General features: G+C 50.2%; 1 protein-coding gene across 3 annotated transcripts; it reads left to right on the top strand.

Moving 5' to 3' along the window:
- The first annotated feature begins 42,786 nt into the window (after positions 1 to 42,786).
- ADCYAP1R1 (ADCYAP receptor type I) lies at positions 42,787 to 97,761 on the top strand. Of its 3 annotated transcripts, none has more exons than XM_012735848.3 (17): positions 42,787 to 43,172; positions 52,631 to 52,752; positions 54,282 to 54,387; positions 66,786 to 66,893; positions 69,291 to 69,311; positions 70,373 to 70,414; positions 72,690 to 72,799; positions 73,285 to 73,382; positions 73,853 to 73,985; positions 74,248 to 74,401; positions 74,789 to 74,849; positions 75,447 to 75,516; positions 79,361 to 79,452; positions 86,481 to 86,561; positions 89,663 to 89,792; positions 91,195 to 91,236; positions 92,745 to 97,761. In XM_012735848.3, exons 2-17 carry the CDS (start codon positions 52,702 to 52,704, stop codon positions 92,931 to 92,933), a joined length of 1,488 nt encoding a protein of 495 aa, XP_012591302.2. In that variant the 5' UTR covers positions 42,787 to 43,172; positions 52,631 to 52,701; the 3' UTR covers positions 92,934 to 97,761. The 3 variants fall into 3 exon arrangements, with proteins under 3 accessions (XP_012591302.2, XP_012591301.2, XP_012591303.2); XM_012735847.3 differs by having other exon boundaries at positions 86,478 to 86,561; XM_012735849.3 differs by lacking the exon at positions 86,481 to 86,561.
- Positions 97,762 to 142,359: the final 44,598 nt, after the last annotated feature.

Raw genomic sequence — 142,359 nt, 5'->3', positions numbered from 1 at the left:
TCAAGGCACCCTGAGAGGTGCCTTCTTCACACACAGAGCCAGCAGGTTTACCCAGAGGAGGAATTCATAAACATAGAGCATGGGCCTGAGGCAGCACAACTTACGAAACCCTAGGATGTAGGGGACGCCAGAACTTCCTAATCTGAAGGGGAAGGGTTGTGTGTCCATGGGATAATTATAAAAATAGTGAGTCCTTTTCTGTTCCAGACATTGGTGACATACTGTGTGTTCTGAGCATGTTGCGCCTGTCATCTTCATTAATCCTCACGAACACCCCAGCCACTATTAGCACCTGCATTTACACATGAGAAAGTTGAGGCCCAAAGAGGTTAGGTGACGTGGCAAAAGTCGCACAGCCGGTAAGAAGGAAGAGTGATGACCTCAGATGGAGGAGAGGCTTGAAGAGGAGACCCCAGGGAAAGGCTCGAGGCAGAGGAGCAGCTGCATGGCCATCCTCCAAAGTCTTGTCCCCCAGTTTGGAGTGACTTTGGGAAGACTTATTAGAACCCTTCAGTAAACAATGACTTAACTCTTCTTTGGGGTCCAGGGAGAATTTAGTCTGGAGAAGATAAGCCCTGAAAGACTAGTGGACACTGAGATAACCAAAAAAAGTCAGTCCAAGCGGACAGCCATAAGCAATGACACACAGACACCTTAAATATTTTGAGACAACTTAAAACATGTGCATAGTCATTTAGCACTCTTTCTTTCTTTCTTTCTTTCTTTCTTTCTTTCTTTCTTTCTTTCTTTCTTTCTTTCTTTCTTTCTTTCTTTCTTTCTTTCTTTCTTTCTTTCTTTCTTTCTTTCTTTCTTTCTTTCTTTCTTTCTTTCTTTCTTTCTTTCTTTCTTTCTTTCTTTCTTTCTTTCTTTCTTTCTTTTCAGTAACCAGACACTGAATGATCATTCAGCACTCTTGATGTGTGGCCAAGGCTGCTGCTTTGAACAGGACTCCACTGATTAGAGCTCCATTTCATTTCTTTCTTTTTCCTTTCCCCCCCCCCCAAAACCACACACACAATGTCTCATCTTTGATTTGATGTTCTGGTTTCTTTATCGAGTAGGGAGAATATAAACACCCTTGCTGGGTGTCTTAAGAGCTGGGTCCCTATTCTCCGGCTCTCTCTCTCTTTTTCTGTGCACTGTGTAGGGCAGCCCTTCCGTGCCACCTGAAGTTATTTATGGCACAGGACTGTAATAGATGTGACGAGTGTCACTTCTAGGCAGAAGCCTTAAGAATCGATATATGCTCCTCTGCATTTTCTTTTCCTTCAGCCTCTGATACTAGCAACAGTACAGATATTGGCTGAACCATCCATCTGGGGCTTGCAGCAGAGCCCCACGAACCCATGATGGGCATGTAGCATGAGAGAGAAAACACTGTGTGAGATTTAAAGCACTGAGATCTGGGGGCTATTTGTTACTGCAGCCAACCTATCGCATCCTAACTGCTACACTTACGAAGTACCATGAGTGCTAGGAGTACAATCGTATTATTGACTTTTAGATACATTTCTCCAGTGTTTCAGCAGCGTGCAGGCCTACTAAATTAGACTCATTCTGCACCAATTCTTTTTAGACACTTGCTTTTACTGTGGGATACCCAGGAACCCAGTCCTACTCATGATGTTGGAAACGTGGCTCTCCAAGGCGACACCCACTGTGCATGTACAAGGCAGCTCCTATGAGCACAGTGCCTGGAGCACCCTGAGGGCAGGAACAGTGCCCTTCCCCTTTCCTATATCTTTCCCATGTTGAGAGAGAAAATTCACCATGGACAATGAGCATCCCTGAACATTCTGGGTATGCCAAGAATGCAAGGCCCTGGCCACTCTTCTCCTGGGCTGTTTCGCAGGGTTGTGTTTGCCATGAGCAGCCTTGAGAGATACAGTAACATGTAGGGCAGGCTTCTTTCCACATGCTATAAAAGTGGCAAGTCTCCCAAGTTCGGTGTTACTCTCCTGTAATGCAACGCACTGAGGGTTCTACCCATGATGGGCCTTTGCATTGCCTTTGTTGGGCGTGGGTGGCATGGGAGAACCAAAGCGATTTTATGACGCTCTGACAGCTGCTTTAGCTGTGAGTAGCAACATCCTTTGCCTCTGACCCAGGAGTCTTGTGTCTTTGGCTGGCATCCATGAAACAGCAACAGGCCAGCTTGTTAGCCTGTAGCTAGGGTAAAATCTCAGAGCCCACACTCTTCCTGCACCCCAACCCCAGGTCAGCACGGGACTGGCATGTAGGGGACTGACTGTAAGTGAGGCTTGTGCTTTTCACTCATTGATCTTGGGACCAGGCTGTCCCAGTGCAGTCTCACTCTGTACTTAGTTCTGTGGTAGCCATTTGACTCCCTGAGCCCCAGTTTTAGCCTTTGCAATGGGGATAACAATCGAGGTTCCCCAACTCACACTCCTGGCTGTTAGATTTGGAAGTTGGGGGAAGAAGACTGGTGTTCTTTGGCAATCACCAGCTGATTTCTGGCTTCTCTTGAGATAATATTAACACCAGCAAACTTGGACTCCGCCCAGACAGACTTAGGTAAGAGGAAGGAAGAACTTGCTGTCAGTGAGAAGGAGGAATGTGACCCGAGGAGACCCAGGTGGCTGTGGAGTCTTCCCTTCTGGAGGTCTACACAAGCAGGACAGGAGCTTGCATGTTTTCAGGAGGCAGGGCTGGACTAGGTGCCTCCCGGGGCTCCATTTGGAATGGGAGACACGAGACACCCACCTCCAGGAAGCCGACGGGGGTGACTTGCCCTAGTTTCTAGCCACAGATTTGGGTTTGCTATGTCAGGACAGCAGGGTGGCCCAGCAAAGGTAGATGGCAGCCAGGAACAACGTGACAGGCATGTGCCATCTCTCCCTAGGCAAGGCTGGGATTTGTCCCCAAGCAAATACCTAGCAAAGCAAGGGTGCATTCATGCATGTCACACTTAATACATCTAAAAAAATGTAACGCCATGCAAAATTGGAAAAAATTATCAGGAAGGGACAGACGATAATTTGCCTGTGCCTTCCACGACTGTGGCATCTTCGCTGCTCCCTCAGTAACTGTTGCCTGGGAACCCGCGTGCCCCTGCGCCCCTCTGCTTCCCTTCAGGGAAGACTGATTTGTGCACGTTTGCAGGCTGGATTGGAAGGTGAGAGAGAGGAGAGGTGGTGGGGAGGCTGCAGCAGCCCTGGCAAGGGGTGAGGGGGGCCTGCACCAGGGCAGGGGGGCAATGAGGGACCCTGACGAGGATGACTGCTCAGAGGGGCGCAGTAGCCGCCGGCTGTGGAGCGCCAGGGCATCCTCTCCCGCAGAGGATTCTGGGAAGGGTTGCCCCTCCCAGCCGTCGGTCCTCAGGGATGGGAGTCGGACCTGCTTCAGGAACCCAGCCTGGCTCTCACCATCCCAGACCCTCCCCACCCCCGGCCAAGGAAGGGCCTGTCACCAGGAGAAGTATGACCCTGCGTGTCTGAGTCCTCATTTCACTTGCAGCTCGGCACTAATCCAATTGCCGGCTCTAACCTAATTCCCCATTGTTGCTAGAGTCCTTTGCCGGCCGATATTAAAACTCTTTTCATTTAATTGTGCAGAAGATAGATCCTCCTCAGCCGTCAGGTGGTAAATATAGAATAGCTGATGTGTAGCTCTAATTTCTTCCCTGGCAGGCCTCCTGCAGCTCTGAGTAATTGGGGACCAAGAGGCTCTGGAAGGAAGGAGACAGGAAGGAGGGACAAGGGAGGCAGGACAGGGGGCGGGGACCTTGCCCTTGTCATGAGGTTACAAAGGGACCTGGTCAGTAAGTCCATTTCTACAGGGCCAGTCATTTCCCGAATCTCTGGTGTCACCTGGTGACAGGGGTCCTGAGATGCTGCATGACAATCAAGTGCTTCTGCACCACTGTATAGTGGGTGAGGGGCGTGGGGTTCCCCAAGTCACCAAAGAGCCCCACAGAACCACAGATTTCTGATACACAAAGACCCTTTGTGATGATCGACGGCAATCCCCTTGTTTGGTGACCACATGGTTTCCCAGCAAGGCAATGCAAGAGTGGATGACAGAGGACAGGAAACTTGATTTCCAGCCAACGGAGGTAGAAGTTGGTGGCCACCGTGTGTTCCCACAGCAAGGGAGGGACAGTGGCATTGCAGTGAGGCCCAGGAGCCATTGGCAGGCTCAGTGTCCTCTTCCATGGATCCAGCAAAGTGCAGGGTCCCAGTCTGAGCTACTGACCTCACACCTGCCCACCACGGAATAAGGAAGCATCCTAGGAAGAGCCATTGGTCACTAGATACTGATCTCTCTGGTGGCTCAGCCTCAGCTGGGGCTTCCCGGGAGCCCACAGCTTGCAGGACACCCTCATGCTCAGGGGAACATGGCAACCCCCTCAGTCTCCTGGAGGGAGGCTGCAGTCTCCTCTTGGCCACACACTCAGCAGCCGGGACCTCCGAGCTCCTCAGGCCCAATGACTGTCGGACCTGAGCTCCTGAGACTGGCCCTGCCTCCCCTGTAGGAGTCTTGCTGCCCGTCTGCTCCCTGGCCCCCTTCCTACCCGCCCCCCAGGCTAGAGGTACCGTTTCTCCTCTCAGGCTGGGGACCTCAGGCAGCCTTTCCCCCTCTTTTCCATCCTGCTTCAGAGTGATACCCAGATCCAGTGTTTCCTGGGGGCACCTGTCTCTCTCTGGAGCACTTGGGGGATTCCTGGGGCTCCATCCCCTCCTGACCCCTCCATCCAGGCCCTCTGGGTCAGCTTGTGCTCTCTGACCCCCCGCTGGGCTCTCCAAGACCTACTGCTGCCCTTCCCACTAAAACTGGGTCTGCCCCTGCCCTTTCTCTACCTGCTGAGCAGAGAGCCTTGGGGAAAGGGGAGGGGCCCTCTGACCAGGAGGTCCTAAAGCAGGTGACCATGGTGGTTTCTAAGACCCTAGCCTGGAATATCATCACCATCCTTTCCGTTAGACTTTGGGGCCAAGCTTGCTGACCTGTAGGTTACTCTCCTCTGTGGCTTCTGCATTTTCAGGACAAATAACAGCAGGGCATGTGACTGCTAGAAACGCCAGCCTAGGTGGTCCGAGTCACAAGATCCTTGCCATGTCAGGGCCAGAGTGGCCAGCATGGCTGCCCAACACTCTCTGTTCAAGGAGACAGTGAGGCGGGGGGAGGGCATGTCTGCACAGGCTCACGCCGTGACTACATCCGGGACCCTGCCTTCCTGACTCCAGGTGACTATCTGGGACCCTGGCTTCCTGACTCCAGTCTGTTCCTGTAGACTAGGCGTCCTCAAACTAAGGCCCGAGGGCCACATGTGGCCACCTAGCACATTTATCTGGCCCTCTGGGTGTTTTTGCTGCCGCTGCCTGTCCTGCTTAGCAGCCGACTCGTCCAGGGCCCACAGTGCGCACTCTCCAACAGTCTGAGGGACAGTGAACTGGCCCCCTGTTTAAAAAGTTTGAGGACCCCTGCTGTAGACAGAATGATTACCGAGAGCTTACAGTGATGGGGGTTGGGATGACAGGATGCCAGCTCCAGCTCTGCCCTCTGCCAGGTGTGTGACCTCTAGCGAGTCACCCAGCCTCTCTGGGCAGTTTCCTCATCTGCTAAAGGAGGACCTCAGTGGTGCCTGCCTCCTGAGGCAGCGTGAGAACCCACGGAGGGAACCTCTCAAAGCCCCAGCACGGCATCTTGCACGTGGTGAGTGATAACAAGCCATCACGCGCAGCTTGGCTCCACGGGGTCACAAGCTTCTCCTCGCACCACGTGAACCATAATGAGCATCAGCTATTCAAGCAACAAGCAGGCACTTAATTTACTCCCTCAGAAAATTGAAGGGTTCTGTGTCAGGGGACTATTTGGGTGACTTATCCAGAAAAAGAAGGTGGTGCAGATGTCTTTTCCCTTTCCATGGTGGTTTCCCAGCACAGCTCGGGGGCAGAAGAGTCTTTGTACTCATCTCGAGGCTGTCCCCAGGAAGCAGAAGGACCCACAAAGTCAGGTTGCTGCTGGCTCTTCTCTGGAAGGTCTGCAGAAGTCCAGGCTGCCCTGGCCCACAGCTAGCCCTAGCTCTCGGCTGCGTGGTGCATGGAGGCTGTGGGAACCCCCACTCTGCATCCCGGGGGGCTTCGGAGTGGGGACTGCACCCCATGGCTCAGGTCCTGCCAGGACTTCAAGCACGAGTGCAGATGCTTACTGGGGTGGGTGCTAGAGACTGTCTTACTCACCCAGGGTGCAAAATTTAAGGGGTGCCCCAAACTCAGTAAACAAGATAATTTTCAAAATAAAAGCTAATTTTAAAAATTCAGGATGAACAAAATATTAAACTTTTAAATAAAGGTAGCCTCTGACCCTGCGCCGGCAGGGGCCTGAGAGTGAGTGTCTCCCTGGCCTCACCCCACCCCAGCCCTGGGGCTCATTGCTCTTCCCAGACCGGCCGAGTCAGCCTCTCTGGGGATGGGATCAAGACAGGAATATTTGGCAAAAGCTCTCAGGTCACTCTGCTGTGCAGAGGGCTGTGCACTCCTGCTTGGGAAGAAGTAACGAATGAAGGTCTGAGGGTTGCGGAGAAGGATGGGAGATGCCTCGTGGTCCCCTGACAAGGGGACTGTGATGTTGCAGAGTTATGCACAGACAGACAGGAGGGACCTCATGTGCCCAGGTGACTGGCATTCTGCTTTCCCTCCCCCATTGCTTTGAGGCTTTCTCTGTGGACTTTCTTTTAGAATTCAGAAACTCTAGAACGATTGATTGACCAATACAGCAAATTAACTTGCTCTGTCTTTGAGCAACCTCTTTTCTGCTATTTCTGAGTCTGGGAAACTGGGGTTCTTCTTTCTGCTCACCCACACCCTGTGCGGACTTCTAGCCTCGCTCATGTCTGCCTCTCCCCCGAGAAGCCCTCCCTAGCACCCCCAGGCCCTTGGATCTCTCCCTCCATTCCTTCCATTAGTGCATGTTTGAGACCCTACTGTGTGTCAGGCCACAAGATGGGCATACAGGGGTGGAATAAAAATAAACTGTGTTTGGGAAGTTCGGAAGAATACCAGCATGTCATTAAGGTTAACTTTTACTAAGAGGTTTAGAATGCAAAGCCGCAATCTCTGGTCTACCTTTCTCCAATTCCAGTCTCTCCTCTGGGCCCTAATCACCCTTTAATTCTTCTGGGTGGTTCCTCTAGTACTTTGCTCCATTTTTCTCAATATATTCTTCCATGGTGTTGTTTTCATATAGCTTCTCACTTCCTGCCACAGTAAATAAGAGTGTCTCCCTCCTGCTTCTTCTCTGTCCAGTCTCTCAACATCCTTATTTTCCAATTGTTCATTGAGCTGAAGCATTGCTCAGCCCCGATGTACATTATTACTATGCCTTCTTTTTCTGGAATTAGTAGCCCCCTTTGTCATCTGCCTGATGCGTTGTGTCTATTTCTTCTAAGTGTTCCACGTCTCTGACCCTTGCCTGCCAATAATCATTCCATTCAGTCGAACACCCCATTCTCTTTCTCCCTCTGTTCTCTGTTTTTCTCCTGGACTCGTTGCTTGCTGGGCTGAGAGCTGTCCTCAGAGGACATCTGCCTTCCTCCTGAGATGCACCTGCACTGTCCTTCTATGTTAAGTTCCTCATACCTGGAATCCCTGCTCTTTCTCTTCCTTGGTTTGTTCCCTAAGAAGGGGGTCTGGGAAGCAAAATTGTCAGTCCTTTTACATCTGGAAACATCTCTACTCTCTCCTCACACTGGATTGGTGGCTTCATAGATATCCAGGGTGAAAATGCTTTTGCCACCGGCCCATTGTCTTCTGACGCCCAGAGCTGCTGGACGTGACCTGGAGCCCCTCTGATTCCGGGTCCCTTGTCACCTGGGGAGCTCCTCAGATCTCTTCATTTCCTTCTATTCCTGTGCATGCATCTTTCTTCATCCATTGTGCTGGGCACTGGGCGAGCTCTTTGATTCTAGAAACCATGTCCTTCCACCCTGGAAAATGTTTATGTGTAAATTCTTTGACAATTTCCTCTCCATTTTCTCTGTCCTCATTTTCTAGAATTCTCTTGAGTAGGATGTTGAACCCCCTAGAGTGAGCTCTGATTTTTGTTGCTCTGGTTTTTCCCCATGTCCCATATCTTTAAAAATTCTTTTTCCTCATAAATTCCTTATATTTTATATTTCACTCTTTTACTCTTTATTATTTTTTTAATAGCCAAGAGCTTGTTTTTCTTCTCTGTTCCTTCTTCCAAGCTTCCTTGTGTCTGGATGTAACTTCATTAAGAATGTTAATCCTAGTTTTTGTTGTTGCTGCTGTTTCCTTCTGTTCCCTGCATTGTATCTAACTTCTCTGTTACTTTTTGCAGTTTCTCTGTTGGGATGCTGGTCTCTAATGTTGGAGGATTTTCTCAAGTGTCTGATGATGCTTGACTGCCCGTTCACATTTAAGAAAGAAACTCAGATGCTGACTGAAGGCTCCGTGTGCCTAGGCAGGGCTGGGCCACCGACGGGCTTCAGACGGCAGTCGTGCCCCCATGTTGGGGGACACCCAGACGTCAGATTTTGTTTGTCTTTCTTTATGAGCTTGTTTAGGTCTCCTGAGAAGAATCCGACATCCTGCCTGAGTCGGGGCTGCTGGTCTTCGGGAAGGCAGGAGGAGTGGAGAGGAAGCTCCTAAGAGATGTTTCAGAAGTGAAATCCACAGAATTTATTTATTTATTTATTTTGAGACAGAGTCTCACTTTGTTGCGCAGGCTAGAGTGAGTGCTGTGGCGTCAGCCTAGCTCACAGCAACCTCAAACTCCTGGGCTCAAGCAATCCTCCTGCCTCAGCCTCCCAAGTAGCTGGGACTACAGGCATACACCACCATGCCCAGCTAATTTTTTCTATATATATTAGTTGGCCTATTAATTTCTTTCTATTTTTAGTACAGACGGGGTCTTGCTCTTGCTCAGGCTAGTTTCGAACTCCTGACCTCGAGCAATCCGCCCGCCTCGGCCTCCCAGAGAGCTAGGATTACAGGCGTGAGCCACCACGCCCGGCCCTTATTTTTTTTTGAAGTTAGTAATTTTTGTTTATGTCAACGGAAAAGAAGACAAACTCTATAAGAATAATTTAAGGAGGTTTATTCAGAGCCAAATTTGAGGACTCAAACCAGAGCCGTGCTCAAGAAGCCTTGAGCAAATGGACTCGCTGTGGTTGGGTTACAGTTTGGGGAGACAGGAGTTACAGGTAAAGTCATAAATTGATATATTGGAAGGAGTATATTGGTTTGACCCCAAAAGGTGGGACATCTCAAATCGAGGGCTTACACGTCAAAGGTGGATTTAGGGATTCTTTAGTTGACAATTGGCTGAAAGAGTCAGGCTTTGTCCAAAAGACTAGGAATCAGTGGAAAGGAATGCTTGAGTTAAGATAAGAGTCTTCTATTTTTTATGTGATGCTATATTAGAATCAGGTCTGGAAGTAAACCACATCATAGAAACCTGTTTACTAAAATTTTATCATTTGTAGGTGTGACTCGGCAGGCCCCCTTAGAAAGGAATGTTTTGGGCATAGAAAAAGGTAAGAGTATAGTCCTCATTTGTTTGTTTGTTGCTTACTTAGTTGTACCTACCATGACTCCTCTACAAACTCTCCAACAAGACCTAAGAGTGCTCTCAATTCTGCCAACCTCCTTAGGTAAACTATCAATGTTTTTTCCTTTTTTTTTTTTTATTTTTTTTATGAAGAAACGCGCCATAGAGTCTCCTGTTCCCACCTGGGTGGGCTGCTTGCTCTCTATGTCTTCCCAGCTGTCATTCTAGAACTATCCTTTCCCATCTTGCTGAGGATTTTCTTCACCTCTCTTCTTAGTTGACTCCACTGTGTTCTGGATCCAATGGCTTCCTATTATTTCTTGGCTAACTTCCCTGTTTGAATATAGCACATTCTCCAGTAACTTCCTCAGAAATATACACAGGAGGTAAATTTTGTGAATCTTTGCAACTCTGAATATGTGTTTATTTTATCTTTTATTTACTCCTTGTTTTACCTACTTGATGGATAGTTTGGTTAAGTATGAAATTCCAGGATGCGAATACATTTCTCTTAAAGATTTTAAAGGCATTGCCCAGTTGTCTTCGACTTCTCAGTGTTGCCATTAAAAAGTCTGATGCTATTCTCAGGACTTGTCCTTTATATGCAATCTTCTCTCTCCCTTGTTTTTAGATTTTTTCTGTCTGATGATCTGAATTTCATGATACTGTCCCTTGGTATGAACCTTATATGATTTTTTTTTTCCTGTGGTTTATGGGTGCTTTCAAAGCAGAGACTCATCCTTGGGTTCTAGAAAATCTTGTATCATCTCTTTGAAAAATCTCTTCTCTCCATTCTCTGCTCTCACTTTCTGGGACTTCCATAAGAGTTTAGATCTTATGATTTGAACCTCCCACTTCATATCTTTTCTCTTTTATTTCCTTCCTTCCTTCCTTCCTTCCTTCCTTCCTTCCTTCCTTCCTTCCTTCCTTCCTTCCTTCCTTCCTTCCTTCCTTCCTCCCTCCCTCCCTCCCTCCCTCCCTCCCTCCCTTTCCTTCCTTCCTTCCTTCCTTCCTTCCTTCCTTCCTTCCTTCCTTCCTTCCTTCCTTCCTTCCTTCCTTCCTTCCTTCCTTCCTTCCTTCCTTCCAAGAGATAAGTTCTCTCTATGTCGCCCAGGCAGGAGTACAGTGACATGATCACAGCTCACTATAACCTTGGACTCCTGGGCTCAAATGATCCTCCTGGCTCACCCTCTCGAGCTGCTGGTATTACAGGCATGGTGAGTACAGCATACCTGGCTAATTTAAAAAAATTTTTTTGTAGTCACAGAGTCTTGTTATGACCAGTCACAGGCTGGTCTCGAACTTCTGGTCTCAAGCCATTCTTCTGCTTCAGCCTCCCAAAATGCTGGGATTACAGGGGTGAGCCCCAGTGCCCAACTTCTTTTATTTTCTCACTTGTCATTTGTTTTATTTTCCAAAAGATGTTTTCAACTTAATCTTGCAGCCTTTCAACTGAATTTTTAATTTAAACTATGATATTTTTCTCTTTACTTTCCAAGAACTTTTGTTTTATTCTCTGAATGTTCCTCATAAAAGTAGTATTCTGTTCTTTTCCCTCCCCCTACGTATCCAATATATTTTATTAATTTTCTAAGGAGATTAGCTATATTTTTAGCTTTCCCCCCTACTTGCCTTTGTTTCACCCTAAGTCTCTGTATCTGTCTAATCCTTCCCTCACTCCCCCTCCCCTTCTTGTGTATTCCATGTGCGAGGCATTTCTCAAATGTCTGGGGCCCTTGGCAAAAGTCTGCATTTCAGACAGACACCAACAATCTGACAGGACAGTCCATGCACATAGGCAGGGATTGTCCTCAATGGGCTTCCCTGGAGGTGAGCAGGTGTCGAGCCCAAATGTCACTCTCTCGAGGCCTTTCCTCTTGGGCTGGTTAGTTTCTCCGGAGAGGAGTTCTCTAATTTCCCTCTGCGGTATTTAGCCTTCTACATGTGGAGCTGCAGCCGGGACTGGAGTCCCACCAATCTGTGTGTCACCCCTGTTTTCAGCATGGTGCCACCCCACCCCCCTTCACAGTCTCAGCGTCAGTAAGACCTGAGATCTCTGGGTACACTGCTGAGAGTGACCTTGCACCCTGGGCTAGGTGAGGAAGGGTTTTGGGGTGGAGTGGGGGTGTCTAACTCCTTTTGTAGAGACTGTCACCACTGCGTCCATCCTTGTTCAGCCTCACTCCTGCCTTCAGAGGGGCCCATCCTGCTTCTCGCGGCCCCTCTGCACTCTTGGCGGGTGCTTCCTGCCTGCTCAGCCCTGCCAAGGCAGTTCCTGCTCCTCCATTCACTTTCCTTTTCCACAATGTCGTGGTTTCCCATTGCTTCCTCTCTGGGTGTCGTTTCCTGGCATTGTAGCGGGGGCTGTGCACGGGTGGGGAAAGGGATATAAATGCATGTGCTCAACCCAGAAGTCTTCTGATGGCTTCGTGACAGGGCTGCACAGGCCCCCTGTCCCCTCTCCAGCCAGGATCTCTCCCCGGAGCCCACACCCATGTGTGCAGCTGTGCCTGGACATGTTCCCTCGTGGGGACCACAGGCCCCTCCAATTGACCACCCCTCAAGCTCAGCTCTCCACCGCCCCCTCCGAAGCTGCTCTTCCTCCCGGGTCCTGCCATTCACCAAGACAGGCAGCCGTCATGCCTGGGAATCCTCTCCCCGAGTCTGGCCGCCCCTCTCCACCACCACCTGACCCGTCTGGTCCCTGCGTCAGTTCTCACCTGGACCGCGGCAGCCCCTAAGTGGCCTCCTTGCCCGAGTCTGGCTCAGAGAAACCCCTCTCAGTCTGATCACTCTGCTCAGCCCCAAATTCACACTCAGCCTCCCCAGTGGTCTCCCGCTGACCCCGGCCTGGGAGCCTCACTATCGGGTCCTTTCAGCCCCATCTGCTTCTCACCCTGAGCGCCCTATTCTCCAAATTTTGCGCCTCACACTTACTCCCTTGAGGCCTTGGAGTTATGCCCGTCTCTTCTTCCTGTTCCTTCTCTGTCTCTTCTGTCTTTCGCCTTCTCCTGTCCCTTCTCCTCTGTTTGATCTCCCTTCTTCATCAGGTGTTAGCTGAAATGGCCCTCCTCCAGGAAGCCTTCCAGGACTGCACTTCACCCCACCTCACCAAGATTAAGCGGATGCCCCGACTGTGTGCTCTTCTTGCTGCAATGTCCTCCCCTGTCCTTGTCCTGTCCTCTCCTAGGGCTGTGAGCTCCAGGAGAGCAGGCCTCTGGATGACCTGCCCAGGGGGTGCGTCCCTGCCCACCTTGTCTCCAGAGCCCAGCACTGTGCCTGGCAGAAAGTAGGTGTGAACTTGTTAAATTCATAAATTGATGTTATAGTTTATTTATAATTACATAGAGATTCTATACAATAAATTTATATCAATATATTTTATGTATAATTACATAGGTTATGAATTAATGCTATGATTCATTTAATGTTAAATTAATGAATGGATATCTGAATGAGTGGACCGTCACGATCTGTCAGGGTCTTTTGTCTGAGGAGGGAGAGCTGCGCAGGAATTGTCAGGAGCCTGTGAGGAGTGCGAAGTCCCCGTTAATCACTTTGGTCTGGTCTCAGACCCTGGAGGGACCTCAGCCGGGGCTGAGCCATGCCAGCGCCCCAGCCCCTTCCTTGTGGCCGCTGCTGTTGTCGCTCCCCCCCCGCACAGTTCCTTAATTAAACATCAGCTTTCAATATCTCCCCAGCCGCCCCCTTCTCCCCCTTCTCCCCCACCCTGCCTGCTGAGGCGAGGCTTTAGCCTGTTCGGCTTGGTGTCTCACTGTTTGTCCTCGGCACCTGCGCGTGGCCTGTACGGGGAGGGGAGCAGGAGGCAGGAGCGCAGGGTGGCCCAGAGCACAGACTCTGGAGCAGCTGCCTGGTGTGGAAAGCAGAGCCCCGACACCACTCCAGCCTTCTCAGCTGTAAGACATGTATGAAAATAATGCCAGCGTGCTGGATTGCTGTACGGATTAAGCCAGTTAGCACAAGCAAGGCGCTGAGAGCTGTGCCCGGCGCACACGCGTTGCCCGTTGTCACACGGCAGACACTCGGGAAAGATTCGCCGAGTGGAACTGTGTCAGGGGTGCTGCAGGTGGGCTGTCCTCTCCGCTCTGGACAGCCGCAGCCCCCCTGCCGCTCTCCCCGACTGCGCTGACCCCCACCCAATCTGCCCTCTGCGTCGTGGGACCACCAAGGTTCCGGGGAGCCTGAGCCTTGCAGGCTGCGGCCCCTTCTCTGCCTCCTCCAGCCACACACACGTGCACACACACAAACACGTGCACACACACATGGGCATGCGCACACGTACGTGCAGACACTCTTGTGCATCTATACACGGAAAACACACACACGCACACACGTGCACATGCATATCCTTCCCGCGGGCCCCTGCGCTTCGTGCTAGCCCCATCTGCAGGGCTTTGCTGGGCTTTGCTGGGCTGTCTGCACCTGCAAGCTGCTGCCCCTGCTTTTTGCCCCATGAGGTCCTCATGCTGGCCGTGGTTCTGTTGTCACCTTCTCTGGGAGGCCTCTTCTGTTCAGCTACCTCACACCCCGGGGGAGGGGACTCACACTCACATCTGCCTCGCTACCGTCAGCTGAGGAGTGAGGGGAGACCCTCCGCCTAGCACATGGTGATGCAGCCGTAATTGTTTACCCGTGAACCTTCTGTAGAGACAGGTGTAAACCCCACGGGGCACAGCACCTTACCTCTGTCTGCTCAGCTTCCGGCCCCTGCACTGGCAACAGGGGCCACCGCGTCCCCAGGCAGAGACAGCCCTTTTGTCTGTCCCCCACCTTTTGCTGGTTGGCTGGGCCTTGGCCACCTGCTGGGGCTCAGTGCCTCTGCCTGCCTCTGCTAGCACCTCCGCACCCACCAGCCTCTCCTTCCTTCCCCCACTTCCTTCCTTCCTTCCATACCCTTGAATTGAGGGCCCAGAGGTCAGAGGGGGAGGTGAGGTCCCATCAAGCCCCAGTCTGGGGGGACATCACATGTGCCAAGCTCTGCACGATCATCCTATCCAGTTCCCTGATGTTCAGAAGGAGGCTGAGTCCCAGGGAGCTGAGGGCAGAGCTGGGACCATACCCTGGTTCTCTCTGCTCTGCTCACGGGGGAAAAACATCAAGTGTCTAAGGCTCACCCTGCCCTCTCCCATTGCCAGCAGTCCCAGCCGTCCTCCCACCCTCGCCCAGTGCCCACCCCACCCAGACGTTCAGGGCCCCTCTGCTGCCCCACCACTGCTTATGTGAGCCTGCTCCGTGCCAGAGAGATGGGTCGGAGGGCAAGACGCTGGTGGTGACTGTCCTTAAGCTCCGTGTGGAGCCTTTAGGCAGCTGAGCGTGCTGTGGGTGAGTGCCACCGGGCTTTCCCCGAAGGGACCGGCAAGGGCAATGCGGGCAATGTCCAGGGTGGGCAGGGAGTCAGCGCCCACCCCTTCCCCATCTTGCGGCATCTCAGAGTAGTAGAAAATGCTCCCCGATGCCCAGCCTGGTTCTTTGAGACCTGAAATGTCACCATTACAGGCCCTTTCCTGAAGCCTTATCGGCCACTCATGCTTCAGTGTGAATGAGACCCCAAGCCCGCCATGAGTGTGGCCTTTAATGATGGGGAAGGGGGTGCAGGGAGTGGAGTGGGAGGATTCAGGGCACCAGAGAGGGAACCGTCTTGTCTGCTGTCCCACGGCCTGGGCCAGGCAGAGCTTGGTGGCTTGGGCTCTTTCTCAACTCACATCCTGGGGTCCTCTGGGCCCCTGCACTACCCTCTACCCACCAGGTCCTCTGCCAGCCACCCCTGAACGAGACAGATGAGACGGACACTACAGAGAAACCCCGGGACAGCTGTACGCCGGGAGTGAGTAGCGGGAAAACGGATCGCAGCCCCGGAATGAACATGAAAACGTCCCTTGGGAACATTCCTCCCACCCACTCTTTGCCTGTGGCTGGTGCCGATCCCCCCATTCCCAGCACTGTACTTCTTTGGGGGGAAGTGGGGGAAGGGCCACTGCCCCCCCTTCCCTCCTAGCTGAGGGAGGAGTTTTCGTGGTTGTTTTTGTAGTGATTTTGGCATACAGGGTGAACTCTGGTTGCCATGGCAACTCCAGGAAAGGGAAGGAGGGAGAAGGCCGGAGGGGGTTGAATTTATCCCACTGTCGGCTGCTTCTCCAAGTGGGGAACTGCGGAGGATGAGAGTGAGGGTCCCAAGAAAGACCCTCACCTAGGAAGGCCCCTTAGTGCCCCATGTCCCCCCTGCCCAGTCTGGCTCCCGGCTGGCTTCTGCACCATGCAAGCAGTTGTCCTTTTGGGGTGAGGCACAGGCCTCCCTTGCTGCCACTTGAAGCTCTGGGTTTAGAGAGGGGTGACTTGCTGTGGGTAAAGAAGGCGGAGGAGGGAGCCCCACATGCAGACCCCTGTGCCCTGTTGAGGCAGCAGGGAGCTGCCAGTGGGCAGGGCCAGGGGGTCCTCTGATGACTTGAGGACAAACTCAACCCCGGAAGCCTCCTGCTGGGAAGTCAGATAAGAGCACAGGGCCAGGCTTTGAAGGGTTAACCGTGCTGTAGCAAGTTACCTTCCCAGGAAATTGTCTCCTTTTGTTATTATTATTATTATTATTTTTCTAAAGCACACGTGTCCTCTCATCCTCCAGCTCAATTTTCCACTTTTGGTGATGATACAGTGATGGAAAAATATTATGGTTTTCTACAAAACAACAGCTCGTGCCCAGTGATAAATGGCAGCTGGCACTAGGATTTGGAGCAGTGGGGAGTGGTGGGAGGGTGGGTAGGGGGTTTGCTATAGACAGAGACGCTGCTCCTATTCACTCCATCTGACTGTCGTCACAGGCTGGGCCAGTGCTGCTAGATTATCCAACTGCTCGGAAGAAGCCAGAAATCCAGATTATGTGAAATTTCCTGATTTTCACCCTTTTCCTCATTATAGTCCTTGGTCAGCGTCCTGTACCTGCTAAGACCCAGGACTTCTTAAGATCACAGATGAGGGGACCCCTGCTCTCACTTCGAACAGTTAAGATGGGCCAAACTGTTAGAAATGGTCTCATTTGCCTCTTCCTGCTGCAGATGGGAAAACTGGGGCCCAGATGGAGCGGGGGCCTGCCTGGCCGGAGGCTCTGCATGAGTTAGCGGCACGGCTGCAGCTGGAGGTACCCGGGGCAGAGAAACAGAAGGATGATCCAAGAGTGCATATGCTCCTGGGAGCAGGTAACAAGCTACTTGTCCCCTCAAGGTAGGATGGAACTGAGAAAGGCCTGAGAATGATGATAACGTTAGCCCACATTTATTGAGACAGGCACTAGAACAAGCTGAGCTTGGGTCTATTGAAAACACAATTTTATTATATTTTTGTATCCCTTGGCCACTTTAAAATGTATTACGGGGCTGGGCGCGGTGGCTCACACCTGTCGTGCTAGCACTCTGGGAGGCCAAGGTAGGAAGATTGCTTGAGGCCAGAAGTTTGAGACCAGCCTGGGCAATAGCATGACCCTATCTCTACAAAAAATATAAAAATTAGCCAGGCTTGGTGGCACATGCCTGTAGCCCCAGCTACTTGGGAGGCTGAGGCAGGAGGATTGCTTGAGCCCAAAAGTTAGAGGTTACGGTGAGCTGTGATGATGTCACTGGACTCTAGCCAGGGTGTCAGAGTGAGACCCTGTCTCAAAAAAAAAATGTCTTATGGGAGAAATCATCACTTGCTTTATGAGATGAAAACTTGCCAGGTCCCATGTCTTTCCTGCTCCTTCCAAGGCCACAGACAAGACGGTCACTAAAACTCTGACGCTGATGTAACGGCATATCACATCTTCCCCCTTGCCCAACTCAGGGCTGGAACCTGGTGGAACAGAGGGACATGGATGGCTTTTTTGTCCTCTGTGGCCTTCTCTCCTCCTTCAGCTGCCCTCCAGCTTGCTAGCCAGTTTCTGGCCCCTTCTGCTGTGGGTGGGGCAGGAGGCAGGTGGGAGAGTGGGCTGGTGAGGGGAGGGCCCACTGTGCACAGCCAGCAGATTACCTGGGCTCAGATGCCTGCCTGCTGCTCACGGACTGACTCTGCAGGCAAGCAGCTTAAATGCACTCTGCCTCAGTTTGTCCATCTGTAAACTGGGGATAATAAAAGAGCCATGACAGGGCAGCGCTGTGAGGTTCGAATGAGATCATCCAGGCAGCGCACCAACCCCGGGACATCACGAGGTCTGCACGAGTGTGTGCTGCTGTTCCTTGGGGCTCTCGAAATGGATGCTGAGACAACAGGGCATTGAACTCCTGCACGCCCGTCTCCATGTCCACGGGAAGGGTGAGAGCAAGCCTGGCTCAGACAGCATGCCGGGATGGTCAGAGGTCCATGCTGATAATGGACGGTAGCATCGAGTTTCCAATTACTGGCCTCCTTCCTGGCTTTTTAAAATATTTCTCACCTTTTGAAGGAGGTATTGATGCCCATTGTTCAGATGAGGAAACCGAGGCTGAGGGAAGATAAGCGGTTTTCCCAGGGCCTCGTGGAGGATCTCGCCAGCCGGGGAAGCTGGGCTCCCAGTGCCAGGGGAGGCTGCTTCCTCTCTGGGCCACGGGGAGGAGAGCAGGGGGTTTCAACGGTGGGGCTGAGGGTCAGGGACGGGCTCTGTCTCTGCCCAAAAACTCTCATCATCTGTCCCGCTTATTGCTCCTTGCTGATACTGAACATCAGGCACCAGGTCTTAATGCCACAATCACCTGTCTATTTGCAGAGAAAATTGGACTAAAATGGCCTGGAGCTTTCAGCCGACAGCTCAGGAGAAGGGAGGAGGGTGGTGAGCAGCACGTCAGGCAGGAGGAAGAGAAGAGCTTCTGAATCCGGGTGTGAGCTCTGCCAGGCCTCAGAGAGCAGCTGTGGGGGGAGAGGGGTGTTGCCAGGTCAGAGAGATGAGACACGGGCTCCTAAACCCCTCCCCCAACAGGACATGTACAAAACTCACCCAGGACAAATGGGGGCTGAGAGTTTTTCCCTTGAGAAAAAAAAGCCATCGTACAGGCCAGGTGAGGGCCGATGGCATGGAGTGAGCCCTGCCCCGCACTCCCTCCCCTGGGTCTTGCTCTTCACTTGCTTGGTCTGCTGGGAAGCAGCAGAGACGTAGAGACGTACAGCAGGGGTAGGAGACATAGACCCTGCCCTAAGAGGACTCCCAGACTGGAGGGACAAGGGGACCTGGGTAAGCCGGGGAAGAGCCCAGGCTAAGATGAGGGCTGGGCAGGAGGGGCAGGCTCAGCCCTTGGGAACAGGGTCGCTCAGGAAGAACGGTTGGTGAGCCGGGGCCAGGGCAGTTGGGGAGACTCCCGTAGGAAGGAGGATAGAGCTGGTCTGCAGGACCTGGACGTTGGGACTGAGGAAGAGGAGCCCACGGAGGCGTCGTCTTGCCCTAGCTGGGGCAGAGTTGGAAATGAGCCGAGACAGGACAGGACGGGGCTGGTGAAGGGGGAAACCCGCACCTGCTTGCGTCAGGGAAGGCTGGAGTGGAGGGTTAAGTCAGAAACGAGAAAACACAGTCTTAGAAGCTGATTGCAGAGAGAGTTAGGCTGAAGGTATTAGTTTTGAAACCATGCAAAATAGGGAGCCACCAAGGGTTTTAGAGTAAGGGGGTGGCTTGGTCAGATTAGAAGGTGGCAAAGCTCTCTCTCTACTCTTGGGTGGAGAGTAGGTGACAAGAGAGTCCTGGTTGCCACTTGAGAGGACGTTGCCTGGCTTGAGCAGTTCCTGCAGTGGGAAAGGAAACGCTAAAGACGTTTGTAACGTAGACAAGGGACAGGCTGGAGCAGGTTAGATTGGGAGGCAGTGAGCTATGCGGAAGAGGCCGATTCCAAAGGAGGCTTGTGGTTCTGGCAGTTGGGGGAATGGCGGTGCCATTTACAAAGGCAGGGAACACGATGGTGAGTTGATTTGGGCCCGGCTGACTGCGGGGTATCTGTGAGGCATCGCTGGGGAGAAGCCCAGTAGGTAGATGGAGAGACAGGTGTGGGGCTCAGGTGAAGTATTGGGGCCACTGACAAATGGATGGTGCCTAAGACCATGGGATAAACCACAGAGAGCAGCGCTCACTTGGGTGGGCGTGGGAGCGGGGGACTCTCGGAGCCCCTTGGGGGACACACCTGGGACACACCTGTGACTGCACTGTACCCCTCCCACAGAGACTGTGCTATGAGGTCTGTCCGGAAAGTATCCAGCCATTGCTAATGCAAGGAAAACGGTTTGTGTGACATCAGTGTAATCCGGACTGGGATGCGCATGCGTGAACAGTGACGGCGTCACCGTACCAGTCAGTGGGGCGCCAGACGCCGTTGAGCGAGCGTGTGTACAGTGTGACCCTCGCACTGAAAGCGACTGAGCAAGTAGAGCGACCGATCTGCTTCAAGTTTTGCGTTAAGCTTGAACATTCTTCCTCGGTAACTGCTCAGATGATCGAGAAGGCTTTCGGGGTGATGCAACGAGTGCAGCGCAAATAAGTGTGGCACAGATGCTTCAAAGATGGCTGAGGATCTGTTGAAAGTGACCCACGTTCTGGAAGGCCTGCAACAAGCAGAACACCTGAGAATGTTGAACGTGTACGGGTTAGACTAAGAGACGCTGGGAGGACTGTGTGAGGTCCCAAGGTGCCTACTTTGAAGGGGACTGACGGGTCATTGTCCCATGTAAGATGTTTCCTCTATCTTCTTCAATACACATCTCTATTTTTCATATTACATGGCTGGATACTTTCCGGACAGACCTTGTATGTCCCCAGCCCAAGCGCTGGTGAGAGTTACTGGTAAGAGTGAGAAGAGGGTCAGGACAACTCCCTGGGGACCATCCTCATTGCAAGGAAGGAGGGAGGAGTCCCTGGGAGGGAGGCAGAGGTGGAGTGGCCAGGGTGGGGTCAAGAAGGCTGAGGATCATGGTCAGAGGCGTCCGGTGCTGCAGAGAGGGAGAAGTGTGAGGCCAGCAGGCCCAATGACTAGTAGCCCATGGGGACATCAAGTCACAGCAGGGGACCAGCTGATGGTCAGCTCAGGACCCAGATGCTAAGTCAGGCCTGCCATTGCCGGCACCCCCTGGGTAGGCTGGGGTCTCCAAGCTGCCCTGGAAGGAATTTGGGTACACTGCTCCAGGCCCCTAATCCCCCAGGGAGGCCTATAGTGGGCCCATGCTCATGGGCGGGAAGCTGCCTACCCAGCAGCTCGACCCTCTCCCAGCCCATTGCCCTGGGTCTTGGCCCTCCACCCTCCTGTCCTCTTTCCTCTCTTCTTCCCCCTTCAGAACCACAGGCCTGAGTGTGCCATTGTTCCAGAACTTTCTCTTTTCAGGGGTGCAGAGTAGACTCAGACTCAGCCTGAATTTTATGTGGCCATTCGGACCTCCTATTGCATGGATAGCCTACGACTGGGCTTGGGAGCTAGACTTTTAGGGGGAGACTCACCCTGGGCCCAGACTTTGAAGTGACAAAGCCCACTAGTGCCATCGGGGCCCTGGGTCGGGGAGTGTGGATGGCTCTGTGCCACCCTCCCTACCAGAGTGGTCAAAGAGCAGTGCCCGCAGCCACGGCAGAGTCTGAGGGAGGAAGCCACCCCCCTCGGTAGTGGGGAGCTGATAGCACAGTCCCCTGAGACCCTAGTAGGGGCCATCTGGTGGTCTGGACAGTGACTGAGTCATCCTTGCGGCTTCTGGGCCTGGAACGTTCAGTCCCCGCTGCTGGACAGGTGCTTATCTGGGCCAGCGCCTGCCCACCTGTGTCTGATGTGGTCTCCGGGAGGTCACACTTATCTGCAGCACCACAGCCATGCAGACACGGGCCGAGGAGGGATGAGGGGGCCTTTGAAATCCACGGCTCCCTGAACCAACCCCCAAGTCTTGGGGCTTGAGGCAGAGAGTGAGCTCCTGTCTGGAGAGGAAAGGGACCCCGGCTTCCACTTTGGCAACCTCCCTCCGCCAGATGCGAGCCCCTGAACAACACCCCCTGCCCAAGGGGCACCTGGATCTCACCCCTGAGCTCAAACATCCTCTCCAAGACCAGGAAAGCCATGCTGTGCCCAGAGCTGAGGCTTGCTGTGGGCAGGAGGACAGGCAACGTCAGGAGGGGCCGAGGGCTTTAAGCATGGAAAGGGTTTTAGAGAACATCTTGTCCAGAGTAGTCTCTTAAACATTTTTTAGCAGCAGGACTAAAATCTTAGAAGCTCGCTCACTGAGACAGAGGAAAGTAGAGTCTGTCTGATTGCAGTGGGGGTGGTAGGCCTGGGGCCCCCCATTCTCCCTGCCCACCCACCTCAGCCGCTGGAGTGCCCTTGACTAACTCCTAGTGCTCTGGGTAGCACCCTTTGAAAACCTGTCCCTCGACTTCCATCTCTCTGCATTCCATATTTGACCTGCCTGTTTTGCAGATAGGTACACTGAGGCCTAAGAAAGGAGGAGTAACTTATACAAGGTCGTTTGTAGCACCGCCAGGGACATAGGCCAGGTTCCTCCATGCTAGTGTGGTTCCCCACCCCCACACCCGGCTGCCTGATAGGACTCCACCTTCCTGCCGACTGATTGGAGCCCAACAGCTCTGTTCTAAAGGATGATTTTATTGTCCTAATTATGCAACTCAGTATTCCAAACCGCCTTACATCTGCTCTGGAAGCAGGCAGAGTAAACATCGTAAATGCATATATAAAATCATTATGCTCCCTTTTTGTTCAACTCTGGTCTCTATTCCCCGGTGGGAGGAAATGAAAGAGGCCGAATCTGGCGCCTGCCCTTGACAAGTTGGGTGTGGGCCGTGGAGAAAGGATGGTAGACACCAGGCTCACGCTCAGGAGCTAGGGAAGATGGCTGGCACGCCCTAGTGTGCCTCGGGAGTGGGACATTCTGGTTAGCTGCAGGGTAGAGGCAGATGATCCATACTTCCTGTGTCAGCAGCCTGGACATTATTGAGAAGATGGACTCTGTCATGGAAGAGCTGGGACCTTCAGCAAGTTTGCTAGCCTCCCTGTGCCTGAGGTTTGCTAGCCTCCTCTGCCCCGGGTACCTCCATCTGCAATGTGCAGATTGTAAAGCTCTAACCTCAAAGAGTTGTGAAATTATCATGTGTCAGTTTATGCAAAAACACTTAGCACTGCTCCTGGCATATGGTAAACCCTCAGAGCAGTTAGCCAGTGATAATGGCTGCGCTGCAACATGCTGGCTCAGGTGGAGGGGAGCCGTGGTGTGAGGGCTTCCCCAGGGCAGCCCTCCTTGTCTGTGGCTTGGTCACTGGCACCTGGTTCAAGGAGCTGACCTGTTGCAGAGGAAAAAGACTTGGTCCAGGAAATAAAAGACTTTGATCTGATGCTCACTCTGTCACTTAGGATGTTGGCAGGTTTGTATCTTCTCTGAGCCTCAGTTTTAGCATCTGTAAGTTGGGTAACATGACATCAGACAAACCACATTGCTGTGAGTGCTAGATTAGATAAATGTGTAAAATGCTTATCACTTTATCCAGCACCTTGGAGGCACGTTGGAGGCAGGGAAGGTTAGTTTCCCTCCCCTAAGAGGATAGGCAGGAGGTCTTGAGTAAAGTATCCTAACACATATCCTCCCTAGAGCTTGGGGAGGAGACGGGAGGCAGCAGTACGGCAGTCAACAGAGGTGGAAGCGGTTAGAGAGGCCAGGCTGGGAGAGAGGAAACGTTCATTTTCATTTGCTTGGCATGTTTCCTGGACATCAGCTGTGCCTGGTCCCTGGGCTGGGTCCTGGGGCAGACAGACATGGCCACAGCAGCCCCGGGCTGCCATCCCCTCCAATGAGCACCATGCCCCATGGAGGTACACAGGCCCACCTGTGGGGGAGGGTCCCATAAGCTGGGGAGGCTTGGCTTGGGTTGGGTTTTTTGGCTGGGGTTTGAAGGACAACTAAGATAGAAGAAATGCAGGCATGCCAGCTAGCTTGCAGGGCATCCTCTGCCATTCCCAGGTGCAGGGGACCCCTGGGAAGCACAGGGGGGGAAAATCAGGAGTGGTGTGCAGGCCTGCTGGAATTTTATCCCCCCAAACTGAGGCAAGCAGGATCTGTAATTCCCTGCACCCCGACAGCCGCCCCAGGCCGCCCCGTACAACCAAAAGCAGCATTTTCTTCCCAGAGGTGTCTGCGAGTCTCCTATCCCTACAAAGCAATGCACGGCATGACCACTAGTCCAACTTGGAGACACAGACAGAGCCTGAGGGCTGCACAGGGGAATATTGACTGGAATCTCCCAGCCAGCCCTGGGAGGTGCAGGGAACCCTTAGCGAGCCTGAGCAGGGCGAGCCCAGTCCCAGAAGGCTTCTCAGAGAGGGTGATGCTGGCGGAGGCCTGCCCCTGTGTCAGGGGAGAACCACACCAAGAAAACCCGGTCGCTCGTTCACTTCCTCCTGCGGATCAGAGCCGGGAGCTTTCCTCAGATTGCTTCGCACTGAGGAGATAGGCCTCTTCTCAGGCGCTGCCGACATGTTTTGTTTTCCCCAGATGGAGATAATCAGGCTGTTTGGGAGCAGGGCTGACAGCTCAGGCAGCAGGCATGGGCTGGGGGCGGGAGGCCCTGGGGCTGCAGGCAGCTCCCAGCCCTTGGGGAGCAGCAGACGCTGCCTGCGTGACAACCTCGAGCAGGTGGGGACTTCCGATTGCCCCACGGAGGAGCAGGAGTGGGCTGCTGAGGAACTCAGCCTGGCCTGTGAGCCCTGGGAGGCTGCCTGGCTCCTCTCCCTGCTAATTTGTGCCTGCACGTCACAGCTGAAGAGCGTTGTCCCCTGCTACACCAGAAGAGACCCATCAGAGTGTGTGTCTGGCATGGTGCTGGGGACTTCCAGACCTTCCACAGAAGGGGGCAGGGCTGTCCCCCCCCCCCATTTCTCTGGGGAGACTTTCAAAGCTTCCCAGCCCTTCCTGCTGGGCTCATCCCAATCTGCATCTCAGCCCTGAGGGTCCCAGACTGTACCCACCCTCGCACAGGCCCTGGTATGGGTGCTTCACCCACTCAGTACAAGGCAAGGGGCAGAGTCACCTGCCAGCGCTGGGGCTCTGGGGAGGCAGCTCACAGGTGCTCTGAGGGCCAGAGCCCAGGGCCTTGGCCTGCTCAGCGTTCCTAAGCACTTGGCTGGAATATCTGCAGCCCTAACATAGCAGGGCTGAGGAATGGCTGTTTTAGAGTCACCTTCAGCAAAGCAGCCAGATCCTCCCCGAGGGTAAGGGGGCCCTCCTGTGGGTGGGTGTCTGGGGGTCTCAGGAGGGCCCACACCTGCAGGCAGGCTGCAGTGGGCTCTTTTCTGTTCTCTGCTCTCCTCCCCCAGCTTCAAGGAAGGGAGACCAAGCCAGAGTCAGCCTTTCTGAGGGGCTTGCCCCCTGCCCTCACCAGCCACACTATAATTCCTCCCGTGTAGAATGAAGGCGGTGACATCCCCTCTCCAAGGCCCAGCCAGCTCCTGGTTCTCTGGTCATGGGCCCTGCCCCCACCTCAGCACCCTTTTTTTGGCTCCCCACTGGGGCTTAGCGTAGAGCCCAGCTTCCGTCTCCCGGTGTTTGCTCACTTACTTCCTGTGCTCGCAGAGCTGGCGTCTTCCTCACACTCTGGGGCCTGCACAACTCAGCTGTTCCTAAGGGCAAGGTTTAATAGGGGCCTTTAATAGTGTCTGCGGTGTTTCCAGAGGGAAATTCAGTTCCCCGGAGGGGCTGGGGCCACAGAGACTCATGCAACCCTCTGACAGTGTGCTCCTGGCTGCAGCCCTGTAAGACCAGGAGGCAGGACCTTCATTCTGTCCTCAGCTCCTGGCCACCCACCCTTAGTGCAGCAGTGAATCAGCCTTCTGCCCTCCACGCCTCAGTTTCCCTATCTGCCTAGTGGTGTCTCTGGGACCCCAGCAGTACATAGGCGAGGCTAAGGCCCCCGGGGGAGGCACCTCTGGGCCGACCGGCCATCTGGCCCTTGGTAGCCGAGTGGAGCAGGCTTCCTCCTCTGTGGTCTCCCGGGCAACGCAGAGCTGCCCGCCAAGCCTGCTGCCGGGCCTGGCTCCCGCGCGGATCTTTAGTGCCGCACGGAGATGGCTGATGGCAGGAGCCAGGGTGAGGCCTGGCTTCCCCAGCTGTCGCAGGCGGCAAATCGGACAAAGGCTGAGCTGGGAGGGATGGAGCACCAAGGCCAGGGGGCCTGGGAAAGTAGCTCAGAGGCCCTGGCTGGGCCCCTCCCACCTCATCCTCCCAATGCTGCCCTCTCAGCGACCCCCGGCTCTCCAGCACTCCCTTTGGAGTTTCACAGCCATGGGCCTCAGTTTCCCCACCTATCACATAGGAGAGGGCAGGTCTCCAGCTGTCCAGACTAATGGCCTGAGACAAGAGCCCAGCCTGATGTCAAAGACCTGTGGAATGGATGGCTAATGGCCTTCGGACAGCTGCCAAACTGCCTCTACAGGACTCTGGAGGGTGCATGTCTCAAGGGCATTTCTTAGCCAACAATCACCAGGACCTTTGCTCTAAGATTCAGAACCACCGCTGCTCCTCACTCCGAGCCACTGGTAAGGATGATCCTGCCAGGCTGGCTTTGCTTTTGTACCTTTCCCTCTGCTGCTCCCAGGATTTGCAGGGTGTGGCAAGCTGTAAAGTTCCATCTTAGATCACAGCCACTACTGCATGAAGGCCACCATTCCATCCCTGTCCTGACCCTGGGACGTGGGGCTGAAAGGGTGTGCAGAGAGAAGAGTCCTGGGGATGCTGCTTCTGCATGCGAACAGCTTGGCCTGGAGGGGATCCCAGCACCCATAGGACAAGGACAAGGGAAGAAGATGCTGCCCCACCTCCAGCAGATTCCCAGGTCTAGAGCAAAGGTCCAGGCACTCCCCATCCAGGCTGGGACCCGCAGGTGATCAGCCAGGCCTGTGGCACAGTCAGGCACCACTGCTACAGTGGGGAGCTCCCTTGGCATGGGGCAGCTGTCACCATCAGGCCGCCAGATTGGCAAGGATGCTGTCAGCCCTCATACCCGTTTGTGTGAATTAGAAAAAAGACGCCCTCTCTTGGCAGATATGGCCCTGCGGTGCCCAGATTTCAGACACTTACACCTCCCCAGGGTGTCGTTGCGTGAAGCGGAACCTGATTTGCCGTGTGTAGCAGCCTGCCAAGCAGAAATTGGAGAGGCAGAGACTCTTTGACCAAATACTGGAAAATCAAGGGAGATTTCTGGCCCGGTTGCATGGGGAGGCTTTGTTGACCTTGAGCTTGAGATCAGGAGGCCAGAACAGAAAGGGCATTTGTTCCTTCAACAAATTCTAATTGAGTACACCTACCTTGAGCCTGGCACTCTCTCTGATGCTGGGAAGAGAGTTATATCAAGATAGACAGGGTCCCTGCAGTCCTGGAGCTTATGTCTTCGAGGGAAGAGGCAGACGGCAATAACCTAGATGGTGTGCAGAGACTGAACTACAGGATGAACAGTGAGTGAAGGGCGATGTTAGATTTAGGGGTAGAGAGGAGGTGTCTGGCAAGACCCACTGAGCTCAAGCTGAGACCGGAGTGAGAAGAGGAACCAGCAGAGTAAGAACATCAAGGCAAAAAGTAGCGCAGGTCAAGGGTCAGGGAATGAACTTGGGCTGTCCAGGAACTGGGCATGGAGGCAGGGAGGACTGCGGCTGGTGGGAGGAGGGAGGAGAAGACATGCTTGGCAGGCAGGGGGCAGGTCCCAGGCTCTGTCACCCCTGGTGAGGAGTCTGGACTTTATCCTCAGTGCAGTGAGAAGCCATTAGAGGAAGTGACCCTGAAGTGACTCTAGAACAATGATCCTCAGCTAGGTATGATCCCCCCATGCCCATGGGGGAGGGGGGTTTGGCAATGTCAGCAGAGTGGGGGTGGCGGTGCTACTGGCAGCTAGTGGGTAGCAGCCAGGGATGCTGCCAAACATCTGACCATGCACAGGACAAACCAACCCACTCCCCAACAAAGAATTATCCAGCCCCAAATGTCAAGAGTGCCGAGGTTGAGAAACCCTGCTCTAAATGTTGGTGCCCCCAGGCCCCACCTCTTTTTTTTTTTTTTAATAACCCAGGATCACTATTCCTGTATCTGGCTCTTTCTATATATACCCTGAGTTCAAATTCTGTCTACATAGCTTACCCAAAATGTCAATGGTGCAGAAGTTGAGCAGCACTGCACCAGAGGAAGAATGGAAGCATTGTGACCACTTAAACCTGGGCTGGCCAAAGCAGTGGCCACAGGCCACACATGGCTTTTGAACACTTGAAATGTGGCTCCTCCAAATGGAGATGCGCTGTGAGTGTAAAATACACACTGGATTTCAGACTAGGCACAATAAAAAAATGTAAAATCTCTCATACATATTTTTATATTGATTACATTTTACAAAGGAAAGGATTTGGATATGTTGTGTTAAATAAAATAGGTCGTTAAAATTAATTTCACTCATTTCTGTTTTTTTAAATGTGGCCACTAGAACATTTAAAACTACATGTATGGCTCCCGATTGTGGATCGCAAATTATGCTTGTATTGGATGGTACTGAGTTAAATCATAGCTCCATGCATCTAAGAAGCATGTCGCCTTCCCATCCACAGTTCATACTGGTTCCTATGCTCATGCACTATTCTGTTTTATATACATCACTTAGTTTTCATAACAACCTCATAAGGTAAATACCTCATAAGGTAGATATTATCATTCACTTTCTATGTGAGGAGGCTGTGGCCCAGAGAGGTTCAGGAACTTGTCCAAGGCCACACAGGGAGTAAGCGTAGAGCTGAGTAAGATCAGGATCTGCAAGGGCTCCATGGGACTCGGTGATGGAGTGGGCACAAGGAAGTGTAAGGGAAAGGGAGGGATCTAGAATGCTCAGTGAGGCTTTGGTATGAACATCGAGGTATGAACAGTGAGGCTTTGGCATGAACAGCTTGCCCATCTCTGGGATGAGTAAGCCGGGGGCGGGGTAGGCTTGGAAGAGGAGCTCCAGAGCCCTGTGTTGGACCTGCTAAGTTCGAGATGACTACAGACATGCGACTGCAGATGGCAAGGAAGCAGCTGGACTTGCAGAGAGACCCCAGGGGCACTGAGCCATTCGAGGTCAGCAGCGGTGCACTGAGAGAATTTAAAGCCAGCCATGGGGGCGGTGGCGGGCGGGGAGATGGGATTACCCGGAGAGAGCGTGGATGTTGGCGAGAAGGTGGTCAAGATGGAGCCCAGGGGCACGCCAGCAGTTAGTGTGTGTGCCACAGGGAAGGAGCCGGGCTGGGAGGGAGAGAGAGAAGTCAGTACGGCAAGAGGAAGACTGGGCAGGAGAAGCATCTCTAAGAGGAGGGTATGGTCAGTTTTCAGGCTCACTGAAATGCCTGCCAGCCTCTGGCAGCTTGGACAAAAGATCGCAGGGGAGCTCATTGGCCGGGGTAGGGCACCTGGGCTATTTCAGGGCCTGACCCCTGCAGGCTGGTCAGCTTCATGTTGAGTCCCCGGAGCCAGGCATCCTAAAAAGAGGGGGAGGGGCTGTCTTAGGTGGCCCCAGCAGAGGGAGGAGGAAGGCCCTCCGGGCGTAGGCAGGGAGGCCCACGAAGCTCATTTTATTTGACAGCCAGGAAGTCCTTCCTTATGTCTGACTGTAACCCTACCTGTTTCACAGTTCTCCCTGTAGCTAAGCTAAGCTTAGCTCATACGCACCCTTCTAATGGCTGAAGACAGAACATGCTTTCCCCCTGCTACTCTCTCTTAAACCTATGAACCCTGTCTCCTCCAGGTCACTCCTTCTCCTTTAGCCCGGGGTGGGGGGGGAGAAATTTCTCCTCCTTGCAACAGCCCAAGTTCAGCTCCGGGCTCTGACAGAGTTTGGGGTTCCGGGCCTGAGGGGAGAAGATAGAAACTTCTTGTGTCCTGCCTCTGGCTCTTGAAGCTTCCAGTTGGCCCCATCCTTCGCTCCTGCTGTCTCTCAGCTGATTCACAGGTCTCCGTCTCCAGGAATCTGTTCTCACGAGGAGCGTGTGTTTCTGGTTTGGCACCTACTCACTGCCACCCGGCTCCTGGTGCAGCTCGACCTGGCTTCTGTCCTCAGTCTGCCCACTCCTGGCTGCGCGGGACACCCCCACCTCTAGCCTGGGCCTGGCTTTGGCTCCCCCACCCCCTGCTCAGATCTGTCACCCCAGCTTAGCAGCCTCCGTCCGTCCCCAGTCCCCAGTCACTAATCTCTCTGTCAGCAGCTTGTCTTCAGCCGCACGGCCCCGCAGAACCAAGTGCTTTGTCGATGAAAAAGCCCTTTGGGGGCAAACACAGGAAATTAAAGACTCCGCAGGCAGTGAGAAAATCCATTCTTTTTCATGGATTCCTGAGATCCGATTGCTTCGGCTTCTGCTGAGTGGCTGTGATCTTCCGGCCACCACTCACACCCACGGGGGCTGGCTGGTGGGGGTGATGTTAACGAGGTGGGCCTCCGTCTGAGATTCCACCACCGTCTGTCCATAGCTCATGCCTTTGGGGCTGAGAGGCTGGCCTCCAGGTCACCAGGGTGGCCTTGGCAGGAGAGAGCCTCCAGGTCACTGTCAGAGGCTAACACCTAGAGAGGATCTGTTGATGGCCTGCCCAGAAAGAACGTGTCCTGCAGGCAGAGAAGCAAGAAGGTCCAGCCTCGCTTTGTGATTCTGAGTGTAACCAGGGGTGGGAGGGAACCGCCTATCATATGTTTTAGTAAGTACCAGCAGGTTAGTATTGTTCTCTGTGACTTTATCGCTCTGTCTACAAAATGAAGGGTGGTTGGATCTGATGACTTGTAAGGTCCCTTCCAGGTATAATTTATTCAGCAAACATTAGTGGAGCTCCATGCATGGGCCAGAACTTTCAGGAGCCTCAACTAATAGCACACACAGCCCTAAATCAAACAGGCAGAGGCTGCCTCGCTCTTGCCATCAAGGCCAACCACTGCTCAGAGGCCAGGAGCAGGTGCAGCCCAGCGAAAAACCTCACTGGCCCAGATGTTTGGAAGCCCCTGCACCATCAAGGGCCTCAGGGACACTTGGCTCAGGCTGCCATCTGCTCTGTTTGGGAACTCCAAGACCCCAGCAGGAGCCCTTCAACATCAAGGCTGGGCTCTACACACAGAGGAAGAGACCTGGCCACCAGGAAGGCAGGCCAAGTGTTGGGGGAGGAAGGCAGGTGACTCCCACGAGGGAGGTGGCCTCAGTCTGAGACCGCACTGGGAGAGGAAAAAGCAGTGCTGGCTGCAGGGTATATGGAGGCTCCTTCAAGTTTCTTGGGCTCTGCCAGGGTGTCCCAGCTGAGGTTGCAGCCAGCCCTGGGAGACCCTCCAGCTCAGGGCTCTGGGTGGTGGCCATAGTCTAAGCATTGGGAGAACAACTCCCACAAGGCAGGACAGGCCATCCTGGCCCCAGGGGCGCAGCAGCAGTGCAGGATGGGGAGGGGGCTGGAGAAGCAGTAGGCATCAGGGCAGGGACCCAAGTCTGCCAGGCCTTCTCACCCCAGCCAGGGCACAGGGGATCCGAGATTCCATCCCTCATCCAGATCTACCCTCCTGTCTCAGTCATTTATGCTGCTACAACAAAATACCCGAGACTGGGTAATTATACATAATGGAGATTTATTTCTCACAATTCTGGAGCCTGGAAGCCTAAGATCAAGGCCCTGGAAGCCTGGTGAAGGTTGGCCTTCTGCTTCTAAGACCACGCCTTGTTGCTGCGTCCTCACATGGCAGAAGGCAGAAGGGCAAAAGGGACGAGGGCAGTCCTTCCAGCTCTTTCATAAGGTCACTCATCTCGTTCAGGAGAGCTCCAGCCTCACAGCTAAATCACCTCCTGCAGGTCCTGCCTCTCAATGCGATCGCACTGGCGATTCAGTCTCAACATATGGATCTTGGGGGACATACTCAGATCATAGCTCCATGTATACAAGAAACATTTTTCAGGAGGCCTTCCTTTGCCTCCCCAAGCACTGTCCCCAACCCGGTGGCACCTCCCACAACACATGTTGTGGACGTTAGACCTTCCCTGTGTCAGTGTCCTCCCAACTCCAATGACCTCTCTCCCAAGAGCCCCACCTGCTCCCTTGCCATCTCTTCCTGTGCTCCCCTTGGGGTACCTCAGACTCAACTTGCCCAAGTCAAGTTCATGATCTGTACAATAGCCCCACCCCTCCTTAAAGACTGTTTCCCCCCAGGCTCCCTGTCACAGTGAACATAGTGAACATGGCCACCGTGCATCCAGCCAGCCTCCCCTCCCTTTCCATAATCTTCCGGTCTCATCCATCACTCTGGGAAGAGTTAATTCTGCAGCTGCAGCAGAAAGACCTGAAACAGCAGTATCCAAACAAAATAGAAGCTGACTTCGTTCTCACATAAAAGTTTGAGTAGGCAATTCAGGGCTCTGCATCCTCCATGAATAAATTCAACCTCTTGGCGTGGCATCCACAGCCGTCATCCAGTCCTGCTCACCTGCCAACTCCATTCCAGTACTTTACCTCCCAAAATGTGTATCATTCTTCCTACACCTCACACTGGGGCATGTCTCTGTGCAACCAGCTGCCAGTCTCTGAGTCACCTGATTGACCCAGGGGGAACTTGCTAAGTCTCTGCAAGCTCACTTCACTTGACTGAGATGAGAGGTGAGGTCCCACCTTCCTCCCTTGGGTTCCCCCCACAAATGTATTCTCAGAGGTTTTCATCTTCTAAAGTCCTCACCTTCTCTCTTGTCACCTAGAGGTGGTGGTGGGACAATGTTGGAAAAAGGTTTGAGGCCATTGCCTTTGCAATTACTGCAGAGACAATCTCTCAAAATCATTCTCAAGGGAGTAGAGGATGGACAACGTTGGAAATGCATTGGGCTGTTTTTAATGTCACAATCTGGACTAGACTAAGGATGCTTAGTTTGCATAGTTTGCTTGGCAAAGGGCAGCCTGGCAATTCAGAAGTGTCCTGAGCAACACGCCTATAGTGCCGCCCTTGAGAAATGAACATGGGGTTAGGTGGCAGAAGTATCGGGTAGAGTCAGTGTTGTGACCTAGATTAGAATGAAGGTCTCTCTACACTCAGTCAAGAGCTCCGTCATTGCATAGTTCCACTTCTCACCAAAAGAAGATGAATCACGTAAGAGATCTTGGTGAGGCATGAATGGGGAAGATTGCATAGGGGGTGGCTGGTCCTTCTCTGTGCCCCTCACATTCTCTGGTTGTATGGGCCAGGTGAGGCTGGCCATACTGTCCTTTTGTAGAATCACCTTCACAGCACCTGGAACGTGGGCTACGGTTTCTTACTTCTCCAGCAAGGGTTTGGGAGCTCGGAGAGGTCTTTGGCCATGTCCATCCTTTCCAGACAGGACTCCCTGGAGCTTCTTGGAGTGAGCACGTGTGTCCAACAGAGTGCCCAAGGGGAAGCCCCCAGCTCTGCTGTGTGGCCATATTCATGGGAAGAAGCAGCTGTCCCTCCACCTTGGAGATGCCAAAAGGAGAAGCAGGGAACACACGGACTCAGGTTTATTTGTTATTTGGGTTGTTATGGAATTCTTAGAGTTCCAGACTCCTGAAGGAAAAACAATGAGGGAAGAGAAGACAATTTGGGAGACCAGCGTGGGGCATGGGGCTACGGTGGGATTTAGGGGCCTTCATCTGTAGCTCCGTCTCCACTGGTGAAGATCATCAAGGTCAGCATCTCGACTCCTGGTACCACCAGGGCCACCTCTATGGTCACTCACCCAGCACCCTCACCATGGTCAGCACCTCCACCTCCAACGTTGGTGACTCTGTCTGCATCACCTGCGTCTTGGCTCTGGGTCAGGTCCATCACCTTGTCCATCAGCCTCCTTCCAGATTCTCTTTTTCACACCAGAAAGAGCTCTCGGTGCAGCTTTGGAGTGAGCTGCTCCTGGAGCAGAAGACCCTTCCTCACCAAGGAGGGGACTAGCAAGCCTGCTGTAGGCTTTGACAGGGAGTTCAGCCCAGATCTTTGTAGCTGTGGGTTTCCAGGAGTCTGGGGGCTCCTGTCTAGGGGGCTCTATTTAAAGGAAGCCTACTGGTCTTTTGGATTCTTTAAGGTGAATCCTGTTTGCAGAGATCTGTGGGTTCATCTAAGCGTTGTTTGGGGGAACCTGTAGCTGGTATCAGGGCTCTGTCTTGAATTAGGGTTAGAGGTCAGTCTGTGGCCAGAGCAGGAACTTGTTCTGAGACTCCCAGGATCAGAGGCCAATCTGAGATGGGGTCAGGGTTGAGGGTCTGGCCTGGGTCAAAGCTCTGGCTGGGGTTGAGTTAAATCTTGGGGTAGAGCTAGTGTCCGGCTCTGTTAATGGTACCTTTGTCTTATATTCAAAATGTCTTACAAAGTTCCACCATTTTGCCCTGGGTCAATCCATTTCCTTGTGGGATTCCTCCACTCTCCAGCCCCCCTTGGCACCACTGTCCTTCATCCCTTAGTTCCCAGGGTTTGAGGCACAGCCACGCTCCTGCTCTGGGGCCAGGACTTCAGAACAAGATGGAGAACCTTCTGAATCCAGAGCCCTCTGTGGCCCGAGCCCGCATTTGGAGAAGGAAAGGGCACAGCCAGGGCCTGGTGCCTGCCAGCCCTGGCAGCTGGATGAGCAGCTGTAATAGGATTAGGGCTGGCCGTGCCGCCTCCCTGCCTGCTGCCCCAGAGCCTCCCTCCCTCCCCCGCGTCCTGATCAGGATGCAGCCCTGGGCTCTACCTACCCGGGCCAGGCCGGCTGCATTGTCCTCTGCTTCCCTGGCGCCGGTGCCTAGCAACCCTCACAGGGGAGCCCTTTCCCACCGCCATCCTGGCCCCTCACCCTGCCGCTCCGCTCAGAGCACCCCCCAGCACCACTTGTCTTTTTATCGCTGCAAAAAAAGCCAGTGAAAGGGAGCCAGCTGGTCTTACCAGACTCTCCCAGTGATCTGATTCCCAGAGAGTCTTCCGAAATGCTGGGCTTCCTTTCCAAGATTCATACGTCCCATCAGCAATACTCAGATTACATTTGAAGATTCTAGAGTTTCATTCTGGAATTTCCAAGTCCTGGAGGCCATTCTAGGAATCCACGAATCCCAGAATTCCAGGATTTTAGGACGTGAATCTTAGAGCATTTAATTGTATTCTAGAATCTGGCTGGCGTATTTCAGAGGAGGCCGTGATTGCAGAAGTGGAGTCTGTGGCCCCAAATCAGGGAGAGACGGCTTAGGAGAGGATGGGAACGTGGAAGCTGTGTGTTTATTCTCTGCATTTTACTGTAGCCTCCGAAGAGTGGAGAGGGGGATCAACCTGCCATCTGGGGAGAGGGAGGGGGATTCACTCACCGACTCAGAAATCACTGTCCCGCTGCCCTGAGCACTGAGCAGGCAGCGCTGAGCACAGGCGGGCCCTGTCCCTGAGCAGCTCGCATTCACATTCGCTTCGGGGAGACAGATCTGAAACAGACAAACAACAGTATGTGGCATGTCAGAAAGGTCCTATGAAGAGAAAGAGCAAACAACGAGTTATTGATACTTTGTTGTACTTACTCTGAGCTAGGCGCTACTCTAAGTGCTTTGCCTGGATTAACTTAGTTAAATTTTATGATACCTTTAAAAGGTAGATGGTATCGTCAGCTCCACTTTACAGATGTAGAAACTGAGGCACAGAAGGTTAAATAACTTGTCTGAATGGCAGGGCCGGGATTTGAGCCCAGTTGTCGGGCTCCAACCTCTACGAGCAGCCACCGTCTTCCAACGCAGGGCTAAGGGGCAGAGCGCAGTTGTGGGGCCAGCTCACATGGGGTGGGCAGGGACATGTGGGCACAGACTTGAAGGTGAGGGGAGGTGCATGTGAGTATCCAGGAAAGGGGCCTCGGGGGCAGGTGTGTCCCTCAGGGAGTGAGGCAGGTTCCTTCTTCCAATAAGGAGGACCAGCGTTCTCCGTGCTCTGGGGCCAGAGGAAGGCTTTCCCCCGGGACCTAGAGGGAGCGGGAGGCTCAGAGAGATGCATGTCCCTGCGGTCGTGCAAAGACCCCATTGCCAGCTCCAGTCAGGTTCCTCTCTGTCGTCTGCTCCCTGGCCACTGCGGATGGGTCCCCTCCTTTCCAGAGAAGTGTCCTCAGAACACAAAAGAAAGCTAAATGAGACAATCCCCTTGTGACAGGACTAATCGGGCTGGCTAATTATGAGTAATCAGAAGCACCGCTTCCTTTTGTGGGAGCCCCATCCCAGAGAGAGACAGAGTGAGAACTTAATTCCCCTGGAAAGCAAGGGGGCCTGTGGGCAGTGGCCCCCCGAGCCTGCTGTCTGTCCTGCCTGTGGACACAGGCAACGGGAGAGAAGACAGAGCTTCAGGGACATCGGGGTGGAGCGCAGGGAGCCAGCAGCACCTTCGAGCAAGTCACTGCCTTTCTCTGAGACTGAGCTTCTTCTCTGTGAACCTGGGATAATGGAATCCCCGGTCACACAGCTTTAGGACGGGACAAGGAGACAAGCCAGTGAGATAACTGAGCACGGGGCCGCAGTGAACGGGAGTGCTCATCACCGTTCCAGCCTTGTCACCTATTTTTCGGGTGACTTAGAACAACAGTTCTTCTCCTTTCTTGGATGAATCTCTGTTTCCCCATGAAGTACAATGGAGGTAAGGGTTGGTGACTCACTTAGTCAATTGATAAATATTTCCTGAGCACCGAATTTATGTCAAGCTCTGGAGATGGAACAAGACCCACACAGGCTCTGACCTCAGGGAGCTCTGTCACTGGGTGTTCCCAGTCCCTGCCCAGACTGCATGTTGCACGCTCTAGAGGAAGTGGATTGAGGTAGGCTGGTTTCTGGGTTTCCAAGGTTCCTGCCGCTGGCATAGGAGACCTTATGAGCAACTGCCCCTGCCCTTGAATGCCAGTAAGACCTACACCTAAGAAGGGATTTTGCTGTCCTCATTAGGCAGTTGTGTGGCAAAGGAGAAGGGATTCAGCGGATGTTATTCAAATCTCTAATAAATTCTTTTTGGATCTATCCAAAGGGAGATTATCCTGAGAGGGCCTAAGCTAATCATACGAACCCTTTAAAAGAGGGTCTATAAATCAAGGACAGAGGGGTAGCAGCAGAGTCCCTCTCCTGCAGCCTTGAGGAAGCAAACTGCTATGTGTGGCCCTATGACAGCGAATGGTGGCTGCCCTCTAGAAGCTCAGGGCATCATTCCTACAGCCACAAGAGACCAAATTCTGCCAATGACCTCGCAAGAGAGGAGCCTGAGTCTCAGATGAACCCCCAGGATTTTTTTCTCCAGTAGAGATGGTTCTGTTGCAAGAGCTCTCAGGCTTGGCTGACACTTTGCAGCCTTGTAAGACCCTGAGCAAGGGACCTGGCCCAGACTCCTGACCCATGGGAACTGTGACATAAACAATGTGTGCTATTTCAAGCCACTAAGTTTGCAGTAACTTGTTACATGGCAAGAGAAAAACTAATATACAGACCCTGCCCTTGAACGTATGCAAGGCCTTGGGTCAGCCTCGTCCTGTCTGCCTGCTCAATCTAGCTTCCCAGCCCCTGCCCAGGACCTACAGCCCCGGTGCCACCATGAATTCTCTACAGACAATTCTCCCACCAGCCATGACAAAGGATTGTTTCATCAGCTGCCAAACCTGTTCTCAAAGTTGGTCATCAAAGAACATACTATTTGCCCTACTTTTAATATAATTATCAGCATCATTTGCACGACACCAAGTCAGGGCTTAGCCTGTCACAGGCCCCACATTATCCTGAGCTGCTTTTCTGGGAACAGCTGTATCCATGCCTCATGCAGGCTGCTGCCTCCCACACGGATCATCTGTAATTTCCACACCTCTGTGCTTGCCCTGGCCCTGTGTTAAAGCTGGGACTTGTGCAGGGCTGGGGTGCCCTGTTATTTTCAAAGCAGTCAAGCCAGGCTCCAGGAAGCTGCAGGAACAGCAAGCAGGACCTGGCTTTGACTGTGGCACGTGCAGGGGGTGGGGGCAAGAAGAAGGGGGTGCAGGTGTCCACTCCAACAGGAGCTAGAGCCAGACCGAGGGCAGTGAATGTGCACAGGGCAGGGCGTGTGCAATATGGCTCTGGAATGCACACAGTATGGCTTGTTTGTGGGACACCCAGGAGGGTCCTTTCTGCAGCAGCAGAACATGATGCACAAAAGCCAGGGTGTGCAAAAGATGGAGGAGGGGATGGGGGTAGAGATAAGAAAGTCCTGCGGACATAGATGAGATGCCGGTGAGAATGGAAATACTTCATTTGCCTTCACCCAGGGGCCCCTGCAGCGTACTCAGCTCCCCTGGGTAAACAGCTGAATCCTCGGGGAGAGGACCGTGGGAGGTGAATGGGAAATGTCACTCACGGTCTGAGAACTGCCTGACAGTGATGAAGCTGTACCTCTGCAGACAGGCCCACTGCCTGCCTGGGATTCTGCAGAAGAGAAAACAACTCTATCTTAGTGGATAAGATGTGCTTTCATACTGCAGATCTGTGTGTGCTTGGACCCTGTGTGAATGCCCCTCTGGGCATATGTGCTGGATGGGAATGCACGTGAGTATGCATGCAGAATACACTCAGGTGTAGCAACAGTGTGTGTAGTTGGACATATGCTCATCTGGGCATGAGGCTGCGTTGGAATATGTATGTACCTGGGGAAGGAGACTGAGGGCATTTAACTCTTCCCATGTGTCTCTTGCTTTTACTCCAGGCTTTAAGAAATTACTTCTTCCACACGCCCAACCCACAACACACCCACACTGTCCAGCTCCCTAGAATCACGTCTTCCCTTCTAAGAGTTACGATTCCAGGGAGAGTGCACGGGACTAAAAGCCCAGAGACCTGGTATGTGGCCCCCACTTGTTAGCTTTGCAACTGAACAAATCATTTCTGCTCCCTGAGCCTCATTTTCTTCATCTGTGAAATGGGGTGTTAAACGGTCATGTCAGCACCTAGAATTTAGGGCCCAAGTCCCTCATCCCCTGGCCTCACCTGCCCGAACTCCCCACCACCCTTCTCTCCTTGGGCATCCTCATCCATCACCTCGCCAGTTGGGGTGGGGGCAGAGAGGACTCAGGCCCAGCCTCTGAGGAGCACACAGGCATCTTGGAAGATGGCTCTCCTTTCCTCTTCTACTCCAGGCCCTCTGCGAGGCAGCTCCAGGGAATTTCTAGAGCTCCTGGAACACAGTTTGAAAATCACACATTTAGGCAGCCTGATGATCTTCATTCTCTTGGTTTCTCAGAGGATCCTAAGAAGGACCAGTGCCTATGGTGCAACAGAAAAGGTTCTAGATGGCATTGGTTCATCCCATGAGGATACTGCCTCTCGGTTCCTGGATGAGAGGGCAGGGGATAAGGGCTGGTTTCTGGAGTGGGCGGTCTCCTGGCCCTGCAGCCTGTGTGTCTGGGGGTTCAAGGGCCTGTATGGGGCAATGAGGATGGCTCACACACCTTCATGGGGCTGAGCTTCCCAAAGCTCGCTGCTGCTTGCCCTGTCGTTTTTCAGCTGCTTCCAGGCCCTCCAGCGAGCACTCCTTGAGGCACCTGGGGCAGCCCAGAGCCTCCCTGGCTGTTTGAGCCCAGCACAGATGCAGGAGGTGACCAAAGTGCCTTCCAAAGCAAGCTTCTCCATAGAAAGACACAAATATGCCCCAGTCCGGAATTCAAGGCCCACGCCATTCCCCAAATAGGAGCTGAATGGGCCAATGCACAAAAGACAGTTACTTTCCACCCTTCCCGTGCCCTTCAGGCATGTAGAAAATGAAAACATTTATATGTCTCCTGGGGAAAATGGAAAAGGCTGTTTATGGCTACTTGGTGGTGGAGGGGGGGGGGTGCTGAGGATCCAGAATTTCATGCCCCTGTCACCTGTCCTGGAACATGAGCATGCCACCTTGGGACGCTCACACCCAAAGCACGTGGCACACAGGGCATCCGACGGTGGTTCTCAGCCCCAGCTGCTCATCTGACTGCCCTGGGGAGCTTCAACAAACTCTTTTGCTCAGGGCTTACCACAGACCAACTGACTAATTATCTAGGGTGGTGAGGCCCGGGCGTGGGTATTTAAAAGCTCCCCAGAGGAGTGTGCAGTGCCGGGAGGGTGGAGAAGCAGTGGCTCGAGACATGGTGAGGGGTCCGTACATGTCGGCTACCTGTGATGGAGCACCGGGGGCCTGCGGGGGCTGTTCTTGCCTGAGCAGTGAAAGGGTGGGCTGGGGTGGGGGCCAGGAGTCAGGGACAGAACTGCTGTCAGGAAGGGTAATTGCTGGGCAGGGTGGCCTGGCATCCATCTCCCTCAGCCATGTCTATGAAAAATTGAATTAAAACCCGTATCTTTCAGCTGCGGCCCACCTGGCTGGCTGGCTGGCTTGTGGAAGGGAGCAAGGCAGTGAACACCTCATGGCAGGGAGAAGCTGGTGGGGCAACAGCCAGTCTCCCTCCCTAGGGGACAGGAGGCAGCTTAAGGGGTCCTTTGGGAGAGGACCATTCCTAGGGGTGGTCCTTTAGCCTCCCGTCTTCCCAAAGCCAGGCAGGAAGGGCGGGATTCGTGGGCTGGCTAGCTTGGAAGGTCAAGGTTAGAGCTTCAGATGAAGTTGATTTTTTGGACAAGTGGGTGAGGGAGCAGAGAAGAGGGTGGCCCTGGCCCTGTCCTTGGGGAGGCTGAGTCTGGGGGAACAGAACTGGAGCAGCTCCTGCTCATGGAGAGTTAGAGTTGTTTAGGGAGACCAGAGTGGCATGCCAGCAACAGGCAGAGAACACTGCAAACACAAAAGCCTGACCGGGGCTTCCAGAACCATGGGGGCAGCTCACCTGGTAGGTCATGAAGTTGGGCACCAGGATGTGGGGTTTAGTGCCCAATCTGATAAGAAAGTTGCCTGTGTGTCCTTGGGCTAGTCCTGTTGCCCTCTGGGCTCAGGCACCCATTCATAAAGGAGGGGCTAGACAACCCTCCCGGACCCCTGCTCTGATGTTCGTTCCATGCCTCACCCAGGTGGAGGCTACTAGGAGGGGCTGCTGGGATTAGAATCCAAGTCTACAAGGGCTGGAGCCTATAAAGAAAGCACCTTGGAGAGAATTAGAGCGGTGTCCCCTCTGGGTGGATCAACTAGGAAAAAGTGCTCCTTTTGGGTGGACTCGGGGCATGACTGGCTTAGTGGGCAGTGGGCGGTGGGCAGAGCAGGAGCTGAATTCCCACCCCCACTGGCCCCTTCCAGGTCCCTTTGTGCAGGGTACAAATATCACTGGAGCCCTGACTGACCTCTAGAATACAGCTCACCCTCTGGCTATAGGCTCTGGAGCAAAGCGAGAATGGGTGAAGGGAATGGGTGTGAGCAAAGGGCGGCTGGGTTCCTCCCCTGCTCCATGACTGCTCAGGCAGAGAAGGGGTGCACCTTACCAACCTGCCCACAGCCCTCACCGAGACGTACATCTGGGAATGCAGAGCAGAGAACAGGGGAACCCAGGATAGAACACAGAGAACCACGAATATGGAAGAGCGAATAAACCCAGAGCCGAATGCAGAACTTCAGAGCTGAGGGGCCCTCATCTGGGCATCGTGGCCTCCGACATTTCCAGGGTTAGCTGCTCTGCCTTAGGTAACCCCAATCTCCACCCTGCCCCACACTCATGGGCCCCCAGTGTCCTGCACTCTATACTTCTCTCTTGACTCTGAGACTCCTAGCAGCCTTCCTTCCCTTGCATGCATATTTCACAGTTTACAGAGCACTTTCACACATGGCATCTCAGTTGATCTTCACAACACCGGAGAAGTCGGAGGCAGATGAAGGAAGTAGACTCCCAGGGGTCAGGACAACAAGCTAAGAAGCAGTGTAGCCAGGTTTAGAGGGAGGTCCTGTCTGTCTGACTCCAGCACAACACCTGGCCCTCCTCTCTCCAGAGGGATCTCATTCTTTCTCGATACAGAGAAGACTGATGCCCTCCTTCTCCAGGAAGCTTTCCTGGACTGAAAGGACGATGAGCCATGCAGACTAGCAGTTGGGGTGCCAGTGGGGATCAGTGTTCACTGGGCAGGAAAGAGAAATCATCTATTCGCTTCATGGACCTTGGGAACTCCATGCATCTTTCTGGGAGCTCAGATTGCTTCCTTCAAGTTTCCACGTGGATCCCTCTCCATCTGGTGGACCTCATCCTCAGTTTCACTGCAGCCCCCAAGGGCGGCTCAAGTCTTTCTCCTCCTGCCCCCTCCGTGAGGCTTCCTCTCAACAAGGTGGCCATCCCCAGACCTTGGCCCAAAGGGAGGCTGGGCAAGAACACCCTTGAATGGGCAAGGACAGTTCTGAGGTTGCTGGACCGAGGAACTCTCTGATGCTGACAACTGGGTAGGACCCAAAAACTGAGAGCAGAGGCAGGTGGGAGCAACTTGTGGATCGGGGTGGGGTGGGCAGAGGGGAAGTACTTGCCTGGGGGTGGGTAACTAACTACTTTCAGTCAGGCTTTGTATTAACCACCATCTACATGACCTTGACCTGATTCGTTCTCATTAAGCCTCAATTTACCTGTGTGTACTAGGCGGTGGGTGAGCAGGACCACAATGACAATAGCAATAGTAATTTATTCAGCAGCAGTGAATAAATTAAATCAGCGACAAGCTACTAGGGGGTGCGTGTACCATTCTTATTCAATGCCGCTGCCAAGACCCTGCTGGGAAGAGGGGGTACTATGACTCCCTTATGCAAGTGAAGAAGTTGAGGCTCAGAGAGGTCGTCACCCAAGCTCACAGGGCTAGCTGAGGTACAGGGGGGGACTGGAGCCCAGGCAGCCTGATTCATGTTAAGTCGCCTCTGCCCTGTAAGCACCCTCACCCCTTTTCTGGCCATGGAGGCGTTCTCCAGGTGATCACGTTTTAGGATACTCTGCTAGGCGCCCCGAAACTAGCTGACCCTCTTAGGCCCGGGCTGTGGGGGCACAGAAAAGCCCAAGAAGGGTCTGGGATTTGCCCAGTAAGGAAGGCTTCCCAGGGGAGGGGGAAAACAGGGACTGACAGGGAATCTTGAAGACCTGGGAAGGAGAAGGAAGAGGGCTTTTTCTGGGTTTCATGGGGAGGGTGGAAAGGAAGGCTGTGAGCCCCAGAGAAGGCCTGACTCTGAGCCCTGGAAGCCCCGAGACACGGGGGGGCTGTCGCCTCCGCATCCGCGTCCCCCACCCCATCTCCCCGCCGCAGCTCCGGCTCTTGTCTGCGCGGCGGGAGAGGACCGGCTGCAGCCCTGAGATCGGGATTGCGATCGCGCTGCCCTCGGCCTAACCCCACCCCCAGGCGCTCATTGGCCTGCATCTCCCCCAGCCTGCGAAGTCCGCGGGGGGAGGCGGGGGTCGGTCGCCTCCCTCCTGCCCCGGGCCTGGCTTCGCAGCGGAGGCGGCGCCTCTCCTGCAGGACGGAGCCCAGCTGGGCCGCCGCGCAGCGCGGGGCGGGCGAAGGCAGGCGGGGGGCGCTGCGCTCGGGCCCCGGGCGGTGACTGACAGCGGCGGCGGCTCCGGGCGAGCTCGGTCCCCGCGTGCGCACACGCACACGCCGCCGCGCAGGGACACACGGACCCCTGCGGCCGCACGGACGCGGAGACCAGGCTCGGCGCGCGCGCTCCTCGGCGCACACGCTCCCCATCCCCGGGCGGCGCGGGGCGCGGACTCGCCGGCTGCGCGCCCTCCCCGTGGAGTCTGCCCCGGGCCGACCCGCAGCCCCCGGCCAGGCCCCGCAGTGAGCAGGTAAGGGCCGCCCCACCGCTCCTGCCCCTCCACGCCCAGGCTGCCCTCTCCCATCTCCAGAACCTTCGCCCAACAGGACCTCGGACCCCCTCCTCTGGCTCGGCGCTCTCCGCAAGCCCCGTCCTCCACCGACGGAGAGCCGGCGAGGGCCAGCGCCGCGCAGACCTCCTGCATCCAAACGAAGCCCCCTCCCGCCGCTGCCCTCCCTGCGCAGACCCCCGCCCCCAAGTGTGTGGGACCGTGCTCGAGGCGACGGATCCCTGCAGCCCGCCAGGGTGAGGGTCGGCCTTGCTATCTTGCGCTCCTCCCGGTGCCCAGAAGGGAGAACCAGGGGCAAGGAACGCACTGCGGCCGGAGGGACCCAGAGGGACCTGTTTCCCTAGACCCGAAGCGGACAGACGTGCCTACGCCGATCTGGAAAGCGACGCCGGGGGTCTCCGGGGGGCTGTTGGGGGGGCTAGGTATCGCAGCCCGCACGGGTCTCGAGGGATGGGCGAGCTGTGTGCTGGGTAGGGAGTGGGGTAGGGGCAAGCATAGAATGACCCCCTATAGTGATGAATTCGGATTGTTCCAGAGAGAGTCGACTCACGAGGCGCTGCGCCGAGGGGCTGGGGTGGGGGATGCCTGGGCTTCGGTGGTCCCTAGAGGAAACGCCCTACGGGGCCTGTGGGAGAAACGCACCGGCCCCCAGGCTGAAGTGAGTCCGCCTGAGACCCCTGCCGGCCGTCTTAAAGGCACAGGCTCCTGCGGCAGCTGCAGGGGGCGGAGGCCACATCCTCAGCAGGACCTTGGCGGGCCAGAGGGGACCAGGGAGCCCATGGATGGAACTAGACCCTCAGGAGGGAGCCCGGCCGGAAGCTGGTTGCATTTCGCCTGGAGCTGGAAGGCGCTCAGGTCCCTTCAGCAGATCCTGGGGGTGGGGCGGCAGACACCTGCTAATTCTTCAGACTATTTTTATACTTTTAGTGCAGGTGCCTCGGATTCCATTTCTTTACCTCCCTCAGCCTTGCAGTGTCCCACAAAGCCCCCCAGCCCCCAAGAGAAATCCAAAAGACACAGCATTTGGCTTTTCTTGTGGGCAGCCTCTGGGGGGGCTGTTGGGGGATGGGAGGGGCTACACAGCAGGTGGAGGGCAGCTTGCTCTGGGACTGCAGTTGGCCAGAGGCGGACAGGCATCCTGAAGGTCAGGCTGGAGGCTTTTGCATGTGAATTTCAGAAAAGGGCAAAGAACTACGTTTGAGCCTTTGGGAGTCGGGTCAGCAGGGTGCACCTCGATTTTCTCAGGAGGCCCCAATTAAATGAGTTTGGTACTGGCTGCAGGTGGGCTGGTGGAGCCCCCAGTTTTAAGCCGAGTCTGGGACTCCTGCTCTTCACTGACCTTGGGGAGGGCAGGCAGAGGTGCCTGTCTGGACACAAGCCGAAATATGAACATACAGATTAGAGACAGAATACGCTGGCGCGGGTCCTGGGCCACATCTTCCAACCAATCCATCAACAAGTGTGTGTGGGGTGACCCAGCAGGTGACTGAGGTCTCTTCCCTCTTCTGCCACCAATGGTTTTTTGGTGGTTGGGTGTCTGGAACAAGATCCCCGTGAGTCTGTTTGCTCCTGTATGTGGTGAGGGGAGGTGTCTATGGGGAGCTTTTTGGAGGACCCTTTCTAGGGACTAATCCAGGCTGAAGGATGCATTAAGGTCCTGTTCTGTGTAAAGTTCAGGCTGGCAGGAGGTTGACTGGAGAAACACTTTGGGACCCATTCTTTTTGACATGGCGACCTGTCTCTGTCATGCTCCTACTTCGGGACACTCCCTCAATTTGTGTTGAATCAATAAATACACACAATGAGAGTTTACAGATCAGTGTATGTGGCTGAGAGGCTAGGACAGACACAAGCCAAGGCCACAAGGTGCCTTTCCTCCTGGGGCTGGGGCTTAGGCTTGAGTGTCCCAGGTTGCCATCCTCCCAGGGACAAACATTTCCTTAACCTAGGGCTGGCACTGATGAAGTGGGGGACACCTTGTGCTGTCTGCCGGGGAGAAGAGCCAAAGTGTGCCAAGCACAGAGCGTGGGCTCAGCTCAGTGCCAAGAAGGTCTTGCTTACCTGAGACTCACCCACTGTGGAGCTGACCCCACTGTCACCTGGGGTGACAATGAGTTTCCTGTGCTGGGCAGGTCTGTGAGCAGAGGTCTGATGCTTTCCACCCTGGAAGGGCTAGAGGCCTCAGGAAGCTCGGCCACTTCTGAGCAGGGGAATATAAGATTCCAGGGTCTGAACGGGGTGGTCCAGCTGCCTGGCAACATGGAGACTGGAAACTCCTCAGCTGTGATGTGTTTGTACTCGGCTCTGGATGCCGTCAGAGGCACACAGTGACAGCCACCCCCACAGTGACACATAGAGAGGGAGTGACACACAGCCTGGGAGGCACATAGTTTTCCCATGACACCTGCCAGGGACTAGGGACAAAATAGAGACAAGGAGCGCCAGAAATACAAATGGACATCAAGACATACCCTCTTACAGGTATGGGGACATCTGGAGACTCAGATATTTGTCCGAAGAAGATCACAAAGTCTTCCTTAATGAAAGTCCGTATGCATGTTGAATTCGATGGAGAAAGTCCATGTGTGTGTGTGTGTGTGTGTGTGTGTATGTGTGTGTGTGTGTTGCATGAGCCTACGGCAAGGGTTGGCAACCTTTTTCTATAGAGTGTATTTTGTAGAAAATATACTTTATGTACCATAGAGATAGTATTTTAGGCTTTGTGGCCATATACTCTGTCACAACTACTTAATTCTGCTGTCGTAGGCTAAAAGCAACCACAGATGATACAGAAACAAATGAGTGTGGTTATGTTCTGATGAACTTAATTTATGGATGCTGAAATTTGAATTCATATGATTTGCATGTTTCATGAAATATGGCTCTTTTAATTTTTTTCTGTCCGTTTAGAAATGCAAAAAACATCCCCGGCTTGCTGGCTATACAAAAGTAGGTGACAGGCTGGATCTGACTGGCTGGAAGTGTTTGCCAGCTGCTGGGATATAAGGTTAGAAAAGAGAAATGGTCCAAGAGACTGAAGAAGGGGGGGCTTACACTGAGCCTGCAATGCCGGGGTACCGGGGCCCCAGTGCATTCTACCTGCAGCTCAGCGTGCCCATCTGTTTAACTCCCCGCCTGGTCTCAGCACCCTACTCCAGCACCCTACTCCATCGTGTCCGTGTGATAAATCCCCCAGCGTAAAGACAACATTCATGACAGGAAAATGAAATGCTGTCACTTGAGCTCGTCAAATAGTCCCCGAGCCCCCTTCTGTTCACCCACTGTGTTCAGGTCTGTAGCCACCCCCACTGGGAGGGAGACCACCTGGAAACCTGGGCGTGCTCCTGGTTTCTAGGCAAGACTTGACAGTCATACTGAATGTGACAAGACCTGAAACAGCCCAGAGGAAGGGCTTCTCATCTCAGGGCCAGGGGTTCTCAGAGGGGGGTGAGCTCAGAAGGGGCAGGTGCAGCCAGGGTGGGCTTTCTGGAGGTGGTGTTAGGAGGTTGGGTTGGCCATGGAGGATGGCTGGATGCTGTCACCCCAGTTCTCCGCAGCCTCTGTGTGTTGCCTTAGCTGTCCCCATCCTTCTCCCCGACAGATGGGCACGTAGTAGAGGGTTGGCTGAGAAAAAAATAAAATCATAGCTCCTTTGTAGGCACCTCTGAATTTTGCAGCTTCTGAAGGAACCAGGTCCTGCCTTCCGTTTCTTCCTCTCATGCTGCCCTCTCCTGACATTTCCTTCCTGCCACCTCCTGCGGGCAGGCCAAGGAGACTCTCCTCTGGCATTTTCCCAAGTCTCTGGATTCTGTCCCCACTCTTTCCATCCCAGCTGCCCATCCCCCACCAGGCCCCTATCACCTCTACCCTGGAGCCAGAAAAGGGCCTCGGGGTGGGTTTCTGCCTGCCCTTTCCCCCTTCTTCTCTGCTCCCCAGACTTTGGAGGGATATGTCCTAAATGGAAAGCTGTCACTCCACTCCCCTGCTTGGAACTCTACAGTGTCCCACTCTCATCCAATGGAACAAACCCTCTAATTGCCCCAGCTTTCGAAGACTGGCACCAGCCTTCCACCTTATGTGCCACCCCACTTCCTCATATCTTGCTGTGCTTCCTAACACCCTGAATCACCTTCCTGAAGCCATCTAGGAGGTACCCTTTGGAGTTTTCTGGGCACCCACCACATGCACGTCAGAGCTGGACTCACACCCACTCAGGACAGCCTGCAGCTTGACAAGGGTCAGAGGTGCTCTCAGTGCAGGGCACAACTCCCCTGAGCCACACCTGTCCCCGGCCAGTGCCTCCTCTGGGCCAGGCCTCCTGTCCTCTTGCCCTTCTCCTGCTCCCTCCCACCCTTCCACTCCTTCCCCCCTTACCTTCCTCTTCCCTCTGCCTTTTAACTTCTGCTTCCTCCTTGCCCTTTGCCTCTTGCCTGGCCCGGGGGCACACTCCCCAACTCCTCCAGGACAGGAGTTGTCCCTGTACTACCCAGGACTGAAGGGGATTCCTCATAGGAACACTTTTGGGGAGAATGACTTTGCAGGGAGGCCTTGGGGAAGTTTCCTGGTCTCCTGGGGCCTCAAACCCTCACCAGGGAAATGAGATGATGCTGCCAACGTGCACGTGCGCCCCAGCCTGGCCCTTCCCTGCCCTGAACCCGGTTCCCCCTGAAGCCCGTGTGGAATGCAGGCCAGGGGCCCATTGGGTGACCTGCCTCCTGTCACGCACTGTGGACAGGCCCTGGTGGCTCTGAAAGGGGCAGGTCTGAACACCAAAGAGAAGTGACAGCATTGATGATTAATCTTGAGAGTGCCAGGAGGGCCCTGGCCCAGGCCTTCGGCTCTGCCCTTTATCGGTTCTAGTCTCATGGAGGAGGAGAGAGGTTCTAGAAGCTCCCCCTCTTTCCCTGCAGCAGCCTCAGTCCCTCCCTTTGAGGGCTGAGTGGGTGCGGACAGTGTTTCATCTTTCAGCTGTCCCTGCCTGGTTCCCTGCCCTGGGAGGGAGAGGAGGAAGTGGGGGGCGGTCCTGCTCCGGTTTCATTAATAAAGGGCCCTGCAGAGAGCAGGGGGTTCCCTGGCCTCTTCTGTCTGCTGTCCAGGCTCAGCACTGCCCTGCGAGAGGGAGGGAGGCTGCATGGCCAGAGGGTTCCAGTAGGAAGTGGCTCAGATGGCCACAGCCCCCTGAGAGGCAGTGAGGCACCCAGGGCTGTGTGGCCCAGAGAAGAGGGAAGGGACTGTGCTGTCCTCACCCCCCTGGGGGCTTCTACCTTCCTGCCCAGGGGTTGCTAGGAAGGGCATGGGCACATCTGAGCTTCCCACCGAGGGCCTGGACCACTGCTGGAGGGGGGCTTGGGGTAGTAGGGAGATGGCTGGAGGGTCCCTGAGTCCCCTCCCCCTCCGAGATGTGGAAAGTCTCGGAGCCCAGTGAGTCACCGCTGGATCCCGTGTGCTGAGTGATGACGCCGGCTTCTCGTGTAGGGGGCACTGCTGCCTGGCGCAGCGACTCACAGGAGGACGTGGCTGCTGTACTGGGTTTCGCTGCAGGCTGGGCTGCTGGGCCCGTGAGGCCTGAGGAGGGCAGGCCTTCCCGCGCTGGAAGGTGGAATGGTGTGCCTCAGCGTCCCCCGGAACTCCACTCCAGGCCAGGTGTCGGTCACACATCCCATTCCTGCCAGGCAAGCCTCCAGGGCTCTATGCCGTGTGACCTTGGGAAGTGTCTCCCCCTCTCTGGCCTCAGTTTCTCCATCTGCATCACGAGAGGTGCCCTTTAAAGTCTGAAATGCTGTGTCTGTGACTAACTCTTCCTAAGGAGGGAACTAGGCAGAGATATGTGGACGGGGTTGGCCGAGGGCCTAACCAGTCCCCGCGGGCGTTAGCAGGGTCACTAAGGGGCCGCAGTGGGCTCTGCGCCCATCTTCCTTGCAGCAGTGATGGACAGCCACAGAAGCACGGGGAGGGGGTGCCCCCGCTTTGGAGCCAGACTGCTTGGGTTCACTTCCCAGCTCTCCCAGGTACTTGCTGCGTGACTTTGGGGAAGTTGCTTAGCCTCTCTGTGTCTAAGTCACCTCCGTTGTAGAATGAGGATAATGCCAGTGGCTACTTCATAGGATTCAGAGAGGTTTAATGAGTTGACACATATTTACTGCTTGGAAGAGTGACTACTAGCACAGACTCCTCGTTCCAGAGGAGGCGCCCTGTTGAGCGTACGTTCTACCCTGTGTCACTGGGCCAGGGGCCCACCTCTCTCCTGATGCATATGGCTGCCTGAGCAGCCTGGTGACAGAACAGAGGGCTGGGGGGTGGGCGGGGGCCTCGCCTCTGCTCAAGCTCGTTTTCAGTCCACTGCAGCGGTGGCGCTGAGCAGGGTGAGCCTCCTGCGTTGCACGAGCCATACATGCGTGTGCATGTTTGCGTTGTGCCCGTGCCTGCACCCACGTCTGAATCCCAATATATCTGATTGCATCTATATTTCTGAATGCCGTGCAGAACGTGTGTGTAAGCACGGGTGTGTTATTACAGACAGCGACAGTCTGATAAACACATCGGAGCCGCTGTGCACCCGCATCCGCACGGATCTGTGTGCTGTGAGTGTGTGTGTGTGTGTGTGTGTGTGTGTGTGTGTGTGTGTGTGCATGCGTGTCTCTGCACAGGAATGCGTGTGTGCAGTTGTCTGCTGGTCCCCGAAGCAATCTCCACCTTGTGTGTCCCGTCACGGGAGTTTGTGTTGACATTCTGAAGTGGGAGCCTTGCGGGTACATGTCTCTCTTTGTCTCTGTGGAACTGGCATGCCTTTATGCTCATCTGTGTGGACCTGCTTCTGTGTATTTGTGTGTGAGAGAGACAGAGAGACAATCGGCCAGCCCTCCAAACACAAACCCCATCTCTGCTGGCCCCCTGCCACCCGAGGCCCCTCCCCCAGAGCCCCCGTCCGTCCCACCACTGGCTCTTCTATTCCAGCCCCCGTTCTGATCAAGGTTAAAACAGAAGCTTAGAACCCAAACTCCACGTGAGCGTCACCTGGAGAGCTTTAGACAGTACCAATGCCGGACCACAGCGGAGAGATTCCGACTCAGTTGAGCTGGGGTATTTGGGGAAGGTTGTACACTGGGCCAGGGTTTGGGGAGGAGGCGAAGAGTGCTCTGTAGGCGGGGGCAGCCCGGTTCTGGAGGGGGTGGTGCTGCTGTCACGTCAGACGCCACTGAGAACAAGGAGCTCTGCTTTTATCTCTTTGGCCTGAGGTTGTTGAAGGTGTACAGGGGTCCTCAAACTTTTTAAACAGGAGGCTAGTTCACTGTCCCTCAGACCATTGGAGAGTGGGCACTGTGGGCCCAGGACGAGTCAGCTGCTAAGCAGGACAGGTAGCTGCAGCAAAAAACACCTGGCGGGCCGGATAAATGACCTACGCAGGTGTCATGTGGCCCACGGGCCGTAGTTTGAGGACGCCTGGTGTAGGAGAATCAGCCCCTGATCTCGGAGGCCTTCTGCCTTGCGGTGGCTCCTCTCACCCCTCTGCTGGCCACGAGAGGTGGGACCAGGCACTCCTTCATCCTAGCCAGGCAGGTCAGCGGGACCCTCTCTTTGCAGGCAGGTGGAGGTGACTGAGCCCTGGGGACCACCCCTGCCTGGTCATGCTAGAGGCAGCCTGTGGCCATCAGGGGTGTGGCAGGTCCTGAGAGCAGGTACAGAGACTTCTGAAGCCTGAGTGCTTAGCATCGGCTGTGACTTGGGGTGCCCAGGAGTGCCGGGGCCAGTGCTTCTCAGCCTGCCCCGTCCTCCCTGACCTGCAGGAAAAGGCTGGGCCACCATCGCCGTGGCCTCCCGGGCATCGCAGAGCATCTCCTGGGGACACCTGAGACCTCCCTCAGCATCTCTGAGTGAGCCCTGAGCAGGTGGATAAGATGGGGGCTCCCTTTTGTTGAGCCTGCCTGCAGCTGGTTTCATTTTTTTTGGGTGCTTGCTTAACACCAGCTTGAGCTTGGGAGGCCGTGGGGAGAGGGGGAGAGAGGTGTGGTTAGGCAGGGAGCCAGGGGCACAAAGGACCCGAGAGTGTGGCAGCTCTGCCAGCTGGTGGGGGTGTGCAGAGACTAATGGCTGTGACATGCACGTGAGTGAAGGGTGGCCTCCTAAACCAGGCACCTGTGGATTCCCAGTGCCCCTGATATGGGCCTGCTCAATCTTCTTGATAACAATTTAATAATAATAATTATTTAAAAATAACTGTAACCGTAATATGGTCATGCCAGGGCCTATTTAGCAGTGCCTGCATGATGAATGCTTTGCTGCCCCATTTTTTGTTGTTGATGCCATTTTAATGAGGCTGCGGCGACTATCCTTGCATATGCTTCTCTTTGTCCCAGGGCAAATACTTCCCAGATGTGGAGTTGCTGGGTTGAAGGATGTATAGATTAATGATCAATTTCAGGAGCAGAGCTGACTCCTCCCCTGGGAGTGTGCTGTGCTCTCGCAGCCTCCTCCCTGGCTTGACTCCCTGAAACCCATCTGGTCCCCACCAGCAGCCCTGGTCCTCCTGGACCTGCTGCCTTAGAGCTCCTGCAGCTCTGAGGCCTGAGCACACTCTTCAGCTGTCATTGTGATTTCTGTGTCACAGCTCAAAGCTTTGTCTGGAAGGTGAAGCGGGATGAGGTATGGAGAAAGGAGGGTGTGTTTGTTAGGTAGCAGGCCAGGCAGCTGGAGCAAAGAGGCCCTTTAAGGGTGAGTAAATTAACCAGAGATTCTTTTCTCTCTGAGGAACAGTCTGGAGGTAGGCGGGCCATCTAGGCAGGAGGGGTGGCCAGGCTCCATAAGGTCACTCGGCGGGCGATCCTGGCTCCTTTGGAGCATTGTTGCTCCCCAGACCCTCAGATACTGTCCTTGTCCGCCCTGTCAAAGCTGGGTCCAGCATGCGGGAAGGGCAAACGAGCAGGAGGGGACAGCATGCTCTGCCCTTGTGGACAGGAGGTACAGACACGGCCTGGTGCCACTGCCACCCACATTCCTTAGACATGAACATCGTCAGGTGCCTGCATCTCTGAGCAAGAGAGAGGCCAGGAAATGTCATCTCAGGGGGGGCATGCATGTGCCAGCTAATGCTTTGTCACTGTGGAGGAAGGGGAGGATGTGAAGATCTGGGGAGACCACTCTGCTGCCGAGAAAGCCACTCCAGACCATCCCAGTGGACTGACGGGGCTGCGCCAGTGTGTGGCCACAGTATCCCCAGTGCAGACTGGGTGCTCGGCAAATGTTTGCAGGATTGAAGAATGAAGAACAGCATGGGTGCGGGCATGGGGGTGGGCTGCCCTTGGGCACTGAGAGCCGTGCTACAGGGAGCGAGGGGGGTAGGGTGGGAATAAGGAAGGGCAGGTGGTCTCTGCCCCTTCTGCCGTGCCGGGCTCACAGGATTCGTTCCTTTCCTTCCCCTCTAGCCTGCAGACACCTTGGGACTGAGCGGCGGCTGCTGTCGGTGGGAGGCCAGCAGTGCTGGCTGAGCGGTGTCATGGCCAGTGTCGTGCAGGTCTCCCTGGCTGCCCTCCTCCTGCTGCCTATGGTAAGGGCCCAGGACCCTCCCCTCCATGACAGCTGGAGCCCCTGGCTCAGCTGAGCCCCCACTCCAGAGAACCTGTGTCTTTTGTGTGCCCTCAGCTAAGCTAGTCACCTGGCTGTTATCCTTGGCAGCACTACGACTGGACCGTCCAACACCTTTGCATGAAGTAGAAAAGGTGTCCCTTCCTCAGAATCCTGTGCTGATTTGAATGGAAATTGTTACAAAATATACAGATCTATCATGATAGTGACATGTATGGCCAACTTTGGAGTTGTGCAGTACACAACCTGCTCAACTGTGTGCAGGGGCGTCCCTGGTCGGGGCTGCAGCACCCTCTTTTGATCTTCTAGTCCACCGCCCATGAGGGTGCTGCTAGGTTAGGACTCAGAAGCCTGTGCTCTGCTCCTGTCTCCCCCCTGAGCAGGGGTGGGGGTGGGGAGCAGGCAGGGGAGGATTCCCAGGCATTGCTCCACCACCGACCAACCAGCAGTGGGTGAGGTTGTCCTCAGAGTGCCGGGTTTCAGTCCTGCCTCTGCCCTGACTCACTGTGAGACAAGCGTGACACTCCCCCTAGGAGCCACCTGCACATCCCTGAATAGTCAAGATGGGGCCGTTCCCCAAACATGGCCCTTGGCAGCTCAGATGCCTTGTGACTGCTCCACACTCACTGACATCCCCTAGGGAGCATCCCTGCCCCAGGGTTTTGAGTCAAAGTGACAGCATTGGAGGCAGCTGTCCCAGTGGCAGTGCATGGGCTGTGAAGTTACTTGGTCCTGAGCTTGAATCCTGTATCTGCCACTAACCAGCTGTGTGACCTTGGGCTGCGGTTCCTTAACTGCTCTGAGCCCTGGTTTCCTCTCCTGTAAATGACAGCAGTGAGTAGCCCCACTGAATGCTGTCACCACCCCTTTGCTCCCAGCTGCCGGAGTGCACCTCCTTCCTGGGCCACCAGGGAGGGGGGCAATGAGCCTTCTCAGCCTGTCCTCTCCCCACCACTTGCTTGCTCCCCTAAAGTACAGTAGTAGCCTCATGGCCTTGGGAGCCGCAGTGCCTGGGTTCGAATCCTGACTCTATAGTGTACAAAGCCATGTGACTTTGAGCAAGTTACTTAACATCTCTGTGCTTAAGTTTTCATGACTGTAAAATGGAAAAATAATAAAAATAGTGCCTACTTTATAGTACTTGAAACACATACACACACATACACACTCATGTGACACTTGGGATAATGCTTGCACCTAGTAAAGTCCTACATGAGTTTGCTAATATTATTGTAAAATGTGGAAACTAAGACCTAGGAAGGGAATGGGATCTGTCCAAGGCCAGCAGTGAGTAGGTGACTGAGACGAGCCCGCATGGTGTCTGTGACAAAGTGGATGGCAAGGCCCCTGCTGGCCCTGACATTTCTCTGTCACTTTCCTCTTCCTGCTTCTGTTCCCACTTCCCCTAAGACATTGCCCTGGGGCTTTGGTAGGAGGGCTTATGCATGGGCCACCCAGCCCCCCACCGCCCATCCTGTGTGTCTCCTGCAGGCTACCACCATGCACTCCGACTGCATCTTCAAGAAGGAGCAAGCCATGTGCCTGGAGAAGATCCAGAGGGCCAATGACCTGATGGGCTTGAACGATTCCTTCCCAGGTGAGCAGGGTGGTTAGGAGGATACGTGTCCCCAGCACATCCAGGCCAGCCTTGAGAACTGGTCTCCCAGCCTTCTGCCGCCTTGCAAGCAAGCAGTAGTCAAGGGGGCGGGTCTCTGGGACCTTCAGAAAAGCCCTTTGGGGCAGTAGCTTCCTGGATCTGCTCTGGGCAGTGACGCTTGGGGCCGGACTGCTCTGGATGCCTTAGGGCCATTCTGGGTGGCTGGATGTGGCTGCCTTCTCTCCCCCGGGGGCTGGGATAGAGCTGGGCTGGGCAGCGGCTGTCAGAGAGCTTGTTAGCAGGCAGCCTGGGCCTGGTGGCAGCAGGGACACAGCTGTTGCAGCGGCTGAGCTGTAGAGCACTTGGTCAACTCAGGGCAGGCGGTATGGGGTCGTTTCCCACCTCCTCTGCTCATTCCTCAGAAACCTCAGAAAGCAGAGAAGAAAGCCCAGTGGGAACCCCAGTCCTGAAGACTGCCTGGGGCCCTGCTTCTCTGGGGGCCGCTGTGAGCATTTGGGGAGAGCACTGCTTCCTGGTGCTGGTTGGGCCACACGTTGCAGGACATTCAGCATTCTTAGCCTCTACCCTTAAATGCCCATAACACCCGCTGATCCCAGTGACAACCAAAAATGCCTCTCGACATTTCAGATGTCCCAAGGGAATGGCACCGCCCCTGGTGAGAGCCAGTGGCCCTGTGGACCCTTCTCTTCCCAACTCCCCCGCCCCGTAGGTGGGAGGCTCCAGCTTGCAGAGGCAAAGGCGCCTGCAGCTTTTGGCCTGAGGGGAAGTTGGGGATTTGGGGGTGGGGGCGTCTGGTGGCCTCCCCAGCCATCCTTTTGCGCAGTTGCTGGAGGGCTGGCTTCCTGTCCGCCTGAGGGCGGGGCTCTGCTCGGGCCAGAGGGATCCACTTTTCCCGCCGGATCCGCCCAGCTCCTCTGAGCACCATCCGTTTAAACACTTGATTAATCCGCAGCCCAGTTAAATGTAATGGTCCCACTGGACCGAGCGCCCGGCCAGTTGCTTCTCAGTGAACATTAACTGGAGCTACTCCGGCCACAGTGGCCTCTCCCTCTGGCCAAACTCTTGCTCAGCCCTAGCCGAGGCCAACAGTGGATTCTAGGCCTCACCAACTAGGGAAACTGAGGCAGGGAGCCCAGATGGGCACAGAGTTGGAGAAGACCAGAAGAATGGCGGAAGAATAACTTGTTCACGTGTCTTGCTTGGGGCATGGGCAAATGGGCACTGAGGACAGTTACTGTCTAGACCACACAGGGCGTCAGGCCGAGGTGGGTCTGGAACCCCTGCGTCCTGGCCCATCCCAGGCCACTGTTTCTGCGTGGAATGTCTCAGATGCTTTTAGGGTGGAGCAATAAAAGCAGCCAGGAAGGAAGAAAAGAATAGAGGTGGGGGGTGGGGAGGCAGGGGCCACAGGTGAGCCGGCTGCAGTTGGCTGGCAGGCTTGCCCACAGGGATGTCCTGGCAGAAGCAAAGGAGAACACATGTAAGGACAGACGCCATCACAGGGGTGGGGGCAGGCCAGTGTGGGGAGGAGGCCTCAGCCCCAGCTGAGCTCAGGAAGGGATGAGTTTGCTGTGGGAAGGATTCATGGAGAAGGTGGCATTGAAACTAGATCCTCAGTTCTCAAGCCTGGTTGCACATCAGAATCCCCAGGGGAACTTTTAGAAAAATGTACTCAAGCCACCGTCCAAACCAATTCAATCAGAACCTCAGGTCCGGCGTAGTCACCATAATTTTTAAAAGCTCCCTGGGTGATTGTAATGAGAGGCTGATACTGACACCCCTTGCGCTGGGCCCAAGGGATGGGTAGGCGTTTGGAAAGCAGGTGAGCACTGAGGGATGGCTGAATGGGAGAACATTCTAGGCTGAGGGAACCACAGAAGCCTGATAGACAGGAGCCTGACATTTGGGGGGCAGTGAGTGACCCCTGTATCTGGAGCCCTGAATTAGAGTGGGTGGGGGCTAGCTGAGGGCCAGGGAGCAGGTATCTGTACATTTCATGCCTGTCTCCACTGGAGTTGAAGGTGGGGGTACAGCAGTGGCTGGCTCCCACCGTGCCAGCATCCTCGCAACTGCCCCCAGGACTCTGCCTGGCCCTCCCCAGGGAGCCCACGAATGAGGGATGGTCATGGGAAGGCAGCGTGTGAAGGATTCTCCAAGAGCTGAGGGAATAGCTCTCCCCTAACCCTCAGCACCCAGACAAGAGAGGAGGCCGTACCTTCCCACAGTCTGCCTGAGGAGAGGGTCCCTCTTCTCTCCCCTTCCCTTGAGTCATAGGGTGGGGCTCAGTAGGACAGAGCTGGGAGCTAATTAAGCGGAAGCAAAGGGAAGCCATTAGGTGGGAAAAGGAAGAGACTGAAGGCCCAGCTGGACCACCAACTCCAAGGCTTTTTCCTGCTCTGGGCCTCACGATCTTATCTTTTAATTTGAGGGGAGTAGGATGGATCATATTAATAACCAGTACTTTGATAGACTTCCTGTTTGCCAGGCACTGTGCTAGTGCTTTATTCTGTCATCACAGCAGCCAGGGGGCTGGGTCTATTATTACCCCTAGTTTATAGAAGAGGAAGCTGAGGCACAGGGAGGTTATATACCTTGCTTGAGGCCACAGCCCATTAAGAGGCAGAGGTGGAACTTGAACTCAGGCAGCCTGTGCCCTCAGCCCCTGGGATACGCTGCCTCAGAAGGACGCACACTCTGGGTCCCAGCCCCCACTGCCAGCCATGGGACCTCTGATGGGCACTTAGCACCTTAATTTTCTTGTCTGAAAAATGGAGGAGGAAGCAATAACTATGACATAGGATTATTCTATTAAACGATAAAGTCTGTGAGAAGTGCTAAGGACAGCACGTGGCATTTGCTAAGCATTCAGCAAAGACACTGTAGTTATTAAAAGTTCTCATCTCAGAGAGTCAGGGGTCTCCAGGGCCTCCCACTCTCCTGCTAGATCTGAGTTATTCTGGGAAGTGGAGACATGTCTCTAGGAAGCAGGTCAGTGCTGCTTTGAAAGATCTGGGAATGCTTTCTGGAAGAGCAGAGGAGGGGCTGGGGACCAGGGCTGGGCCTCAGAGATGGGGAGGCACGGGAAGGTGGGGGTGACCTGAGGAGAGGCGGGGAGGGAGCTGTGAGTACGGCAGGGGGGAACTGGAACAGCCGGAGCTTAAAGGCTGGGCATCGCGTTCTCAGTTCTCTCCCTCTGTCGCTGTCTCTGTCTCTGTGTCTCTCTCACGCGCGCGCACACACACACACACACACACACACACACCCCAGAGCTCATTTAACCCTCACCAACCTGGGCTGGGTAGAGCTTTAGGCCATTTTATGGCCTAAACTCAGAGAGGTTCGGTTACTTGCCCGCTACCCAGTGAGTCCCACAGCTGGGAAGGACAAGTAACTGAGGCTTCGGATGGTTCCAGAGTCAGTGCCCTTCACCACTAGGCTGCACTGCAGCTCAGAAGAGGAGTGAGGAGACACCCTGCCCTCAGCCTTCCCAGTGCCGGGGTGAGGGGTCACGCAGCAGAGGCAGTTGAAACGCAGCTGGGAGAGGAGTGGGGAGAGGAAGGCCTTACGTGTGCCCAAGGCCTGCACTTTTTATTTAAGCTATGGAAAGGCCGCAGGGTGTTTGTTTTGCTCTGGCCTGGGGCAGCATAAATTCTCAGCCCCTAGTGACCCCCTGGGGAAGGAGAGGGGGCAGGCCAGGGCGGGGGAGGCCCCTGGGGAAGGCTGGCCTGAGAAGGAGCGTCCATGCAGGCTCACTGTGCCTGTGGGGGGGGGGGGGCTTTGCCCTGCAGGCTGAGGTTGGAGAACCCTCGTCAAGAGGACCTCAGAGCAGGCGGCCTCTGGGCCCGATGCCAGGCCTCAAGTTCTGGGAGAGCGTGGACTCCACTGTCGGCTGCCAGGGCAGGGCCTTAATTTCCCCCCGGGGCCCCTTAAGAGCCTCTGGCCTGCTCTTCGGGGCATCCTCGCCGGAGCTCGGCTTCTTGGCTCCTAATTAAACACAATTTTGAAAGATGGGCAGTGACCCCTCTCATCAGGCTGGGCGGCACCTTAGAACCAGAGCCAGGAGCATTTACAGCCAGTAATGTCCAGACTCCTCCCCAGACAGACATCATCAGCATTTGGGTGGGGGTGCTCCACGAGGGTGTGTGTTATAAGCCTCTAGGTGACTCCCAAGTGTATCCAGGTTTGCTGGCCAGAGCGCAGCATCCACCAGGCTGCTTGTGCCGTCTTGGGCCCGAGAGCGCACCCCAGGGCACAGGCCGGCCAGGCTGGGGTGGGGGGGTCACTCCTGGCCAAGAGTCAGGCCTGAGAGTGACAAAGAGTGAGCAGGTGTGCATCATGTCATTAATCTGTGCCAGCCCTTCCCTGCCCACACTGTGCCCAGGCACAGACACCAGGCTTGGAACTCCAGCCAAAGGTCAGCCGATGTCCTTGAAATGCACTTGAAAAGGAGAAATGAAACCCGATAGTTTGTACCAATATATATGAGTATGAACTCACTGCAATGCTTTTCTCTCTATATATATTATGTATTTTTCATATATTTATGTGTATTTTGTGTGTCTCTCATAATCTTCCAAATCTAGTAAAGTGAGTGAGTAGGAGTGAGAACAGTAATCTGTTAGAAGGGAGGTGTGAGAAAACCTCATACCCAAAGAGAACCTGGGATGGCAATGCATGGAGTGGCCTTCCGAGTGGAGGCCAGGAGACAGGGACACACCGAGGGGAGGCACCGGAGCTCGGCAGGCAGAGGCGTGGAAAGCAGAGGCCAGAGAGGTGGCGTGGGGCGTGAACTCAAGCTTGCTGACGGGCTTACTTTGTCTGCAGCATCCTTGGTCTATTTTAAAGGTGTTTATTGAGAAGAGGAGACGGTCTGGAAATGTTATCGACTGGTTTTTGTCTCCCATTCCAAAGTCCTGAATTCCAAGTGGGACTTGAGCCAACGCCAGGCCGGCTCTGTCATGTGACAGGTACACAGGAGGCTGGGGCCAGAGGCAGTGGTCGCTGGCCAGCCACGCTGGGGGTCAGAGGCAGCTCTGGGACGGGGCCAGGTCTTCCATCCCAGCCAGGGAGTGCCCTTTCTGCTGCAGCGCTCCTGTGGCCAGAAGAGAAGGACAAAGGACTCCTGTGCCTGGGAACTGGCTTCTCCACTGCCCAGCGCCCCCAGGCCTGTGCAGCGCCAGGCTTTGTCCCCTCTTTGGCCTGCCTGCCCAGAAGGAGGCCAGCAAGCACCTCCTCTTTGCAGGCTGGGGGCTTCCCTCAGCCCAGAAGCCTTCCCTGCGTCTAAGCAGGGTTGGTCGGGTGTGGTCCTCCATGGGGGTCCCCACACTCTGGAGGAGACGGAGCCGGATACTAATGGTGGTCACGGCAGGGCCAGGAGAGAGAAGGCCTGGGGGGAGGAGGGGACAGCCTGCTCACTGCTGTTTTGACCTGGTCTCTGAGGCCTGTCCAGGGTGCCAGGTGCTTTGAACCAGCCCCCTCCATGCTCCCCAGAGGGGGAGGCCTGGACAAGGACACCTTCAGGGCTGAGCCTAGGTTCCCCATCCTCAGAGCAGGGTGAGCTTCTTGGCCAGGCCTCCCGGCTGCTCTGAGACTGAGCAGGCACCATGCGTAGGGAAAGGGTGGTGTCTGCAGGGACCCTCGCTCGGAGGAACTTAGTCCCCGTAGAGCTCAAAGCCACATGGGACAGAGGGTTCTGTTTCTATCCAACCCTGCATTTTCCTTGAGTCTGGTTGTTCTCAAACTTGGGCGTGTGTGCATTGGACTCTCCTGGAGGGCTTGTTATGTATACCTTGGAGTTCTACTCAGCCACAAAAAGTAACGGTGACCTAGCACCTCTTGTATTGTCCTGGACAGAGCTGGAGCCCATTCTACTAAGTGAAGTAGCACAAGAATGGACAAACAAGCACCACATGTACTCACCATTGAATTGGTATTAACTGACTTAACTGACCGACACTTAAGTGAACATACAGTAACATTCATTGGGTGTTGGGCAGGTGGGAGGGGGGAGGAGGGAATGGGTGCATACACATCTAATGGGTGTGGTACACATCGTCTGGGGGATGGACACTCTTGAAACTCTGACTTGGGTGGGGCAAAGGCAATATATGTAACCTAAACATTTGTACCCCCATAATATGCTGAAAAAAATTATATATATAAAAAAAAATACAGATTGCTGGAGCCACCCCCAGGGTTTCTGATGTAGTAAATGGGCGGGGCCTAAGCACTTGCATTTCTAGCGCATTCCCAGGTGTATTGGTGGTCCAGGGTCCACACTTGGAGAGCCACTGACTTCCAAAGGGCAAGAAGCATCTTTAGTCCTACCCCCAACCGCCGGCACTCAGTTCCCAGGGGGGCTCGATTTTATGGATCAGAAACATTGGCTGTTAAGTAAATGGAATAATTTACCCTTGGATTGTGTGCTAAAATGGGGACTTTGTTCTGACAGTGCCCCAGCATCCTCAGGAGGCTTCTCAAGGGACGGACGGTGGCTTTGTCTGAGTCTCCTTGGTGCCCCAGTCTCAGGGGTTGTGAACACTGTGTGGAACTGGACAAAACCATCACCATGACAACCTGAGATCAGCTCCTTATTTTGTTCCAGTCGAAGGCGAATGGCTCCTGTGCTCTGTCTCAGTTCAACCTGCCTAGGTGGACTCTTCCTCTCCTGCTGTCGCAGCTCACTGCCCCTCCTTGGCCACTTCCCGAGTAATGTCTCAGGAGAGAGCAGCTCCAGAGAGCGTGCACAGCACCGAATGGGAACCTCCCCGCCGCCCCCCCCCCCCCCCCCCCCCCGCCAGGCCTGGATTCCTCTGACCAAGTTCCACAGTGGCGGCCTCTACACGGGCTAAGCCAGGAGGGCACAGGGAGGGTTAGTGTAGAATCGAGTGCAAGGGGAGAGGTGAATACAGAGGTTTGAGGGGAACTGGCAAGAGTGGAGAGGTCTCGGGAAGCAGAACCTGTTTCAATTCTTGACCTCCTCTGGGGCAGGAGGAAGAGGAGGGGACCACGCTGGACCATCTCCTCCCTGAAACGTGCCTTCCTGGCTGCCGTGTCACTAGCCTGTCCTGCTTGTCCTCAGTCTTCTTTGCCAACTCCTTTTCTAAGTGCTGGTGTTCCTTCTTCTTTGGGGGCTAGGCCTCTTTGCTCCTCTTTCCTTCTCTGATCTGCACTCTCTTGCTAGACAAACCTTCCCTGTCTGTGGCTTGAGTAGCATCCCTGTGCCGCCCACTCCCAGCCCTCTCCTCCAGTTCTGACTTCTCTGGACTCCAGACTTTTATCCGACTGCTTATTTGACAGCTATCTCCACATGGCTGTGAGCACCATCTCAAACTGAACATACCCCAGACTATACTCTTGATGTCCAACTTGCCTAATTCCCCAACCATCATCTCACACAGCCCTCCCTGCTGCGGTAAATGACATATCTATTCATCCATCCATCCATCCACCCATCCACCCATCCATCCATCCCTCCCTCCATCCAGACGCTCAAGCCAGAAACCTGTGTGACATCCATAGGAGCCCTCTCCCCTTCACTGTGTGTTTTAGTCAGGGTGGCTTAGACTGTGCTGCAGTAACAAATCAACCTTAAAATCTCAGGGACTTTGCACTATAACATTTCTTGCTTGCATCTGTCATGGGCTAGCATGATCAGCAGAGGTGGGAGTTGGAGCTTGACTTTGCACAGTCATTCAGGGATCCAGGGTCCTTCTATCTAGAGATGCTGTCACCCTCAACATGTGGCCCCCAAGGGAGGGAGGACAGCTGTAGATGCCTATGGGGGATGTCTTAGAAGGCCGGTTTTTCATTTCTGCCCACTTACCACTGGGGAGCACTGAGGCACCTGACATGGGCCAGCACTGACAGTCTCTGGCACAGCCATCAGCCACATCCTGCCAGTCTGTCACCAGGCCCTGTCAGTCCTGCCTCCAGACCCTGTCCTAAAGAGGACTCCTCTCCATTTCTGCTGCCATCACTCCAGATCATTCTCTTTCCTTCCCTCCTGGATGGCTGCTGTGTCCTAGCAGACCTTCTTGAGCCAGCTTTTCTGCTTTTAAAATATATAATCTTCCCCACACAACCCAATCAGATCATGTGACTCTGTCTTAAAGCCCCTCTGTGGTAGGCAGAATAATATTCCTACCACCCCCAGATGCCTATGTCCTAATCCCCCAAACCTGGGAATATGTTGTTTTACACACCAAAAGGAACTGTTCATTCATAATTAAGTTAAGGATCTCGAAGTGGGAAGATTATCTTGGTTATTTGGGTGGACTCAGTGTAATCACCAGGTCCTTATAAGTGAAAGAAGGAGGTGGTGGGATCAGAGGAGAGAGATTTGAGGATGCTGAGCTGCTGGCTTTGAGGACAGAGGAAGGGGCCCTGAGCCAAAGAATGTGGGCAGCCTCTTGAATCTGAAAAGGCAGGAATTCTTCTAGGGCTTCCAGAAGAATTGCAATCCAGGTGACACCTTAATTTTAGCCCAGTGAGACCCATTTTGGACTTGGGACCCCAGAAATATAGGATAGTAAATTGTGCCATTTTAATACACTAAGTTTGCTTATAAACATACAGTGGCGATAGGGAACTAATGGCTTCTCTAAGCATTTAGCATAAAACCTAAATCATTAACGTGACCCACCAGACTATAGGCTCTGTACAGGCAGAGACTGGGGCCTTTCTATTCACTCTTGTATTTCTATGCAGTGTCTGACTCATAATAGGAACTTAATATTTCCTGAATAAATGAATAAATGAGGGGGAGGGGAGTAGGAAAGTGAGAAGAAAACATGAGTAAAAGGAGGAAGGGGAGGAGAAGGAGAAAAGGCATCTTGAAATCTTCCAGTCCCAACAAATTGAGGTTTGTTGAGACTGGAGTGTGGAACATATGGACATATAGAAGCTGGACGTATTCTCTGTGTGTGGAAGGAAAATAAGATGCTGTTTTTAGTTAGAAAAACCCAAGGCTGTCTCAGGAGCCCATCCTCCCAAGCTCCGGGGGAAGGGCCCCTGCGAGGGCTCAGCTCCAGAGCCTCTGGGCAGGCAGCTCCCATCAAGAGGGCAGAGGAGATGAGAGCCCACTGCGCCCGCAGTCTGGGCCAGGCTGGGAGTGGTAACTGCAAGAGAAATGGGCACAAGGGCATTCTGCAACCCCAGTGACGTGGGCCAGAGAGGTGGGCAGAGGGCTGTGAGCTCCCAGTGTGGTCAGGGACATTGTCTCCCAATCTCAGACACTAGGATTTGGGTCCTGGGGTGATGGGGTCTAGTTCTAGGCTCCCCATCTGCCGGGTGCTGCAGGAATTGTTCTTAGGACTCTGGAGGGGACCCAGTCTGGGAACACAAGGAAGTATCAAGAGGGCTTTGAGAGTTGTGACAGATGGATCCTGAGAGCCTCCAGGCCCTGGGGTGGGGTGGGGCACCTTGGCAGATGCCCCTTGGAAGACAACCCCAGCCACTCCGGCCATCCTCTGGGCACCTGCAGGTCCTGGGTGAATCTCTCAAGTTGGGAGTACCCAGAGACCCCCAGCCTTCACAGTGCTCATAGGAAGCGTGAGTCCTGGTGGAGGGGGTGGCGACTGGCCTGAGACAAGGCTGAGCCCGTGCAGAAGGAGATCAGAACACCAGTCTCAGGGCTCCCAGTGCAGGTGCTGAGAGGAGACCTGCCTTTCCCCCAGCTCTGCCCTCAAACATAAACTTCACAGCTGGCTCTGTTTTCAGCTCATGGTATCTAGATGGTCCCTGGCACAAGGCAGGAGCTCAGTAAATAGTCGTTGAGAGACTGCATCCCCCACTCTGCCTCTAACATGGGAGCCCCTTCCCTTCATCCCTTCCCCGCCTGGCCCTGCAGCCCTCCCGCCCCTCAGCCCTCATGACCTGCTCACTCCATCTGAAGCAGCTCTGTGACCCCAGCAACGTCAGCTGGCAGTAGCAGCTGGCTGCGCTAGGGCCTAATGTTCCACATTAAGGGAACATCTGTTGGCTGGGGCTCCTGGGGCATGGGCCAGACACAGCCACGCTCCATGGCCTGTCCACGGTCAACACGGGCCACAGCAGCCAAAGATGTGCTGTTGGGTCTCTTTCAAGGACATGATGTCACAGCCAACTGCATGCTGGCCAGAGTCCTGCAGTGACGGTCAGACAGGAATCAGCGGTAACTGGCCTATTGCTGTGGGACCTGGGGCCCTCCCCCTCATCTGGCCTTCGGTGTCCTTGCTGCTTGGTCGCTTGTTTCCAGAGCTTTCTGTGGGCTTCTGGCTCCCGAACTCTATCATTCCATGAACAGGATGCTGTAGGATAATGAGACTGGGTATGAATTCCAAAACAGTGGGATCTGAATTCCGAGAGACAAGGTTTTCCGCACCCAGAAGCTGGATGCCTTCTGGTCCAAATGGCACCCCAAAGTCACGGACCCCAACAGAGAGGCTGTGAGCTCCTGAGGCCTATCCCAGGCCCCTCCCCTGCCTGGCACCTGCCCAGGCGTCTCCTGAGACCCGTTAGCGGGCGGCGGGTCTCGCCAGGCCTTTATCTCTGCTTCATCTCCCCACCTGGGTGAGCCTCTCTCTGAGGGATGATTCTCAGGGACACCTAACGGGAATAATGCAGTTGATGATCGCAGTAGGGAACGGGCATCGAGTGAGCCTGGCGCTGTTCTCAGAGCTTGGCATGTGTGAGCTTGTTAATCCTCACAGCAGTCTGTGAGGTGGGGTGCTGTTGGTCACCCACTGTCCCTTACATGGCACAGAAGCCCTCTCGGTGGCCTGTCTTTGTAGATCCTCAGCAGATGCGGGTCGTCTCCCTGCAGCTCTCCCACACCACACCTTTTGCATTGCTACGTGCACGTCCTCTGCCCACCCCGTAGATACGGGTTCCCCAGGCTTCCCTCCTCCACGCTCTTCTCAATTCACGTCCTTTGCCTGGGCGAGCGCTCTTATCCTGAGGCCTCAACCCCTTACCCATAGGCCGGAGTGGGGCTGAGCAGTGGGCCGTGGCAGGGTGGAGGAGCTGTAGGAGCCGTCTCCAGTCATCGAGGGTGCCAAGAGCACTGGAAGCAGGGGGCTGGTTGTCTGGGGTGTATGACATGGCCAGACATTCCTTTTCGAAAGCTTGTGGTCACATCCGCGTGGGGTCTGGTGAGGAGGCCACCGAGGAGACTGCCCTGCTCCCTGCACACCTGCCCGGGGTGGGGCGTGGGGTGGAGAACGGGGCAAGGCAGCCGTCCTTGGGCTCAGCCCTCCGGGAGTGCACGGACCGAGGACCGGCGGTTGTCTGTGTGCAATTCCGCATGTGAAGTCCGTGGGCAGGGAGAGGGGACAGGCGGCCAAGGGCAGGGCACCGGCAGGCACCTGCATGCAGTCAGGGAGGACAGGGCACGACCCAGTAAGGGCTGAAATTGTTCCTTGGATTTAGCAATGAAGAGGTCACTGGTGACCGTGGTGAGAGGCGTTCCAGTGTGGAGGAGGGACAGAGCAGGCAGTGCAGGGAACTCCACAGAGAGTGGAGGGCCAGAGGGAGAGGTGGGCTCATGGGGAGAAGGGCTGGAGGGGCCACTGAGTCCCCCAGATCTGAAAATCTGGTCGTCAATCTCGACATCTTTCTCTTGCTTGAAGCTCATGTCCAGTGAGTCACCAAGTCTTGATGACTCCTGAATACCTCTCACTTGGTCCTTCCCTTCCTCTTCATCAGCCTGAGCCCCGTGACACTGCGGTGGGCTCCATGGTGGTCTCTGCCTCCTACCTCTCCTCCTACCTCTCTCCTCTCAGGCCTGCACAGTTGCACGTGCTGGTTTCTGCCAGGATGACTTTCCCTCCTCCCGAGGTGACACATGTGCGCCCTCCTCCCAGGCCAGCTCCCCTACTCCTTGGGCAGGGAAGGGGTGGTGGTGCAGCAGCCCCAGTCTGGCAGGGGGCCCTGCTGAGGAGGTGGATCTGAAGTAGGAGCACTGAGTGGTGGTGGAGGCTTCTGGAAGAGGAGGAAGGGCTGGAGGTGCGAGGGGCTGCCACAGAGACCCCTTTGCATCTCACCCTGTCTCTTTAGTGATCCAGCCCTGACCTGGTGTGTCCCCTCCCCACACTCCTGCCAGAACTGCAGGGCTGTGGTGCTAGGTGAAACCAGGTGAGGTCACCCTCCCTATCCCTGGAGCTCCTGAAATGGCTTGTGTCCCAGCTCCTCTCTGAGGGATCTTCTGGGTACAGGGCTGGCCCAGCTTCCACCAGTAAGCCCTGCCTTCCCTCCCTGCAGACTGCTCCCCACCCCTGCAGGGGCCTGGCTTGTGGGCAGTGGAGCACACCTCTATGTGTGTGTGTGTGCATACATGTGTATGTGGGATGTGCATATGTGTATGGCTGGGCCCACGCTCACCATGGTTCTCCTTGCAGGCTGCCCTGGGATGTGGGACAACATCACGTGTTGGAAGCCCGCCCACGTGGGGGAGATGGTCCTGGTCAGCTGCCCCGAGCTCTTCCGGATCTTCAACCCGGACCAAGGTGGGTTCAGCCAGAGTCTCTTCCGGCCGAGCTTGGTCTAGCCTGCTCCCCAAACTTGGCCCCAGGCCCTCCTGGGGGAACAAACATCGGGGACAGGGGTCCACTCTGGGGACAGATATGCCCTGCTCCAAAGCCCACGTGCCAGTGGGGAGGATGGCACCACAGACAGGCAGACACACTTGGGGACGCGTCCCTGTGGGTGGGCCAAGGCTGCGCTCTCATGCAGGCTAGACCCTGGCTCTGTCACTTCCCTCCTTGAGCAAGGCGGTCTGCCCCTCCACCCCAGGTCCCTGTCTGTCGGAGGGATGTGGCCTCTGTGAGGATGTGGTGCAGTGATGCACACGGATGTCCCCTAGCTAGCGCAGGACTTGGCGCGTTTCGAACGTTCAGTAGTAAATGTTAGCTGCTGTTGTGGTCACGATCACTCCTACAGCCAGCGAGACTCTCAGAGCCCGGAGGATGTGTGGAGAGGGACACGCACGCAGACACTGTCAGGCAGAGGGAGCTGCGTGAGGATGGCAGCTGGACACAGGACACCCACGCCCACTCTCACACACCCACTCAGACGCGGGCACAGAGCCTGGCCCTCGAGGCGGGCTGGCGCACACTCGTGTTTGCTAAGTGAAGCGTTTTTGAGTCCCTGCTGCCCTGAGGCAGCTCTGTGGGCTCCGGAGGAGCTGGGGGCCTGGGAACGGTGTCGTCTGTGACGTGTGCATGCTGGTGCCGTCTCTGCAAGGGAAGTCTGGTCACGGTGCAATGTCACGAAGTCTGGGCCATGTCTGATTGAGGTCCCTGGGGGCCACTAAAGCACCGTGGAGGCATGCAGGGGCCCCAGACTGATTTGGGAGTCACGCAGTGGGCAGAGTAGCTGAGCCTGCGAGCCGGCATGTGGGGTGAGGCAGGGGCGAGATGGCAATGCTCTGCCCAAAGGCTGGAAGCCCTGGCGGCCCATTCTCCTTTAGGAGTGTGTGTGAGGGGAAGGGGTGGCTTTGGATGGCTCCTTTGGGGGTGAGTCTGGTGGGTTCTTCCAGGGCGCTTCCTGCCTTTCGGCCGAGGCCCGTGAGCTCCCACCCTCTGTGGGCAGCAAGGGAGGTGGGCAGCAAGCTGAGGGCACCGGGCTGGGCCTGGGCAGGGAGAGCTGGTGGGGCTGGCTCCAGGCGGGAGATTTACGGAGAACCACCTGGCAGGGGCTCCTGAGGGGATCAGAGGGGTCTGAGTCCTGTGTGGCTGTGCACAGATCTCTTGCGACCTGGTCTCACCTTCCTCCTTTACTGGCTTAAGACTGAGGCTGATGTCCTCCTAGAAGGGGCCAGTTTCCGAGCTGCACTTCAGCACGGGGTCCTGCCTCCTGCAGTCCCCTGCCCTCTCTGCCCAACCTCTGCAGTCCCCTGCCCAACCTCGAACTCCAACAACCTTTAATCTGCCCTGGAGGGGAGAGGGGCTTGCAGGAGGTGGCAGGGGGAAAGAGTGGCGTGTGTTAGGGTCTCAGGCCCCATCTCTGGCTCCCCTTCAAGGCCAGAAAAAGGGGTTCTGTCTAAGGTGCATCCCATATCTTCTCATCCCCCCCTCCCCTCTGGGGTCCACCAGCCACACCTCCACCTCCAGGCCTCCTGCTGTCACAGGAAGAAGGTGGGGTGAACTCTGCCATCACCAGGGCTTGGGGACTGGGTGTGCCCCTGAGCGGGCCAGGCCCAAGGAGACAGGTGGGGAAGTGCAGGTGAGAGGCGCAGCGTGTGGTGATTCAGCCCCAATTTCTAATTCACTCCTGTAGAAACCAACTTAATCATTTCCTCCACGCGTGCATTCTTTTCATGCAGTCATTTATTTCAAGTTTATTGAACATCTACTCTGGGTCAGATTCCATGCCAGACTGCTTCTTTTCAATAACAACAACAAAAGGCAAAATGAATCAACAGTGAAACAAGATTTCCTGAAGATACGCTTTCCTCACACTCCGTCCCTCCCTCCCTCCCTCTGGCAACGGCAAAAGGGAGGTGTTATTTACACTTCTGATTTTTAATGGTTCATTAAGGCAGGGCCTTTTAGCATCTCTGATTGGTGAGACTTGCCTTAATACTTGGAAGGGAGAAAATGGAATTCCTACTTTATTTCCTGGCTCCCGGGTGGTTGGAGCTGTATAGATATTGGGGCTCTGGAGATACAGGTGTACGAACCTCCTCCTCCTCTCAAATGCTGCACTCCTGCTCTGGAGGTGTAAATGGACATCCCCAGTGTCCCCAGCTTGTGGTCCTTGTGTTTTCTGGGCCCTCGGCAGAGCCCCTCTCCAGAGTTTGGGGCTGTGGGGAGGGGGTGATGAGCAGGGTGCACTGGGAGCAGCCCCCGACTTTGGCCCCTGCTCATCTCTGTGTCCTCTCCCTCTCTCTTTCTCTCTTTCAGTCTGGGAAACCGAAACCATCGGTAAGAGGAACCTTGGTGAGGACAGACTGCTGTCCATCTGTCTATCTGTCCATCCAGCAGGAGCCTACCCTCGGGAGAGCCCAGGCTCTGGCATGGGGATTGGGTAGGGGTGGAGTGAGAGTCTCGCCAGGGGTCGGGTTCCCCCTCCTCCCTGCCCCCACCCCCACCGTGGCCATCGTGGAGGTGGGGGCACAGAAAGATGCAGGGCACAGCTCTCGGCCTCACAGGCTTGTTTGGGAGGATGAGACTCACCAGTGGAGGGGTTAGAAAGCAAGGCCACACGTGCGCGTGCACGCATGGAGGTGCCTACATACAGGCCTGCACATGCGTGTGAGGCTGTGCAGATGCTGGCATGCCTGATGGCTGGCTGGGAAGCTGGCATGCGCACTGAGGCAGAGAACAGAAGAGGCCCAGGGATGCAGTGCGCAGGCAGAATAGCGAAGAGGTCAGGGGAGCCTTCCTGGAGGAGGTGGCGTGTCAGCTGGGCCTTGGAAACAGGATTTTGAGCAGTAGAGGGGAAATGGGGGTTCATTGCTAGCATGGGATTCGGCAGAAGGAAAGGGTAGAAATAAGAATAAAGAGTAGAGAGAGAAGGAGAAAAATGTCTGAGGGTGAAGTCCTTGGGGCTCTGGGTTCCCTTGGATGAAGAGTAGTTTTGGAGGCCAAAAAAGTAACCACAAACCCTGGGCCCACGTTCTTTGCTCTCTTCTCGAGAAGGTCCACACATTGCATCCTTTTGCGTTGTTCCGTTTTCTCCCATTCCTCCCCACCCTGGAGGCCCCGCTTCCTCTGGACAGTGCTCTGGTGGTGGGAGGCTGAGTCGGGGGCCATCCTGAGCAGCACAGACATGCACACCAAATGACACTGGTGTCAGCAGGTGCAGTGTGTCAGAAAGGCACACAGCCTCTGTGTGTGCTGCTGCGTCCTGGCCAGGACCCCACCCCTCACTTCCTGCAGACCAGGGGCAGCCGTGGCCTTCCAGGGGGGAAAGCAAACCGTGGCTAACCCTGGCAAGTTGACAAAGCCGGCATTTTGACACATGCCCATGTCTGTATTTGCAGGGGAGTTTGATTTTGCTGACAGTAACTCCTTGGATCTCTCAGGTAAGGGGACAGGCTGGGGTGGCAGCCCACAGGCAACCCCACCGTGGGCTGCCTGGAGGGAGGGCTCTGCCGATGTGTGAGCTCTGAGACCCCCATCCAGAGCCCCTCTGTGGTTTTGGGATCTTTGGCAGGTCATTTTTCTTCTCTGATAAAGCTACTGATTGTCTCCATGGAAAAGCGCGCAGATAGAACATAGTGCGTAGAATTTCGGGGGAGCCAAAAAGGGGCTTAAAGTCCCTTTGTGTGGACTTCACATGGAAGATTCCTGGATCAGATGGTCCCTGGTAGTTTTTGAACTCCGTGTAGAACAGTGGTTCTCAAACTTTCAACGGTGCATCACAGTCACCTCGTGGGCTTGTTAAAACACAAGTTTCTTGACTCGCCCCGTTTCCGGAGTCTCTGCTTGCACGGGCCCAGGGTGGGGCCTGAGAATGTGCGTGCTAGGCACTGCTGAGGGGCTCATCAGGGGAGGGCACCCACTTTGGGAGCTACTGCCCTGAGGTTTTGTGCACCTATGCAGCGGCTGGGGCCAAGCGGCCTCGTGAAGCAGGCACAGTCACTTCAGGGTTTTGACTATCTCAAGAACACTCCATCTTCCGGAGATTTCTATCGGAACAATGCAGTGGCACATTCACAGAACAGTTCTGAACAAAGAGGTTTATACTTCTCCGAGCCCACACTATGTTATAAAAAGAAAGAAAGGAAAAAAAAAAAACAACAAAAGAAGGAAAATAAAAGAAAGGAAGTGGCTTTTCCATGTAGGACACTTTTTTTAAAAAAATTGTTTTTCAGAAAAGCTTCCCTTTCCTCTTCCCACCACCCTGATGTGGGCAAAGCAGAGAGGAAATGAGACCCAGGGAGGGGAGGGGACTTGGCCACGGCAGTGATTCCCCGGCGACATTCAGCCTCTCTGAAAGAAGTGTTCAGAGGAATTTGAAAGGAGGCTGCCCGAGGCAGATTTGCTGGGCGAAGGGGCAGTTTGGCATCCGCGGCAGGACTGGGGCAAGCCTCGTTGCCGTCCCGGGGCCTGCCAGCCTTCCTCCCATCCTGTGCCACGGAAGTCGGCCCTGGGCCGGGGTGGAGACCAGGCTGGCCACTGTGGGCAGAGCTCTCCTGTTTTGCAGGGTCGCCTCCTCTGCCGCGGTCTCAGGAAGTGGGTTTCTGACTTGGTCAGAACTGGTCTTAGCTCTTCCACCTGCACGAGGGGAGGACACAGGTTGGCAGTGTGGAGGGATCTCCTCCCACGGCCTCTGGCTTCTGCTGCACCTCTCCCCCGGCCCGCTGCCCTCCCTCCTCCTTCCTGGGCTCCCCAGGGGTGGCCTTGGCTGCAGAGGGGAGGATCCTGTCCCACAGCGTGGGCGCTGGGGCCTCTTTCCTGCAGGTGTCTCTTGTTTGACACCATTTCCTGAATGCCTTGAAGGGAAGAACCATTCCATGTGTCCTAACCCATCAGGTAACCTCCCAGGAAGCCAGTCTGGGAGAGGCATTGGTCTGGGGCCATGCCCAGGGGCTGGGCCAGAGGAAAGGGGGGCTGCTTTCTTCCTCCCTCTCCTGGACATGAGTGGCCCATGCTTACACACCACCTGGGGAGAGGAGAATGAGAAAGCTATCATAAAAAGCTGAGAAAAAGTAGCCCTGAGCAAGGTGAAAACGAGCCAAGACTGTCCTCTGCAGCCAGCAAATAACTGGCTGACCTCATGTCCTCAGGTCATGCCATGGAATGGCCTTAAAGTCAATAGGAGATCCAGCCCTAGGTTAGGGGAGGTCTGGTCCTTGTGAATTAAGCAGGCTCTATGTCCCGTTAATGTGGGGTGTTGTGGCTGCTGGGAGGCCCAGAGCTCCAAGAGGAAGCGTCACCTAGAGCTGTGCTCTCGAGGTGTGCAAGGACCCACACGGTGTCCCTGGGGTGGGCCTGGCAGTCTCCTAGGTGGTGGTTCTGCACATTGACATTAGGGAAGTGCTGATCTAGGGCCCAAGGAGGGCTCAGGCCTTTGCCTGGTGAGCATGTGGGAATGTTTCAGAGGGGAAGGATGCTGGATGCTGGTGCAGCCAGCTCAGTCTCTTCTCTCGTCTTTGGTTAAGAGATCAGCTTGTCCCTGTTTCCCCACCTCATCTCTCACCAGCAATCACTGATTTCTTGAACTTTCTGCCCCATGCTTCCCAGTTGAGTATATGGGTTTCTGGGAATTCCCACTTAAGAAGTAATTTTTGCATTAGCATTGTGGGGCCCTCTTCAGTCATTTCTGCACGTCATCGAGTTTTCTTTCCCCTGCAGACATGGGGGTGGTGAGCCGGAACTGCACGGAGGAGGGCTGGTCGGAGCCCTTCCCGCATTACATTGATGCCTGTGGGTTGGACGACTATGAATCTGAGACGGGGGACCAGGTGAGTGGCTGCACCGTGGCCCCCAGAGGTGGTGGGGGTGGCGCTGAGGGAACTCAGGTTTCTTGGCAGCATTCTGAGCACCTGCTGTGCACACAAGCTGGATGCACAGAGAGCAAGACATGCACTCACTCTGCAGGGCTGAGGAGCAGCTCGTGTGCTCCCAAGCCTCCCTCCTTCCCTCCAACTTTCCCAAGACTCCGGGCCCCGCAGGGGGCTTCCCAGACCTTTCTCCAGGCTAAGGCTGCTGTCTGTCCTCATAGGTCAGCGCTCGTGCCTTCAGCAAGCATTTGTCGAGCATCTGTAGAATGCTCATGCTGTGCAGAGGGGCGTACACAGCTCAGCCTGGCTAGGGGGCGGTGGAGGTCATATGAACAGGAGCAGAAGGGAGGGAGGAGGAGATGGGCTGGGGGTGGGCAGGTCCCCTGGCCTGGGAGACTGGGGGCAGGCCCCCCGTGGAGCCCTGCATGTCCTGTGCCCTGCTGCAGGATTACTACTACCTGTCCGTGAAGGCCCTCTACACGGTTGGCTACAGCACGTCTCTCGTCACCCTCACCACCGCCATGGTCATCCTGTGTCGCTTCCGGTGAGATCCCCTGCAGCATCCGAGCTAGAGCAGCAGGCCCGGGTCTCGGAGGCCTTGCTCTGTCCCCCTCCACTCCCTGCCCCAGATGGCAGCCCCTGGAAGGCGGTCCCCCCACTCCTAGGATAACAGAGGGAAACTTGGCCCCAGAGAGGGCAACTGACATGTCCCGGGCCACACAGCCCGCAGAGCCTGGGCAGGAGACCTGCATTCCTCGCTTTTACCTTCCTGCTCTGGATGGAGAGAGGCCACAGGAGGGGCAGGCCTGGCTATGTGGAGTAGAGGGCCAGACTACAGGCCCTGAAAGTCAGTGAGGATTTAGAGAGGCGGCAAGAAGGGGGTGGCCGCGGTGGGGCCCGTTAGATAAAGCCGTGGACTTGGCCTAGAGCACAGGCCACCAGCACGGAGGTGTGAAATGCGTCGGGTCATTGCTGTGGGGTCCAAGGCTTCTTCCTCGCTGGCCCGCTGTGTAGGAAGCTGCACTGCACACGCAACTTCATCCACATGAACCTGTTCGTGTCATTCATGCTGAGGGCCATCTCCGTCTTCATCAAAGACTGGATCCTGTATGCGGAGCAGGACAGCAACCACTGCTTCATCTCCACCGTAAGTGAGCCGGGCGGGCCCAGCAGACCCCTTCCAGCGGGGCCCTGTGCCCTCCTCCCAGCGCCCCAGCAAGCGCTCTCCCTGCCTGACCCACAAAGGTCAGGTGTGTTCCGGCAGGTGCAGGCATCTCCCCGGTTTGCGTGGAAATTCAAGAATCTCCACGGAGTTACTAGTAGCCTGGCGGGCTGGATTTTCAGGGTTCGTGTGGGGAGACAGGGGAGAGGAGCTCATGCCTTCCTCACGCTGGCGGTTCTCCGCGCAGGTGGAGTGCAAGGCCGTCATGGTTTTCTTCCACTACTGCGTCGTGTCCAACTACCTGTGGCTGTTCATCGAGGGGCTGTACCTCTTCACCCTGCTGGTGGAGACCTTCTTCCCCGAGAGGAGATACTTCTACTGGTACACCATTATTGGCTGGGGTAGGTCACTGGCCGTGGCCTGGACACACTCAGGCCTCATGGCCAGGTGTGTCCTTGGTTCCATCTTCAGGGAGTGTCAGGTGAGGAGTGGGCACTGCCCTGCCCTAGGTTAGTGGCCTAGGGGACCCTTTTCTTGCTCTTTCTGCCTGGAGGATGCCTCTCCCACCATCTGAGGGAGACATTATGCCCAGGAGTCCTTCTGGGAGGCAAGCTAGTCCTGGGGAGAGGCAGAGACCCCCAGCAGGCTGGGTGTGAGGAACACTTAGGATACCCCACAACTCTGAGTCTCGGAGTGGGGTGATGGCCCCTGGGAGCCCCAAGTCTGAGGAGGACACTGGGAGTGTTGGTTTTCCTGTCATCACAAGCCTCCTTTCCTTGTCTTCTCAGGGACCCCAACTGTGTGTGTGACCGTGTGGGCTACACTGAGGTTCTACTTCGATGACACAGGGTGAGTACATATCTGAGAGTCAGGGCCAGGGCACAGAGCAGGTTCTTGCAGTTGGGCTATCAGTGGCTGCCCTGATTTCACATAGCCTGCCCCCAACAAACCATCCAGTGCCAGGTTTGGGCACCACCTGAACCCTGACCTCAAGTGAGTGACCCACCCAGCCACGTCTCAGCTGGCAACCCCAGGAGAGAATGCACGAATTTTTTTAGCCCCTCCCTTCTGGGCCCAGATCTGACTGTCTGTTTTTCTTTTACGGAGGGGAGGAAGAAGGTTAAGGGTGACATTGTACCCTAAGAGCTGTAGGTCTGGAGGAGAAACATGGCCCTTTCCCAGGAGCCCATTGTTGACGCAACTCTTGGGCTCTACTCCCTGCCTTGACAGGGAAGCAGAGAGAAAGACCAAGGCTCAAATGAAGGGAATTTCAGAACCGGGACCAGGCTGGGGTCTGCAGCCCACTGGGGACCCCTCCCTGTGGCTAGCCCCTCCTCAGGGACTTGCAGGGCAAGAAACATGTTGGACTCCCAACTAGGCATCCTGCAGGCATCTGGGCCAACCCCCAAACATGATCTCTCTTCTCTCTGTCTGTCTGTCTTTCAGCTGCTGGGATATGAATGACAGCACGGCTTTGTGGTGGGTGATCAAAGGCCCTGTAGTCGGCTCTATAATGGTGAGTGTCCTTGGAACCTCCTTCTTTTGTCATGGCTGCATTATATTCTGTAATGTGACACATACATTATTTAGCTGTTCCCCTAGTGTTGGACATTTATATTCCATTTTTCCTCAGTGCAAAAAATAGAAATAGTTTCGTGCGTAATTTTGAGCGTGTGAAAATATTTCTTTAGAGTAAATCCCCAGAAGTGGAATTGCGGGGTCAAAGAGGGTGTACGTTTAACATCTGAGATCCCAGATTGTTTCGCAAAAACCCTTTAACAGTTTTTACCTCTCCAGGAAGGGTGGCTCATTTCCCAATATTATTTTCTACACTTATGACGTCAATCATTTAAATCTTTGGACAGTCTTATGGAGGATAATGGTAGCTCATTGTTTTAATGTGCATTTCTCCATCTTGCTAACGTGACCGAGCATTTTTTTTTTCTAGTCATCTATCGACAATTTGTTTTTATTCTGGATATTTCCATTTATTTCTTTTGCTCATTTTTCTATCACATTTTATTTCTGTTTGAAGGATAGTAGCACTTCCTTCATTACATATGTTGTAAGTGTATTGCCATTTCTGCATAACTTTTATACCGTCAGATCATTGGCTTTCTGTTTATGAATTCCAAGCCTTATTTCTTGTTTACAATGGCCTTTCCGAACGTAAAATATACGAATATTTTTATTAATTGTTCTGTAACACTTTTGTGGATTGTATGTCTTTAATCCAGCTGAAAATTTATTTTTTTGTCTGGTCTGAAATGGTACTTAATTTTATCTAATTTTATTTTTTTGTAATGGATGAACATTCCACTCTCTCAATCCTTTTGTTGAATCTTTTCTCCATTATGTTGAAATGTTGTTTTATTATAAGTACTCAGTAAACTCATCTTTGGCTCTGGAATTTCTATGCCATGTCACTGATCTATTATTTGTCTATTCTCATGGTAGATATCCCTTTGTGCTAGTTACTATGACCTTGTCATAGGTTCTGGTATGCAAATTTCCCCTTCATTATTCTTTTCTTCAAAATTTTCTTGCATATTTAGTCTTTCAGGTGGACGTTTGAATACCCTTGTCAAGTTGCAAAAAAGTCTGGTTGAGATTTGTATAGGAGTTGAGTTGAATTTATCATAGACTAATTTGGAGGAGAATTGATTTTCATAAAAAATTGAGTCTTCCTCTCAAAACATGTGGTGTGATTTTCCATTTATTCAGTCTTTCTCAGAGAGTCATTTTGGTAAAATTTTTTAGTTTTCTTCCTTGTTCTTCTTATGTTTACCTCTAAGGGGTTTTCTAGTTTGGCCTTTTATTGGGTCTAGGAATCATTCTTGAATTATATTTTCAAATGGGCTGCTGTTGGTATATAGGGAAGCTTTTGGCTTTTGTGTATTTTTCTTTTCTTAGTTATGTTTCTGAACTCTCTTACTAGTTTTTATCCCTTTTCAGTTGGTTCTCATGGATTTTCTAGGTAGAAAATTATACAATCTTCAAATGAAAATAGTTTTTGATTTTCCTTTCCAATATTTTTATCGTTTGTTTCTTGTTTTTGTAGGAATGATGTTTGTTTTAGTTTTTAACAGTTACCCCTTATTGAATTTTTCTTCCTGGCTTGTTTCAGTATGTATTCTTTTTTTTAAATCAGGAATGAATGTTGAATTTTATCAAATGTGTTTTGGAGACATTCATTCATGTGATCATTCCCTTAATGATGGACATTTATAGTATTCCAATTTTTTTTCATTAGGAACAATGCTATAATGAATATATCTGTGAATGCATTGAACATGTTTGAATATGTCTTTAGAATAAATCTCTAAAAGTGGAATTTCTGAGCAAAAGGTATATTAATATATACATTTAACATTTTCATGGGTATCAAATTGCCCTCTGTGAGCAAGGTACAAGAGTGTTTATTTCCCATGTCTTTGTTGATGTTTCTATTACTGAACTATTTGCCCATCTTATGGAGTATAATGGAAGTCTATTGTTCTAATCTGTTATTGTAATTAATATTAGTAGATTTCTTTTTGCATTTCTGAGATAAAACTTTTATGACCATGGTCTGTTTATTTTTTTAATACACTGTTCAATTTTATTTGTTAGTATTTTGTTTAAAATTTTTGCATTGTTCTTCATAAATTCTATGGTCTCAGATATGTATGTATGTGTGTGTGTGTCTGTGTGTGTTGTCTGTCCTTGTTTGATTTTTGTAGCAGGATTTTGTTAGCCTCATAGGTAATCTGGAAGGTTTTCTTTTTATTTTGTTTGAAACAATTAAGTAGCATGTAAGTTACGTCTTTCTTAATGTTATTCTAAAACTGGTCCATAAAATTATTGGGCCTGGTGCCTTTTTCTGCATACCTCTTTGAATACTTTTTTTTTTTTTTTTTTTGAGACAGAGTCTCACTTTGTTGCCTAGGCTAGAGTGAGTGCCATGGCGTCAGCCTGGCTCACAGCAACCTCAATCTCTGGGGCTCAGCGATCCTGCTGCCTCAGCCTCCCAAGTAGCTGGGACTACAGGCATGCGCCACCATGCCCGGCTAATTTTTTGTATATATATTTTTTAGTTGGTCAATTAATTTATTTCTATTTTTGGTAGAGATGGGGTCTTGCTCAGGCTGGTTTCGAACTCCTGACCTTGAGCAATCCGCTCGCCTCGGCCTCCCAAAGTGCTAGGATTACAGGCGTGAGCCACCACGCCCAGCCTGAATACTTTTTAATTTTTTTTTTTTTAGGTTATTGCACTACTTATATTATCTATATTTTCTTAAGTTGATTTTGTTATTTTTCTATTTTGTTCAGTTTTCTCTTATGATTTAAAATATCATCTACATCTGTTATCTTGCCCCTTTTCTCATTCCCAAATTTGTTTAATTATATTTTCTCCTTTTTCATTGACTGACACATGCAGTTAGCAGTATTTACTGAGCTAAATGCCAAACACTGATTAGACACTGGGCATGTAGTGGAAAGTAAAAGTGGCTGAATCCTGCCCTCATGGAGCACATTTTATCATTCTAGTCTGTAAAAATACCAAATAAAATAAAAATAAAGCTATCTGTGTTAATCAGGTTGCCAAGTTTTTCCTATTTCCTTCTTATGAATGTTTACTTTTATTAATTACCTTCTTACATTAGTTAAATTTGATTTGAATGCTTATTTTTCAGCATTTATTATTTTTTAATCAGTGAGTTTTAGGCCCTCCATTTTGTTCTCCGAGGGCTGTTTTTGTTCCATCCCAGGAATGTTGATGTGTTGTCCTCTCATGGTGCCTTGTTTCTATTTATTTGCTCCCCCTCCTCCTTTCTCACTGTTCACACAGCTTCCCACTTTGTTTAGAAAGCTTTTGTCCCTGATGCTTTTCTGAAGGCAAATACTGCTATTGCTACTCCCAGGCAGTCCTTTAATTAGCAACGCTTACGGCTGTCCATTCTGGTTCCCTGTATTCATTGACTCTGGACCTGGAATGGCTCCAGGGAACAGCTCTCACCTCTGCAGTGCCTCTTCTCTTTCCCTTTCTGGTTGTAGTTTTTCCATCACCCTGATCCTATCTTTCTCTCTCTTCCAGAAATTGCTCACTTTTCTGGCTAACTCATGATACTCTTTCCTGTATCCCAAGTACTCCTATAGGATTCTTTTTCTTTTATCTTTTCCTTCATTTGAATGATACTGTGGGAGGCTGGGGAGATAAACCAGCATGTTCATGCCGCCATCTTGGATTAGAACTGGAGAGGGGGATCTTGATTGGATGGAGGGAGGGTGCGGTTGGGGGAATTATAGCCTATGCAGAGGCAGGGGTATAGAAATCTTTGCCCAGAATCATATCCGCCTGCTTTTTCTTTGCTCCTCAGGTTAACTTTGTGCTTTTCATCGGCATCATCGTCATCCTTGTGCAGAAACTTCAGTCTCCAGACATGGGAGGCAATGAGTCCAGCATCTACTTGTAAGTACCATTATGTGGATATCACAGTCATTTCCAACAGCCGTGTGGGCCCTGCACTCAGGTCACAGGCAGGAGACATGGGCTTTGCTGAAAGGGTGACCTAGCCTGGGCATTTGCAAGATTTCTTTCTGATTACAGTGCCTTTAAAATACAGTTGCCCTCTTAGCCTTCAGCCAACCCGGGAGCTTCTCATCTGCATGGCCATCAAATAGCTGGGGAAAGACAGAGAGACTGACAGAGCCTGTGTGACACCAGGAAAACCAGGATGGAAAATGTCAGATTCCCTAGGGTGGTTAGGGTGTTGGTTGGTTGGAAGTTGGGCTTCCTTTGGGGATCCCGGTTCTGTGGGAAGCTCATGAACACCCCCGGATACTCTGTTGCCTACTGTGCCCCTCCTTGGGCTCACCTGTGGGAGTCACTCAGTCTCCACCAGTGAGTCAGGTGGGCATTCTCATAGGTCCAGGTGTTGAAAAGGGGCGTTTTTCTCTCCTCCACCGTCCTTCAGGGCCGCTCGCCCTCGACACATGGTCCTACTGCCCTAATCAGCTCCTTCCTGAGTAGAGGAACATCTGATTTGTTCGACACCGTTGAGTTCAAGGGCAGCCTCTTACCACTGAGCATGGGGCTTTGTCCACTTCTGTGGCCATTTGATTTCCGAGAAGCGTTTTTCTCATTCATGTCCCAAATAGCTTATCCCTGCATGCCCTGTCCCACCCCTGTCCCAGGCCCGTCCCATTCTGAAATCAGGCAGAGCACCTTCCACCTCGCCCTCCTGGTTTCATGAATAGGAGCATGACCAGCTGGGTGTGGGGGGTGTGGGGACATTTCTGATGCTGGGGAGGAAGGTCCCCTGTGGTTGGCTGGAGGGGCTGATGGGCACTGCCCGACACTGAGGGCAGTCCCTGGGTTCTATTGGCAAGGCAGCAGCGATAGGTGTTGCTTCCTCAGTTCCTTGAGAAGAAAGCAGGTTAGAAGGAGCTGAGGTACCTTCCCTGCATCATTGGGTACCTAGTCCTCCCTTCACCAGACACTCCAGTCTGGGGCTCACAGTCCTGATGGCTGCTCAGTGGACAAGAAGAGGGGCAGTTACAGTTCTTTCTCTACACCCCCAGCCATTCTTCTAGAAAGAAATAGGGTTGTTTGGAGACCAAACCCCAGATCCTTTCCTAAGGCTTCTTGGGGCTTCCCCAGAAGGTGGAGCTTGTTCTCCTTGCCCTCCCCGGTCTGTCTGTCTGCTCAGCCTGGGTCCCTCCCCCGTGGAAGCCCTTCCACTGAGGGTAGGGGTTTCGTGCAGAGCCCGTGCTGTCTGGACATTTTCTCTGCCTGTGTAATGATTACATTACATTGGAAAAGACACATTTTTTTTGCTATCCATTTATTGTCTTTTATTTTTTCATGTTTTTGCACGTTTTTACCAATCCCTGCTTATATGTGCGTATTATGTATTAGAAAATCATTCATCAATGTAAGTCATAACGACTCAGAGGCCCTGCACAGGGGGGGCAGTGTGGCCAGCCCTCTGCTCCTACCTAACCTGCCCTAGAGAGTCATTCCAGCCTTCATAGCAAAGGTTCACAAAGGGGGTCCTGCTGCTGCCTGCACCTCCCTGGCTGCTGTCGGGAACTGTGTCCTTGGGTCTGCCTCAGTCTCTCCCGCTTGACCGAGGATGGCTCCCATACTAGCAGTCGTCTCCCGAGTTTGAAGCTGGCGGGTGGCTGAGTCTGCCTCCTCTGTCCTTTGAGTAGACTCTGTTTCCTTTCTTTCCTGGTGGGATCTGTTTCTTCTTCTGAGATGCCCCAGGACGTCTTCTCTGGGGGGTCATCTCAGCTTCCGGTCACTCTGCCTGGGTAGGGACACATGCAGGGGCTCAGCCTGAGCCTAAATAAGGATACTGACCCCTGCTGCACACTGAACACACTTGGGCAGCCCAGACGTTCTGCCCCACGCAGCAAGAACCCCCAGGGTGTCGGGGGAAGGAACCGCAGGCCAGGGTGTCGTGTTCTCCATGGGCCAGGAGCCCTGAGCCCTGCCATGCCTTCCTAGTGCATGGATAAGAACCATCAGTAATTAGCACATGCTCTATCCTTTAGGTACCACATTAATCCAGGACATTTAAAGAACCAGCTAGTTGGTTTACTTCTATAGTGTAAAAAAATCCCCTTGTAATCTCAGCAAATCCTTGTTTTAGAGAAAGCTAAACGTCTGCTGGTCTTGAGCCCCTGAGATTAAGAACTCAGGTGGCTGAGGTCTGCAAGCCAAGGGGGCATGCTGGCACAGGACAAGGGGTCAGCTCCATCGTGTTCAATTCAGCAACGCTTTTGAGTGCTTCCAGGGTCAAGGAGACCCTGCTGGTGAATGTGAGTGAAAACCCAGCTGCTGCTGCTGGGAACTGCAGAACATGTAAGACACTCACAGCTCGGCCCGCGCACATTTAATGCTCACAGACACCCAGTGCATCTGGTGGGATAGGTGAGCAGTTGTCAGCTGGAATCCCCATTTTCCAGCGGAGGGAGCTGGTGACCAGGGCTGTGGATCCAGCAGGAGGGAGTAAAGCCGTGGCTGTCACGCAGGCAGGCCCTTCACTGGCACTGGGCTACAGCAGCATTCCTGTCCTTGAAGGATCTACAGATGGGAAGAGAGTGTTAATAAGCAAGGGGACAAAATAAGGCTTCGTGGAAGTGGAAGAAGAGGCCCCTGTGGGTTCCAGCCTTGTGTAAACGCGCCCCCATGCCAGAGTGCTTGGAACAGGAGCTGGCTTGGAGCTGGGAGGTGGCTGCACCGGGAGGCGGGGAGAATGCTGGGCAGGGGGTGGTGGAGAGGGCTGGGCTGGTGGGAGCGGGAGCTGCCAGGGCTGGGCCTGAGTTCCCCTGGGCGCCAGAGTTCTGTGGGGGGCTGAGAAGCCCCTTCAGGTCAGCCCACAACAGCTGTCTGATTTTTTTCCTCTGTTTCCAGAACAATTTTAAGCCCGGGAGCCCCCAAGAAAGCCCAAGAGGACTCCCTGCCTGTGCCCTCAGACCAGCATTCACTCCCTTTCCTGTAGGTTGGTTCCAGTTACTCAGATGACAAGGGTTTGTCCTGTGTAGACCAAGACGGCGCTCCTGACCCAGCCTCTGAAGGGCCTGTTGGGGTCTGCGTTCCCTGCAGGGGACGGTTACCCTGAGCTGCCCGCACTCTCTGACCTGGTGCTCCTGGCAGAGTGAGTGGCTGGGTCAGGACTCTGGGCAGTGGCCAGGGAGGGAGGCAGGGACTGTGGCCAGGCTCAGCATGCACTTAGGGTCAACTTGGTCTGGGGCAGGGGTTAGGGTCCTGGTCTGAGGTCAGCATTCAGCCTGGGGCAGGGGTAGCCTGCCATTGCCTGGGGACCAGAGTTTACTTCTGTGAGCAGCCACCTGGTTCTGAAAGAGGAGGGGGCCAGGTTTCCCGGGGAAACCCTGACTGTGTGGGGAGAGCCTCAGCCCCCACCCTGGAGTGAACTGGTCTCGTTCCCAGTGGGCTCGCTCCACCAGTAGGAGATGGGCATTGGAAGCTGCGTCCTGGGTCTGGGGCGGAGGAAGGACAACCCATCTGCACCCCCATCAGGTTCTCCTTGCCCCACAGGGGAGGGTGGCACACCCCTCTGAAGACAGGCTCTGCCGTGAATGGGCAGAAGTGCAGCCAGGAAGCTTTCAGCCCAGGGACGTCCCCCCATAGCCAGAGGCTTCCGGTTCACCTGGGCTCCATCTTCCACTTGCAAAGCGCCTCCTGCCCTGCCTGGGAGCACGCAATCCTGGTGCTCTTGGTAGGGGTCAGCAGCAGGGAATTGAATTGTTACCTCATTTTGCAGATGTAGAAACTGAGGCCCGGAGAAGGAAAGTGGCATCACCTAAGATCACCCAGCAAGTCAGTGGCCAGACACAGCCTTGAGCTCAGGTGCCCCGACTTCCCCGCTGGGCCTTTCCAGGCTGGCAGGGAGCACCGAGGGTTGGCTCATCCTCGCAGCAAAGGAGGAGGTGTAGTGGGCAGGGAAGCTCCCAGATCTGCTGAGCTGAGCTAGCTGGGGTGCCAGCGTGGTGGGGAGCACTTCCTGGGGACTGGGTGGGGTTCTGGGCATGCACAGCATCAGGAGGGACCTTGTGGAGTGTGTTTGGCTCAGTCCCCCTCTTTCTGTGGACCACCAGAATCCGGCGCTATGCCGATCCCCAGGATCATAGAGGTGAAGAAGACAGGGGTGCTGCCTGCTAACCGCCCCCCCCCAAGGTATCTGTCTAGTGTCCCGCTGGGCGTTTCCTGGGGCTGCAGCCCCGGCAGCCCCTGTACACAAAGACCACCATAGAAACCGTGTGCTGGATCCCGGTGGTAGATGTGAGTGCTGAGACCTGGAAATGGCTGGGACCTTCCTGTGGACACAGTGGCGCGTGGCAGAGCCAGGCCTGCAGGCCAGGCCTCCCCAGCTGGCATCCCTGGGCCTGGGCCCTGCACCCGAGATGGGGTCTCCCGCCTCTGATTCAGTCTGCTGCTGCTCTCCAGACAGGCCCACCTAGAACCTTCATCTGAGTTTCTTAATCTCCCTTGGATCCAACTCAGGATTTATGTCACTAGACAGCCTAGCTTCATCTCTTCCTCTTGATTCAGTTCCTTTTCCCTTTGCACTAAGTGTCCTACTTTTCAGAGATCTCTTTCTTTCTCCCACCCTTGTCTCTGGCTTTCCTGCCACTATCCTGTTCTCTTTGTTTTCAGAGAGTCCTTTTGCATGGAGTCATTGAAGCTTTGGAGAAGGCCTTTCCCCTAGACCCGTGTCCCCTGAGAGCCCCGCAGGGTCAGCCCTCCCTGCACTGCGCTTTGATCTGCCCTCCACTCCCTCCCTGTCAGAACCACACACCTGCACCAGGCATAGAATTTGCAGCTAACATGTCACTAAGTGGTCTTTAGGATACTCTCAAAAAAAATCTCTTAAAAATTCAGAGGAGTCTGTGTTTACTTTAGAAACATCTAGGGGCCAAGAAGGGCAAGGACAGTTGTGGAACTAAAGAAAGAGGGTTTGCAGAGGAGAACAGCTGAAGCTTTAGAATTCGGGGTGAGGGCTTAAGCTTGGTGTGTAGGAGGCAACTGCTGAAGTTGGGGGTCTCCTGGACCCTGGTTTCTGCAGTTCCGCCAGGCCAATGTGTGAGGGGTCGCTGGCCGTCGGAGAGACTAACCAACTGTTCAGTATGGGCAAGGTAGATGTTAACTTTGAAGAATAGAATAGCTGCCATTCCTGTATACTCAGTTAAGCTCTTTTAAGTATTGAGAAAAACATGCTTATTTGAGTCAGTCTGTCTCTTTGTATGTGTATAAAACAGACCTTTGACATTCACTGAGGACTCATGAACCTTCTCCAATACACGAAACCCCCATAACAAACTTTGACGTGCACCCGGAGCCCCTAGGGATCTTGTTAAAATGCCAGTTCCAAGCCAGGGCCTGGGGTGGCACCTGAGAATCTGCATTCCCCAGAAGCTCTCAGGTGGTGCTAGCGCTGATGGTCTGAGGACCACAGCTCGAGTAGCCAAGCATCAAACCCACCCTCAGCCTTCACGTTCTGGAAAATGGGGCTCCCCGTATCAAACCCACCCTCAGCCTTCACGTTCTGGAAAATGGGGCTCCCCGTGCCCACCCGGAAGTGTGGTAGGAATTGGAAGAAGCTGTTTATTAAATGAGAACCCCAAGCCCCACAAGGCACAGACGCCGGGCAGGCCTGGACTTGCCCCATCTCGGAAGTGTGTAATATTAATACAACTTCCCGCCTCAGCAAAATGACGTGTGACCACCTGGCAGGTACCTCAGACTCACTGTCAAAGAGCCGGGAGCACCAGAGTCCAATCCGTGAATGCCAAGGCCTGGTCTGTCGTGTGTGTGTTTCTGTCCTTATTTGCCTCATGCAATTTATTCCACTGGCCAGTCCCCGGAGCCTCAGCGCCACGTAGCACCCGAGGAGGTGAAGTAACATCTCTTTTGCAATGTGACAGGATGACACAGCGTTGAATCCATCTGTCAGAGAAGGACGTGTCCATGGCTTGTGGCAGTCCAAGCAGGAGCAGGGCCAGGAAGGGCTGGAGAGGGGAGACGCAGCCCGAGACCTCTCAGAGGTGGAAGCCCTGGGCCCGCCCAGGGAGAGTAGCGCTAGACTTCCTTGAGGTGACTTCTCTCTGCAGGCCATGGGCAGGACCCAACGTGCTCCCCTCAGCCCCAGCCCTGTCTCTTGAACTTTTTATCAAGAAGTCCAGCCCAGCGCTGTCCAACAGAATGCTCCACACTGATGGAAATGCCCGATGTGGTAGCCACTGCCTACATGTGGGTGTCCAGCCCTTAAAATGTGGCCAGGACAACTGAGGAAGTGGATTCTTAATTCCGGTTAATTTTAATTCAACTAACCACATATGGGGGTGGCTATCACATTGGATGGTGCACGTCTAGACGGATTAACAATCCACTTAATTCAACCTATCTCTGCTCCCCTGTGCGTGCCGATGCTGACATATGTATGGGGGCGCTGCGTGGCGAGTGGAAGCCGTGAGCAGAGGGGCGAGGGAGGGAAGGGGGACCAGGGGATGCCCAAGTCGACCTTCACAGCCAAGCCCAGCGCCGGCCTGATTCCAGGCAGTGCGTGAAGTCCACGGTCTCCCTGAGTGACCTTGACGAGGCCGTGCTCTGAACTTGGAGCTGACTCTGGAGGAGCCACTGGCTTCCTGTGCGAGACCCAGCCCAGGCCTCACCCACCTTCCGAACACACACCTTCCCCCTAAGCAGTCCCAGCGTGAGCGCTCGGCGTGTGCGTGCGTGTGTGGCCATGCACACGCATGCCCACGCATAGGCGCACATTTCTCTGTCCAGAGCTGCCCGTGTCTCAGCCCTCGGCTTCCTCATTCTCCTCCACCGTCCTGGCCCCTGTGTCCCCCCACCCCTCTGTCCTCCGCCCTCCCTGTGATCTGGGTTGCCCTGCGCCCCACCTCAGTCTCTTCACTGCCCGAAGCCCCAGCTGACAGAAGTGCTAATCTTGTCACACCCAGCAGCTGCGTGCAGAAATGCTACTGCAAGCCACAGCGCGCTCAGCAGCACTCTTGCAAGATGTCAGAACTGTCCACCATTACTCTGTAAGTGTGCCTGGCCGTGGCTGTGGCCCGGAGTCCTGGAGGGGAGGGGGACGCATGCTGCCACCGCGGCTGCTGCTGGAGGAGAGTGGAGAGCCAGCCTGTGCCTCCCAGCCCCGCCCCGTTCCCCATTCCCGGCTGTTGCATGTTGACGTCTGTGTGTCTTGTGAGTTCTCTGCAGCCTTGTGGGGGAGGGCAGGGCATGGGGACGGGGCTGCGGCCATGGCGGGAGCGCCCGGGGCTTGGCCCTCGCTGACCAGGAAGCAGCTCTGCGGTTCTGCTGCCCCCGCCTCATGTGTGGCCTTCCCCAGTCCCCCACCTCGCTGGGCTTCGGCCTTTGCAAATGCGAATTGCTTCTAAGAGTCGTAGAGCATAGACTGTCACTCTGCGCAGGGCAGGGGACCTCGCTTCAGTGTCCATAGCACTTTATGTGTGAGTCAGCATTGACCCACTTAATCCCCACGACAACCCTAGGAGGTGGGTCATGGTGTTAGTATCATCCCCACTTTATAGATGAGAAAACTGAAGCAGAGAGAGAGCGAAGGTTTGAACCCAGGGCACCCTGAGCACTGTGCCAAGGTGTCTCTGACTAGACTATCGGTCTCAACTGGGACATCTCTTCCAGTGAGGGTGCCACTGTCCCCCCCCCCCCCCCCCGGGGCAGCCCACTGTGATTGGGGCAGCTCTGCCGCTGGGAGTTCTTGGTATTTTAGGACTCTCTTTCCCCCATTGGTGGCTCCTGGGGGCAGGAGGATGGAGGCCTAGGCCCTGTGTCGCTGTCTCTCTGGGTTAATCCGATCATAGTGTGCGACCTGCTTCATATGCTCCCGTCCCAGGTCAGCTTGGAAAGACAGAAGTCCCAGAGCCCTGGGCTCTAGAGACCTCCTTGTTTGTCCTCACTGCCCCGTCTGCAGAGGGGCCACCCGGTGCCCTGGGTCCCTGGCAGGGGTCCCCGGCTGTGCTGGGCTGTGCAGGGCTGCGGGGGAGGAAGGGGTTGTCCTTGGGCTGCACTGGGGGCTGCCTCACTGTCGTCACGCGCCCGCTCTGCGTCTGGGGAGGGCTGAGCCTGTGCCCTGAAAGGCCGCTTGTTCCTCACACTCTGAGCCCATCCCGTCTCCTGCCATCACGAAAGCAAGAGAGGTTTGCCTTCTTGGTTTCCAGGGTTCTTTTCAGACTGAGGGGACGAATACCTGGAAACAGACCTTTTTGTAGGAAGGGGGCCAGGAGGAGGAGGGCAGGGGCCGCAGGCATGTCCCAGGGCTGGCTTCCTTTCCCGGGTGCCTTTGGTAAACGTCTCTTTTAAAGCACAGGTCTTACAGGTAGGGCCACTGAGGAGTCCCCAAGATGTCATGTATGTGCGTTTCTGGCCACTTTCCCCTGCTTTTCTGACTTTCATTCCTTCTGCAAACACCGCTGCCTTCCGGTGCCAGGCACTGGACACCCTGGGCCAAGCAAGCCCCGAGCCCCGGGAGGTATATTTAGCTTTGAGCACGCCGAGGGGCCTGCGCAGCCCACGGACTCGGTCACGGGGCAGGCAGTTTCTGAACACCAGCCCCGGCAGGGCGAGTGCCCGCCACGGAAGGCAGCAGAGATAGAGGAGGCTGAGCGGCCGGGCCACTCAGCTGCACAGCTGGGCCGAGAGCAGGGACCTGCTCACATCCCACTGGCCCCGGCTCTGGCCTGGGGACCCCCGGGCCTGCAGCACGTGCTGCTGTGAGCAAGGAAGAAGCAGGCAAGACCCCCACACACCAGGCCTCTCCTTTCCTGCTGAGCTTCCCCCGCCTGAAGGTCTCCTCAGGCTCCTCCTCCTCCCCCCATGTCTCCTTCCCTCCTTTTTCATCTCCAGGCTCCATCCTTCCTTCTCCTTTCTCAGGAGGAGCTGGGCAGCCAGGGCCTCACCCAGACACCCTGGGTTCATCTTCCCTAGAGACCCAGCGCTCCCACGTCCAGCAGAACGTTGTCTCCCAGAAATGCTGGATGGGGCAGAGGGAGGGTACACGGTGTAGTTGCCTTGAATCAAATGGCTGCCCTCACGCCTGCCGTCCACCCCTATGGACAAAGCTCTGCTGGGAGAGGGCAGGGTTGATCCCCAGGATGGGCTGGGCTGGGTGCACTGAGGGGCAGACTGCATTTGCGGGGCAGGGCTGGGTGGAGGTGGGGTCCCACTCTGGGAGAACCCCAGGAGCACCCTGCCCCATAGAGCAGAACCCCCAAGTGCACACACCCTTGGGGTCCTGACACGGGCACCTGTGCCCTACACCCCTGCACCCCTGGAACACAGCGTCACCCCACTGTTGGCCTAGGAGCCAGTGGAAGGAAGCCTGGGGGAGCTGCCTCGAGGGGGAGCACAGGCCCTTTGGCTCTTTCTCCCCTGCCTGTCCCACCTCCGAGCAGGCATGCTCCTCTGCCTTTGACTCAGTGTCCTGGACACAAGGTCTCTCCTGCCCAGCTGGAGATTGCCTAAGTCAGTAAGTCCTTCCGAGAGTCCCTCCCAAGTCTCTCCTGAGTTCCACCCACTGTGCCCTCCTCCCTCCCTGTGATCAGCAGCTCCCATCACTTTGGTGACTGTCTTTAGATAGTCCCAGACTCAGGAAAACCAACGTCTCTGCGCCCCGTGGGGGCTGCTCTTTGCGGGCACAGGAGCTTCCTTCCAGAGCAAGAGGATGTTTGCTTTGCTCGAGCACCGCTCAGTTCCCTCCGGGCTTCTGAGTCCTGTCCTGTGTTTTGCCTGGACTGCGCTTTCCCTGAGGGTTTTGTGCATCACACAAGGGGTCCCTGTAAATCAACATGCACGTTTTTAGTGGTTCTGCAGGACACAGACTGGGTGCTCTGCCGACTCCCCATAATATCCTGGGGAGTCCTGGAGGCCCAAGCTGCAGACTGGGCATGTCCCCCACAGTATCTTAGGGAGTCCTGGAGGCCCAGTGTCTTGTCGGCCAGCATCTCTCCCAGGCTGCTTGTGCTGGGAGAGAATGCTGAGGGGTCTGTGACAGAGCCCCAGCTCTGGGGGGCAGCTAGGGGCTGAGGCCGAGCTCCCCACCCTCCGTGGCCCTGGCCTCAAGCCCTGGCAGTGCCCGGGCTGATATCTTGCTTTTTCCCGACAGACGGCTGGCCCGGTCCACCCTGCTGCTCATCCCACTGTTCGGAATCCACTACACTGTATTCGCCTTCTCCCCAGAGAACTTCAGCAAGAGGGAAAGACTCGTGTTTGAGCTGGGGCTGGGCTCCTTCCAGGTAGGCAAGGCACGTGTGGAGGGCAGAGTTCACCGGGAGCCAGGGCCCTGGCCTCCCCCCTGCCAGTTGTTCTGGATCTCTTTAACCTAGATTCAGGGCCTCGCTGTTTCTGTGTCTGAAGTAAGAGCACTAGAGTGGAAGCAAGTGGTGGGAGCCCCGTCAGCTGTCTCCCACTGGGCTCCTGTAAGACACACTAGTGTCTAGCCATTGCTGTGTCCTAAGCCAGGCCACCCAGGTGATCTGAAGTGGCAGCTCCCATCAACCTGGGGCGCAGGTGGAGTGGCCTCAAGAGCTTGGTTTGTGCACATCCTGACTTTATCCTGCTAGTCCATGCCCCTGAGAGGGCTGGCGTTGTCTTACCCAACTCAGGGTCCCCAGCGCAGGACTGGGCCGCCGGGAGCTGAGTGAGCTAGACAGGTGCATCAGTGAGCGAGCGATGGGATGAGAGGGTGAAGGGCATCAGACCTCCGCACCTGAAGGAAGGGGTGCATGGGCTGTCAGGGAGTGAGTGCAGGGCGGGGTGCACCACAGCGGGGACAGGAGTAGTAGTGGGCCCGTGAGGGCAGGCTGGTCCCCTTGACAGAGGGCCTCCCCTTAAGCCAGCTGCTTAAATTAGGATTTGCTTCTGATGGTCAGAAAGTTACTCTGCACATGTGATTTGACTTTCCCTCTGGACCCGTTATAATTCAAGGCTGTTTCACCTGAATTGGGCTCTTAGCCTGGGAGGCTGGGAGTTGTTCAGACAAAGCCCTGCTTGGGAGTCAGAGCCCAGGGCTCCTGTCTGTGCTCACTGGCGAATTCTGGGGGCCTTAAGCCTTCATTCTTCTGATGCCTTCAAGTGACAGCGCAGGGCACAGGGAATGCAAAGAACTGATGTGCAACATTTAGGAAAATGCTGCTGCTTTGTTTGGCGAAGCTGTGCAGAACATATGTAGAATAGCTGAGCACGTCCTCTGCCGTGTATTTACTCCGTGTTGTGCTCTGCGCTGCTGTGTACCACAGTCCCTGGCCAGGCAAGATCAGCGTGGGCAGATAAAGGTCTGTTCTGTCCTGAAGGGGTCCTGCCCTCAGGGGCCTCCCAGCACATTGGGAGCCCAGAGAACATTCTAGAACATTCAGGGGAGGCTTCTTGTAGGACGTGGGATATAGCTGGCCTTTGGGGCATGGGAAGGGTTTGACTAAGGGCATGTGAGAGCCTAAGCCCGAGTGTGTCAGTGGGAGAGCACTCGCCCTCCAGGCACTTGGCTTCACGGGTGTGCCTGTCTTGGAGCAGAGCTTGTCCTGTCTCACCCCAGGTCCCTGGGCAGGTGCCCCATCCAGGTCATGGTAATTTTCTGCTTCCTGGTGTCATCGCCCCATGTCCCATGCAGCATTCTCAGGTTGATTCTTCCTTTCTCCGCAGGGCTTCGTGGTGGCTGTTCTCTACTGTTTTCTGAATGGGGAGGTAAGGCCCTGGCTCTCTGTCTTCTCACAGCAGTGCAGGGGGGGGCTTGCTGGCCTCACAGGGCTGAGCCCCCAGGCCAGGGCTCTGCCAGGCTACCAGCACGAGAGGAGGGGCCTGGTCACATGGCTGGCAGCATCGAGTGGTACCAGGGTCTCCTGACACCCTCTACCCTGCTCCAGAATCTCTTCCACTTGGCCAGCTGTGGAGTGAAGGCCCCACCTGAAGAGCTGAGCTCCACCTGCTAAAGGCGTCAGCTCTGCTGAGCACAGATCTCCCTGGGAGGGCTCTGTCTGCAGGCCACTCCTTAGTGAGGAGGAGTTGACAGTGAGGAAGGCCAAGGCATGGGACACAGTACCTACAGGACAGGCGGCTGTGCTGGGCAGAGCGGCTGAGCCAGGGGCTGCCCAGCCTTCAGTGCTGCCCCCTGCATCCCTGAATGTTGAATGGGGACTGAAGGTTTGGAAGAGGCCTGGAACCTTCTAGTAATCCTCCATTTCCAGAACTCTAGTTTGGGGGCTTCCTCTCTATCCTGTTGGGGTGATGCTCCTGAGCAGAGCCCAGAACAGAGGTGCCAGTGCCAGGTTGGGGACAGGATGGGTGGGATGGGTTTGAGAGTGGGCAGTTATCTTTGCACCAGTGCTGGGGCCTTTGCTGCATGACCTTGTGACCTTATCAGGCTCCTCCCCTTTTTTGCATCCAAGAAATAAGAAGATTGGGCTCTGTGGTCACCAAGACAGACAACCTATAGAAGGCTCAGATCAGCACAGATAAGGAGAGGCAGAGAGGGCCATGCAGGCAGCGGCTGGGAGAACCGAGAAGTGGGAGTATGTGTAGCTTGTCCAGAGCCTGCAGTGGAAATGGGAGCTAGAACTGGAGAGAGTGGGTGTGGGTGCCCATTGAGGTTGTGCAGTTTGTACACTGCACTAAGGAGCTTGGCTGAGAAGGCGTGTGGAGGCTGAGACTAGGCATGGCCCCTACTTACCATGCTGAGAGCCGCATGGGGGTGTTATCCCAGGGGGTGCATTATTTAGTGGTTCTCCACCCTACTGCACATTGGAATCCCCTGGGAAATTTTTAAAAATATAGATATTTGGGTCTCACCTAAAGATTTTGGTGTAATTGTTCTGGGGAATGGTCTGAGCATTTGGAGTTTTCAGAGCTCCTCAGGTGACTTCTCGGGTCCTTCCCCTGACCTGCCTGCTTGTTAAAGGTTTCCTGAGAGAGTTGATAGACAAGTCTCTGGCCCACAGACAGCGGGAGGCCCTCAGTGGGCCTTGCTCAGTGACCAGCGAGGGGGAAAGGGCTGTTCAGGCCCGCTCTCAGAGGCATTCCTGCCTGCGGCTGGCAGAAGCCCCTCTGGAGACCTCGAGGGCTGCAGGCTGTGACAGGGCAGTAGGGACGGCCCTGGAGGTGGCAGTGCCAGGCTGGGAAGGGCCGAGGCCAGGGCAGGGCCTGGAGGATGGAGAGGATGTTCACCCAGAATTGACCGCCCAAGTTGCTCCCCGCAGGTGCAGGCGGAGATCAAGCGGAAGTGGAGGAGCTGGAAGGTGAACCGCTACTTTGCCGTGGACTTCAAGCACCGACACCCGTCCCTGGCCAGCAGTGGGGTGAACGGGGGCACCCAGCTCTCCATCCTGAGCAAGAGCAGCTCCCAGATCCGCATGTCCGGCCTCCCAGCTGACAACCTGGCCACCTGAGCCGCCCTCCCCTCCTCCTGTCCTGCATCCACAGGCTGGGGCCGTGGGCAGGTGCCGGCCCACGCATGTTCGCGCCTCTTCCCTCCCCTCGGGCGGGCCCTGGACTGGAAGCTTGGCTGCCCAGGGGGAAGAAGGAGGCAGGGCAGACTGTGTTGCCCCTCCCCATTTTGGTACTGGCCCCACCCACCATGGTCCCCTGGGCCCTGACCCAGACATGTAAATACTCCTCGAATTTGACAAAGTTGTCCCATTCCTTCCCCTTCTGCCCCCATGTCCCTGTTCCCCTCAAGCCAGGCCTCAGCTCCACCCCACTGTGTCTCGGCCAGCCTCAGTGATGGCCTGACGCCAGCCGTGAGGCCTTGTGAGCTAAGGCTGAAGAGACCTTACTTTGGGAGGCTGGGGTGGTGCCTGCCCCAGTAGCCCCAGCATTGCGTGACTTTGGATATGGACTTCCCGAGTCTGCACACCCCCTTCGGGCCCTTCCAGGTCTGGGCCCAGTCCCCGAGGTCCATCAGAGGTCCAGCTCGGGTGGCCAGAGTGTCCTTCAGTGGCTCCCCACTGGCCACCTGGCATCTTGGGGTCCAGGTGCTCAGCTCCTGGATCCCAGGGCAGGGGGACAGCTGCAAGGCTCTTCCAGTCAGAGACTTCAGTGTGGGAGGGGGGGCGCTGCAGGTCAGGGAAAGTTCTGGTGCTTTTCATTTGATCCAAGCAAGAGCTGAGAGCCAGAAATGTGGACATGATCAGGAAGGAGATGGAATGAGTTTGGGAGATCCATGGAAGAAGACCTTCACCAACTTCATTATTTTGCACCCAATTCAAGATGGGCAGGGCTCATCTCATGGCTTCCCCTCTGCCCCTCCTGCCTCCACTAGGTACCCCAGAGAAGCTGCTCCCTAACCACACCCACCACAGAGAGCCCCTAACCCCCACCCCCTGGCCCATTTCCCCCTAAGTCAAAGCCATGACTAGGATGAACCAGCCGCCTGCCTGTAATGTCAGCGAATCCCGAAGCACCTTCCACCTCCACACACCCAAGTCTGGGGCCAGGGCACCTTCCCCCCACCCCACAATGAGAAGGAGCCCCAGACACCAGCTCCTTGGTCCTGGACTCAGCTACTGAAATCTTTCTGAGACCTCTGCAAAGACTTCCCTCTGTCTTTGAGTCCCTTAACCTTGAGTCACCGTGGGCTGCTAGGGTGTCTGGAGGAGAAGCCACACCCGCCATGCCCACCAGCAGAAGCTGCTGCCGATACGGGCGGCTGCTCCCCAGCACCCATCCTGACCCCCAGCCGCAAGTCGCACAGCTACAGCCCAAGAATGTAAAACAGGGCAGTGCCACGTTGGGAGGGGAGGAAAGTGCTGGAGTGCTGTGAGGGCCCCGTTCACTCCGAGTGAGCTCGGTGTGGTTCCTGCCCAGGTGTGTTTGCAGACTTGTTCCGTGATCGTGTCCTGGAATGCCTGGGGAATCTGGGGGGACAGGATTGTTGTTTTGCTTGGTTTTAGGAAGAGGAAGGAGCCAGGTGGACGAGGGGAGACGCTTTTGCAGAGGCCTGCAGAGTGACTGGAGGGGGCTCTGGTTGTAATTTAGAAAGGAGTGTCCTTGGCCAGTAAAGTCAGTCCCTGGGTCTTTGGCAAAGCCAGAGGGAGAAAGGAGCTACCTGCCCTATCCTGGGCACATTTGGTGACTCAGACTGACCATGGGGTGTGCAGTGGCCCTTCCACCTGTACCAGGAGCTGGGTGTGTCACCTAAACGAGTGTCCCCTGGCCATCTTGCACTTTGGACACTTCTAGGGGGACTGGGATTCAGAGACCTAGAATCTGCTTGGGAGGTAGGGGGGTTTAGACTGCGGTGTCCGTGGACACGATGCTCCCTGTCTGGGCCTTAGATTCCGCATTTGTGAGATGAGGAAACTTCTAACGCTTCTCCAGGCTCTGTAACTTTCCAGTTCAAAGCTGAGGCAGGTAAGAGGGCATGCATCACTATGTGCGCCATCTAAGGTTTGTGTGTGTGTGTGTGCGTGTATGGAGGGAATGCCGTTCATTTTCCCTTTCTTAGGAACAGAACTTCTGTTTCTTCCATTTGGACACCACAGTGGATGCTGGAGGACTGGAAGGAAGGCTCAGGTCAGGGACATTTGAGCAGGTGCCTTGGGCATTATGCATAGACCAGCCACGGGTACCTGGCTGGGGCAGGCTGCCTCCTCCAGATCGAAAGGGGAGTCCCCTGGGGACAGACCCCATGCACTCACCATTGCCCCACCATTGTCTGCTCACTGTGGAAGAAGAAACTTAGACTTTGTAGAGACGACATCACAAAATAGCCAAAACAAATCAACCCTGAGCCCCATGCGCCATGCTGCTACCTGAGCCCTGGGTCTGCGTCCTCATAGAGGTTCCAGGTTCCAGTTTGTTGGTTGGTTTGCTTTTCCGTCAAAATGAACTTTTGCCAGTCTCGTGAGCATATATACCCCGATACATTCTGAACATTCCAGGAGGTTCTGGCCTTCACGGTCACAGGCTGTGGGGAGAGGTGGCAGCATGAGGTCTAGGTAAAACCCATCCCTCTCTGACTCTCTTGTTTTTGAATCCATAAAATGTGCAATGAGACTAGATGATGTGTATATAGCCCCATGCATCCCTGGAATTCTCTGTCTAAACACCAGCCATCTGCTTGGAACGGGCTCAGGATTGCGGTGTTTGGACCAGGAGAGGATGGGATGAGAACTCCTGTCATGTGAGGAGGGCTTGGGAGACTCGGCAGAGTGGGGCTGGGGAGGAGCAGAGCTGTCAGCCCCCTGCCTGTAGGGGCTCACTCCTGGGAAGCGGTTCTTCTTCTATGCAATCCTAAAGGACAAGACTCACCCCTGGGAGGCTGACTTCTCCCGTCGTGACCGTGTAGCTTTGCAGCAGGCAGGCAGTGCCAGGTGAGGGACTCTAGTCTTGAGGGAACTGCAATTCTAAGCCAAGGATGCTGAGGCTGTCAGGGAGACAGGGAGGCGTGTGAGTTGAGTTTGGGTGTCTCAGTGGCTTTTTGGTGTGCCCAGCCCTGTGGGCTTTGTGATTCCTGCTGTGCTTCAGGCCAAGCCTCAATCCCCATCTCCGTGGGCAGTTCTCTGACTCTCCTTGCTACGTCCAGTGCCCTACAGTGACTCCTTCTTTCCTCTAACCCCAGCCCCTTCGAACTGGGATCTCTTGGTGATAGGGCCAGGGAGCTAGAGTCCAGCCCAAGGCGTGAAATACACCGTCACCCACCCAGGGTGCCAACTCACCTCCTTGACCTAACCCTCTCTCTTCCTGGAAGGGAAAGCTCAAAGCAGCTCTCCTTTTCTTTGAGTAGTACCCTTGCCCCCTGCAGGGCCACTCCAAAGTGAAATCAGTGAGTACTTTGTCATCATAAGCCCCTGCTTGAGCCCAGGGACCATGGAAGTCAGCTGGAAGAGCCCTGAGTCTGCTGGTCTGCTGTTTGACCTTGACTCATTCCCCATATACCAGAGCTGGGAGGAAACTTGGAGACCTGTGGGTCAAACCTCTCCATGGGTCTGCTGAGAAATCAGGTGGACCTGGCATGGTGCCCACCATCTGTGCTTTAGACACCTGAATGAGGAGATGGCCCTGCCAGTATGTGCACAGCCCTGCATGTGAGCCAGGACGTGACACCCAGAGCATCCACGCAGTAAACATTTCACCTTGCGCAGGAGAGGGGCCCTGGCTACAGAAGGTTGTTGAGGACTCCAGCCTGCAGAAGCAGTGGAGTCAGTGTGGCACGGGGCAACCTACTCTCTGATCCAGGGGTTACCCTCTCTGCGCCTCTGCCTTCTAACCTGAGAAATGGGAAGAACATGATTTGCACTGTCAGCCCCACACGCCAGGGACGAGTTTGAAGAGGCGTGCCCTTATGTGTGAAAAGGTTTTGGAAACTACACAGATGTGGGCTTGTTACCAGGGTAAAGGCCCCTGGAAGGGATTCTCTGCTATTTCTCTGCTTCTTCGAGCCCTCCTGGGAAACCTTTGCCCAATTTGTAAAACCACCAGCATAGAGGTTAGGGGAGAGGCCAGGAGGCTCTCGTGGACACAGAATTTCTGCTTTGTCTTCATCAGCTGATTCAGTTTGCTCCTGGGATTAGGGTAGGAAGACGTGGGTGATGTCAGCATTTCCTTGCCACCCCCCCTGGGAATACTTCAAGGATTTGGAACGTTCCCCAAGTGGGCCTCGTGCCCATTTATTCTTTCCCCAAACTCCAGGCCCTGGTATGTGTCTGCTTTTGGCCATGTGTCCTGTCTGATGTCTGTCTTCTGTAGCTTTGCCCCTGTTGGGGCTGGAGTGGTGCGGCCCCCTGGAACTCCGACACTGTCCCCAGCTCACCTGAGGGAGCTGGGACAGCCTGGGTTTCATCTCCCACTGTAAAGGTCGGCCCCACAGACCTTACTGCTACCGCTGCCGCCGTTAATGCTGTGCTCACAACCTTGTCCGAGATTTTAAGGACGTCAAACTGCTGTAGATGACTCAATAAATGTTTTACCATTTGTCCTGGTGGCTGTAACTTGGCAGAAGCAAAGGGGAGGGGAGGATAGGAGGTGGAAGGGGAGAGGCTTCCCCCCAAAATCTGATCATCTCAGAGTAATCCAGTCTACGAGGCCCAGTGGCCTTTTAGATTCCAAGGGAGAGAGAATGGGCCTGAGTGAGCTTAGGATGGACTTGGAAAAGTAAAGAAGCCTGGCCTCAAAAGGATCTGCACGAATCACACAACTTGAATGGACTCCAGATCACTCGGAAGCCTTGGGTGCCTAGAAATGGGGGCAGCTCACCCACAGGCTTTGGTGTCCTATAACCTTCATGTTGTTTTCAGAGAGCACCCACCAGATATCCCAAACCTTGCCTGCAGGGGGCATTTCCTCCCAGGTAGACACAGGTGTATGCTGGGCTACTAAAGTCCCATCTCCTAATACTTATGGAGATTCTGAGCCATCAATCCCTGCCAGACCAGATAACCAATTCAAGGCAACCCTCATTTCCTTGAGGTTCTATTGATTTTCACAACTCCAGTGTCCATTTTTTTCTTGTATTAGTCACAATGCTTAGTTGCTTGCAACAGAAGATAATTTTGGTTATAAGTCAGAGAGGAGTTTGTGAAAAAGATGTTGGGCAGGTCGTGGAATTCTCATAAGGCTGGAAAAACCAGAAAAAGGTATCTGGAGCCATAGCATGCCACAGAACTGAAGACAAAACTGCTGACGCCGTTGCTGCTGCCAGCCACAGTGACGTCTCTTCCATGCCAGGGCCCTGCCCTCACCGTCACTGCCATCCCTGAGAGCAGGTGGCTTTGCTGCCATTCTCACCAACAAATCAGATCCACCTGCAGCCTCTTCTCCAAGTTGCTCACTTCCAAATCAAAGTCACATGTGACATCACTGGATTGGGCGTGTCCTAGCTATAAGAGAGACTGGAAATTGGACTTTTCTGGATTCTACCTTGGGGAGGCCAGGCTCACAAGTCTGAAGTTTCTAAACATAACAATAGTATTTAAAAAAATTCTGGGAATAATAAATGCCCACCACAACAGGCCTGTGGTCTGCAGCCATTGCAGAGCCCGCTCCCTCCAGTGTTAAGATGGGCCACACTGGAGAAGTCAGGTCAATGGAAAGATGAATCCTGGCCCGGTAGGGTGAGAGCCTCCAAGCAGGCAGGCCGGATGGGTCACTCATGGAAAGCACCCAGGTGTCCAGTGGGGGGGTTTCTGAGCTTGGAGGCTGGTTGGCTCTACTTCCTGAGGCTTCCCCTGCTCTGTCCTATCTGGGTCCACCTCTTCTTTCATTCCTAAAGGAGATCACCAGGCTAGATTGTGGGACCCATTTAGCAGCTATCTGGAGTGCCTTCCAAAGTGGAACGTACGCTCATGTTCCCTAGAGCTTAGAAAAACACTACTCTTTCTGCTGTGACCATAATGAATTGATATTCCATGTGTTTCATTCTTAGAAAGAGGTCACATTCAAGAAGCAAAGGTCAGGAGCCAGAAGAAAGCTGAAAGGCTTGAATTCCATAGTAGGCTTGAATTTCTTGGCAATCGTGGAGATCATCAAACTACTTAGTCCATGTGAGCACTTATCAAATTCCATTTCCTCTGTCCACTCCCCGGTGTTGATGGGCTAAGCCTCTGTTCTCCCAAGGCCCTTGAAAGAATTCCCCGAATCCTGCCTATTCCTGATGACGCTCTGTTCTACTGCTACTGTGAGTACTTTCTCTTGGGAACCCGGTGGTTCTTAAACTTTAGGCTGTATCAGAGTCACCCCAGGGGCTGTTAAAACACAGATTGTGGGATCCACCCCCAGAGTTTCTGATCCAGCAGGTCTGAGGTAGCGCTTGACAATTTGCGTTTCCAAGAAGTTCTCAGGTGTGGCTGTTGCTGCCAGACTGGAGACAATAGTTTGAGAAGCACTGCTCAAGAGGCTCTAACTAAGGACAGTCCCTGGGCACCACAGTCCCTGTTCGTGACCCGTAGGCCTGGGCCATAATCAACTTCCCAGGCACAATCATAGATTTCAGCAACACGAGCTTTAGTTTGTTTTTTTCTCTCAGAACGATGTCTTAGGAACAGGAGGCAAAATGATCCCAGAGGAAATCAGCCTGTAGATGTCCATTTAGGCTCAATCAAAGTATTAGACCATCCCTGCATCAATTGGGATTTGAGATCAGTGGGTGATAATGAAAAACCCCAATACAAAGTGGCATAAAGAAGACAGTTTATTTCTCTCATATCAAGTCCAGAGGTAGATAATCCAGAACTGGTATTATGGCTTCGTGGGCTCATTGTCTTTCTGCTCCTCCATCCTCAGCAGGTGTGCTCCAGTCCCAAGGTCACTGTAAGGTCCAGCATGGCTCCTGGAGCTCTGGATGTTACTAGACTTAGGGGGAAGTGGGAGAAGGCAAAAGATGTCTCCTTCTTTAGTCTTCCTCTTTTAAGAAGCCTTATATCTGCTTACATCTCATTGGCCAACATTTAGTCACGTGGCCACACCTCGCTGCAAGGCAGGCAATGTAATGCATGTTAATAACATTGGAAGGAGAGAATGGATGTTTACTGGAAAACAGTACTTTGTGTCATAATATCAAACCCCCTAATCTTTGGGCAGTCCCACAGTGGCCACTGGGCTTGTGCAAAACAATAGGTTGAATGGCTGCCCCAGTAAAATGCCACATTTTACAATATTGAGAACAAAGTAGGGCATGCAGTCTCCAACCTGGACCATAGAATGACTCTGAAGAGTCCCCTGATCAGAATTGGGGAAGCTGCTTACTCCCACCCATGAAACCTACTAGTTTCAAGGGGTGAGGGCATGTCTGCATTATTTCTGGTTCCTTTGTACTATCTCATGGCTGCATTTCCTGAGTGAATTCTGTGCCCTTGGTGGCTTCTACATTAATTAATCTCTTTTTAATTTGAATAAAGCTCCAAGTAGTGCTGTAGTTTTTTTTGGGGGGGGGGGTTGGGCAGGGGAGGGAATGAGGTCTTGAAATTTCCGATTGTCAGTTACTCTCAAATGAACTCAATTTAGATGCTTCTGAACCTCCTAGCACATTAGACTTGCTCCCTTGTGGATGGCCCATTGCTATAGTTCTGGTGTGAACATAGAGCTGCCTCACCCCCACCATTTCTGGATGCAAGATTATGAATTCTATGTGCGAATTCAGTCACCAAGGGCTCTCCCATATGCTCATTCTAGGCCAGAGGGGCCATCCTTAGCACATGACAGACGTGTACATAACTACCGTGTATATCTATTCCCACTCACACAGACTCTCGGGTGGGGATTTGGGAGTGGCACCTCAGCTTTAGTCAGCAGATCTTCCAGCCCACTAGGAAGGGCCTTTGTCCTGCTCCTCAGGGCTCCTTGGAGGCTCAGTCACTGTCTTCTCTCTTCCCATCCCAGACAGCCCTCACCCCCAGCCTATTGCAATCTCTTCTCTGCCCCTGGTCTAGACTCAGGCATGGCTTGGGGGTCAGTGTTTTCCTTGAGCTCCTGCTCTTGGCGTCCCTAGGTCTTGAGGGTCCCCAGCACTTGGGAGCCATCTGTACTGCTCTCCTCAACCCTTTTCTCTTTAGACACCCTCCCCATGGGCAAAAACATCAACCATTCCTAAAGCATTCGCCATGACTTCAGTTGATAAACTCACATTGTCATCCCCGGGCACAATCCACTGGCTTGTGAGGTAAGAACCATGGAGAGAGGCAAGCGCACTCCGAGTCCAGCACCACAGACAGTTCCCGGACCCCGCCCCTACTGGAGAGTCTGTGTGGAGAGTCTGTGGGATGTGAAACTGAGACCACTCGGGGGAATCCTCTTTTTAATGCAAACATGCAAAATTTTAAATTAAAAATTAGGTACAAATTGTTTTTTTTTTAAAGAATGAATGAGAAAAGTTGACAACTATCATAAACATGACAAAATCCAGAAAAACAACATAATATTAGTATTAATTACTCTCTGATACTTTTTGCCTACTTTTTTTTGGGGGGGGGTTGCATGCTCTTTGATCATCTTTTTATTGGGCAAGAATTTTTATGTCTTTTTCTGTACATATAATTGAAACATAATTGAGTCACATGGTTAATCAAAATGTGCGTTTTATGATTGAGCATTTGGACTCAGCACCAATGAGGACAGAATCCTCCAATGAAAATTTAACACACCTGGTGACAGGAAGTCTGTTGTCCACAGACCAGCACCTGGCTCCATACATGTTTGACGTTGTCTCTCCAGCATTACGCACACTGCTAGGCGCTGTAGGACGTTTCATCATTTTACGATATGATGTGATCTCTGGCCCTCTCTTTGCCTTTGTACATAAGGCTGAATGGACAATGGGCATATTCCTGGATGGCTAGTAATAATACAATTATATAACGAATCAATGGCACACCGCTCATTGTAACCCACTGAATCCAAACTGAATGCATATGTAACTTAACCTCCCCTTGCCCCAAAATGTTCATGGCAGTTTAATACTACCCAATTATGTGGGAAGATACGATAGAGGAAATGTTAGGATGCATTCACATCACAAGCCAAGAAGTACTTAAAACAGGCCTGGACACAGGCACAATCACTTAACCCCAGGCTATGTCTGGGAATTGAGCGCCTATTCCTCCCACAGCCAAAATGTCCATCACATCAGCAAGTTCCTCCAGTTTGATTTCTTTAACCCCCCCAAATTCAGTGCGTGGGGCTGCACCACCCTCTGCTGGTCATTCGGTTGTTAACACCAGCAGCCGGAGCTCCCTTCTGGAAAGCGCAGAAGCTCTTCCAGCCCCGGAATTTTCTGCCAGCCAGGCTTGTTTCCACACAATGACTCATGGACGAGATAATGAGGAACAAGAGCAAGTTAAAATATTTACTATAATTAACATCGGGAGGAAAAAAATTATATCTTAAGTGGCTTGTAGAAAGAACGTGACCTACAGAGGGTTTTGCAGTGGTTTAATCCTTTGTATTTCCTACTGATAAAGCATGTATTTACATTTGTTTTCTGATCATACAGAAAATTGCTTTCTTGGGAGCACACAAATATAAAAAAACACATTTTTGATGTTATTAAGGAAGTGAATATGTGTATAGGAATTTCCACACTTAATTGTGAATGCTCATATGCTCATCCATCCGTCCATTCATCCCCCAGATTTTTATTGAGATATTTACTAAGTCCTCCATCCAATGCTTTGGAGAACACAAAAGTAAAACAGAAAAGCACTTGATATCAAGAAGTTTTATTGTTTGCAGGGAAGTTATTAAATACTCTAACATATTGCCACACTAGAAAAAAAATTTTCCTTGGGACCGCGGTATTTTATTGCAAAAATAGAATAAAAACTTTAAAAACAAAACGATCCTTTCTAATTTGATGAAAATGTGTTGTTTTTTTATTGTTTTCTGTGCGTGAATTATATGCAACTTTAAAAATAGTTTATGTGGCTCAAGGTAAAGAGATGTGTGAGTTACATATGCTTCACAAGGCCATGAGCTCAAAGCTAGCATGAGTTAAATATAACTCACATGGCGGTTAATGTGCTGAAAGAAGACAAACAGGGAAATGTGCCCTAGCAGAAGCTGTTAGTGCCCAGGCCAGGCTCCTTCACTTTTCAGCGGCTGAAGGCTGGGCTGCTAATGGCTTCTGCCTGCCTCCTTCTCCAGACAACTGCTGACAGGTGCCTGGGGAAGACGGGTAACACCACCCCCTCCCTCCACCCTTCCCATCAGTGTGGCCCGGTAGCCAATGATTGACAGATGCAGCGGTAATACCGCCCAGACACCTTGCCTCTGGGTGGGGCAACCTCTGTGGTGTGCACCAGCGCCTCTTGCTGGATCAGGCTGAGGCCGTCTCTGCTGAAACAACATCTTCACCCAGCTCCTCCCTCCACCCCTCCCTTCCTGCCTCACTCCCTACCACGCCTACCTTGTCTCCCCGGGGCACTCCCTCCTAGCTTGCCTGCTCACAAGAATCTCCATGTCAGGCTCTGCTGCTACAGAATGAAGACAAAAACATATACCATCAATGAGGCCCAGAAAAGATGAAGTCCCAGTTTCAGGATCAGGAAACACTTGCCTTGAAGGCCAGGTTAGATCTGGGCATATAAGAGCTATTCATTCATTTCACGAACACATATTGACTGAGCACCTTCAATAAACCGGGCACTCTTCCAGGCCTTGGCAACACAGTAGCAGATATGACAATTGTGTTATTACTGGCACTTATATTCTAGTGGGGAGGGACAGCAGGCCTCTTGCCCTTTCCCTCTGCTCAGCTATTTTCAGCTCAGAGGTTGCTAGTTGTTACTGAAAGAAACCCCTGGGCTTTGGGGATAGCCAGGCCTTTGCAGGAGCCCCAGTGCTTATGAAATCTGACCCAACTCCTAGCTCTGGGAGGTGGATTTGACCATTTCCTCCTGTCTTCTTGCCAGCCAACTTACAATAAAACTTTTCTCACTGCAAATACTTGGTGCCTAGGTGTTGGATTTCCACTGTGCATGGGCAGATGGACCCAGCTGGATCCATTGAAACTCTCTTTTACATAGTAGAAGATGTTAAGAAGTAGATGCTTACACCTATGTTAGAGTAGGAGACAGGGCTGAGAATGGATGCAGGGACTTGAAGATTGGGTGCAGGTGTTAAAGTGAACAACCCTCTAGAAGCCATAATGACTAGAGGGGCTGATAACTGCAGGTAACCATTGGCTTCCACTGGCTTGTCAGCTATCTCTGCCACCTTACATGAACTTTGGCTAGTTATAATATCATTTACATTGCGCTTTTAACATTTCTCCACCCTTGAAATCACCATGACAGTTCTGAGACAACCATATAAAGTATAAAAATGGGAGGGAGCCCGATTCCAGGAATTACTACCCAAATTCTCAGGAAAAGCCAACTCCATAGCCTTGAATATTCCTCCCCTCAATTAGTAAGACTTCAAAAGACCAGAACCACTTCCTCCCAATGCAGCTGCTCTTTCCAAGCCTACCTACTCTCTCGCTTGAGAGTGTACTTTTGCTTTCCATTAAAAAAAAAAAGCTGGCCAGGTGCGGTGGCTCACGCCTGTAATCCTAGCTCTCTGGGAGGCTGAGGCGGGCGGATTGCTCGAGGTCAGGAGTTCGAAACCAGCCTGAGCAAGAGCGAGACCCCGTCCTCACTATAAATAGAAAGAAATTAATTGGCCAACTAATATATACAAAAAATTAGCCAGGCATGGTGGCGAATGCCTGTAGTCCCAGCTACTTGGGAGGCTGAGGCAGGAGGATTGCTTGAGCCAGGAGTTTGAGGTTGCTGTGAGCTAGGCTGACGCCACGACACTCACTCTAGCCTGGGCAACAAAGCAAGACTCTGTCTCAAAAAAAAAAAAAAAAAAAAAAAAAGCTGTCGATGATTGGCTTACATGGTGCACCCTGAAATTCTTTTCCTGACCATCACCAAGAACCTGGAAGAACTTTCACTCAGAGGCCACTAATGCCTACACATCTTCTCACCTCAATACAGAAGCTGCAAAGGCAAGTTCTGTACTGATGGGCCAACGTCTCGGAGACCAATAGCAGCGCTGTGGCCACTGACATGATTATCTAAAAATAAGAACAAATCTCAAGAAAATTTTTGACAAGAAAGAGTTTAATCCTCCCTTGACTGACAAAGTAGTTACATCTCTGGGACAATGTAATGGATTTTGAAACTATGCCCCAAATACTTTGTGTTTAAGTATAAACAAGAGTTGTATTCTTGGTCTAGGCTTAAATGGAAAGCCACACCTGGCCCAGGTTTTAAGTAAAAACCTACATGTTTTTGCCCACATGAAGGTGTGTTAGGATGTGGGAAAGCTGTGCAGGATGTGGGACAGTTCCTTACAGTGTGGCCCTGCCCTGCGTACTGCAGGATGTCTACTGTGCCTGGCCCCTGCCCAGTAAATGCCAGCCACACCCCAGCCCCAATTGTTGTGATGGTCGAAAACATCCCCAAAGTTGCTCTTAGAGGCTGGTTTTTCCTTCCTTGAAAAGCACTGAAGCCTTTTTGAAGAAGGATGCTATCCTATGCTTCTTCTGTGTGGCCAATAGCAACCAAGCACAGAGTTGGGTTAAAAGGACCTTCCTGACTCTGTTAAGCCATTTTTTAAAGCTGATCTATGAAGCTGAGTTTGTCTCATCAACACATGCTGAAGGATTGTTCCTATGGTCTGATGCTCCAGGACTCTCTCTCTCTGATGGTGGACCTGGGGCCCATGACATAGGGTAGCACTGCGGCTACGTAGAGGGTTAGATACACAAAGATGTTTGAAGGCCCTGGGCCAGTGCCTTCAAATGCCATGGATATTTTCTGGGCATCCCTAATTTTCCTCACTTGTTTGTCAGAGCTCATCCCACAAGCCCTTGCCCTACCTCCTATGATAGTCTCTGGGGTTCCCAGCTCATCTCAGTGCCTTCAGGTTATTCCCAGTTTTGGAAGGCCCAGGCTTGACTCAAAAATTGGTGGTACATTGGTTGGGATGGGTTCTGCTGAGAACAGCTGTCCATGGGGAATGGAAGCACACTGCAGGCAGCACATATTCTTAGCTGCTTCTGGAAAGGATGGTGTTCCCAGATTCTTGTGGCCCTCTGTGCTCTCCTCCTCCCCAACCCATCATTCACCATACCTGGCTGACCTCAAGCTTGGCCCTGGAGGGGTTTCCCTCACTCCTTGCTCTCCATGGCTTCATCTGAGAGCAAGATTCAGGGGGATTCTCTTCCCCCAGCAGCTTACTTACTGTTGGCATTGCTTGGGGAGCCAGGGGAGGGTCTTGGTGATAAATAATCTCTGGTCTGCATTTGCCAGTTTTAGGGATTTTCTAAAAGGCTGATTGACAATCTGATTCTCAGGAACTCTGCTCTACTTTCTAATTCCAGAACTCATGTTCCATCGTGGTCCTTGAATTGGCATCCTGCCCTTACAGTTTCTGTTTCTTAGCATATCCTAGGTCTCAGCTAGGTGGCTACTTTCCTGACCTCTGCTTCTTCTGAAGGTTAAACAATAGAAAGGGGAGGGTAGAAGCCATCTGTTCCTTGCACCCAGACCTCATTTCTGGGCTTGATACTCCATGACGGCAACAGGCATTATATCTGGAAGGCAGTAGGGAATAGGAAGGGAAGATCTCATTTCCCCCATTTCTTTGATTCCTCTCTGACTCCAGTCTTTTTTTTTTTTTTTTTTTTTTTGAGACAGAGTCTCACTTTGTTGTCCAGGCTAGAGTGAGTGCTGTGGCGTCAGCCTAGCTCACAGCAACCTCAAACTCCTGGGCTCGAGAGATCCTTCTGTCTCAGCCTCCCGAGTAGCTGGGACTACAGGCATGTGCCACCATGCCCGGCTAATTTATATATATATATATCAGTTGACCAATTAGTTTCTTTCTATTTATAGTAGAGACGGGGTCTCGCTCTTGCTCAGGCTGGTTTTGAACTCCTGACCTTGAGAAATCCACCCGCCTCGGCCTCCCAGAGAGCTAGGATTACAGGCGTGAGCCACCACGCCCGGCCTGGCTCCAGTCTTATTTCCTGTCATGTTTTCACCTTCTGCCTCTGTTCATACAAACTTTAGCTGGAATTGAACTTCTGCAATTGGCTTCTGGAATTCTGCAAGATGTTCAGTTCTCTTATTCTTGAATTCTAGACCTTCTTAACAAGGTTGAATCCTGTTTACATTCCCATTTCAGGTAGGCCTGCTTGAATCAAACCATATTGACTTCATCAAGAATTTTGCTAGAGTAAAAAGAAATAGGAGAGGCTAAACTGTAGTGTTTAGGGATATACACTATCATAATAAAACTTTAAAGGAATTAAGGAAGTGATTACAATAAAAGTCAGGATTGTGGTTAATTTTAGGGGCAGAAACAAGAATGTGATTGGGATGTCACATGAAAAGACTTCTGAAATGGCCCAGGAAAATACTATTTCTTGACTTGTGTGCTGGCTACAAGGGTATTTACCTTATAATAATTCATTAAAGGTATATACTTTTTGTATAGTTCATATGTATAAATTAATTTTACAGTAAAAAGTTAAATGATCCAAACAAAAAGCAGAGATTGTTGGACTGGTCTAAAAAATATGATCCAACATTAGATTTTAAGAAACAAGTAAGTTGAAAGTAAAATAATGAAAAAAAGGAATATCATGCAAACAGTAATCACAAGAAAGATGAAGTGGCTATACTAATATCAGACAAAATAGAAAGAGGGACATTTTATACTGATAAAAGGGTTAGTGCATCCAGGGAATATAAAAATTATAAACATATATGAACCTAATACCAAAATACATGAACCAAAATTGACAGAAATGCAAGGAGAAATAGAAAATTCAACAATAATAGTTGGATACTTCAACACCCCACTTTCAATAATAAATACAGCAACTAGATAGGAGATCAGTAAAAAAAAAAGAAGACTTGCATAAATTATAAACCGACTAGACCTAACAACATCAATAGAACATGCCACCCAAGAACAGAATATACACTATTCTCAAGTGCCCATGAAACATCCCCCAGGACAAATCATATGCTAAGCCACAAAATAAATCTCAATAATTTGTGATTTGAAAGAGTTGAAAGAATACAAAGAGTTGAAATAATTCAAAGTGTGCTGTTTAGCCACAATTGAATAGAATTAGCAGAATGGAAAATCAATAACAGAATGGAACAAAAGCACATGGAAAATCAATAGCAGACAAAAAATTGGGAGACTCACAGATATGTGACAATACTCCTAAATAACCAATGGGTCAAAGAAGAAATCAAAAAAGAGCTGAGAAACTATGTTGAGATGAATGCAAATAAAGACTAAAATACCAAAACTCATAAGACGCAGGTAAAGCAAAGTTTAGAGGATGATTTATAGTTGTAAATGCCTATATTAAGAAAGAAAAAAGATTAAAGACTTGTACATGAATGTTTCAAGCAGCATTATTCATAATAGCCAAAGAGTGGAAACAACTCAAATGCTAACAACTAACAGATAAACAAATGTCATATATCCATATAATAGAATATTATTTGTCCAGAAAAAGAAATGAAATAATGATACATGCAAAAGCATGGATGAACCTTGAAAACACTATGCTAAGTTACCATATATTACATGATTCCATTCATAAAACATCCAGAACAGAGAGATATATAGAGACAGAAAATAGAATGGTGGTTACTTAGGGCTGAGGAGGGAGAGCAGAGGGTGAATAAAAGGATGATAGCTAAAGGGTATGGGGTTTCTTTTTGAGGTGATGAAAATGTTCAAAACTTGACAGTGGTGATAGTTGCAAATATCTGTGAATATACTAAAAGGGATTGAATTACACATTTTAAATGGGTGAATTGGTTGGTATGTGGGTTATGTATCAATAAAGTTGTTTTTTAAAAAGTTCAAAAATGTTGAGGAACATTGCTATAAGTAGCTTCAAATACATATGAACCAGACATATTTGAGAGGATCTGTTAATTCAGGTTGAACCAATGATAATAATATTGAACATCAACAGTTTAGTTTTTATTATCTTTATCAAACTTGAACTGCATATTTTATATGAATACTATCATAGATAAATACTATCTTTTATGTTTAATCTGTCTTCAGCAGTTTTTAGATTTCAATTTAGCCTTTAAAAATTGCTGTTTTACACCATCTGGGGGATAATCATGCTGGAAACTCAGACTTGTGGGGGGAGGGGCAAAAGGGCATCTATTGAAACTTTAAAATCTGTACCCCATAATAAGCCAAAAAAAAAAAATGCTGTTTTAAAAGTCTGTATACAATTTTAAGGAGTGAATGTGTTAAGGTTTATGTAATAATTCTCCCTACTCCCTGTAACAAACTGTCAAACCATTTTCCAAAGTGGTTGTACCATTTTGCATATTCACCTTGAATATATGAGAGTTCCAGTTGCTTTATAATATCCTCACCAGCGCTCTGTATTTTCAGTTCTTTTAAACCTGTTCTAATAGGTGAGTAGTGATATCTCATTGTAGTTTTAATGTGAATTTTCACAAATATGCTGATGACTGTCTTTTCATATGTTTATATGCTATTCATATCTTTCCTTTGGTTAAATGTCTGTCCACATCTTTTGCCCATTTTTCTAAAAATTGGGTTATTTGATTTCTTATTGAGTAGTGAGTTTTTCAAAAAATATATTCTTCATGTAAGTTCTTTATGAAATCAAATATGTGACTTACAAATATTTCCCCCAGTTTGTGGCTTGTCTTCATTTTCTTAATAGTTTATTTAGAAAAACTGACATTTAAAATTTTTATGAAGTCCAATTTATTATTTTTTTGTTAATTTTGTTTTCAGAGACAATTTTTATACAGTAGGAAATAGGGAGATACTGAAGAATTTTGAGTAGAAGAGCAACATACTGAAAGAGACATCGAAACAAAAATTGGTCCAGTTGCAGGCAACAATGCAAATTGATGTAGAAATAAATACAGAGTAAAAAATATCAGCTGTTACAATGAATTAGATATGAAATAAATGAGGATTTAGGTAAGTATGGTAACAATTGGAATTACAGCTTATTAAAATTTTCTCTCTTTGCTGAACTAGAATGTACTAATGATTGAATAAACTTTTAGGGTTAGATGACTCCAAAGGAAAATCAGGAGGCCTCTGACTGGCACAGGAGGCCCAATCTCCCTAATCTCATCTGGCCTGTCCCTCAAATGTGCTTCTTTGTTTTGTATCATACTTTCTCATTCAGTTAGGAAGTATAAATTTCCTAGGATGCAATTTAGCCACAATGCTTATAATTGTTACCTGCTGATATATCAAAAACCATCCCAAAACTTAGGGTCTTAAAATAACCATTATTTACTTAGGTTCAGATTCTGAAGGTTGACCATTTGGGCTGGGATCAGCTGGGTGACTCTTCTGGTTTCTTCTGGGTCCTCTCACGCAGCTACGGATGGCTTTGCTGATCTTGGCTGAGCTCTCTCAGATGTCTGGATGCCTTGACTAGGATGGCTTGTCTCTGCGCCATGTCTTCTTGCATGCTCTGCAGACCCATCTGGGGTTGTTTGCTGAGCAGGTAGCAGGGTTCCAGGAGAGCTGAAACATGCAAGACCTCTTGAAGCAGAGGCTCAGAATTGACAAATGTTTTCCACGGTATTTTATTGGACAAAATAAATTAAAGGCAGCCCAGATTCGAGGAGAGCATAAAGAGATAAGAATAATTGTGGCCATTTTTGCAAACAATCTATTTCAATGCCTATCCCCTCACTTGGGATATGGTCATTTTTGTGACATGCCTTAGAAAGAAAGGTATCCTAGAGACCCCTCTTCTGGGGGTTGATGATGAAGGAATCATTTTTAAGACAAACTTTCATTAAATTCATTGCTGCAGGATCTGGGGGGCCTTAAAAATGAACCACAGTTTGGATGTAAAGTGGAAATCCCAACTCTTGTTATTTGCTTCCCACGAGGATAAGAAACAGCGGCATTATCAAGTGCTGTACTTTACTACAAATATTAACCAACAACAGTTGACCCTCTCTGGGATTTTCCATTTAGTTATTTCCTGGAAGCTGTTCCCCTAATTTTCAACACTGCTGTTATCTATGAGATTATCTTTCTTTTAGCTGTGCTGGGTTTTCAGGCGCATTAATATAGCTTAATATCTCTTCCCGTGGCTTCTCTAATTAAAAGCTTGTTGGATTTCCAAAGAAGAAATAATATATCCAAGTACTGGTAATAAAGACTGATAATAATCAGGAGAAAACCACAGCAAGGAGCAACATCCACCAGACCTGAGGGATCTTCTGACCGGGCAAAGAAAAAGATGCAAGGGTCTGGGGAGCATTGCAGGGCAGCGACCCGGCTCTGAGAAGCCAACCTCAGCCAGAGGGGCTGGTGCAGGCGGAGGACCGCCAGTGGCTACAGTCCATGCTCCCTGCTCCCAGCTGGATGCATGCATGCTGCGTCCCAGAAGAAGGGCTCACGTTTGTCTTTCCAATCACCCCTCCTCTCCGTTCCTGCGTCCCCAAGTCCCCTATCCCTCTTCTCCAGGCTGCCTTTGCCCGCTTTTGGTCCTCGCTGCAGGAACCGGTCCACCAGTTATGAGAATCCGCCACGAGATGGCGCCAGCGGTTCGGATCACAGCGCTTTCCCGGCTCCGCAGGCCCTGGGCGAGGGACCGCGGGGACTGAAGACATGTCGCCTCTCCTCTCTGCAGCCTCGTCGTTCTCTCTCCCACCTTTCCATCTCCTCACCCCATCCCCGCCCCACTTGAAATTAGATTCCTTCCAGCAGCGCTTTCTGCGCGATTTTGGAAGTGGAGGAAACCTGTGTGTGTGTGTTTGGCGTGGGCGGTGGGGGTGCGGACAGAAGAAGGAGTTGGTGGGCTGGGCGAGAACTTGGGGTGGCCCCTCCAGGGCTCAGATTTAGCGCCAGGAGGGCACGGCAGCTGCCTGCTCTGCTCACATCCCCGGCCCCAGCCCCTCTCGAGCCTGGCCGCCCGGCCCTGTGCAGGCGCCTGGAACCACCGCTGCAGATGGCTCTCCGGCCCTCCTCTCCCACCCAACCCACTCTTCTTCTTATGGCTCCATCCACGTCTGTGACACCCTGAAAAGCCCGATCATTTCCAGAAGCTAAAGCCCAGCCTGCTTCCTCTCGCCCCTGATCCAGCCTGCTGCGTGATGTCGCCCTGTCTGCCCCAGCTCTCCTTTCCTCTCCGTGCGCGCTGGATGGCGCTCCAGTGCTGGGTCACCTGTTTGCTTGATGGCACGAGCCCTGGTATTGGCACTGGGGGACACAGCAGTGACATCCAAGTGAACTTTTTTTTTTTTTTTTTTGAGACAGAGTCTCGCTTTGTTGTCCAGGCTAGAGTGAGTGCCGTGGCGTCAGCCTAGCTCACAGCAACCTCAAACTCCTGGGCTCAAGCGATCCTCCTGCCTCAGCCTCCCGAGTAGCTGGGACTACAGGCATGCGCCACCATGCCCGGCTAATTTTTTATATACATATCAGTTGGCCAATTAATTTCTTTCTATTTTTATAGTAGAGACGGGGTCTCGCTCTTGCTCAGGCTGGTTTTGAACTCCTGACCTTGAGCAATCCGCCCGCCTCGGCCTCCCAAGAGCTAGGATTACAGGCGTGAGCCACAGCGCCCGGCCCCAAGTGAACTTTTAAGGATGAGTGGAAGTTAGCGAGGCCAATGGGAGCAAAAGGATTCCCGATAGAGCAGCGGCTCTCAACCAGGGGTGATTTCTCCCCACGGGGGACATTTGGCAATGTCCCTAGACATTTTTGGTCCTTACAACCTGGAGAGGGAGGCGGGTTTGCTTCTGGCATCTGACGGGTAGAGGCCAAGCATGCTGCTAAACATCCTGGAATGCCCAGGATGCCCCCTCCAACAAATAATTATTGAGCCCCCAAATATGAATAGTGCTGAGCTTGAGGAGCCGGTGATAGAGAAGGCAGCAGAGAGAACGGGGCTTTTTCGTGGAGCTGCTTGGAAGTGGAAGAGTTATTAAAATGGGAAGGCGTCCTGGGAGATGTGAGGGGAGACCAGAGCGGGCGGGGCTGCACTCAGGAGTTGGGCTCCCCCTAAGGGCCACTGAGAGCCATTGGTGGGACCTATGGAGCTTTATAAATATTTGGAGAAGGAATAGGCACCATTTACCTCATTGGTTTGAACTGGGCTTTTTCCCCCCAGATCTCTGTAGAAAAATACATTGCTATGCTATGATCCTTCTGAAGTAAACTAGAAATATAATATTCATTTATTTCATAAACAAATAAAATACTTCAACGTACACACCAAAGCACTGTTTTAAGATTTTCGTAAAGATTTTATCTTTCATCTTACCAAAAGCCATATGTAATAGAGACCTTTTTGGTTTTTATTTTATTTATTTATTTTTAATTTTTTATTATTATTATTATTTTTTTGAGAAAAAGTCTTGCTTTATTGCCCAGGCTAGAGTGAGTGCCGTGGCATTAGCATAGCTCACAGCAACCTCAAACTCTTGGGCTCAAGCAATCCTGCTGCCTCAGCCTCCCGAGTAGCTGGGACTATAGGCATGCGCCACCATGCCCGGCTAATTTTTTCTATATATATTAGTTGGCCAATTAATTTCTTCCTATTTATAGTAGAGACAGTGTCTCGCTCTTGCCCAGGCTGGTTTCGAACTTTTGACCTTGAGAGATCCACCCGCCTCAGCCTCCCAGAGTGCTAGGATTACAGGCGTGAGCCACCGCGCCCGGCCCATAATCCAATTCTTTATAAGAAAACTCTCTCTATATAGATATTGATTCCATTTCTCTGGAGAACCCTAATTCAGGAAGTTTATTAATGTAATTAATCGTATTAGTGGGTCAAAAGTAGAAAATCTTGATAGAATCAAAAATTCATTCTTCATCAAAAAAAATTCTACTAAAATAAAATAAAACACTTCATTAACATGAGAAAATATATTTATATCTCCCCAAAAGGAGGCTTCATGATTAATGTGAAAACAGTAGGAACTCTTCCATGAAAGTTGGGAACAGGGCAAGGCTGCCCTCTATCACCATTTAAAAAACATTATTTAGAAAGAAAATGATAAATATAAAAATCATATGGGTGGAGGTAAAATCATCATTTACACATGATTTCATTGTTTCACTGGAATAATTTCTAGAAAAGAAACAATATTCTGAATAATAAATATACAGGGTGTCCCAAAAGTCATCATACATAGGGAAAATGGGAAAGTGTAGCTAAATGTACCTTTATTTACATAATATTGATTATAAAATCTTACAAAATTTTTCCTGTGTATGGAGACTCTTGGGACATCCTGTATTATAAAACTACAGTAATTAAGATGGACTGGTACTGGTCCACAAACTAATCAATGCAACAACATGGAATGTAAAGAAACAAACCCAATGTGCATAAAAACTTAGTATATTTTAAATGGGGCATTACAAATTACTGGGGGAAAATGGGTTAGGCTATTGGTATTGGGACAATTGGGTATTCATGTAGGGGACAAAGAACAAGTTTGGGTCCCTCCTTCACATTTTATACTGTAATCAATTAGTTTGATTAAATATTAATGTTCGGGTAACAAAACTACAGAAAATGATGAAATAATTCTGTTGTATATCCTTAGAGTGTCATTTTTAGGAGTGAACAAAAGCCGGTATCCATAATGGAAAATGTAGATAAATGCAATTACATAATAACAATACATTTTTATATGGCAAAGTAATAAACACAGAAACAACCACTAAAGTGAGAAAACTTTTGCAGTTCAAATCACAAAATTTTACTATATAGTAGGCTAATTTCTTTACTATATAAACTACTTCTGCAAATTAGTAAGAAAAGACCAAATAACCCAATAGAGAATAGGCAAAGGATATGATCAGTGGTTCATAAACAAGGAAACAGAATGGAGAAAATAACAAGGAACAAAGACTAACTTTCCTGCCATTGCATTGCTCATCTTCTACTGAGGTTAGAAAAGAAGATTCTTACAATGAGCATTCTTCACCTGCTGCTTGTTTTTCTTACGTCCTCATTCTCTTTTCTCATGATAGTTTTCTCCCTTCCTCCTCCTTCTACTTCTCTTACTCTTTAATTGTGATATAAATAACTTGCAGCAAAATGAACAGATATTATATTCATTATGCATAACAACTGAGTAGCTGTGTTAGGAAGTGTCCATTTGTTCTCCAAAGTGATTATACTATTTTATCAGCAACACATGAAATTTCTAGTTGCTCCACATCCTTGTCATCATTTAATGTTGTCAGGCCTTTTGATTTTAACTATTCCAGTGGGTTTGGAATAGTATTTTACTATCATTTTAGTTTACATTTCCCTGATGAATAATATGGTTGAGCACATTTTTATGAGTCTGTTAGTCACTCCTGTATCTTCTTTGAAGTGTCTGTTGAATTTTTGGCCCATTTAGAAATTGACTTGTTGATTGTCTTACTGTAATTTATATAAGATTTTTATATATTCCAGATGCAAGTCCTTTGTCAGATATGTGTACTGCAAATATTTTACCCAGTCAGTGCCTTGTCTATTCATTTTCTTAATGTTCTTTTTTTATAAGTAAAAAATTTAAATTTTGACCAAGTCCAATTTATCCTCTTTTTTGGTCATGATTAGTTCTTTTTTGTCCTGTCAAAGAAATATTTGTCCACTCAGAGTTGCAAAGATATTCTCCCATATTTTCTTCTAAATCTTTATTGTCTGGGTCTCATGTTTAAGTCTATTATATCTTTCAGATTAATTTTTATATATGGAATGAGGACATCAAAGTTCATTTTTTTTCTTTTCAGATACCTAGTCATTCTGCTGATTCCTTTATAACTATTCATATTTTTTCTTATGTTTTTTAAAAAACATTTATTGAAATGTAGCAAACACAACAGAAAAGTACATAAATCATAAATGTATATATTGATGAATTGTGATAGTCATGTGATCACCACTCAGTCCATGTAAAAGAATATGACCAGCACCTTAGAAGCCATCTCTATATCCTTTTGTGATAACTTCCCTTTCTCTTCTCTCCAGAAGAAGCTACTATGACTTTGACATATGAATTTTTCAAACTCTCGCTATTTATATAAATAGAACCATATGGCACAAATTGTTTTATGTCTAGTTTATTTTTCTCAATACTATATACCAGATCCATATTGCATGTAGAAATAGTTTGTTCATTTTCATTGCTATGTAATATTTCTTTTTATAAATATATCACAACTTTTTCATCTATTCTATTATTGATGAATATTTAGATTGTTTCTAATTTGTGACTACTACAAATAATGCTGACATGAACCTTCACATGCATGTTTTTAGTGTGTATGCATGTACACATTTCTGTTGGGTATATGCATGAGAGTGGAATTCTTGGGTCATGGAGTATGCATATGTTAAATTTCAAGAGATACAGCCAAATTCTACTCCAAAGTGTCTGTACAAATGCACACTCCCATCAGCAGCATACAAAATTTATAATTGTTTTATTTTCCTCACCAACACTTAGTATTATCAATCTTTTAAATTTTAGCTATCCTGTGGGTATGCAGTGGTGTTGTGGCCCATTTACAGGATGGAGGATGAACACAGAACACAAAAGGAAAATGCAGAACACAAAGAAAAACACGGACACACATACAGATGGTTGACTCGAGTGATAATACACCAGGTCAGTTTTATTTTTATACCCTAAAAGATTAAAGTTAGTTCCTTGTATGTAACCACCCAGGCACTTCAGCAATGGCCATAAATTCCAGAATGTGTAGCCTTAGGGAAGCAGATATCCCCTGGCTCAGAATCTCCAGGTGGTTGCTCTAGGCGATAGGCATAGATCGTGGACTGAGATTAGCAAGGATGGGCAAGGTGAGCCACAGGGGGCATTTCTCATTCCCAGCTTCTCTTAGTGTGACCCCCTAAGATCTTCAGCTGAACCCCGCTGGCTTTGCCTGGCTTAGGTCGCCCCTCCCTTGAGGGGTCTTACCCGTCATTGACTAACCAGCCATCTTATGGGGTGTACGCAACAATCACAGGAACAATGTGGTTATCATGTGGCCTCCAGACCCCCCAATGCCATGGGGCGGGGTAGCTCTTGCTTACTTGCAACTCAGGTCTTTTGTTATGCCTCTAGGCAACACCTTGTTTTTGTTATGCCTCAAGGTGACAGGGGCCTTTTCCAGAACATATTACTTTTAAATGCTCTGGGCAGAGCACGTGCATTACTAAATTTAATTCTTAAACTAGGAAAATATATGTCAGTCCCCTACACAGTGGCGTATTTTATTATGGTTTTAATATTCATCCTCTGTTGAATAATGACATTGGATATCTTTTTTATATGTTTACATGGATATTTGAATATTCTCTTTTGTTAAGTACCTGCTCAAATCTTTTATCTATTCTTCTGTTGAGTTTAAAGTCTTATGTAGAATTAGAGGTGTTTTAAAAAAATATTTTCCAGAAAGAAATCTCTTGGAAGTTATATACATTTGATAATATCTTCCCCTTTATATGGCTTCCAATTTCACTCTGTCGGTGTAATCTTTTGATGAAAAGAAGTTCTTAATGTTAGTGTAGTCCAACTGATCAATCATTTCTTTTATGGGTAGTACTTCTGGGGCCCTATTGAAGAGATCATAATCTACCCCAAGTTCATGAATATGTTCCCCTATTTAAAATATTTAAAATAGCTAATATCTTTTTAATGTTTTTTTAATCATTTACATTTAGGTTTTTGATTCATCTCAAATTAGTACTCACATATGATGTGAAGTTGAGGCCACGGTTTATTGTTTTCCATATGGCTATTCAGCTGACCCAGCACCATCCACAGTGCTACTGTATTAGTTTCCTGTTGCTGTTGTAACAAATATCCACAAACTTGGTGACTGAAGCAACAGAAATTTATTATCTCAGAGTTCTAGAGGCCAGAGTCCAAGATTAGTATCACTTGGCTGACATCGGGTGTTGGTTTTCTGCACTCCCTCCAGAGGCAGGAATCCTTTCCTTGCTTCTTCCAGCCTGGTGGCTGCCAGCATTCCCACTTGTAGCCACATCACTCTCTGCCTTCATCTGCGTGTTATCTTCCCCTCTGTGTGTGTAACCTCCCTTTGCCTCTCTCTTTATTTTTAATTTTAATATTTATTTATGCATTTTAATTGACAATTAAAAGTTATATATATTTATCATGCACAACATGTTGTTTTGAAATATGGGTACATTGTGGAATAGCTAAATTGAGCTAATTAACATGTGTATTACCCCACATATTTATCTTTTTTTTTGCGATGATAATACTTTAAATCTATTCTCTCAATAATTTTCAAGAATATAATACATTGTTATTTACTATTGTTACCATGTTGTACAATTGCTCTCTTGAACTTATTTCTCCTGTCCGAAATTGTGTATTCTTTGACCAACATAGCCCCAATACCCCTTTGCCTCTCTCTTATAAGGACACTTTGATGGCATTTGAAGCCTGCCTGGACAATACAGTATAATTTTCTCATCTCAATGTTCTTAATAATGTTTGCAAAAACTTCACCATATAAGGTAACATTCACAGGTTCCAGGGATCAAGATCTGATATCTTTGGGGGAACCATTCATTTATCAGTTTATGACAGTCACCAACTGTCATACATCAAGTATCCATATATATGTGACTGGACTTATTTCTATGAGTGATTGTTCCACCTTTTTCATTCTCCTCTCTACCTTTTTAAGTGACTGGGTTAGCTCAAGAGCCTTGTCTTCAAGCTCTGAGATTCTTTCTCCTCTTTCATTTAGTCTATTGCTAATGCTTTCTGCTGTGTTCTGAAATCCCCTAAATGACTCTTTCATTTCTTTGAGTTCTATTGTATTTTTCCTTATGTTGTCTAGCTCTTTAGTGATTTCTTCATTAATTTCCTGAAATTTTTTTTTTTTGGCCTCTTTTTGTTGTTTTCAACTCTCTCTTCAATTCCATTCTTCTTATTTGCCATTCATATTCTGAATTCCATTTCTGTCATTGCAACAATTTCCTTGTAGTTTGGGTTTGCTACTGTGGCTCCACTGTGATCCCTTAGGTGTGTTTATCTGTTTTGATTTTTCATGTTGACAGGGTTCTTTTGCTGGTTTCTTCTCATCTGAAACCTGTTTTCTTGACTCAGGGCTAACAGGCTTGCAGGGCACTTGTTCTGTGCTGGGAAGTCACTTGCTTAATTAGAAGAAGGGAGGTCCCTAAATGGTGCTTTTTAAACCTACTCTGGAATGGTGATGTGGCAGGGGAAGGGTGTGTGCACTAGAAGCCTGTGATGCAGCTGTTCTGATTTGATCTGTTCACCTGTGATTGCCTCTGTTCAAGCCTGTGCTGGATGTTGTTTGTGCTGAGTGTTGGGCTGTTCACCCTGGATAGTTGTAGGATGTTCTAGTCAGGAGCTGAACATGACCCTTTTCACTGAGGCTGGTGTTGTGGGGATTGCTCTGCCCAGGGTCTCCCCACAGAGGTGACAGTGGCAGCTAGGTGAAGCTATCCAGGCAGTGGTCCTGAGTTTCCAGGATGTGGGTGTTTGCTCAAGCCAGGTCCCAGTGTACTGGCAACTAGAGACTGGGTGGTCCCTGGCAGGGTGCTGGACTTTGGAGCAGTTCCTATAGCAGTGGTGGAGGACCCAGGGTGGGGTCTTGGAGCCCAGGTGTGGTGCTGGAATCTCGGGGTGGTGTTCCAGGCCTGAAAGAAGCTCTGGAGACACAGAAGTGGAGGCTTGGACTCTGGCGTGTGAGCCTCTGAGCCAAGACTGGGGAGGAGCCAGAAGCAGGGCTTCTGAGCAGGGGCTCAGAGCCAGGAGCAGGGCGATGGGGGCAACGGGGTTGATCTATCCTGGAGAGCAGGGTCAGGGCTGAGCAGGCAGCAGGCGGTTGGGACCTGGAGAGTGGAGTCAGGGCCAAGCAGGTGGCAGGCTGTTCCACAGGCTTGGGGACCAGATGCCAAGTCAACTGGGTGGAAGTTGGTTCTAACATCCAGGGACCACAGAGCTCTCCCAGGACCCACTGAAGCTGTTGCCCCAAGTCTCCCAGGTTGAATCTGTATGCTCAGATCCTGCTGCACTGTTGGGAGGGGCACTTGGCTTCCAGTCACCAGGTACAGCCTCCCATTAGTCCTCTCCGTCCCCAGCACAGTGGGACAACATGAAGGCCACTGCCACAAAGCTGTGTCCCATGCTCATCTGGTACCATGAACCCAAGAGTCCAGGATGGCTTTAGTTGCTGTCCAAACCCCACTACACCTTTTGTCTGGTGCAGCGACTCTGCGTAGACTCCGTGCAGGTCACCAATACGTAGTAGCGGAGAGAGCCCTCTCACAACTCGGCCACAGTGCCTGCAGGGTGAGCATGGTGCCCCAGTGCTCTATCCTGCTAATCTGCCCCTCATATGCTTTGATATTATCAAATGTATTGCCCTGTCACCTTTTGTATTTTAACCCACATGGAGAGTCCCATGCTGCTCTCTGTGGTTTTACAATGTCCTTTTAGAGAATAGCTGTCTGTAAACAGGCACCTGCTTCCTATGTACTCTTCTTTCCTTGGGAGCTGCGGGTTAATGGGCTGCTTCTAATCTACCATTTTTTTTCTCTCCTGATGGTGGCTTCAGGATAAATTAATTCTTCAGTGGCAGCAGCCAGATCCTGGGCCTATTCCCACCGGCGGCCACAGAGGAAACTTTCCTCAGGCAGAGAGGCTTGCTTGCAACTTGCGTGGTACCGATTTCCTTCCCTGCAGCAGCAGCGTGTCCAGGGACCAGTGGTGCAAACTGGTGATGGTGGTGCTTGCTTGGGGCTGGGGCCGGGGCTGAAGCCAGGGTGCAGGCATGGGTGGCCTCACTCTATTTATGTTTTTAAAAATATTTCTCAGTAATGTTTTATAGTTTTCTGTGAAGAAATAACATATTTTATTAGATTTATTTCTGATATTCAACCTTTTGATATTTTGCAAATGATATATTTAAAAATTTAATTTCTAATTATTGCTTGTCTAAAGAAATATTAAATATTATAAATGATGTTTATTGATCTTCTACACATAAGCATGTCATCTGCAAACATCAACTTATTAAAATGAAAATTTATAATATGTATAGTACTAACGGAAATTAGCACTTTTACTACTTCTTTGTTAATGCAAGGACCCCTAGATTTGTTTTCATGGATTTTAATTTTACATACCTATTCATCTCTATACATAATTACTATTTTGATATATTCAATATTTACTTAACGTTCACCCTCATATTTACCTCTCTTTTTTGCGCTTTCATTATTTCCATGATTAATCTGAGATCATTTTCCTTATCTTTGTTATTCTGCTGCTGATAGATTCTCTCAGTTTTTCATAGGCTGAAATATCTTTTTAAAAAAAATTTCTAAAGGATATTTTTGCTGGGAAAGTTAACTTAGTTGTTTTCTTTCAGCACTTTGAAGATGTTATTCCATTGTCTTCCAGATTCCATTATTTTCATTCAGAAATAAGCTGTAATTCTTATTTTGCTTCTTTGAAGACTATGTCTCCTTTTTCTTCTGGGTACTTTTTAACACATTTCTTCTGTTTATATTTTTTCTTCAGCAGAATTCTTTTTTGCTCTGTATTATTTTATGTTTCACTTTTGATATTTTTTGGACATATTACCAGCTTACTATTAATAATAATCTCTCTTTCTCTCTCCCTCTTTCTATACACACACACACACACACACACACACACACACACACACATATAATTGTTGCCCAAGAGAGAATGCAGGAAAATAATGGGACTGATGCAATACTTAAAATGATACCAGATAGAAATTCTCTAAAACTAATAAAAGACATCAAGCCACAGATTTAAGAAAGACCATGAACCCCAAGAAGAAAAATATAAAAAATCCCAAATCTAGGTATCTATAGCTATACATACGCACACACACACACATTCCCATGGTTTGCTATTAGACACCTCTCTTGAGTTTTTAGTATCACTTTCATATGTTAAATTCTATTTTTTCTATTATACCATTTATAGTTCTCTAATGAAATCTATCATCTTTTCATCTAATTTCAGGAACCATAACAAAAATTTATTATATTTTATAGACCCTTCCTGCTAAAACCAATATTGAATCACATATGTGTCTGTGTTTGTTATCTGTTTTTTCCCCTCCTGGTCTAAATTGCCTGGTTTTATTTCCTGATGTAACAATAATTTTTGACCAAATCCTATTTTGAACATAAAAATATTATAGAGATGATCTGGATGGTTTTATTTATGCCTATTAAGGGCTCTTTTTGCTTCTGGTAAGCAGTTAGTGTAGGATAAAATAATTTTAGCCCAAGCATCTAATAAGATATTGAGTTAATTTGAAGCTGGGCTTCAGTCTTTGTAGGGGATGGTCTGTTTCTGGTTTATCCTTAGTTCTACAGTATAGGTCCATTAGGGGTCTCAACTGAAATCCTGAGGTATTTACCAGGACTCTTCCTCTAGTTATTTTCTTCAAGTCTTGTAAGAATGTAGGAAATCCTTGCTCAGGCTCTCTGTCTCCTAGCCACCACTTGTGAATCATCAAACTCCTTTCTCACTTCTTTATACATTCCCTCTCTTTGGGATCTTGGTTTAAGTTTTCACTGCCTTTTTAGCTCTCTAGCATTTTCAAATACATATTTTTAAAACACATTACCAAGCATTTCTAGTTGCTTTTTATGGGAGAGTTGATTTGAAACCAGCCATTCTGTCATTTCCAGAAGCATACGTCTCTGATTACTAATCTTTGAAGTACATACAGATTTCCTAGACCAGCTGTTTATAAGAGCCTTCTTGTATTAGTTCATTTTGTGTGACTATAAAATAAATACCCAAGGCTAGGTCATTTATAAAGAAAAGAGGTTATTTAGCTCATGTTTCTGCAGGCTGGATGAGAAGCATCACACCAGCAACTGTTTCTGTTGAGGGCTTCAGGGAGCTTCCAATCAAGGCAGAAGGCAACATGAAGCAGGTGTGTCAAATGATGAGAACAGGCGCAAGAGAGGAAGGAGATGATGCCAGGCTCTTTTATTTTTACTTATTTATTTATTTATTTTATTTCGGCATATTATGGGGTGTCAGGCTCTTTTAAACAACCAGCTCTTGCATGAGAACAAAATAAACTGAGAACTCACTCATTATTGTGGGCAGGGCACCAAGCCATTCATGAGGGATCTGCCCCCTCATGACCCAAACCCCTCCTACCAGGCCCCACATTCAACACTGGGGACCAAATTTCAACATGAGATTTGGAGGGGCCAAAGAGCCAAGCCATATCACTTGTATAGGAGTGGAATACTCATGGCTCTGTGTCAGTCTAGGTGAAATTTTATGACTCAAGGTTTGGTTCACAAGTTCATGTAACTTTATTTCCTGTCTATAAACTGGGCACACATCTGTGGGATTTTTCTTTCTCCCCACTGCTACAGAGGAAGTGTTTATGGTTCCTGTGTTTATATTTCTTATGCTTATTTTTACTTTATGAAGACTTCCAGGAAGATGAATGGAGAAATTCTAACTTTGTAATACTATCTTTAAATCAGAAGGCTGACCTCATTTTTATTTTAAATGGATCACTCTGGTTATTGTGTGGAATATTATTTCAAACAGCAAAATACTGGAATGAACCTGAGTGTACATGAATGCAGGATGGTTAAATAAATTATGATAAATTTATTTAATAAAACATCATGGCAATTAAAAATAATTAGGTTTCTTTGTAATGACATGGAACTATTCCAAGTGTTATTAGGTGAAAAAAGGAAGGTGTAGAGCAATGTGTGTGGTATTTCTGCTGCCATTTATGTGAAGAAATAATATGCATACATATTTTTGTAAATGCATAGACTGTCTTTGGAATAATATACGAAACCTAGTAGAAATTACTGGTTTCTAGAAAAGATAATTCTAAGGGTTGGAACAAAGTCACTGGGGACAAGTCCAGGATGGACATTAACTTTTCAATGCATATCCTTCTGTATCTTTTGGATGTTGTATTGTGGGCATGTTTTCCCTATTCAAAAATGTAAACAAAAATGTTTTTTAAAAGAAAACATTTATTTTACAGCCCTCCAGTGATATAATTTTCATTTATGGACATTGCTAAACTACCTACTTCTTCCATTATTTGTTTATTAAAATATATATTTGATATAATTATAATTAGAGAATTTTGTGTCTTTTTCTTGATGCAATAACATTTTTCATATCCCTATATTGCCTGCAAAATTATTATTTAAAAATTTTATATAATATTTTGTTTAGTTCAAATATCATAATTTATTTACTCTTTCCCCAATATTGGTTGTTTCTATATCTATATATTTCCTTATAACGTGTAGCAACATGGTTATGAGCATCTTTGTGACTGTATATACAATTGGTCCTTATAATTAGCTCTAATGCTTTCTGGTTATTTGATAAGGTTGAATGTAAATAAAGCAAGCACTGAATGGAGTTGAAAAAAGGTCAGAAATGATTATAAGTGATCCTTTGAGATATCCTTAATAAGCATGGCAATTTTCATTCATCCTAACATGTGCCAATATAGGTAAAACAAACATAGTTGTTGCTCTTTAAATATAGATACAGTAAAAATTGAACTCATAGGAAATAGTGCACTTAAAGAATCATTAATTATTACCTAATTACTTGCACCACTGTGGCACAGACAGAAAAGTACTCTGCGATGATGAAGTTGTCAATTACAGTTGATAATTAAGGGGCCAGGTGCATATTTAACTTAACAAGATAAATATCTGCCCAGATGTTGTTTGTCTGCTGCTTCATTACCAGGTAGGTTAGAAGATTTTCATAAACTAGAAAGACTATTAAATGCATAACCTTGCTACATCAAGAAACCTTTAAAAAATCTGTTACTATAGCCAATATTCATTTAAGAAGGCAGTTCCTCCGACTTTCTAGAGAGTTGCAGAGTTGAGCACATGTATGTAATACCATCTTTGCAGATTTTCACTGAAATGGCTATTTGAATATAAAACAGGGCAAGAATACAATAGTACTGGGAACTAGAGACATTGTCTCTCCATGCCAGAAACATGAAAGAATTTTATGCAAGATTTAAAAAGCCAGACTAAAAGAAGACAACAACAACAACAAATCAGTCCATGTCTGGATTATTCCAAGGAAATCAAAATCAATGGATTTAAGAGATGAAGATTCTGCCAGAATTATAGTCAGATATCCTAAATTGAAGGGGAAAGGCTGGGAGGAAAGGACTGGCTGCAGGAAAAAGGAAGTCAGCTCATGGCAGTGCTTGTATTACGTTACTAGGGTTGCCACAAAAATATTACAGTCTAGTTGGCTTTAACATGGAATTTATTTTCTCACAGTTCTGGAGGCTGGAAGTCCAGGATCAAGGTGCTGGTGAGGTTGGTTTCTTCTTTGGCCTCTCTCCTTGGCTTGCAGTGGTTGCCTCTCCTTATGTTCTCACATGACCTTTTTCTGTGTGTGCATATCTTCTTATTCTTATAAGAACACCAGTCATATTTGATTAGGGTCCCACCTTTGGGACCTCATGTAACCTTAATTACTTCTTTAAGACTGTTTTCAAATGCAGTCATACTTAGTCCTTTAGCATATGAATTTGTTGGGGGAGGGGGTAGACTCAATTTACCCCATAACACTCCTCTCTTTAAAACTCTTAAAATATTCTGCAAGGCCCCATGTAATCTTGTTCATTGCTGCCTTGCTAACATTTTCTCCTAAACGTTTCACCTTTGTGCATTTTGCTCCAATATTATTGATCTTACTGTGTCTTTGACATCAAATATACTTCCACACTTCAGGTTGTGATGGCTATTTTCTGTCCTTGGAACACTTTGCCTTCAGACAGCCACAGAACTAACTCTCCCACTGCTGAAAGGTTCCTGTGCAAAGAGTTCTTTGCCAATTAAGTCTTTTCTGACCATCATATACAAAATAGAATTCACTGTCACTTTCTTTGCCTTCTTTGCCAGCTTTATTATCTGTTTTCATAGCACTTAATCTTGCGATACATATTCATTGCTTATTATCGATGTGTTCTAGTAGATTTAAGCAGTAACTTATATGAGGTCAGGAGCTTGAGCTTCTGTTACTGTTACCACAGCTAGGCAGAGAAGACATGACTTACAAAAGTAATACTATTTGATTGACAGCAGATGTTAGCAGCAACAATAGAAGGCAGTAGACAATGGAATATTTTCAATTTGTTGACAGAAAATAATTACCAACCTAGAAAATTGTCTTGCAAGTCATTTTCAGGTAAACAAAAACAGAAGTAAATTGCCTTCGAGAGACATTCATTAAAGGAATGTTGGCTCAGGTAACAGGAAAATGAACCCACAAAGTCTTTGATCTAAGAAGCAAGAAGAAAAGGTAAAAAAATGATAAATAAGTAAGTGTATAAATCTAAACACATATTATTTAAATAAATAATAATGTCTAAGTTGTGAAGTTAAAAAAAGAATCAAAATATAAATAGCTGTGTAAAATTCCAAACCAGTAGAATAGCAAAAATGGATTAAAAAGAATGAAAAAGCTTACCAGTTATAAAAAAATAAAAGAAGCATAGAGGAAAATGGGATAAATATAGATCAGTTAAAAAGATTGTTGAAATCAATTAAAATATACCAATGATCAAAATAAAAGTAGAGTACATCTACCAATTATAAGATGAAGTTTGTCAGATTGGGTTAAAATGAAAAAAAAAATAGCCATTTATTTTATTCATAAAAAAAGAAGAACCTTCAAAGAGTATCAGTGAAAGGATGGAAAAATATATACCATGCAACACTAACCAAAAGAAAGCTACAGTAGCACCATTAAATATAGACAAAATACAATTTAAATGAAATAAAACAATTCAGGATAAGGAGGGTCATTGCATAATACAAAAATTTTAGGTTACCAGGAAGACATACCACTATAAATTCTGTGCATCTAAGAAAATAATCTAGAGAAATACAAATGGCAATACATATGTCAAATTTATAAAATTATAAGAACAAATTGACAAAATCACTATCATAATGGGAGATTTCATCACAGCTCATTCAATTATTTCTGATTGTATATGGAGATTTTTATGTACCTGTTAAATCAATTGTATTAATCTGGAATGAATAAATATCCTATATTATTATTCTGGGTTTATGGATCTATCAGAGGCTAAAGAAGGTTTGCTAAATTATTCAAATACAATTGTATGTCTGTCAATTTGTCTTCATATTTAGACAAAATTTAGTAAAGTAGTAAAATTTATTAAACAAAATTTAGTAAACAAAATTTAGTAAAGTAGACAAAAATTAGTAAAGCTGGAGAAAATTTGCACAACACAGTCGAATAAATTTGAACCAATGGAGCTTGTAAAAAATTCTGTACCTGATAGGTAGAGTATATTTTATTCTCAAATACAATAAAATATGTACAAAAATTTATAATAATTTCAACAATAATATCTTGTTCTCTAACCTCAGCTATATTAGAAATAAGAAAACTTTTTAAAACTCCATAAATTTGAAATAAAAATCATTTTCTAATAATTTATGTATCAAAGAAGAAAACCTAATAGAAATAAAAAACACTTAGAACAAAATAATAACAAAAATATGATACATTAAAACTTGCATAACACCTTACTTTAGGCAATTGTAACAAAAAGAAAACAATGAAAACAAAAAATTACATAATACTTTAGATTTGTAGCATGATATTACTTAGAGGTAGTTCAATTCTTAATATTTAAGAAGCTTTAAAAAGTCAGTAGCATAAAAGATCAAAATCAAAAGAAACAATACAGAAATAAAAGAAAATCTCAGAAATGAAAGAAAATCTCAAAACAGAATGTTCAAATAACTATTAGTTATTAACAAAAACAACTTAATGCCTTAACAATTACTTTCGGATTGGTTTTAAAAAAATGAGCAAGAAACCCACTTCTGTGCTATGTACAAAGGAAACATCTAAACCCAGGTGAATCAGGAAAGTAAATTTAATGAAATGAATCCAAATATATCAGGCAACCCAATCCAAAATAAAAAACAAAGAATTAATACATTGGTAAAGGAGCTAATCACCATGAAATATATGATCATGATCATAAACATTTCTGTACAGAATAACATAGTACCATATATAATAAACATAATATTAAAAATATGAGGACAAATGGACAGACATACAATTGTATTTGAATGCTTTAGCAAACCTTCTTTAGCCTCTGATAGATCCATAAACCCAGAATAAACATATAGGATATTTATTCATTCCAGATTAATACGATTGATTTAACAGGTACATAAAAATCTCCATATACAATCAGAAATTCACTTTTTACCAAAAGTATATTTGGTACATAACAAAGGGGCTTCAAAAATTTCCCTCCTAAGTTAGATTCTTTTATTGTATGAACAAAAAAAGAACGACTATCAATCAATGAATTAAGTGTTCTATTAATACTAGGAAAAGACCTGTAACGATCTCAACTATGTTAATCAGGAGTCTTTGGTTGCAAGAGACAGAAATACAGCACGAATTAGCTCAAGCCAAGAAGAGGGGTTTATGGACACTTCCCCAGACTATGAAAAAACGAGGTGAAGCTGGCCTTAAGGATAAGAGGGTTCAGAGACTGTATCAGGATGTAAGACTTTCCTTTGTTATCTTTCATTTCCACTCTTCTCTCATTCCTTCTGCATAGGGTTTCTCCACATAGTGAAGGACATGGCTATTTTGGGAGCCCCTAGCTAAATCAGGATTCTGTTACCAGAGTGGCTACCAAGCCCGCCCTAATGGGAAAGGAAAGGGGGCTGGACGTGGTGTTCAGTGTGTCTTTCACAGGTGGCTTCTTTTACCTGGTGCACGGCCTTACGCCTAGTGGTTCCACCCCTGACCAGAGGGTCCCTCGCACAGGAAGCTTGTTCATACGGGCAGACGCCCTTGTGGCTCTCGTCTGGGCCATGTCCCCTGTACACCTGGCTGCTGCACATCGCTCTGGTGATGGGAGCCCGGCCTGCTGTTCCCCCAGCATCCCTGCGGAGACCAAAACCCGGCCTGGGGCAGCCCCTGCTCTTCAAACGAAAGGCTCAAATTCAATACACCAGCACAGCAGGAAACAAGTCCAAAGATCTTTACCTACAGATCCTGGGCAGGGAGAGAGAAGTGAACTGGGAGGGCGGTCCTCCGTCCTGGGTCACCTGAAGCAGGAACGAAGAGTCAGGCAGAGAAAGAGAGGGCGCATGGCGGCTCTCAGGACATGTAAGAGGATCGGGTATGAGCCACTAGAATTTCATAGGCAAATGCCTGAATGTTCCAAGGAAGCAGCTGGGAAAGACAGGAGCACAGTCCGCTAGGCGGGAGAGATGTCTCTAAGCTCTTACCGCTGCCCACCAGCCGGAGCCATTCGGGTGTGGTGTGGAACTGAACACTGTGTGCAGGGAGACTGAGCCCTGCTTCCCTTGTGAGGAAGTTTAACTTGTGTTCAAAACGGATGCCGAGGCAACATAAAAGTGTAAGAATCACTACGATGGGCTGTAGCCATGCTAGATGCAGGCGCATCTTTCCATCCCCGTGGCTGCAGCTGAGACAGTCGCTGTGTGTTCATTTCCTTGTAGCTTCTTCCTGGCTCGAAGGATTATGGCACTTCTGGTTGGAGGTGCTTAAGAGCAGGCGAGTTCTCGGTGTTCCCTCTCTTACGTGATGACCTGGAAGCCCTGCGTTGAGAAGCAAAGCTACTGGGATCCTTGAGTTAACAACTTGCAGAGTTGTTGGTCCAGAGTGCTAGTAAGGCTAACAGTGCTTCATAGTCAGTGGTTATTATTCTGGAGCCACAAAACACCCACCTCCAATATTTTTGTTCATACTACTATCCTCTGGCTCAGTTCACCATCAAATTTAAGTAAAGACTGGGCAAATTTTCAATATATTTGACCTCTCAAGTAATCATAGGTCAGAATGCCAGGTATTAATAGTCACCATTTATATGCATTTACTATGTAAATGAAATTAGGTTAGGAGATTTCACAGGCTGATAGATCATTTATTCATTAGAGGACATTTGCAAGGCAAATGGTAGTATCCCTGTGTTTGCAGTTGAGCACATAGAGGCAAGACAGTTAACTTGCAGTTGACCGCATAAAACTGCAGAGGACTCATATTAACACGTGATAGAAAGAGAATTTGAAGTCAGGTCTTTCTGAATCCAAGCCCTACTCGTTTCACTACAGAATAGGGTGTACTTGGAACACTTAAGTTTGTAGCATGTGTAACATGTCTGACGGTCTGAATGATTCCCAGGGGCTAGTCTGTACTGGTTGAGGTAAAGAGCTTATTCCTGGAGCTCCAGCCCTCTTTACATGGCACAGGTACCTCTCTCCGCCCAACATCTAGTTCTATGGGTATCAGAAGAGAAGACATTCCCTGCTCAAGGTCTCCCTGCAGCTTGACCTCCTAGAGGACCCATGCCTTGTCCTTTTGGTTGTAGGCCTGGGATTTCCCTTCTCACTGTCTGGCATTGGCAGGCTCTGTTTGTGGAAGGCGCCTGTGCCGGGGTGCTGGGTCCCCGCACACTTGGGACTCCACTCCACATGATGGGACTGATTGGTTGGATGCTTGGGTCTTGACTATCCCCCATAGCATGACTTCTAGGAGGAGGGGGTTAGATTTGGATAATTCTGCCTAGTTTTTCAGATCAGTATTTCACTAAATACAGTAGTGCCCCCCTTATCCATAGGGGATAAATTCCAAGACCCCCAGGGGATGTCTGAATCTGTGGATAGTACTAAACCCTATACATGCTATGTTTTTCCTATACATACATACCTATGATAAAATATAATTTATAAATTCGGCACAATAAGAGATTAATAACACTGACTAATAATAAAATAAAACAATTGTAACAATATGCTGTAATAAAAGTTATGTGAATGTGATCTTTCTCTTTCTCACTCAAAATATCTTATTGTACTATAGAATGGGAAACTGAAACCAAGGAAAGGCAAACCAGGGATAAGGGAGAACCACTGCACTTTCTTGTATTTTTTAAAAAGTCAACTTTATTGAGGATTAATTTGCATATTTTTTAATGTTTTGGTAGATGCCCCTTTCCTCATTTTTTTCTGGTTATTTTTAAAATACACATTTATTATAAAAATACAAATAATACAGAAATATATAGGACAGAGAGTAAAAAGTTTTTTTATTCTTTTAAAAGTCACTATTTGTTAGGTATTTGCCATGTCCCATATACTTTATATTATACATATCCTCATTTATTTCTTGTAATAACTCTGTGAATGGGCATTGTCATTTCTATTTTGTAGGTGACAAAAAAAGGCACACAGATTAAATCATCTATCCAGAAGGCTGAAACCCACATTATGTTAATCACTGCACTGGGTTGTATTGAATTCCTGCTTAGCTAACTGTGAGCTTTCTCACTTTGACTCTGTCCATTGTGGCTTTTTCTCTAGACGATCTTTATTAGAACTTCTTTCCCCCTCTTTGACTTCTGTTATATCTCTTTTTGAAATGACATGTACTGTGGGATACTCACTAGCTAATAAGCTTTATAAGAACAAGAAATAATGTTTACTTATGCTGCTGCTGTGCCTATAGCACACAATCTAACATGGAATTGCTAAGCAGTACATGGTTATGAAATCAGTGAATAAATGAATGAATAGAGATTTATCTGAGAGGCCCTTTGTACATATTATCTCATTTGGTCTTATTAAAACAAAATTAAGTTCATTTGAAATGGACAGTGTACACTGTTCCCCTGCTGAATTCAAGTCATAAGTTTCATACTATTGCTTGTTTATACAAGAATTTAATAAGAGTGATAATGTTAAGAATGTAGGATTTTTTTTAATGGGTTCTTTGAAGAAGCCAAATGTTCTTTTCTATCTGTTAATGTTGATCTGTCTTTCATCATACTCTGTTTTCACTGTTTCATGCGGGCATTTTTCTCTCTTGCCCCGTGTAAAGCCCTCTCGCTTGCTTCAGCAGTATCTTGCCAAAAATTTCTTCTCAGTTCTCATTGGATGCACTCTTGCCTCATACTGGTAGTCATCATGTTGGCATTGCAAAATGCAGCTCAAAAACCCAATCCAGGCCTGACGCTGTGGCTCAGGCCTGTAATCCCAGCACTCTGGGAGGCCGAAGTGGGAGGATCCCTTGAGCTCAGGAGTTTGAGACCAGCCTGAGCAAGAGCGAGACCATGTCTCTACTAAAAATAGAAAAATTAGCTGGGTGTGGTTTTCACTCTACCCAGGGTGACAACGTGGGACTCTGTCTAAAAAAATAAAAATAAATAAATCCAGTTGATCATTTATCCCAACCTCCTTTCTCTTCCAGAGTCAGAGCCTTCACGAGGAAAACAGAGTTGAAAACAACATCTGAATCTTTTTTGATTTCTCATTCAGGTGGTGTTTTCAACTCTTTCCTCCGGGTTTCCCTGGCTTAGCGTTAGTTCTCTATGAAATTATGTAAGCAGCAACTGCCCAGGGAACTGGGGTGCTTTGGAAGGTTCCTTCAAGAGTGAGTGTACACATGCTGTCGGAAGAGGGCAGCTGCTGGGGGCAGCTAGTCTGGCCTCTCCGGGGTCTCTGCCTGGGTGCTGAGCTATGTCTCCCTGGATCCTCACCCACCGGAAGGGGCACATCTCGTGCTCTTCTCTGCCTCAGCCACATCCCTGAGGCAGCCTGACTTCCAAACTCCCGCTAGTGGGGGGGTTGACCTTGAAGAAGTTGGCAAACTTTGTTTGATCACCTGGGAAACGCAACTTACTCCAGAAAGAGAGTTAGTGAATTAAGAGTTGTGGTATCACAAGTCTTAAAAAAAAAAAAAAGCAGCTAAAAGAGTTCATTATGCTAGTGTTTCTCCACCCATTTTGTGGATGAAAGAGCTTCTGAATCATGGCCTGTCAATCTGTTCCTTCAGATAAAAGACTCTCCCTTTGAAGGCAGTCCTCATATGAAAGTCTGGGAGCCAGTATCAATATTTATTAGGGGACGCACAGCCCGTCCTGTCCCGTTGTATCACGGATTTATAGGACAGCTAGTTATCCTGAACTCCCTGAGCTCTTTTAAGGATTGTGGTAAAATTAAACCTGTCAGCTGATCCTTGGGAGGGTAAGAAAGTTTCAGATATTCCTGTAGCTGACTCACCTGCAAAAGTACAAACAAACAAACAAACAAAAGGTACCTTAAAAAAAATCTCTATTTAGCAAAACATTTCTTCTTTAATCTCCTTTTTTTTTAATTTCCTCAGCCCCGTGGTCCCTGGTGATTGGTATCTGAAGGCAGAGTTCTCCTGAGCATGCCTGACACAGTTTTCTGCAACTACATAGGTCAAGAGAGAGGAGGAGACGTATGTTACCCACTGATTAAAAGGAAAAACAGAAAAATTAACAATCTCTAGAGCTGTCTAGGAGGAATAATAATAAACCTGCAACTATGAGAGAAATAAAAAATAAAACTTTCTTTTTCTTTCTTTTTTTTTTTTTTTTGAGACAGAGTCTCGCTTTGTTGCCCAGGCTAGAATGAGTGCCGTGGCGTCAGCCTAGCTCACAGCAACCTCAGACTCTTGGGCTCAAGCAATCCTGCTGCCTCAGCCTCCCGAGTAGCTGGGACTACAGGCATGCGCCACCATGCCCGGCTAATTTTTTCTCTATATATTAATTGGCCAATTAATTTTCTTTCTCGCTGGTTTTGAACTCCTGACCTCGAGCAATCCTCGGCCCCCCAGAGTGCTAGGATTACAGGCGTGAGCCACTGCGCCCGGCCAAAACTTTCTTTTTAAAAAATTAATTTTGGAGAAAGATTATGTGAGTCAGGAACACTGACAGAAGCTCAGTGTCCAATGTGAGGAGCAGAAACTGATTAGATGGCCCATGTGAGTTAAAATTAGTACCAGGGTGGATTTAGAAAGAACCAGCATGGCTTCTTCCCAAAGGGAAATGTAATAATTAGTCAACAGCCGAATGTGTTGAGCTGTGTACAAGATGTAATTCCAGTTTTGGAATTTCGGAGGATCTTCTAGGAATAAGCATGGAAGTTGCTGTTTGTTGAGTGAATGAATGAATGGAGCGAACGAAACAAGGTTGATGACACTTCTCTGACCTGGCCAGACTGCCCTGGAATATTGTGTTCAAACCAAAGGACTACTTACAGGGTGACCAGTCTGGGCCCCACGTTCTATGGGAGTTGAAGAAATAGGGGGAATTACCTTTTGAGAGGGGACATTTAAGGAGGCGGAGGTAGCTTACAGCTGCTTCCAAATATTTAAAGCCTTAATGGATTAAATAAAAACTGAGCATCAACTCAGAGCTGGGCACTATGTGTGTTGTTGGCGTGTGTAGAGAAGAATATGAATATATCCCCCCCTTCTGGGCACTTCTCATACTGGAAGAAAATGAGACTGATTCTACATGCTCCCAAACAGGAAACCAGGAATAATAGAGGCAGTTATAAGAGAGGAAGATTTCGGTTTAATAAAAGCAAGAGGGTCCTTACGTTCAGACCTGTCCCAAATTGGAAGGGGCTGCTTAAGAGACTTTAAAAGCATGGTGAGGGACCTACAGGTGGTACAGCAAGTATTGTGGAGAGTGTAGATGAGCACCTGTTTGGGCTCTCCTTGTACGGGGTGCTCAGTTCCCCTCTCACAAGTATGTGTGTTTCTGAACCATAAAGTTTGGGAAAACGAAAGAGGACAGAGTAACCAAATATTAATCATAAAGGGCTCCTAGTTTGAGTCAATGAATGCATAAGTAATCCTCGATAATTTTGTCCAGAGATTATGAAGTCCTTGAGAGTCTTGGGTGGTATCTACCTATGTGGTGGTACTATTTTATCTCCTTTTCACAGCTGAGAAAACTGAGCTAAAGTAACTCGATCGAAGTGACCCAACAGCTAAGCTAGCATGTGACCCGAGGCTCATGCCCTAACCTCCAGGCTGCACTGCCTCGATCCCCAAGACCTTGCTTCATTTCTTAACTCAAACTTGCACTTGAGTGTCTTTCGGGAATGACACCCGCAAGGTTCTTGGGAATGTGTTTACTTTGCTACAACCTGTATATAAGCTCATGTGAATGCATTCCAGACATTATCTGACTGTGGAAATGTGAGTCACTGTGGAAAATTAGAGCAAGATTTGCTAACGAGAGGTCTGTGTCTGCCTTCATGTCCATGTGTATGTGTGTGGGTGGGTGTGGGTGTTTGCTCACATGTTACTCTGTGAAGAGATCCTGTATCTTTAATTAGCTTCTCAAAGGGATGACTGATAACCTCACAAAAATATAAGAAATGCTGATTTAAGGTTTTCTTCAGCTTCTGTGAAGAAAAGGGGGGGGGGAGAGATCTGTCCAGGCATAAACTTTCAGTCCCAAATGAGAATGAGCTACTTTAAAACAAAACAAAACAAAAAGACCAGCAATTGAAGTTATTAAACCAATTCATTCTGATTGTAAAAGGCATCTAGATTTCACCTTCCGGGATTCACTTCACTAGGTGTTTCAGACCCTGTGTGAGGAGGTGTTTAATGGATGTGTTTTTTCCCTAAAGGAAGTTGGGAAGTGCAGGAAGAGCACAGGCACTGGCTTGGATGGGGGACGTGAGGATTATTCACTGGCTCTTCTTAAGCACCCATCCCCTAGGCTTTTGCAATATTCAACAGTGGAGTCTCTGAGTGATCATTTTCTTTCTATACCACTGCATTTTTCCTGCCTTCAGTCCTTGCCTAACATCACTAAGCAATGCATGCCAGCAAAAATATAGGCAACAAAATGGAAACCATATAGATCAAAAGCAGTCAGTTTTCCAAGTAGAAAAATTCATCTCTGTTTCAGAGCATCTGAAGATGCTCTTACCATTCTTGCTGAATGCTTTTGATGCCAGATAACTGCAGGAGAATGAAACTCTCCTTGCATAATAACCACATGCTCATTTGTGCTATCTGTTGAGATTGTTCTTTGGCAGAAAAACTTTTGCAGAAGCTATTAGGAGAAGAGAGGGTGTGGTTTCATTAACTAGTGTTCTATTAAGCATTTAATGGTTGTATTTCCATATTTCTATCAACCCCACATAAAATATCATTTTCCCTTTTTATTAACAGTCCATTCTCTTATTAGAAACTACAGAGAAAAAAGAAGTAAAGTCAAATTGTTTCAACTAATGAAAAAAGATCACTTCTATTCTGTCCCAGCTTTCTTTTTCCTTGCTTAATTCTCACTTCCACTTTGGAGGAATGGCCCCTTAGCCTAAGTATCCAACACAACCCTACATTAACTTGCTGAAATCTTACTTATGTAACCTGCTTGGCCCTTGTATAGCTTTTGCTAATTGAGGTTTATTAGTTGTTATTAGCAATAGCTCTTGATTTGTTAGCCATGAGGCTGTTGGTCAGTATAGATTGGCTTTGTAAATTATCTCAAGGTAGAATAATATAGCTGATATTTGTACAGTTTATCATAGTTTATTAACTGCCTTCATATTTGGATCTCTTCTAATCCCATGAAACATGTTTGCTCAGAAAAAAAAAGAATTTCCTCAGCAAAACATTTTATTAGGTGATTGTCTTGCAAAAATGTGCAAAAGTGACCAGATGAATCCATGTTCATCTGAACAAGATGGTTAATCATCATGTGTTTCTTGGTCCCTCCCTTAACCCATCCCTGGACGTGTCTTGGGAAAGACAAAGAGACTGATGGAGTCCTTGCCATCACCAGCTCTCAAAACAAGCAGCATGAGAACGGCCTTTGGGAGGGGTGGGGTTTGGGTGACAGTGGAGGGACAGCAGCCATGGCTGCCAGGAGGGAAGAGGCCAAGGCCCACAGGGGACAGGACTTACAGAGAGCTTCTGTTCCCACCAATCCCCTGCAAAGACCACTGTTTGCCCTCCTTCTAGTGCAATCTGATGGGGCATTTTTCTTAAAGATGATATATTCTGATGGTGCGGATTTTATTCTAGAAATGCAAAGTGGCAGAGGAAACAGCAAGTGCAGAACCCCTGTCTCTGAATGGTGTTGACACGCTGTTTTGCAAGAGGGTCAGCGAGGCTTGAAAGAGCTCGAACAGGGAAGGGGGAAGGAAACGTAGGAAATGTGGCAGGGAGGTGATGAAGGCGGATCCTGCAGATCCTGCAGCCAGAATGAGGAATTCCACCTCATTCTTGGTGTGAGTCTCAAGCCAGGGAGCCACAGCTATCTGACTTACATTTTAGCAGCATCACTCTGGCTTCTGTGTGGGAAACGGACTGGGACAAGACATGGAAGGGGAGGCACAGAAATGTTAGGCACCTCTACCACAGCCCTGGAAGAAATGGCGGCGATGCACCAGGGTGGTGCATGAGACGGTGAGGCGTGCTTGCACCAGGACATGCTTTCAAAGCAGAGCTGATAGGGTTTGATAATGGGTTGGACGTAGAGTGTGAGAACAGAGAGGAATCAAAGATGCACAAAGATTTTGGTGCAAACAACTGGAAACGTGGAGTAGCTGTTGGCTGAACTTGGGAGCAGAGAGGGCGAGTGGATTGTGGAGGCAGGTCAACAGCTTGACTGTGGGCATGGTCAGTGTGTGAGGCCAGACAGTCCAATGGGACGCTGAGTTAGCAGTCAGCTAGAGGAGTCTGCAGTCTGGGGCAAAGGTCAGGGCGGTGCGCATATATTTAAGGGCGTTAACACGGACCCAGTACTAAAAGCCCTGCGAGTATGAGAGCACCCGTGGTCCTGCGTGTTAATAGTGAAGAGGAGGGCTCCACTCCTAAGGCAGATCTCTGGGGCTTCTCTCATTTATGGGCAGAAAAAGGAGGAGGAACCATCAAAGGAAACTGAGAAGCAGTGGTACTGAAACAAGGGGAAAATCGCGTAGCTCTATGGAAATAAAACAAGAACTGGTCCTAGATGAAGGCAATGACAACTCCATCATACACCACTGAGAGGTGACTTAGGATGAATACAGAGAATAGACATTTGGATTTGGCAGCATGATCACTGATAAGAGCAATTTGGTGGCACTTGGTGAAATTGGGTATGCACATAGGGTGAGTCCCAGCAACCCCACTTATGCACATACAACCCATAGAAACCCTCCCATAGTCATGTGAAAACATTTATTAGGATTTTTCACTGTAGTGAAGTTTATGGGAACAAGGAATTGGAAGCCACTTAGAGGTCTAACATCAGGAAAATGGATAAACAAAATATGTCTTATGCACAGAATGGAATACAATGAACCAGCCAGAAATAATAGACTAAATTATATGCAGCAATTTGGATAGACTTTTAAAATAGTATTGATTTAAACTAAAGGAAAAAAAGTTTTAAAAAGAAACAGATTTATAACGTGATACTACTATTATATATTTTTTTAAATGACGAAGACAAAACAACACTACATATTCTTTAAGAATGTTGGGAAGGTGGATTGGAGGGTTGTGGCTTGAATACCCCAGAGTGGTGGATGTGGGGTGCGGAGGATGAGGCTGGGGGGAGTGACGAAGGAGTGGGAAAAATAAACTAAAACCAAACAATAGGGGTGCCTCTCTCGGACCCATGGTGCTCATTGCCATGAATTGAGGATTATGACGAACTCGATTCTGTCCACCTGAGGCTTTAGCACACATCCTAGAAACAAGAGGTAAGAAAGCTTAAGAAACAAAGTGGCGGAGTGAGAGGGTGGGCACTTTGTCACAGCCTCTTACAGGCCCCAGAGTCCCCACTAGGTCTCTCCCATCCTCCTCCCCTTCAGGACCAGCCCGATCTTTCTAAGGATACTTCTAAGGGATACAAAAATACAGTTAGATAGAAGGAATAAGTTCTAGTTTTCAATAGTACAGTAAGGGAGTTATAGTTAACAGTAATTTATTGCATATTTCAAAATAGCTAGAACAATTGCCATGTTCCCAACACAAAGAAAAGGTACATGTTTGAGGTTATGAATACCCCAATTACCCTGATTTGACCATTACACATTCTATACAAGTATCAAAATGTCACATGTACCCCTCCCCCCCAATATGTGCAACTATTATAAATCAATAAAAATAAATAAGTAAGTGCACTTCTGGTCAATCACCTCTGCAGGATGTGTCGGTCCACCTTCGACTACTTAGGGCCTCCTGCGATGTCCCCTGGGGGAAGTTACTCTCTCTCTTCTTAGGCCCCAGAGCACACTTTGTATACTGTCCTGGTGTCATCAGTCTTTGTCACTGTGCTTGTGATCATCTGCTTACACCCTGCCTGCCTGTTTCAGGCCTGCCCCAGAGGTTTCAGACCCTCCTTAGGAATATTCCCAGGGATACGTCTAACATTTTTACACTAATTGGGAACTGCATATACTGTTTATCCTTCAGCTTTTTGTACAATGCCTGGCACACTTGTAGGCATAATTGGATTTCAGGGTTAGGAAGTGAACAGCTCAAAATATATTCCCCAGACAGATTAGTAACATTGTAGAGAAATGACATAATATTTTCCTTTTAGAAACCTTTATACTGTTTATTATGTTTAATATCTTTTGAAAAGTGACTTCTGAAGAGGGAAGAGACAAATTTCCCAGGCAGAGGAAGTCAAAATAATTTATGTAAAGACTTTGCATAGGAAGACTTTGCATGTAAAGACTTTATATGGGAACGCTGCACTATATTATAAATTCTTACACATATCTAAAACTATTCTAAAAAATAAAGTCTATTAAAATAAATGAAATCTTTTTTTTAAGTGCTTGCTGATATAGTAAAGCAATGGTGTATGTGGGTTTTCCTTTATTGTTAGTGTTGTTGGCCCATGAAGCAAACCCCCAAGTGCAAGTAGTGAAGCCCACGTGTAATGGCGATGGCCACTCATATGTAAACTGACACAACCTAAAAAGGAGTGAAGAAATCAGTGCTTAGGACTGCAAGTCGACCTCTGACTGATAGAGCAGGATCAAGACTCAGAAGTCCTCAAATCTCCAGTGAGTGTGCAAGGTGAGTCTCTTCTTAATGAAAAAGAGGTCTCAGCTACTTAACTGTATTAATAGTAGGGAGGATGCAATCCAAAAGAAAGGAGCTATGAGAGACAGAGATAGAGATAGCAAGAGTGAGAGTGACCGAATGAGAAAGCAAGAAAGAGAGAGAAGTTAAGGAAAACTTAACCCCATCCCTTCTCTCACTGGAAGCTCTATTGCCTAGAACAGAGGCTGTCTTTTCTCCATCCTGATCTGTATGGATCACTTCTTCTGGAAGAGGCTATGTGTAAACCTTGAATGCCCTATAGGGGAAGCACTGGTCTTTATGCAGGGCAGCTGTAAATAATATTTAAGTTTAAATAAAACTTAAAAATGTTCAACTTTTAGAGTCAACTTATGAGCAAAGAATAGATGATTTGTTTGCAGTTGCAGAAATTAACGTATCAGAGGTCCTCAAACTATGGCCCGTGGGCCACATGCAGCCCGCCGAGGACATTTATCCGGCCTGCCAGGTGTTTTTGCCATCGTTGCCTGTCCTGCTTAGCAGCCGACTTGCCCCGGGCAAATAGTGCGCATGTGTGGAGTGTGCGCCGCACTCTCCAACGGCCCTCCAACGGTCTGAGGGACAGTGAACTGGCCCCCTGTTTAAAAAGTTTGAGGACCCCTGAATTGTAAATGATAATGAAATGCACAATGGTCAAGTGGGAGTTATATGCAGAGTGGAAGGTGCAAGTGGAGGCTGTTAGTCAGAAGGAATGGGAAGTGTGCTAATATCCTCTTTGTCTTGAGAAGAGAATTAAGATAGTGACTTAGGTTGATAGATCAAAAAGAGTCATGATGTTAGATGCAGGCCAAGTCACTATCTCTTTTTCTTTCTTGAGACCTCAATGAAATGGTAATGTAGGAATAAATCCCATAATAGCAAAAAAAAAAAAAAGAGTGAAATTAGCAGCAAATAGTACTTTCAATAAGTTTCTAGATAATGAAAGAGTGAAAGCCCATTGATAGTTAAAACAGAACAGGGAAGCTGTGGCCCAGAATTCAGCAGGGGCCCATAATGCCAGAAAGCCTCAGTCTGCAAGACGGAGGTCCAGAGGGCTTCCAGGGTCAGAAGTTGGCCTTGGTGTGTGAGCAGGAAGCTGGAAATGGTGGTGGGGAGACAAGTGCAGTGAATCAAAACTCTGCCTAGCAGTTTCTCAATGGAGGCACAGTTTGCATCTTATACTAGATCAATCTTCATTAATGGAATAGTCCTGTGTATTTTAAACCACTCGAGATCCCTGGGCCCTCACAGTAAATGCTAGGACCAGTGATTTTCCAGTCATTATGACAACTAAAAATGCCCCCACTTGTTATCCACTAAAAGGTGGTACTACCTCCATTTAAGAAGCACTGGAAGGGATTTCTCTTCCATTCCCACACCTCCTTTTCCCTTCTGTACAGAGGGCAAGTAACCTATGTTTTTACCTCCTCCCCTTCCCTGGGCTATACATCAGTTGTTGCTAAAGAAACTGGGTAAGGCCTCAGGAGCGAATTAAGGTAGCTGGGTGGATGCTGGTGACAGCTTATTACTTTTTCATGGTAATAGAATTCTGCCCAGCAACAAGCCTTGCCCATATATGCATAGAACTAGTCAGCTTTTCCATTTGTGGAAAGGACCTAGTGATGGGGAGATGGAAAGGGAGATGTCCATTTACAACAGCAAAGGTTGTATCATCAATGATGTTGAAAACTGAATCTAGTTGCACGCCAGCAAACACTGGCTGTAAAGAAAAGCAGTAATAAAAAAAAATAAATGCCACAACAGACCAAATAGAGCAGTAATCCTAGAAGAAAATTATTAAACAGCAGAATAGAAGATATTTAATTAAAAAAAAATCTCCTACTTAATATTTGTGGAGAGGTTCAAGAAGGTTTTGTATCTATAACATAAGAACAGTATGCTACGAAAAAGGACCAATCCCAGAATAAGAACAATCATAGAATCGTAGAATAAGAACAATCGTAGAATAAGCTCTTGGATATTAAGTATTTGTTTCCTAAAACACAATTTAAAGGAAGAAGTGAAATATAAAGCTGAAGAAATTTTCTATAACATGAAAATAGAGAATAAAGATAGAAAACTTAAAATATACAAAGAAGGTCATCCTGGGAAATACGGTATTTGACTAATACCATCTCCATAAAATGCTCTGAAAACAGATGTTATCACATACATAGCTTATGGGAAGAAATACATTAATGCAAATCTATGTCAAAATAAATTCTTCATGTGTTTGCTTTGGATCTGAATGGATTCTACTGTCATCTATGTAGAACATGGGTCTTAGGGTCACAGATTCACTCCTTCCCCTTCGGTAGTTTGAGGGTTCATGAAACATATTAATCTTAATCATTATCAAGGCCAA

Source organism: Microcebus murinus, chromosome 9 (genome assembly GCF_040939455.1).
Source record: "Microcebus murinus isolate Inina chromosome 9, M.murinus_Inina_mat1.0, whole genome shotgun sequence".
Taxonomy (NCBI): Eukaryota; Metazoa; Chordata; class Mammalia; order Primates; family Cheirogaleidae; genus Microcebus; species Microcebus murinus.
Note: the sequence above shows the minus strand (reverse complement) of the source record. Positions and strands in the feature narration are given on the sequence as shown.

Excerpts from the sequence above, each read along its gene's own strand:
- ADCYAP1R1 (XM_012735847.3), top strand. The coding sequence starts at position 52,702 with ATGGCCAGTGTCGTGCAGGTCTCCCTGGCTGCCCTCCTCCTGCTGCCT. Across the intron at positions 69,312-70,372 it reads CTGGGAAACCGAAACCATCG|GGGAGTTTGATTTTGCTGAC; the intron begins GTAAGAGGAACC and ends CTGTATTTGCAG. Across the intron at positions 91,237-92,744 it reads ACTGTTTTCTGAATGGGGAG|GTGCAGGCGGAGATCAAGCG; the intron begins GTAAGGCCCTGG and ends TGCTCCCCGCAG.